This window comes from Sciurus vulgaris (assembly GCF_902686455.1).
Source record: "Sciurus vulgaris genome assembly, chromosome: 12".
Lineage (NCBI taxonomy): Eukaryota > Metazoa > Chordata > Mammalia > Rodentia > Sciuridae > Sciurus > Sciurus vulgaris.
Genome location: NC_136473.1, coordinates 71,563,598 through 71,703,839, shown reverse-complemented (window position 1 = coordinate 71,703,839; position 140,242 = coordinate 71,563,598). Strand labels below are relative to the sequence as shown.

The following is a 140,242-nucleotide window of genomic DNA, read 5'->3' as shown; positions in this document are numbered from 1 at the left end:
GAGAATTTCAGCAATTGGAAGTAAAGAGAGGCTTATTTTTATCCTAAGGGAAAAAAGTATTGGTTATCTAGAAACATGAAGAGTAAAAAGTAGAAAGTAAAATTTTCCTCAACTTTCTTAGAAAGTTTGTATGTGAAAGAGATTCCTGTAACAGAAGACAGATTAATAAGATAAAAGCAAGCAAGTTTATTAATGCACATCATATGAGAAAAGTCACTCAAGTGACAAGACAAAGGAAAACAATCCCAGGCTTCAGTGGAGGAAAACTGGGAAGGTAAATTTATGGGCAGAAGGTTGACTCACTGGTGCCTCTGTCTCTGAGCTGATAAGTAAGTGTTGTAAAGAGGAATTTACACCCATTATGTGGGTGGGAAAAGGGGAAGGAGGTAGAAAGACCTGTCTTTGTGAACGCTATGGTTTAAATCTGGAATGTCCCACAAAGTCTCATGTGAAGGCGTGGTCTCCAATGTAGCAGTGTTCAGAGGTGGGGCTCTTGGGGAGTGATTGAATTGTGAGGGTTCTGACTTCATCAGTGGATTAATCCATTAATGGGTTAATAGTTTGATAGCATTATTGGAAGATAGTGCAAACATAGGAAGTATAAATTCCAGGGGTGGTCGGCCAGCATGGTGTGTTAATTAGCTCTCTTATCACTATAATGAAATACCTGTATAAGGAAGAGGTGCCTGCAGTACAAAGGGGGAAAATATAAATGAGTTTTTTCATTAAAATTCCCAAGGGAAACATGCAGATTCTCTGGTCTTTGCTCTTCCTCTAGGATGGTAAGTGGACCACTTCACCCCACCACCCCATTTACCCTGGAATGACAGAAAAGTGCAGATTTGGGTAAGGATTTTATACCTAAATATCCTCAACCTGCCCACCCACACCATTTCATTTCATATTGTCACAATTCAGCCCTCATATGTCCTTCTTGTTCAGGAGGTCTTGTTTAAACAGTTGTGGGCTGGCTATTGCAGCTTGGCTTTTGGCTTCTGCCCAGCTGTCCCTTTGCACACATGACAGGAGCCACATGAAAGAAGCATTGGCTTTTCGTGGCTGCAACTACAATGGTGGGTGTAGCTGGTCTTTTCTGGGGATCTCTGGTACTTCAGAAAATATTTCAGTAGGGCCCGTTGTTGTTGTCACGTTAGTGGAATTGACTGGGGCATTCCCCTCCTGGCAGCTCTGTAGGAAACCAGGGCTGAAAAGGGGGGAGTCCTCACCAAGTGTTTACTGAGGAAACACAAGCACTTAGCAGGCTGTCCTATGAAACACTCCTGGGAGGTAAGGGAGGGTGGCTGGACTTCCTGCCATTTCAAGTAGGGTCAGAGTCCAAAATACATGTTGTTTTGTGACTTCTGAGTTTCTGATTTTTAGCCTGAAACTCTTGTAGGTGCATAGAGGAGGATGGAATAGAAATGGGTAATGGCAAGGGTGGGGTGAGGCAAGGCAGCCTGAAGGAGATGGTGTTTAAATGAAAAATTGCACAAGTTGAAGATGGTTGAAGGAGAATAAGTTGAGCTCAGAGAACCACAAGCAGTTCCAAAAAGCCAGAGAAATGAGGGTAGGGAGGTTGTTCATTGTATTGGCATAACCTGATTTGCTTCTCTGATTCATCTTAGATTGAGCCAAACAATTATACTACATCAGATAATCTTTACTTGAGCTTCTATAAGTGTTAGGAGATGATTTCCTATAGTTCTCTCATGTTTCAGTACACCTAGGGAGCAGAGGCACTGATAGCCTTGTTCCTATCTTTTTGGAAGGCAGAGATACGGCCTCCTTTAGGAACAGAGGGCAGTTTCTGGCAGATAACGTCTCCCTCCAGGCAAAGGTCAGGTTTCTAAAGCTCAGGAATCTTCAGCTGTGTGGCAAAACCTGTGTGTGTGTGTGTGTGTGTACCTGGACAGCTCCCTAAACAGGGATCTCCCTAAACAAGGATCTTGAGGTGGTAGGGGAGGGCAAGGAGATCCACCTCCAGCCACAGCATGAGGCTTGTGCTGCTGCCTGTCCTCTGTAAAGTTCTTTGGCTCTGAACTAGGAGTCTCATCTCTTCTGTTAGTGCCCATGAAACTGGCAAATCAACTCTTCATGGTTCTTGAAAATAGGTGTTTGTCTTTTGGGAAGCAAAAATTAGATCTAGGTCTGGCTAATTTTTTATATACCTCATAGTTTTAGCCACACCATGCCCTAGTGAAGTCTAAGCTGAGGCAGGGTTGTAGGCCAGTTGACATCCCTTCCTGTGTCAGAATGCTTTGACTTTCTGTGAATATGAGCTTTCTGTGGAGATAGAGAGAAACCATATAAACAATGCCAAGAAGAGTCAGGGTTCCAAACCATTAGTACTCTGCTTGCCATTTGGAATAGGCGCTTAACTACAAAAGTAACATAAGCCAAGTTAAAATCTGAAATACTGCTATCCAAGAATCAGTGAGATGAAGGCAATAGCAGCCAAATTGGATTTGGCCACAAGATGAGGAATTCTCACTTTAGGGATGGGCAATGAAATATAACAAAACTTGAACTAGAGGCACCTTATTTTACTTCTCAAGTATGCATTTATTTAAATCACTGAAATTGTAGAACTGACAGAGTAAGTTAAAGTAATTAGCAAGTACAAACAAGTGTTAACCTTGAGCAACTTTAACCTTCAACTTTACCTATGTTGTTGGTCAACATATTCCTCTGATTTATAGAAACAAATGTAGACTAATATTTAAATATTTTAGATTAGTAAAGGGGAAATTGCTATAAACTTCAGGTCATTCATCTTTGAAAGTATCCTTAATAACTCAGATTCTCTGTTCAAAACATCTAAATCTAAATAATGGAATGGAATGAGTGAAGATGTAGCATATTTCATGTGACTCAAAAATTTTGGATGATCTAGCTAATAATTCTATTTGGCTTCTTTTATAATTAATTTCTAAATTCAGGCAGACATTGAAGAAAGATCAAAGAGAATGTATTTGTATGTCTCTAGAGATGCACTTTATCCAAATATGGCATTATCTGAAAAATAAAAAATAAAAAGTACTTAGCATATAAATTATAATACATTTCAAAGCTTTCAAAATTACCTAAAAGGCAGAGAGGATGAATACTATTTTACAGATAGACATTAAAGCTTAAAAACATCAAATGACTAAAAGCATAAGACTAATTAATGGCAGAAGCAGACCTTGAACCCAAGTCTTCTGTTTTATTTTGGTACCAGGGATTGAACCCAAGTGCTTAATCACTGACCCACATCCCCAGCCCTTTTTGTATTTTATTTTGAAACAGGGTTTCACTGAGTTGCTTAGTGCCTGGCTAAGTTGCTGAGCCTGGATTTGAACTCAAAATTCTCCTGCCTCAGCCTCCCAAGCCCCTGGGATTACAGATGTGTACCACCATGCCCAGCCCAAGTCTTCTGTTTTTAAGGCTGTACATTTAAGTGACACTACCAGTCTTTTGGCCTCCAAATCTCCAAGTGGAAGACTGAAGAGAAAACTTGGAGATCTCTGTCCAAGAAAACTCCATCCCTGGTCCTCACATCACTATTGACAGGAGCCCCAGAACTCTTGAGTGCTTTCAGCAAAATCCTTGACTTCCCTCTCCTTCCACCCTTAGGGCTCCCTGCTATAGTTTGGATCTAGAATGTCACCCAAGGTGCAGGTGTTAAACGTTTGATTCCCAAGGTAGTGTTATTGGGAGGTGGTAGAACCTTTAAGAGGTAAGGCCTAGTGGAAAGTCTTTCAGTCACTGAATGCATGCCTGTGAAGGGAATGTTGGGACCCTCATGCCTTCCTTTTTTGCTTCCTAGCCATGATGTGAGCAAGTTTGCTCCACATGCTTTTCCTGTCCTTGCCATATGACACACCACACCAGCAACCTAAAAACAATGGATCTTTCTGGAACCTCTAAAATTGTGAGTCAAAATAAACCTTTTCTCTTTATAGGTTGATTTTTCTCAGATGTTTGTTATAGTCATAGAAAACTGACCAATACTACTTCTCACCAGATTAGACCACCACCAGGTTAAACTTTCAGGACCAATTTTGTTCTATGCTTTGGATAGTAATCCTCAAATGGTTCTTTAGACATCAGTGAATCCCCCCCTCAAACAATTCCTATACCCCTGTCCCACTTCTTTATGTTTCCCCATAAATATAATTATATATCACTATCTGACACATGTATCCATTTTTTAAACGTATTTATCTGGCTGTACCCAATAAAATCTAAACTTTTTGAGGCAGGGGTTTTATTCACTACTGTACTGATGAGCATACAGAACACTGTTTAACATAAAGTAGGTATTTATAAATAATGTTGAATGACTAAATGAAGTATAAATGAGTGTTCCTTCCTCTTACACAGATATCCAAAGGAAAAGAGTAGAATGTCTTCTAATTTTTATTGTAAATGTTGAGCAAAATGTACCTTATAATTTTCTTCTTCTATTTCTAACATTAAATACTCTACAGCAGTCAACAGATTACCATGGGAAATTTTAAGTTTGTGGGCCATCACTCAAGAGCATGACCACTGGTCTTAAGGAAATTAGGTAAAATCCACCACTACTTCTAGAAAAGCATATGCCATATTTATTCAGTCAGCCAATATTTTGAGTGCCTTGTGCCAGACACTGTTCTAGGCAATGAGGATAAATCAGTGAAAAAACACATGATCCCTGCTTCCAAGGAGCTTAGCATTCATTAGAAAGTGATAAAGAAGTCTGGAAAGGGTTGTAGAGTGTTAAGGAATGCCATTTAGATAGGATGGTTTCTGACAAATCAATGTCAAGCAAAGGTCCAAATAGAGAGAAGAACAGCATGTGCTACCTTCCTGACTTGGGAACCAACTTGGTATGTCCCAGAAGAGGAAGAAAGCAAAGCAATGGTGGCTGCCTGGAAGGAGACCAGGGTGAGTAGAGGAGGTAGATTGAAAAGGTACTCTGGGACTGTTCATGGAGCACCACGAAGCACAGGGAAAGAAGCATGCATTTTATCCTAAATGTGGAGAGAAACTTGGGTGAGTTTTGAACAAGTGGTCTGTAATACAAGGCTTGTAAACATTACTTAGGTTGTTGTGCAAAGTAAACACGGGGGAGGGGACAGCAGGAATGGAAGCTGGGGAGCATCAGAAAGGCTCCTGCTATACTTCTAGAGAAAGCCGGCTGTGGATTGAAACAGGGTGGTAACAGTTCAGGACTGATTTTGAAGACGATGACAGAACTTGCTAACAGATTGAGTAGGGGATATGAGGGAAAGGAGAGGAATCAGAGGTTTTCCTTAGTCTTTGGCCATTTTCTGAGATAAGGAAGATGAGATTAAGTAATAGTGAGTGTGTGAGTTTTGGGCGGGAAACAAGAATTCTGTTTTAGCAATGGTAAACTGGAGATGGCCTCGAGTGCAAGGGGGTAGTCTGTTAGATGCAATCTGATATGCATGTCTGAAAGTGGGAAGAGAGATCAGGGCCAGAAATAGAAAATGTGGGTGTCAGCAGAATAGAGATGATATTTTAAGTCTTCTTACAGGTTAAGTTCTACTATCTGTCTAGGTCAAGATCACCTAGAGAAGTTTTGCACTTTGCTGTTCTTCAACATTCAAAGGACAGGAGAGGGTCAGCTTCTCTAATCAAGTTATTTCATCATGAATGATGTTTATTGTTTGACTTAGCAAATGTTTCTTGAGAGCCTACCAAAGTAATATGTTTTTCAAATTTTAGAGGTAACATACCATCTCCTCATTTGTAGAGTGCCTCTGTTGGTCTCCTGGAGGGTACTCTCTTGCCAGTTCTCAGTCCAATAGCAGGCCTGAAGTTTTGTTTCAAGATGGAGTAAATTTCCTTTACAGGCAAGTCGGCTATTGGCTGCTCTTCAGCAAATTCTTCCAATATAGATTTGTTTTTCAGTAAGGACACCAACAGTTTTACCTCTTTCTCTCAATTGCTCTAAACTCCATTTAGGAACAAAGAAATCTTAATAGTATTCAGAATAAAGGAGGCACTCAAAAAAAAAAAAAAAAAGTAGCATGCCTTTCTCTAGCCCAGATACTTTCCACTTGTGGAAATAAGAAAATAAAATCTGTTGGGTGCAGTGGGGTGCACACCTGTAATTCCAGGAGCTAGAGAGACTAAGGAAGGAGAATTGGAAGTTTGAGACCATACTCAGCAACTTATTGAGGCCCTAAGAAACTTAGCAGGACCCTGTCTCAAAATTAAAAGGTCTGAGGATATGGTTCAGTGGTTAAGCACCCTGGGTACAATAAAATCCCTGGTACAAAAAAATAAAAATAAAAAATAATATCTTAGTATTATTAAAATAATACCTTTGACCTTGCAGACACCTGAAAAAGACTTAAGTACCCGAGGATTCCTGAGCTATACTTTTGAGAACCATGAGTTTAGACTACTAATAAAGACCATGTTTTTTAGTCAGTTTGCATTGCGGTGGCCAAAACACCTGACAAGAACAACCTGAGGAGGAAAAGTTTATTTTGGCTCAGTTTCAGAGGTTCAGTGCATGGTCAGTTGACTCCATAGCTCTGGATATGAGGCAAGGCATAACATCATGGTGGAGGAAAGAAGCTCAGGACACGGCTGCTGGGAAGCAGATAGAGATCTCCACTTACCAGGGACAAAATATAAACTGCAAAGGTACACTACCAGTAACCTACTTCCTCCAGCAACATTCTACCTGCCTATAGTTACCACTCAATTAATCCACACCAATGGATTAATCCACTGATTATGCCAAGGCTCTCATAATTCAATCATTTCACCTCTGAACATTCTTTCATTCTCTCACATATGAATTTTGGGGGACACCTCATGTCCAAACTGTAACACTATGTATTTACATATCAATTTCCTAGCATTCAAATTAGGTCTTTTCTTATTCTATATCCTTTCACCATAAAGTTAAGTTGCTGTTTAAGTCTGTTTAGTTAAAAAGGGCAAAGAGGTTTTTTTTCTAATGGTCTAGGATTATTGCTTATAAGCCTGATACCATGAAAGTTGTTCATGGGGATTACATGTGTTAGACTCTGTATTGTAGAAAGCCATGCATATTCATGTAAACTCATATATTGTCTTGGAGGCAGATTTTTTCCTCCACAATCAAGCTTGTGACAACTAACATACTAGCTATGACTTAATTCTTCTAGTTCCAAATAATTCAACCAGAATAAAAGATTATGCTTTTTCTCTTAGAGTTAGCAACACTAAAGGCATTCCTCTTTGTAAAAGTATTTTTTGAGTAAAACAAATACATGCCCGGGTGCGGTGGCGCATGCCTGTAATCCCAGTGGCTGAGGAGGCTGAGCAGGAAGATTGCAGGTTCAAAGCCAGCCTCAGAAAATTAGTGAGGTGCTAAGCAACTCAGAGAGACCCTGTCTCTAAATAAAATACAAAAAGGGCTCAGTGGTTCAGTGCCTCTGGGTCCAATCTCTGATTACCACCCCTGAAAAAACACACGATTGTTAAAGAATAATTTTAAGACACACTGCAGCCTCTTGGCTTTCTATGTCACACTGCATCACTTCCCTACACCACTTACTAAGAGCTCTGACCAAACAGAAGTCACAGTCACATCAAAAAAGCTAAATCTCCAGTGTGGTTCATTCTTTAGTTTCTCAACTAAAAACAGTACTGATTGTGTTAAATTATATACACACACTTCCCCCCCCCCAAGAACTGAAAAAATATTATCTGTTGCCTGCCTTGACTAAGAAACAAGTCAATATTTATAACAATACCAAAATAACTGTCATTTACCATTCCTCTTCCTGCAAAATAATACCACTACCCTGTGCCACTCCCCTCCACCCAAACTTCCTCCACACTTTTATTATTGCTTCTCAGGGCTATTATGTGACATTGATCATCAGAATCATTTTTATTTACTTCAATTTTACACATGAAATGTTTGCAAAAGGCAACAGAAATTGGTAAGATAAAGAGCTCTGAAGTTTTTGTGGTCTATCACAATTATGTGAAACAACTTTGTCTAAAAAAAATGTGGTCCTAAGGTCATCAGCATCACCTTAGTCTGTTGAGAATCCAGATTCCAGGACCCAGAATGAATGAGTCAGCCTGCAGGTTAGGCCTGGGATTCTGTGTAGGCACAAGAAACTGAGAGTCTGATCTATGGTGGATCTTATACCAACCAGCCTAGTTTACTTATGCTTTTGTCTTCAGACAGATTAACTTTAAACTATCTCAGGGTAATACTTAGTGTGTTAATCAGCTTTCCATTGCTGTGCTCAAAATATCTGACAAGAACAACTTAAAGGAAAATAAGTTTATTTTGCTCACAGTTGCAGAGTTTCAATTCATGGTTGACTGACTGCATTGCTCTGGGCCCAAGATAAGGCAGAACATCATGGTGGAAGGGAATAGTGGTAGAAAGCTGCTCATTTCATGGCAGCCAGGAAGGGGAAAGGGGGGGGGGGGGTGAGGAAGGAAGAAGGGAGGGAGGGAAGGAAGAAAGGAGGAAGGGAGAGGGGTTCCTCACAAGAAGCCAGGGACAAAATATAATTCCCAACGGCATGCCTCCAGTAACCTACTGCCTCCAACCACACTCTTTCTGCCTACAGCTAACACTCCATAGTCCGTAAATTATTAATCTATCAAATAGATTAATTTACTGATGAGATTACAGGTCTCATATCTAATCATTTTACCTGTGAACACTGCTACATTGGATATCATATTTTCAACACATGAGCTTTCAGGGAGACACTTTATACCCAAACCATAATATCTAGGAACCTGTTTTTGACCCCAGAAATTCTTTCTAAATCATCTTATAAATTCTTCCTATGAAGGGTAGGATTCTACTGTAACATCTTACTTTTTGGTTGAAAGTGTCTTTTCTCTGGATGAGCAAAGACACTTGGTTTGACCCAGGAGCTCCTCCCGCTCTCAGGAATCTCTTCTTTGAAATGGGTGAAAGCACATGACTGATTGGCACTGTTGAAATGCCTCTTTTGAACTCTCAGGAAGCTGACTTGATTGCTTCTTTCCACTAAACAGTTGGTTTCACGCTTTTCATTTATCTGCTCTAGGAGACGTTGTTTGCTTACTCCAGGTTTTTTCATTATTTTATTCGATCTGTTTATGGATGGCATTATAACAAATCAACGATCAAGTTATTCTTGCTGTCCTGCAAACAAATGAAAAAATACTATCAGTTGCCTGCCTGATCTAGAAGCCAGAATTCACAATTATATTTATGTTCCTCTTTCTCCTTCTGCAAAATATTCCTACCACCACCATCTCCCCAACCCCACACCTCATCCCAGTTTTTCCTATTGTCTCCTGAGGACTTTGTTTTTTAGGTTTTCTTCAGGGAGTAAAAGATCACAAAAAGGATATAGTAAAAGAATATATTTTATTTCTGAAAATATTATGCATTGGTTCTCACTTTTAGGAACATTTATTGTTTCTTTTTATTATAAAAATAATATATATTCATTGTAGAAAATTAAGGAAATACAGAAAAGTTTAAGGCAGAAAAGTTAAAGTTACTTTTTTTTGGTATCAGGAACTTATATTAATTAAGTTTGTAAATGGATTGATTACTTAGTCTTCTAAACTTGAGTTACTTGAATATTAATTTCAGAAAAAAAAGAGTTATCATTCTTTTTTAAACAGGATTTGTTTATTTATATTTTTTATTTTGACTTGAACCCAGGACTCTGCACATTTAGGTCAAGTGCTCTACCACTGAGCTACATCCTCAGCAAAGGCTTATCATTCTTAAACAAAAATAACTCAATTTATAAATAGAATAACAAAAATCATGCTGAAATCAAAAGTCTGCAAAAAGGTCAATTTTTAGCTTTCTAAAGTTAGCATTTATTTGAAATCCAAGTAGCTATAAAAGTCCTTTCTACACACAAAGACTATGCTCCGACATTTAAGACATTAACATTTTGTATACATGGATACAACTTAAGAAGACAGAGTGCCACATGGAAGTGGAAAGATTATGTTCTTCTCCCCTCCCCCGCCACCAAAACTGAACCCAGGGGCACTTAACCACTAAGCCACATCCCCACCCCTTTTTTATATTTTATTTAGAGACAGGGTCTCCCTGAGTTGCTTAGGGCCCACAAAATTGCTGAGGCTGGCTTTGAACTGCCTCAGTCTCCTGAGCCGTTAGGATTACAGGCCTATGCCACTGTGCGGGGCATGAACAGAATTTTCAGTGTAAGTGTCTGTGTTGAACCGTTTACACATACCTCCCAGGGAAAAGTGCCAAAAATGTGAGGAAATTTTTTTGTTTTCCAAATTTGTCAGTAAAGAGCTAACAAGAGAACAAGGAACTATCAGGCCTCAGACTACTGAAGTCAAGAACCAGAGAGGGCACACAGTCCCAGGTAGGTTAAAGGCATTTTTCCAGCCTTTATAAGAAGGGACACAAAACCAAGGCCCAAGTGGGGAGTCTAAAAAGAAGACTTTTTCTGGAAGTTGGGACCCAGAAGTTGGTCACCTCCTCAGGGTAAGGGTGAAAATAAACTCAGCACCAAGACCTGCTCAAAGTGGGAAAGGCCCCCAGGGAAAGATATTGTGCTACAGGATCCTTGCATTGTGCTCTGCCCAAATTCACAGTCAGGATGTTTACAAGAAATATCAAAATGAGAAGCCTGGTGGATACAAAAAATGTCAAGTTCAGATTTTAGCTGCAGGGGATCCAGACTGGAAACACTTTTTTGGTTTTTTTGTTTTGTTTTGTTTTGTTTTGTTTTTTTAAATAAAAAATATGAAATATGAAAGGAAAAGAAAAATTTCCCCTGAACTTCAGTATAATTTTTCCATTTCTGGCATGTGTCCTTTTCCCATTTTATATTTCAGTCTCCCTTGGGAAATCCTCAAGCTTAGAATCATATCTTTCACAATATTTATTTTAAAAAGTTATTTTTTTTAAAGTTATTTTTTAAATAAGTTATTTTAAAAAGTTATTGTATTTTATACCTTTATTTAATTTATTTGTATATTTTTATGTGTTGCTGAGAATCAAACCCAGTGCATCACACATGCTAGGCAAGCGCTCTACCACTGAGCCACAAACGCAACCCGTTTCACTATAACTTTTGGAATGTGAACTCAGTATAATGGAGGAAACCAATAATAAGCAGCTGACTTCTTAAAGATGTAAGTCCAGTAATATTTGTTTATAAATAATGATTTAAGTAGACATATTTAGATGTCAATTGAAGAAGTGAGTCTATTCCTTTTCTACATTGGATCTAGTGAGTTTAATTTCAAGGAAAACAAAATGTTTTACACACTCAACATTAAAGAATATATTGGCCTCCACAAAGCTAACTATGTCAGTTATGAATGAATTATCTGGTATAACGAAAATCAAGAATAATAGGAATGATGTAAAAATCTACAATTAATTAAAATATGTCGTTTTTATCATTAACATCAATTTCCTTTTACTAAAGATACTAGCTCATCAGAAATCAAACTTTTTAAATTCCATCTCCATTAATACTTTCACTGTCTGCTCTGGGGATGTGTAAACAAAAAAATGGGGATCTGACTAAAGGAAAGTAAAAAGAAAACAGGGTAATTATCTTTTATGTACTTTTGAGTTAATTTCTATTTTATTAAAAGCCCATCTTCTAGGTCTACTGCAAATGAAATGTAGATGTCTTAATTGAAAGTTCACTGACATTATCACAGAATTCAAACTTTTATTACAAATCATCTAAAAACTGGAGCTCAATAAAATTACTCAGCTCTAGAGTCTAGTGGTAAGGGCATGGATTTTGGAGTTACTTGGTTCAGATACTGTGTTACCTATCAACTTCTTTAGGCCTCAATTTCTTTATATATTCACTGGAGAAAATATCCAACTTATAAAGTATCATAAGGACTAAATGAGCTAAAATCTATGAAGAGCCTACTACGGCTATCCTCAATAAACAGTTACTTTATTATGTTAATTAGGCACTTTAAAAAATATTCGTCTAATTTATTAAATAAGTGATTTTTTTTGTCTCTATACTTAAATCTATTTATGTGTTGTGACAAGAAATTACTGCATAATTTGTGGGTCCCAGTTTAAATGGAAATGTGAGACCCCTTGTTAAAAAAACAACTGAAACTCGGTACAGTGGCACACACCTGTAATCCCAGGGTCTTGGGAGGTTGAAACAGGAGGATCATGAGTTTAAAGCCAGCCTCAGCAACATAGCCAAGGCCCTACGCAACTCAGAGAGACCCTGTCTTTAAATAAAATACAAAATAGGCTAGGGATGTGGCTCAGTGGTTGAGTACCCTGAGTTTAATACCCAGTGCCAAAAAACAAAAAACAAAAAACAACAACAAAAAAAAAAAAACAAAGAAACAAATAAAAATAAAAATAAAAAAAAAAACAACTGAGAATTCCATGGGGGTAACAGCAGAGCACTAAGCCAAGTGTGAGGCTCTGAATGACCACACAGGTTGCAAGGTCTATAAAACAGGTCAATTTCCATAGCTAATTCACCCATTTTTACAATCTCTTACATCAAGATAAATCATGTACATAAATTCACTTTGAAAAGGGATTTGAAAATATTAAGCATGTTTGTACAGTAGGCCTTAATTATTCATGGATTCCACATTTGCAAGTTTTCTTACTCACTGAAATTTGTTACCACAAATTAATACTTATGGCACTTTCACGGTCATTCAAGGACATGTACAGAACAGCAAAGAAATTTGGATCTCCTAATTCCCACATTCCCAGCAGAGGTCAAATAAGGCTACTCCCGCCTTCTTGTTGGAGCTCTCAGGTTTTAAACAAGTGTCCTTTTCCTGCTCTACTTACTGTCATATTTTTCACATTTTTTGTTAATTTCACTGTTTAAAATGGCACCTAAGTGTAGCACTGAAGTGTTCTCAAGTATTCCTAAGCACAAGAAGGCTGGCATGTGCCTGGTGGAGAAATGACTGTGTTAGATAAGCTTTGTGTAGGCATGAGTTATGGTGCTTTAGGCTGTGACTTCAATTAATCAATTGTTAATGAATCAACAATACATATTAAATTAAACAGAAATAGAAACCAGGCATGATTGTGCAAGCCTGCAGCTACTCAGAGGCCAACGCAGGAGATGGCTTGAGCCCAGAAGTTCTGGACCTGCCTGAGCAACAAAGCAAAAACCCCTTCCAACATTCCCCCTGACAATAAAAATAACCAAAACATACAATATTATATAGTGATTTGTTGACAAAAATGTTGTGATCAGAGGCTCATAGGAACCTAACCTTCCTAGGAACAATATTTTGGAATTTGCTAATTTTACTGTTCTCAGTGATTTTATAGACTATATCTACCACAATAATGAGAATTGATTGCATATATAGAGAAAATCTATTACCATTTCTACAGATGCATTATTATCAATTACCTTTTACATACAGCAATCTGATGCCTATTTGGAATCCATCAATGAGGATCAGCCCACTGGCATGTTACCGTGGTGATGGAATGTTCTCATCTATGCCATCTAACTTTGTTCTATTCCTAGAATCCTGGTTAAGAAAAATTTTAGAATAAAAGAGACTATTTACTTACCAGTCATGTGTCTTTGGATACATTACTTAATCTTGAAATATCAATTTCTTCATCTATAAAATGGGAATAAAGGTAATATTAATATTTAAGTTGGGTGTTTGTGTGATTGATCAAGGGGAGGCAGATTGGATTAAATAAGGCAGACAGGCAAAGCTCTGTGTGTTGTGTCTGCCATCAATTTGTTGCACATATTTCTTGAGCACCTATTCTGTGCGTGGTGCTATTGTGGGTATTAGGGACAAATACTTATTCCCATGGACAGTAGCTCTAATCTAAGGGTTCAGTGGAGATTCTCAATAAGAGGTAGCTAATTTTATTATATTAAAATCTCAAGCCAGGCATGGTAGTGTACCTGGAGCCCCAGCTACTCTGAAGTCAGGAGAATTGTTTGAGTTCAGGAGTTTGGGGCCAGCTTGGGAAACATAGTAAGACCCCATCTCAAAAAGAAAAAAAAAATTCCTATTTTACACAGGGAATTATTTATTAATTTCTGTTTTCTCTGAAGAGGAGGTCTCCAGTTTAAAAAAAAATGATCTTCAAAAATGCAAAAGTCATCATTTCTTTATAGGAAGTAATGATAGGGGAAAGAAAATTAGTATTGCAGAAAGCATTTCACAAGGCCAGAGAAATCGGTTTCCTAGAGAAGTACCTGATGGGTCAGCAGCAGCACACAAGGCCACCCTACTATGATGAGCCTGGGGCACAATAACTGGGAAGACCAAGGCAGGGCAGTTTCCAAAGAAAAGAGGGCATTTTTATTCATTTTTATATATACATTTTTTTGAGTTGTTGACAGACCTTTAGTTTATTCATCTATTTATATGCAGTGCTGAGAATCGAACCCAGTGCCTCACACATGCTAGGCAAGTGCTCCACCACTGAGCTACAACCCCAGCCCCTTATTTTGTTCTTAACAAGCTCCCCAGATAAATGCAAAAGGATTATCAAGAGACCTAATCTACAGGGTCTGACCCTGACACCTGGGGGACTGGTCATTCTCTTAATTTTAGTCACTGCCGCCTAAACACATTTACTGAGTTAGGTGCAAGCGATTCTGTATTACATGAACTGCTAAGTGAAAGACTTTTGTAGATACTGAGGCGGGTATAAAAGAAAATATAAGATTCAGTCCCTAGCTTCAAGAAACTCAGATTTAAATAAGGACTAAAACGGGTGAAGGAAGTCACAATGCCAGAAATTCATTAAGTGGTCTTGATAGTGCTTTCAGGATGAGAAGAGGTAGAGGCCTCCTGGACTCCAGATATAGAGAAAGACTAAGGAAGGAGGTCGGAATTGAGCTAACCTGGACCACAAAGTCCAGGGTAGGATGGGTAGGATATGGCTAAGCTGAGAGAAGATGGGTGAGTGTTCCTAACAGGTCACTCAAGGGAGACTGCAATATAAACATGCACATGGCATGCTGGAGCTATAAAGTGGCCCAGCGTGGTGTAGCTTCATCTCACCATCTCCCCGGCTGCAGCTGTTGTTGTCTCCAATGTGCACACTGAGCCACACCCAGCTCCTTCCACCAACCTGCCCAAAGGGGCAGTATATTAGCAATCTCATACTCTCAGGCCTCGAGATCAAGAACTAGTTCTGCTATGGTAGCTAATAAATGTCTACTATTTTAATCATACCATTCATGTACTGAATAGTTATTGAGCATTATTTTTCAGATATGATGCTAGGTGCAGGAGACACAAAGATGACTCAGGCAGTTGCTGCCCCAACTCATAGTTGTCTGGGAGACATATGCACACGATTAATGCACAAAAACAGTTTTGTAAATATAATGATGGGATAGGGCTGAAGAGAAACATACTCAAAATTAGTTTGCACTTATTTCCTCATGAGCCACATCAAGTCATTCTGGAAACAATTCAGAGTTTATAATATATCCACTCTCTTGTAATTGTTATACTCCTGGTCCCCACAAATTCTTGCTGGAATAACATTCAGTAAAACATAGGTAAATATACATTATGTTATGTGTTCATTCAACTCCAGGGCTGCCAAGTTCCCAAGCATACTGCTTACTGATCCCAACAGAGAGATTCTGGACATTTTATTACTTACTCCTTGGTGGTGGTGGGTCAGGATACAATGGTGGGCTGCACTGTGCCTACAAGCTGAAGGAATATATAGATAGGATGCATGCCCACTGTGTAGGTGGCTTTCTTCAGATGTTTGATGAGTACAGTCCTTTACTTTACAATCAAGGGCATTTGTTTAGATCCTCTTCCAAGGACTGGAGATAAGGGAAATGGCCAGCTCCCTCTCCCCATTTCCCTCTTTATCACATTCTTTTAGAGACCTTATCTCACTACAAAATTTCCTAGGCACTGATTAGTGTTTAACCCAACAATGTTATATTGCTTACCAATAGGTATTTTTCCCCTTTTTATTTTTTATTTAGAGACCGGTCTCACTAGGTTGCTTAGGGCCTTGCTAAGTTGCTGAAGTTGGCTTCAAACTTGTGATTCTCCAGTTTCAGCCTCCCTCCCGAGCTGCTGGGATTACAGGCATGCCCCACCTCACTCAGTCTCACCCACCTCACCTCATCTTACACAATAAAATATATTTTGATCATTCTACTTCTCCAGACAAGAAATTTCAAAGACTTCTTAATGTTTAAGAACATTAAGCTGAGGTTCTTTAACTTGAAATTCAAGGCCTCACATGATTTGGCCCCAGCCCACCCTGTTCTCATTGCAGCCATACCAGTTCACCTCTCCCACGCCATTGCCATTCTTACCTGGATGCCTTTTCTCACCATCTGGAGTGTCCACCTCCTCCTCTCCAACAAGTGAACCTATTTTGTTTTGCTTCCCATGACCCATGACTTCACTGGTTGGTCTAGCCCAAGATAAAATAGTGAAGTAGGTATGTCCATTACTGACTACTTCGTTACAACTCAGTCTCCAACTCCACCTCCGCCACCACACTCCCTCCCTGCCAAAGCTGCAGGGACCTTCCTTGAGCCACAATCTTCACCACAAAAAGAATCTACACACTGGGAAGGCTGTATGAAAGTGTGTGTGTGAATGAATCCCTATGGGTTTACCATGACTTGCTTATCGACTTATAACTGCTCACTCCACTCTCTACCTTCATTTCAGACCTGCTACCTCACTTATTTGCTTCCTGGGCCTCATGTTCTCTGCTTTGTCTAGGTCTCTTTGGATCAGAAGCTTGACTTCCAGTGGCCTGGCTCCATCTGGCACTTCTCTAGATAGTTTCCAGGAGCTATTTGTTCTCTCAACTGGAAGCAGACACGCCTCTGGAGTAAATGCTCCACACTGGCCAGGAGGAGGGAGGGAGACTGAAGGTCTATTTTTGGCACAATCTCTTCCTCACTACTTCAGTAAATGAATTCTAAAGTTGTAAAGCATCAGGAAACGAGGTTGCACAATCTTTTTAGTACCACTCTGGCAATGAAGATATTGCTTTAGATGGGAGGGGTGAGCAGAGGCAAATTTGCTGTGGAGTTAATAAAACTTAAATTTCAGGTGCCTTTGGAAGTCTTGCATATATCATTTTGTATTTTAATTTTGTTGTCAGTTTCTGAAAGAAATCCCCCCAGGATAATTTAAAAACCTGGCCCAGCCCCAGGGCTGGGAATAAAGAGGGATAATGCAAGTTTCAATCAATTCCGGTGAGGTAATTAAATTGAAAGTGAAAGTAAGAAAAAGTGTGGGTTTTTAAGTTGCTAGAACTTTAAGAAAGGGCTTTTTGTGCTAACCTGACTTGGGAGGAATCAACTTGGAAATACAATGCTAAGGTCCCTTTGGTCACACACTTAAACAGAGATAGCAAATCATTTCCCTTACTTGGATAAGTAGCTTTACAAGAAAATCAATATTATAATAATAACATTATTATACTTTTGATTATTTTTGTAATCATCATACTAATCTGTGTTTACTTTGTTATCTAAGATGTTTGAACATTTTAGAGACCCTTGGTGTACTGGAGAATCTGACTTGACTTTTAATTTTAAATTATATTTAATTTCACTTGTAGTTTTTATTTGGAAGCTCTGAAAGAGTTTGCTCATGAACAGCACCTTCTTGTTTTAGAGAAACTTGTTTCAATCTAAAAGTTTTGACTTATTAAATTTGTAAGTAGTGTCTTAAGTACTTTGGATGATGTGTTAGCTTTCCATTGTTGCAACAAAGTGCCTGGGAAAATCAACTTAGATGGAAGGTTTATTTTAGCTCACTGTTTCAGAGGTTTCCATCCATGGTCACTTGGCCCCATTGCTTTGAGCCTGTGGTGAGGCAGAACATCATGGCAGAAGGGTGTGGCGAGGTAAAGCTGCTCCTGGCATCCAGGAAGCAAAGGGAGAGAGGAGGGGGTTAGGGTCCCAAAATCCACTTTAAGGGCACACCTTGGATGACCTAACTTCCTTCCACTAAACCCCACCTCCTAAAGATTCCACACCCTCCCAACAAGACCATCTGCTAGGGACCAAGTCTTCAACCTATGAACCTTTGGGGGGGACATTTAAGATCCAATCCGTAACAGATATTTGTTAACATGTTGGCAGTGTTGTACTTGTAAATGTAGCATTTGCCTATTTCCATTGTATACATACTCTTATTTATCATAGATGATTTTAAGCTACCAATGGTGATGTCACTGAGGTTGGGAAGAGGTACACTCGATCAGCTCTCTCCAGCCTGTGTGAGCTGACCCAGCATACCACTACTTGTAAGTCTGCCTTGTTATAAATCAGAGGCTATATTTCAGAATCACCAGGGGAAAATAAAACTTAAATGATATTAATATGTCATTTGAAATCAGTGATGATCTCAGGGCTGGAAAATATTTTGTGAATTTCCCAGGAAAGTTAAATAAGTGTGAAGTTGTTGCAGGTAACAGACTGGTCGAGAAGCAGCACTCAGAGAGGAGAACTTTATTTTACGCCAGCAGGCCCAGAGGAAAACAAAAACTCCAAATTCTGAGCCCTGATCCATAGTTTCTCACAATATTTATATGTTATTTGAAGTCATCTTGGACCCATCCCATCATTGGTGCTTTTTTCTCTTTTTTAAAAAATTCCTAGTCTACGTGACTGAAGACCTTGTGCAGAGTCTCTAACATAAAGCATGCTCACAGAACAGACAGGAAGAAACAGTTCTTTTCACAGACATCTATTATATTTCAGGAAGAAGTAGTCAGACTACTAGGGCAGTTATTGACAATGCAAAAGGTAGGGACCCATGGTTAATTAGGCTTCCTGGAGAAAGGCTAAGAGTCCAGGCACTGGACTCTTACCATAATGTTCTTGTAATTTCATTTCACAAACAGGTTTGGTTTTGCCATCACAAAGTAATCAGCCCCTCTGCAATGTAAAGATATACAAATATGGCAGAACAATCCATTCTTGTGCATCAGTGTGGTTCCATTGTGCTGACAACTTGTTGACAAGCATCAGAGACCAAGAGGAAAACAAAACAAAACAAAACAAAACAAAAACAAAAACAAACAAAAAACACACACAAAGGAGGGAAAATCCTGGGGCTTTTTTCCCCCCAGGAAGGCAAAAGATGCCTACAAATAAAATGTCTCAACATGGAGAAGCAGCACACGTGGGAGGATTCTGATTTCCAGCATTCTCCTTCACCCCTCCATTCCCAACCTAATCTTTTCACAAACAGCACAGCCTCTGCAGCTTGGGAGGACAGAGTGTGGTGGTTAGTGGTGCAAAATGAAGGCAGCCTTCCAAAATCTACCCACCTCCCCGTGTAGCATTGTGGATTGTATGTATGATAGTATTATTCTGGTATGCATCTCATCCTCTGAAGCTCTTACACTGTAGGAAACCTTTGCTCCTGAACAGCCACATCACTCCTAATGGCATCGTGAACCTTGGCTCCTAGATATTCAGATCTCTTATCACTGATCTGTTACTTATTCACATCTCTCCAAACTGGCATTCCACACTCATAACAGTGTAATCCCATCCTGATTCCTAGCCAAGTGGTGTTTTCAGTAGTGTCTTTTCTTACAGAGATTGAGGTTCATGTTATGTTATACATTCAAACACATAATATGAAGTGTGATTCATGCCTAAATTGGTTAATAAGTGTCTACCACTGAAACCACAAGAAAGAGGAGACAAGATTAAGGATTTAGGATGACATTCCAAGAAGTACTGCTGAATTTCTCCCTTTTCTGTACTCCATTTTTAACTCTATGGAATTTGTTGAATTTTATGAATTTTTTTCTAATCCTTCCATTAGAAACATCATATTTCACTTGTCATAAATCATGGCAATAAAGTCAGAAGAAATATTAAATCTCACATAGCTCAATTTTCCATGGAATTTAGAAATTCTATCTACAACATACTTGTTCTGACTAGTTTGTTGCAGTGTTTGTCAGGAATGACATAGGACCATCTAATTGTCCAGATATGTCACAAGGTGGTTCAAATGTTGGTCATCTGTGATGATAAGAAAACTATCTCTTGTTAGACCAAGGGTCATTAGAATAAGCCACTGCATGTGGCCGATTGGGTGCGTCCTGAGAGCACCCTCCAGAGATGGGTCCTAAAATCATAAATTCATTCTGAAAGAGTGTGGAGTAAACAACTGTAGAAGAATCCAAGCAGGTTTAAACAGGTAAAGACAGGGAATCTAACCTGAGTCACTACAATGAGAATGAGAAATGACTATGAGAAACACAAAGATATGAGTTATATGAATTGATAATGGTGATGAGTGATTTACTGAATATTAGCATAGATAAGGAATCAGGCCCTGTTTAAGTGCTTTATATTTATTAGCCATTTATTTCTTACAAACACCTTTTGAAGAACATTGCCCTTATTTTACAGTCGTGCACATATAGGCTCATGAGCGCACGCTTGAATGCGCGCATGAGCGCGCACATGCGCACACGCACACAGAGTAGCTAGTTCAAGGTCATGCAGTTATAAAGTGAAAGAGCTTGAATTTGAACCAAGGCCATTTGGCTTCAGAGTTGGAGCTTTAGCCATTACCGTAGATCGACTTACTAACTGTAAAAGAATGCCTGCCATTGTTCAATCTTTTAATCCTCATAGCAATCCTACAAAGCAGGATTCTGCTATCCTATTACAAACAGCTAAGTAACTTGCACAAAGTCATATAGCTAATGAGCATTAAAGTTGGGATTCAGTCCTAAGTAGATGGTCTCTAGATCTGATGCCTTTTCCCACTACTATAGACTCCCTATATGGTAGGCTTCAAAGAGATGATAATAGCATCAGACACAGAGCTTTGTCATATGCAGCAAAGGCCCAAATGGTAAGGTGGGCAAGAGTAGGGTAGGTACCAACTGGGAAAAACAGGGAGGAAAATTAGCTGCTGAATGGCTGTGCAGGACGCCCAGGGAACTCCCAACCCAAATGTAGAGAAGACAAATGATCTCTTAACAATCAGGAAGAATGGTCTCCCTGTAGGAATACATTCAGGAAGCTGCCCCATGCAGAGAAAAATTACCTTCAAATCTGGCAAGAAATTATCTCCAGTTCTCAACTGGATAATAGGGAAATGAGATTGAATATAATTTTGGTATCAGGAAGTGGGTGAGAAGTTTGCAAATACCTGAATGTTTACTATGATTGGTTAAACAAAGAAGGTTCATTAAAATTCAAGCTGCTGGGCTGAGGTTGCAGCTCAGTGGTAGAGCGCTTACCTAGCATTTGCGAGGCTCACAAAATGGATTCTGCTGTCATGTATAACTAAAAAGAGCAACAAATAAATAAACAATTAAAAAATAAAAAAAAAATTACTGAATGCAGTAATGAGCATTGAATTACTATTATTTTTAAAACTTGCTTGCTTTATAAATGAATATATATATATGTATATATTTAAAATCTTATAAATCCACCCACCAGAATGATTTTCTGAGCATCTATTTGGAGATTATTTTAGATTATATATAATTAGCTTCTGCAAATTGTATATATATATATATATATATATATATTCATTTACAAAGCAAGCAATTTTTAAACATAATAGTAACTCAATGCTCATTAACTGCATTCAGTAATATTTGTTTTTTATTTTTAATTATGTATTTATTTATTGGTTCTTTTTAGTTATACATGACAGCAGAATCCATTTTGATATAATTATATGAGCATGGAATATATTATTCTAGTTAGGATCTCATTCTTACGGATGTACATGATGGTGGGATTCACTGTGTTGTTTTCATATATGTACATGGGAAGATTATGTCATGCTTATTCCACTGTCTTTCCTTTTCCTATCTCCACTCCCTTCCCTTCATTCCCCATTGTCAATCTATTGTACTTCTGTCCCCCCCATATTGTGGGTTAGCTTCCACATATCAGAGAAAACATTCAATCTTTTTTTTTTTTTTTTTTTGGTGGGGTGGACTGGCTTATTTCACTTAGTATGATAGTCTCCAGATCCTCCATCCATTTGCTGGCAAATGTCATAAAGTCATTCTTCAGGACTGAGTAATACTCCATAATGTATATATACCACATTTTCTTTATCCATTCATCTGTTGAAGCACAGCTAGATTGGTTCCATAGCTTAGCTATTGTGAATTGAGCTGCTATAAACACTGGTGTGACTGCATCAGTGCAGTAGGGTGATTTTCAGTCCTTTGGGTACACACCCAGGAGTGGAATAAATAGGTCAAAATTGGTTCCCTTCCAAGTTTTTGATTCAATGAACACTGAACATGCACTGTGTGGTAGGTCCTCTCAGAATCTCAGAAAACAGTAGCAGTAAGATGCAACAAACTCTCAGTACTGCCTTTATGAAGTTTACATTCTAGTGGGAAGGAAGAAAATAATCAGAAAAATATAAATAAAATATAGGACATTTAGATGGTGGTAAGCGCTACGAAGAAAAAGCAGGGAAAGGGCATGGGTGGGGGAGGGCATATGGTAATTTAAATAGTGTGGCCCAGGATGACATTATAATGACATATTCCTTAGAGTTTAGGACTATGTAGCATTTGGCCCGTACTGACAGCTGCCTGATATACTTTTGTATGTGACCAAAATAATAATGTAAGAGGCAATAAAAAGGTGTACAGTTTTTAGGGCTCCAGATATCAGTACTTTCTAAACCTATAAAAAGAATCCTAGATATACCTAGTTTTAATTTCACTTTAATAGTGAATACTTACGGTATCATTTTTTTTTTTCAAATGTAGTTTTCCAAGGAGTGGTAGGATTCACATTTCCTCCACACCAGGAAGCCCCCAAGGCTCTGTTTACTTAGGAGTAAATGGACTATGTCTCATTTTAATGTTTTATTCCCCACAGCCTGTAACTGGCACACATCGTTCAAAACAAGTTTGGTACCTGGCGCCCACGGAATCCACAGAATGTGCGAGTCCACTTACTCTTAACCACAGATCTTGGTCCTACAGAACGAACAAGCGACAGGGTCTCCACTGCATAGCACGTCTCAGTGGCCTCATTCCACGCCAGCGTGGTGGAAGTGGGGAAATTACAACTTTGTAAGGACAAATTCCTGACGAAATCTTTCTCCCGTTGGACTAGTACGCTTTCTGGTATTTTTCTTCTGCCGAGATAGCACGAACCCCCAGAACGTGGTCCGTGTGCTCCGGAGCCAGGGTCCCATTCAGACAGCTGTGTTGGGGCGAGAGGCCACATTCGCCCTCTGACCTTGGGAAGCCCCTCGTGGTGGTGAGCTGGGTACCCAACTCTAGGTCCTTCCCGTTTCTCCGGCCCCCTCGTTCCCTGAGCTGCCCAATCCGCCGGCCACCTCCAGCCCGCCCAGCCACGCGAGGCAGAGGACCCCCGGACCCTCCCCATCCTTCCTGAAAGAAGCACACACCCAGCTGGGTCTTCCTCTCTAGCCTCCGGGTACATTTGCTCTCGCTCCGCCCTTCCCGGCTGATTCCCGATTGGCTCTTGCGCCGGGAGAAGGTGCCCTCTGATTGGCCGGCGGGCCGCCACCACTCCAGACGCGGCGCTCGCGGGGCGGGGCCTGACATGGAGTGACTGGCGCTCGGTGGAGCGTAGGGAGGACGCCTCCACCTGCGCACTCAGGCAGTGCCAGTGTGCACACCACCCCACCCGGGAAGGGCAGCAGGAGCTGTGGGCCGAGGGGTGGTGGGGCTGGGGTGGCGGGAGGGACCGGGGTACAGAGGTAGGGAGGTGGGCAGGGGCGCGAAGCGGCAACAGGGAGCAGTGACATGACGCGACCAGACGATGAGGAGGGGGCGACGGTGGCTCCTGGGCACCCGCTTGCGAAAGGATACCTTCCGGTCCCGAGGGACACTGCGGCCGGGGAGGTGACCGTGGAGCAGCAGAACGGGCCCGGTGCCGGCTGCCTGCTCCTGAATGGGGTCCCCAGAGACAGCCCCGCTGCCGGAGCGCTAGGCGGGCCTCAGATTCTGCTGGCCCCGGAAGAGGAGACCCAGGCCCGGCTGCTGCCCACAGACGCGGGAGAGGAGACCCCGGGTGCCGAGGGGACGCCGCTGCCCCGGACCGCGCTCTCCACGCGGCGTTTTGTGGTGCTGCTGATCTTCAGCCTGTACTCGCTGGTGAACGCCTTTCAGTGGATCCAGTACAGCATCATTAGCAACGTGTTCCAGGGCTTCTACGGCGTCTCCCTGCTGCACATTGACTGGCTATCTATGGTGTACATGCTGGCCTACGTGCCCCTCATCTTCCCAGCCACCTGGCTGTTGGACACCAAAGGCCTGCGACTCACCGCCCTGCTGGGCTCTGGCCTCAACTGCCTAGGTGCCTGGATCAAGTGTGGCAGTGTACAGCAGCATCTCTTCTGGGTCACCATGCTGGGCCAGTGCCTGTGCTCCGTGGCCCAGGTGTTCATCCTGGGCTTGCCCTCCCACATCGCCTCAGTTTGGTTTGGACCCAAAGAGGTGTCCACAGCTTGCGCCACCGCTGTGCTGGGCAATCAGGTAAGGACTGGAGTGAGAGGGGAAAGTCGATCCTTAGAGGACCAGAAAAATCCATAGTCCATGTGAGCTAGGCATATGAATGGGCCTCAGGAGACCTTTGTCTATACAATGAAGAAGAGGAGATGAGTAGTTGCAAGGTAAGAGACAGTTTAGTATTAAAGAGGCTTTTTAGTTTCTTTGTAAGGACAGAACTTTCAAAATCAGTTTACAAAGACTATCTTGTCATCTTGCTTTGAAAATTGTAAATGAACTGCATTGGCCTGAATGTGCTTAATGTAATAGGAAACTTGTCAATGCATTAATGAACTAGACTTGAGTAGGTGTTATGTTTATCACCAGTGTGTACTTTGCAAAAGGAAAGTAGTGGATTCTGGGAAGTTTGTTTTCATTTAGAGTGGTCATTGTGAACAGTCTCTATTTAATCATATATACTAGTAGTCAGCACAGAGCCTGGCACATAATGGCCATGTATAAATGACTTCTAAATCTGGTGATAAGATTTCACAGCATTGCTGAATCCAATTACTAACTTTTAACAATAAGACTATACGAGACAAATCGCTGATCGTGGAAAACATTGCCAAAGTATGTTTTTTTTGCTAAGTCTCCATTAAGAAATGACCTAGTCTTTCCTAATACCATAGAATCTCATGACATTAGCATTTCAGAAGCATTACTAGGTAGAATGATTTTTGTGTTTTTTTAAAATTGCAGACTGTTTCTCATTGTAATTTAAATTATGTGTATGGGGTCCTATAACACTTTATGTAAATTATTTTGAGTGTTTATTCAGTTTGAGGGTATCTAGTTAAAAATTTGTACATCAAATCTTTACTTCTCTGTACATATATTGCCGCAGTAGATGTTTAACGAAAGAATGTTACTTTCTTACTTCAAGTCTCACACTAGTTTCAAGATCACAGGAATATTTATTTAATATACGTAAAGACTGACTACATGCTTTATTTTATTTTTCTACAAGTGTAGAAGAAAGGGTAGCTTGAAACATAGTATTCAAAATAATTTATGACTGACACTTCAGTTGATTGCATCTGCATGTTTGGATGGGAGCTATTTTCTTAAAGGATTTTACATTTACAATTACATATGTGGATTATCTATTTTATGGATAATAAGTGGAAACATTTACTTGTAGGTAGACTTCTTTTTAACTTTACACTTGTGGATCTTCTTCCTACCTTCTCCTTGTGTTCTCATCCCTTCCTTGGCTCCAATAGCTGTGCAGTTGCTCATTATTCCCAAGGATGTACTTTCAGCCTAGTTTATAGAGTAACTATTCATAATACTCAGCATTATTGAGCACTCCCTAAGGCTAGCAACACACTGTTTTACATGCATTGTGTCATTTAATTTAATACTATAAAATTGGAACTGTTAGTCTCCCCATTTGATAGATAATAGAAACTGAGGCTTGCAGTAATGAAATTATTTTATAAAGGTCATATACTAGTAAGTGGTGACATTCAAATTCAAGTCTGTCTAGTTCCTGAATTCGTAGCTTTTAATTTCTGCATCTATACTACAAGTCTAATCAGACTTGTAGTATAATAATCAGACTTGTAGTATAGAGAGACTCTTTTAAAACATAGATCAAATTATGTCATTGCCCTGCTTTGAACTTGCTGATGATTTCCCACAGTACATAAAATGTAAATTCTTTACTCTAAATGACAAACAAAAACAACACCACCTTAGTGTCACTCAACTCTCTGTTTAAAATCATTTTAAATATCCAGTGGCATTTCTCAATCCCATTTAGAGTTGCTCAGTCACTTTATCACATCATTATATTTTCATTCTTTGTATCACATTTATCACTCTCATGTTTATTATTTATTATTTATTTATACATACATTGTTCATTGTTGTCTATTAGTCATCTCCCTTCCCCTTCATTAGAATGTAGATTTCATGACAATTGGTACATGGTTTGAATACACACAGCCATATCACTACACTACCACATCATTATCATTACCGTTTATATCAGCACCTGGAACATTGTAGGCTCTCCCTAAAAATATGATGAGCGCATGAAGGAACTTCAGACTCTTTGCCACATGGATATTTCCACATCTCATGGGAACCCACCACTCAAAATTAGCCTTGTCTTGTAGCTCATTTCTTTTCACCTTTATTGCTGCTATTAGTCTGGCCACCTATGGCGCTGATCTAGAGCATGCTAACTGATCTTATCTGCAGCCCTTGCTGCCTTCCCTCTGTTCTCCACAGTCATCCTGCCTGTTCTCTAATGTGCACATCTGTTCAAAGCTCTCCCTTGGCCCCTGCAGAGGCTTCCATTGTCCTTAAGATAAAATGAAACCCCTCTAATGTGACCAGAGAGACCCTCCAGATCTGCCTCCTGCTAGCTCTTTATCTCTCTCCATGCCCCGCTTCTGCACATACACAGTCTTTCTCTACTTTGAGAAGGACCATGCATACTGACAGTTTCTTACAAGGTCATGGTCTCCCCTTCCTGACCTTTGTACCTAATGTCCTTTGGCTTAGAACACTACTCCTTCATTTGGCTAACTCCAATTTCTTTTTCAGCCCTTTGTTTCTCCAGAAACTTTTCTTGAACCCTAAGTTTGTACAAGGGGCTCCTACAAAATATACTATTCAGAGTGAGCACATGTCCCAGTTGACCTGGATTAATCTGTGTATACATCTGTTGCTTGGCACAGATTCAAGTTCCTTTTACTCTAAACAGTGTTCTGATTTGGGTAATAAATTGCATAGTCTCCCCAGTCTTAGAACTCTCTAATTCTCCATCACAGTTCTGTGCTACCACAGTCTATTGGAATTACCTGTTTGACTGTTTCTATCCATCTTTTTGGAAAGAAGCAAGTGAAGTATTTGTTAAATGTTAACTCTTCTTGCCTCAGCCTTCATGAAACATTTCTTGGTCCCTTCCTAATACCCAGTACCACTAGTCACTCCCCACTCTCCTTCCCTCTATCCCTTGGTAATTACTAAACTGCTTTCTCTCCACATCAATTTACCTAGTCTTAATGTTTCATATAAACAAAATTTTACAGTATATGGCCATTTGTCTCTGACTTCTTTCACTTTTCATGTTTTCAGAGTTCATACATGTTATAGCACCATGTCAGTACATCATTCCTTTTGGTAACTGAATAATATTTCATGGCATATACCACATTTTGTTTATCCATTCATCCATTGATAAACATTTGGGTTATTGCCATATTTTGGATATTGTGATTATGGCTGCTATGAACTCTTGTATACAATTATTTATTTGAACACCTGTTTTCAGTTTTGAGGTTATATACCCAGGCTATATCATAGGGTAATTTTATGTTAAATTTTTTTAAGAATTGCCAAACTGTTATCCTCAATGGCTACTACATTTTATACTTCTACCAGCAGTGTACAGGGGTTCCAATTTCTCCACATTCTTGCCAACACTTGTTATTTTATTATTATAGCCCTTTTATGGGTGTGAGGTGGAATCTCATTGTGGTTTTGATTTGCCTGTCCCTAATGACTAAAGATACAGGCAGTTTTTCATATGATTGCTAGCCATTTGCGTATATTTGGAGAAATATCTATTTGAGTCCTTTACTTATTTTAAAATTGGAATATTTGTCTTTTTGTTCTTCAGTTGTAAGAGTTGTTTATTTTGGATGCCACTCTCTTGTCAAATATATGATTTACAAAGATTCTCATTCTGTGGGTTATCTTTTCTCAGTCCTATTTTACATATTCTTATTCCCCTTTTTGATTGTAAGCATAGAAATGGTAAGGACTGTATCTTACACAACTTTATAGCAGAATCATTCAGATAATAGGAACTCAGTAAATATTTGTTGAAAAGGAAAGAGATTTGTTGGCAATTTCCCTTTAACAATACAGTAGTAACAAGGACAATAGAACTTAGTTTTAGAATTTACAGTGCACGTTTGTAAATATTAGCTGTCCTCTTTGTTCTGTTAAATGCCAGTATTTATTTTTTTCTCTATTGATGTGAGCTGTTAACAGGACTGTTCATTTTACAGCTTGGAACTGCAGTTGGCTTTTTACTACCACCTGTTTTAGTGCCCAACACACAGAATAACACAGATCTCCTGGCTTATAATATAAGCATCATGTTTTATGGAACATCAGGTGTCGCCACGCTTTTATTTATTTTAACAGTAATTGGTAAGTGAATTGTTTTCCTTAAAGCTTAGATAAATGCATGACAAAGAGATGAGAATAACTAACCCTGAGCATTTTTATTGATACTATCACAAATGCCATTTGCTTGTTTCATTCTAGCTGTGTATGGTCCTCAGGTAAATGATGGTACAACCTTAGGGATACATTATGGTCCACTACACATATTCTACTGTTGTAAAGATTTGAAGACTAATCCATCTCATTGATCTCCCTACTAACTTTTTTTTTCTGATAATTATTGATTTCAAACATATTACTTGCCTCTTCTTCCCATATTTCTCTACATGGCCCACATCTTATACCTTCCTAGCCAGGAAGAAGTTCTTGTCATGCTTTGAAATGAGGCAAGTAGGCTACCATCTTTCTTTTAATGATAAGTCCTCCCAAGGATCCCCAATTTTAAAATTAACTGGATCTAAAAGTGTTGACCAGTGAATGATCCTGGGCAGCAGCAAGCTGTTCAGCAGGATTTCAAACTGTGGCAACTATCTGCTTGTTAGGCCACTCCAGCAAAGCACGGCTGCCACCATTCGTCACTGAGTCCTCTCGTCTGGGCCTGTCTCTTGAAGCAGTCAGTCAAAATCAGCTGCAAGCAGCCATCACCAGTTTGGAAGAAGCTTTGGGAAGGTCTGCTTTTTAAAGTTTATTTTTAATGGGAAGCAATTTTGATTTCAGGGAAAAAAAGGTAGTTAGGTATATGTAAGTAATATGGCTGTTAACATAACGATAAAAATGCTCTTTGGCATTCTATATCTTAAATGGAGTTGGAGAAGAAAGGAACTATAAAGCTGAAAAGCTGGATTTTAATAATTTAAATTTATAATTAAATATTATAGGCAAAAGTGTAAGATTTATATATTAACTTATAGTGTGGCCATAATAGTAATGAAAAATTCATATTTTGTGATCTCCAGATGTGAAATCCTCAGTTTTAAGACAAATGTATACTGAAGACTCTAGAGTGTTCCAATAGAGACTGTCTTGATAGATGAACTGCAGGATCCAGGTATAGGAAGCTTAGCCTACATGCTTAATTTCCCTTTTTAAGATGATGAAAAAAATGTTCTCTTGGTAGCATAGAAAGCATTCTGATATGTCTGATCTGCACAAGGTTAGTTTTTATATTTTCATTTAATCAGGGAGTGGCATATTTACAGTGTGCTGATTATTGAAAAAGGACAAATTATCCCTCTACTATTCAACATAGTTTCTAAAACATTTTATAAATAAAAACCCACTTAAATTTGCTTTTTCCGGTAGCCATATTTGACTTGCTAGTTGAAACAGGAAATATTGTTTTTGTATGTTTTGCATAAATGGATCTTTCATTAGTAATAGGAATTTTTAAGGTATGAAATTCTCATTCCATTGACTGTTATGTGTCAGAACATAAATTCCAGTTTTCCTTTTATATCATCTTCAGTTAGTTGTCTCTTTAGAAGAGAGTAGTAAATTATACATCAGATATTCAAAAGTATGAAATTATATATTTGTGTGTATATATGTTTAAATTGATACTAATATAAGATTTTTATCTAAGGAAGAACAATCATAACAGGTATAACCATTGGCTTATTGCTCTGTTTTCCTCTTGTCCACATACTTGCTTTTGAGGAAAATTTGGATTTTTAAAAAATCCCCACTTAAGCTCCTGAATTACTAAGATATGATCCTCTGGCCCTCTGATTTCTACCCATGATTACCTGGGAAATCCAACCAAATTCTCATAAAATACTTTAGTTTTGCTGAAGTTTTTCAGCAACGTGGTGTACTAAATTGGTATTCAGCAGTCTTCCTAAAATACTGTCTTGAAGGTTCAGGCCATGGAACCCTATTCCCCTCCCTCATGGAGCTCACATGTGAATGTAAGTTCATCCAGCCTTTCTGGAAATTCACCCAAGCCTTCCACTGAATTTCACACTAATGCCCCATTCTTACTGGAAGAACCCCACTGCAGCTTCTCACATATGGTTGCTGATGTGTGCTCATGGTTAGAGGCCACTTGCACTGCATGCTGAACTCCACTCTCCATAACCCTTTGAGGAAGGCCCTATTACCATCACTCCCATTTTACACACAGATGAGAAAGCTGGGTCAAGGAATTTAAATCAATTTAAGTTGCCCAAATTCACTCTAAATAAGCACCCAAGGTCAGATTTAAGCCTATATAATCTAACGCCATATATAAAATGTTATATATAAAATAGATCATTTTAATCTTACTTTGCCTTATTTTTTTTCCGATTTAAATTCATCTCATATAAGTGGTAATGCTGTCATATTTAAAATTTGTTCTTATGCAGCAGAGCAATAAATTTACCATTTAATTTAAATGTACCAATTAAAATCTTTTCCTGATTCACTATTTTTTTTTTTTTTTGAATTATAATTCCCATTTTATTTTTTTCCAGAAGATAGCTTTTCTTCATTCATTAAGGACCCAGCTCCTTACATAGGCTTTGGTGGAGGTCGTGGGGCAGCACCAGCAGGTCTAAAACGGGGTGGGGGTGTTCGGTCCTTCCTGGCTTCATGAGATCGATTCCTGACCACCTTGCTGTGAATGGCACAACTCACACAGTAGTGCAGCTTCACATAGAGCTTGGGAAGTACATAAGCGTCGAAAACACTTGCTTCGGAAATGTCCCTGACGGCTGCGGCCTCTACAATGTTTCGAATGACATACTTCTTAATGGCCTTGTCCTTGGGCACGCACCTAGCACAGTTCGTGCAACGAATAGGCTGCACATGGCCGCGGCCCTTTTTGGCACGACCATTATTCCTTCTTTTTTTGGTCATCTTGGACCTGATTCACTATTATAAGTGGAAGACAGAAACCAAAAGTAATGCTAATAAAAACATTTAATACTAATGTACTTAAACACAAGCATATATAGCAGTATGCATTTTACTTTTGATTCTTCTATTTAAGATATCTATATGTAGGCTGTAAACTTTTAACAGAAATACATTTTATTTAGTTTTTAAGAATTTCAAGCCACTAAGGCAAAGGCTCTGATTTTTTAAAATAATGTTTCTCAAAATGGACAATATATCTTATATTTAGTAATTGCAAAATTCTTTTAGGTATTTCATATCATATAATTCTTATAATAGCTTGTTATTATTAATTCTGTTTTATGAAGGAGAAAGCAGAAACTGAGGACTGCGGATGTTGCTCAGTGATAGAGCACTTGCCTGGCATGCATGAGGCCCTAGGTTTAATCCCCAGCATTGCAGAGAAAAAGAAGGAAGGAAGGAAAGGAGGGAGGGAGGGAGGGAGGGAGGGAAGGAAGGAAGGAAGGAAGGAAGGAAGGAAGGAAGGAAGGAAGGAAGGAAGGAAGGAAGGAAGGAAGGAAGGAAATAGCAGTTTAATGTAAGCACTAAAAATAGCAGTTCAGTGTCATACACCATTGGCTTTTTGTTCATTTTTTTTTTCATGTAAACTTAAGTCTGACTTTACTACAGGGTGTAATTGTGAAATACAGACTTGATTTTGCTAAGAGATAGTTCATCTGAACTCAATGGTAACACTTATATTCAGAAAATAAATCTAGTGGAGTTAAAGACTGGTAAAAATTATGTTCACCTTTACATGAAATTTGAGTTCAGATTTGGACCTTTTAGACTTCATTTTATCATAGTAAATAAAAACCTAAGTAAGAGACTTAAAACTCACTAAATACCCATGCTATCTTGTAAGCAAAATTTTTAGTCTGAATTTTTTACAACTGTAAGTATTCTGTATTAACGTTGTTAATAAACAGATATCTCCTATCTAACTAGGATACAAAAAAACTTTCAGTAAAAGACACCAGACATCTTAACAGTGTGAGGATCAGATAGGGTGAAAGGAGGAGGAAGAATTGCAACAACTTAAGCATTTTATATCTATGTCCTCCAAAGTAAGGATATTAAATAGTAAATATGAGTTATATCTCCTTTTGAATTAGTTGTGAGATCTGTTAAAAATAGATGTATGTTTCAGTGTGACACATTTTGATTATATCATAATTAATGTTTTGACCAGCAAAGAACTTTATTTTGTTTTTTAGCAGCAAACAGGAGAATTCGAGAATTGCAGTATTTTGTGGAAGTTATCAGGGATATTTTTTCCTGTCCCAGTGAGCCTCAAACCCAAGTGGCTATACTGATGGCATTTGGGGAGTTCTTTGTTTAATATAGATTTATCCTGGAGTTTCTAATTATTGAACTTGGATAGAATCTCAAAACGTGTTATTTTAAAATTTCCAAATGATTCCAGTTGACAGGTTCATCAGTTCTAACCCACTTAGAATAGGCTTCCCTTGTTGGAAGAAAGAAATTGTCACAAAAGAACAGAAGGAAGGAAAAAAGAAAGAAAAGCAGAAATTAGAAATTGTCACCAGAGAGAGAGGTAAAGAAAGAAAAACAGAAATTCTATTCTTCCAGAAATGTTACTTTTTTTCCGAATCAACTTACTTTCTTTTTTCTCTTTGAATTTACTCTATTGATTAAATTCTAAGGTGTATGTTTTCATGAAATCTCTGAAACTGAGATGCCTTTAATGATCAATGACATCTGACATTAGTGGTAATGGAGACATGGTTGTGTGAAAACCTAGTGATTCCTGGCAAGGTCACTGAGTGCAAGCATCTTAGATTCAATGGTATAAACTTTTCCTTCTGTTGTAGTTAAAATTTTTTATGACTAGTTTAAAATCTTGAGGCACTAAAAAGGGTAGATTTTAATTTCTGACATCAAATTTTTAAATGCAGTTCAACTCTTTATCACTTAGTCATGACTTGTGTTTAGCCTGTTAGTTTTCTGTCACTATAACAAAATACTTTAAGTAATTAACTTATAAAAAGAAAAAGGGTATTTTGACTCATAGTTTTGGAGGTTCTAGTCCATGATGGGGAGACCTTTGCTTTAGGCCTTTTGATGTGTTTGCTGGATGGCCATGGCACAGAGAGTGTGGTGGAGCCAGCTGGCTCACATCATGAGTCAGGAAGCAAAAGAGACAGAGGGAGGGGCTACGACCCCACAGTCCCCTTCCAGAGCATGTTCCTGGTAACCTGAAGGCCTCCCATCAGGCCCCATTTCTGAAATGTTCCACCTAGAGAATCTTTAACCACCCTAGGGACCAAGTCTTTAACATATGGACCTTTAGGGGACACTTATCCGAACCACAGCACTAACCTTACAGAAATTTCTCCCTAGCCATCTATTTTGGGAAATTGGTTGATCCTTCTCTGCCTAGCCAAAGGAGGTCTTTATATGTCTGGCTAAGAACAATGTGAAATCTCTAACTAGAAACATTACTAAAACTTTATAGCATCAGACTCCATATGCCACGCTTTCTTATCTGTTATTTCCACCCCTAGATTTTCCATATGCCGCTCCAGTGAGTGAGCAAGAAAGACAGTCTTGCTTCCATAAGGCTACCTGGACTTCTTCAGTTCCAGAAGTGTCACTGAATCAGATGATGAACTTTGCATCAAATTTCAGAAGAAACAGTTACTAAGACAGTCCTCTAAATGTTCAGTAGTATATCAACTTGCTCGTACCTGAGGCTTACCTCTAATTACAAATTGAACTTAATTTAAAAATAGCATCCTTGATATAGTAAAAATTAATCTTGATCCCCTAAACATGGAATAATCAGTGGGCAAGATGGTGTTGCATTACTGATGGTTTTGTAGCTCAGATAAGTGACCTGGCCAAAATCTCTTGTGTTTTAGTCAGCTTCAGAGGGCTGAGATGATATTACCAAATTGTTTTGCACTTAGAAATCAGTGAAAATGAAAAACCTTACCATAAAAGACATTCACTACTTCCTTAAACTGATTCTGTCTGCTCACTAAGAAAGCGAGCTACAAATAATTATGAATTGTACATGGGTAATTTATTACACATATGTTAATTACATATAATCCTTTTCATGTTCACTCCCAGCATTCAAAGAAAGACCTCCATACCCTCCAAGTCAGGCTCAGGCAGCTCTTCAAGTCAGTCCCCCTGAAGACTACTCCTATAAGAAGTCAATAAGAAACCTGTTTAAAAATATTCCTTTTGTCCTTCTGTTGATCAGTTATGGTAAGTGGTTTTCTTGTATTTTCTATGATGTACATATAAACCTTTGAGCATTGTGGATCCTTCTCATTTAACAAGGTAGTTTGAACCTTCATGAAATTGGTTAGTGAGCTCCGTAGCATGATCATGAATTTAAATGTTGAACGGAAAGCAAAACAAACAAACAAACAAAAAATCCATGACGGATCATTTTACATGCTTTCAAAATAAAAAACATAGATCTCAAATAGAGAAGTGCTGTCTTTTTTCTTGTGAGTTCTCTAGAGTGTCTAGGTCATTGATGAACTGTAGTTATGACTACATGCAATCAGCATGTGGGAAGTGCTGACAGCAGCCCCTTTCTTTCACCCTGTGCAAACTGGCATTTATTTTGACTGCTCTATCAAAAATGAATATAAAGAGAATCTTATTAATCAGTTCTAACTTTTAAAAACAATTCTGGTTCTTCTAGATTTTTCAAGTTAAGCTGACAGTTACTCATCCTACACTGTAGCTTTGACTGCAGATACCATTACAATTTGGTTCTTTTCAGGGTTTTCTGAAAATTTGGTTTTTTGTTTGTTTTTATATGAACACTGCCTACATTTTACACTAACACTCCCTGATTTGTGTTTTTCTTGCCTTCAGAAGTTACTTGCTGCTTCTCTTTTTTTACGGCCTGATTTGAACTCTTACCCTTTCAACAGGATTAGTTCCTCAGTTTTCAGTGAAAATTGCTAATCACAAAAGTAGAACATTTAATCTAAAGAACTCCCAGGTACCTATCACTATGTACACTGTCACTCAGCTTCAACAATTGCCAAGATTTTCCATTTTTGATTTATATGTTTCCTCTATTTGTTTTTAGAATTATTATTATTATGTATATTTTTTATTTTTTATTTTTTTTGGTACCAGGGATTGAACTCAGATTTGTTTATCCACTGAGCCACATCTACAGCCCATTTTTAAAATTCTATTTAGAGACAGGGTCTTGCTGAATTGCTAAGTGCCTTGCTAATCTGCTAAGGCTGGCTTTAAACTTGCGATTCTTCTGTCTCAGCCTCCCAAATTGGAGTTGCTGGGATTAGAGGCGTGTGCCACAGCAGCCAGCTGTTTTTATTTGTCTCTTTTTAAGTATTCTTTTATTAATATTGTTTTATGAATTGCCTTGTAAATCTTTGCTTTGAGGTAAGATCTTTGAAGCAGGAAATATGCTTTTTATACTCATTAGCTGTAGTGCATTGTAGGTGCTCAGTAAATGATCCACTGCTTGGTTGGTTGCCATATATGTGTTGTATGTGGGGATATGATTTATGGTCAGAATACCTGAATCTCAATAATAGTGCTGTGACAGAATTTTGCTATCATATTCTATTAGTCCATTTTCTGTTGCTATAACAAAATACTTGAGGTTGGGTGCTTTGTTAAAAAAAATATATATATTTATTTAACTCATAGTTTTGAAGGCTGAAAACCCAAGAGCAGGTTGTCACTTTTGTTCCTCCTGACTGCATCACAACATGGGAGAGAGCAGAATGGGAAATGGCCACATGCGAAAGGGGCCAATGAATAGGATTGACTCACTTTTAACAACCTTCTCTTGTGAAAACTAACCCTTTACAAGTCCATTATTAATCCCTTCCAAGGGTGGTGCCTCCATAACCTAATTACCTTGTTTTAGGCCTACCTCTTAAAGATCTCACCACCTGGTGCTGGGGATATAGTTCAGTTAGTAGAGTGCTTGCCTTGCCTGCACAAAGCCCTGGGTTCAGTCTCCAGCACCACAAAGGAAAAAAAAAAAAAAAAGATCTTAACACTACCATACTAGTAACCAAACTTCCCATCATGCTGTATCCAAATCATAGCACTTATCTTTAGTAAATTTGGGTGTTAAATTGATCAGTCCACATTCTGAAAGGGAATGGCAATAGTTTTTTGTTATCATCAACAGTGTGAGAAATACATTATATTTTCACAGCTGTCTTGTGGTATTCAATGTTACTTCATGTTACTACATTTATGATTTTTTCTTCCTTGTTGTAGGAATCATGACTGGAGCATTTTATTCAGTCTCAACATTATTAAATCAAATGATATTGACCTATTATGAGGTAAGCTTCTGCTTTCATCTTATTGCATGTCTGACCAAGAATTTTTCTTAAGCAGTATATTACCTATTAGGATTATCATAAGTTTAAGAATTAAGACTTCATTACTGTAAAAGATTTACATCTGTTTTAATTGAGAATACATTTTGTTAAAAAAAACAAAATGTTAACAGATTTAAAGATCTAGTTGAATAAGGCAGGATCTTATTTAAAGATTTAGAAATGCGCTCAAGCTGAGTGGAGGGGGTGAAAAGGACTGAAGAAAGCAGAAAAAAAAGGAAGAAAAAGAGAATTGGTCTTCATATAGTTACTGTTTTGGGGGGTGCCAAGGATTGAACCCAAGGATGCTTAACCACTGAGCCACACCACCAGCCCTTTTTATGTTTTAAGACAAGGTCTCGATAAGTTGCTCAGGGCCTCACAAAGGCTGGCTTTGAACTCACCATCCTCCTACCTCAGCCTCCCAAGTCACTGGGACTACAGGTGTGCACCACCACTCCCAGTGATCTCCCTTAATTTTTATTAAACATGTTCAATCCGACTTATAAAGCATACAGTGTTGGAAACAGAAATTATTATCACTGTGACCATGGATATAGTTACATGGAAAAAGACAAACTATTTTAAAGGGAAATCAACATAAGCATGAAGAAGTAAATATTTTTAACTGACCTCTCTGCTTTTCAAAGGAGAACACAGTCGTACTCTGTAAAAGCTAGGTGTTCACCCTCTTTTTTAAACATCTATAAATTACTTAAGAATCCTAATAAAAATATTTGTGCTTCTAACTATGGAGGAACAAGGAAAATTTTCCTTTTTTATTCCTTTTATTATTTTAGAAATTTTTTTCTGGTTTTAAAATATGATGCCCTCCATGTATTTTTTCCAACCCACCCCCAAACCCTGACACAGATATCACATCTTCCTGCTGTGTATTTAATTTTATCTGATTATTTCCATGGTCTGTGTTAAGGTAGGGAATATAAAAGATCTGTCTGAATTTAAAATATCTGATTAGCTTCTGCAAATTGTTTTCAGGGAGAAGAAGTGAATGCTGGAAGGATTGGACTAACACTGGTAGTAGCTGGAATGGTGGGCTCCATTCTCTGTGGCTTGTGGCTGGATCATACCAAAACATACAAGTAAGTGAAAGTAGATGTGTGTATGGTGTATAACCAAAATTTTTTTTGTGGGGTTACTAGAGATTGAACCTGGGGTGCTTAACCACCAACCCACATTCCCAGCCCATTTTTAAAATATTTTAGAGACAGGGACTCACTGAGTCGCTTAGGGCCTCGCTAAGTTACTAAGGCTGGCTTTGATCTCGTGATACTCCTGCCTCAGCCTCCCAAGCCACTGGGACCCAAAGGTATTTTGATTTTAAAAGAAACTTTACTGATAGATGCAGAAAAAGCGTTTGATAAAATACAGTACCCCTTCATGATCAAAACACTGGAAAAAATAGGGATAGTGGGAATATTCCTTAACATTGTAAAGGCCATCTAAGCTAAGCCCATGGCCGATATCGTTCTTTTTTTTTTTTTTTTTTTTTTTTTTTGCGGTGCTGGGGATCGAACCCAGGTCCTTGTGCTTGCAAGGCAAACACTCTACCAACTGAGCTATCTCCCCAGCCCAGCCAATATCATTCTAAATGGTGAAAGAAACTTTACTTTTTATCTTAAGGGATTTAAAGTGTTACTGTTACTTAAAAACCTGAATTCTAAACACTTATAGGTTCCTGTTGTTTAGCAGTGTTTCAATAATCTATACATTGTTTTATTTTATCAGTCATATTTATTTTATCTTTGAGAATTTGGATACCTGATGAACTTCTTTCAATTTTACAATATGTATATATACTTCTTTAGAAGGAATCACTTCTAACTAAAATAGGTTCTGTCTTCTTATGTATTTATTTTTATTTGTTCTTTTTAGTTTTACATGACAGTAGAGTGTATTTTGGCATATTATACATACATGGAGTACAACATATTCTAATTAGGATCCTATCCTTGTGGTTGTACGTGATGCGGAGTTACCCTGGTTGTGTATTTGAGTACAGGCTAGGAAAGTTATGTCTGATTAATTCTACTGTACTTCCTATTCGCCTCCCCCAACCCTTCCCTTTGTTTGCCTTTGTCTAATCCAGTGGACTTGTATTCGTCCACTCCTTACCCTCCTTTTTTGTGGGTTAGCATCCACATACCAGAGAGAACATTTGGCCTTTAGTTTTCACTTAGCATGATATTCTCTAGTTCCATCCATAAAATGGGTCCTTTCTTAGAACATTTGACTTTTGACAGACTTCCTCTTGTTCTTTCCATCAAAAACATTTGCTTTTATTTTTGGTAAAAATATTTGGTTAAGATGTTCCAAGCCATAGCACCACTTAACTATTGTAAAATACACAATATGAAAATGCTGTTGATTTGCACCTATATGGAACAGCAAAATGCTAACATAAAAGAAAATGTGAAAGATTCCAATTGGGAGATCAAGAAAGGGTTTCAGAGGCAGCATCATTTCCTGGAGGCCTTAAAAGAACAATAGGCTAAAATTTCTCTTGTCTGCTTAGGAGAATGAATGAATGGATCTGTGAGTGAATAAATGAATGGAATGAAATAAACTGAATGAATGAAATGTGGAACTCTGTCAGATATGCTTTTAAGACCTGAGGTATTTATACCTATTATCCTAAACCCTCCCAAAAGTATCTTTGACCTTGAAATTCTCTGAGATAATTCTCTCACAATTTAAGACGGCACTTATTGTGGCTTCATTACTGTAAAATTATATCTTAGGGTAAAACTCAGTTAATTTGTAGATGAAGAGCGTTATGTAAAGGATTACCTTTCTTGATAGTCTTTGGTCCACTATATGTTTAGAAAACTTGGTAGGCATAGAAATATGTTCTTTTCACCCTGACTTTCTGCTCAGGGTAACTCCTATTCATTCTCCCAACTCCTGTTATGTGCATCCTTTTTGGCTAGGAATTATAGCAAGCAGTATGTGATCCCTATCCTTGAGACACTCATGGTCTAAATGGGTCATATAAGGCATCCACATATGAAAAATTAAGTGATAAGATAGCAGACTAAAATGCCAGTTATGTAGGTATAAATGATAAGGGAATTTGGAGGAGGGAATTTTGTAAGCTGCAGTGGTTAGGGAAGGCATTTGAAAGAAGTAGGATTTGATCTGAATCATAAGAGATGAATGGAGAACTCTCCTATTTGGTGGCATAAAAGTTATTTTGACTGTATGAGTATCCTTCCTATCTGAGCATTGGCTATGATGTGAGTTTCTTTTCCTGCTGCAGTTGAATCTTAAATTTAATCTTGAAAGTCCTTGGTTTGGTGGATAACATTTTCTACAGATAAGAAGAATGGGTGAATCCTTTTGCTTTGGTACTAGGGATTGAACCCAGAGGTGCTTTTCCACTGAGCCACATCATCAGCCCTATTTATTTCTTATTTGTGACAGGGTTTTGCTGAGTTGCTTAGGGTTTTACTAAATTGCTGAGGCTGGCCTTGAACTTTTAATCCTCCTGCCTCAGTCTCCCAAGTCACTGGGATTATAGGCATGTACCTCTGCACCCAGCTAGAACGGACAAATTTTGAGAAACAAAGATTTATTACTGTTTGGATAGAGCAATGGCTAGCCACATGATTTTTATGTGCCTACAATAATCAGAAAAAAATACTAACAGTTTTGTTGTTTTTGTTTTAGACAGACTACTTTGATAGTTTACATTTTGTCTTTTATTGGAATGGTTATATTTACTTTCACGTTGGACCTTGGTTACATTATCATCGTGTTTGTTACTGGAGGGATACTTGGGTAAGTATCAAATATGATAGGAGAAATGATACCATGCTGTTTTAATTCTGAAGTATTATTATTCTGGTTTTTAATTTTTTAAAGGTGACCCTAAGATTCTGTAATATTTTAAACTCTAGAAGATCCATCCTCTGCTTTTTGAGGTATAAATGTGAACTATAAAAAACAATTGAAAATTGGTTTTTGTCTACTGTTGGTAAAAAATGGATAATCCTTACTTAGTCCAAATAACTTTGAGTATAAAGATAATTGACCTAGAAAACTAGATGTAAATTTTTTTCAGAAACAAACTCAGGAATTTTTTTGCTTCCCAGTTCTTGTGATTTGGAGTTGGTTAGTCAATAATAACAGTTTCTTTTTTACTTTCACATAGCAACCTCAAACTATTCACTTATAGAATGCTTGCATCGATGTGATATTGTCCTGATATTTTTTCCTATAATTGTGCCTTTGTTCTCCTAGCTTCTTCATGACTGGTTACCTTCCCTTGGGTTTTGAATTTGCTGTTGAAATCACTTACCCTGAATCTGAGGGCACTTCGTCTGGTCTTCTCAATGCTGCTGCACAGGTGGTACCCCTCAGCTTTCTCTTAAATCCTAGGCGATTATTTTACCATCTATGAATAGTAAGTTTGACCATAGTTTTTCTTCCAATAATCTCATTTTTCAGTGAATATTTCTAGAAGCCAAACCATATGAAGAAAATGAGTTAAGAAAAGTTCTGGGGGGGAAATATACACTTTATTTTACCGAAGGAAACTTAATTATTTCTCTTATTTTATTTTAGGTGTTTGGGATTTTGTTCACATTGGCTCAAGGAAAGCTCACATCAGACTATGATCCTAAGGCAGGGAACATTTTCCTTTGTGTCTGGATGTTTTTAGGCATCATTTTAACAGGTAAATTAGTGTGTTGTGTTTTTAATTTAATTTTCATGTGTATTGCTTCTTAAGGGCTTTGCAGAATTCAAGGGTTAAAAATGAGGTAAAAGTCAGGAAATTATTTTCTTTCAAGTATATAATTATATTAATTTGTTTTGCTGGGTGTGGTGGCACGTGCCAGTAATCCCAGCAACTCAGGAAGCTGAGGCAGGGGGGTTGCGATTAAGGCCAATCTCAGTAACTTAGCAAGACTGTCTCAAAATAAAAAAATAAAAAGCCCTGGGGATGTGGCTCAGTGGTAAAGTACCCCTGGATTCAATCCCTAGTACTCAGATGACAACAACAAAAATCTGTTCATTTGTTTTAAAAGTTTCAAAATCAATACAGTTACTCTTCACAGAAAACAAATCCATTTTAAGAAGAATAGTAAAGACCTGGATTGGGTCAAACCTCCTTAGATGTTAATTAACCCCTCCAAGAACATAGATAGGAAAACCAAATCAAGCTCAGACTCTCCTAAGACACATCCACAGCACAGGTCACTGCTGTGACCTTAGAAGGGGGTCAGCTTTCTTCCTACCAGCAACCAAGCAATTCAGCAGTGTACACCGGCCGGGAATCCTCTAATACCAGTTCTGACACTGTCTACTGGGGAAAACATCAGAGCTCACAGGTTGAAGGTTCAATCCCCCAAGCTTTCCTTACTTCAGACCTAGTCACAGGTCTGGTTCTCGTACCCTTATGACAGACAGGCTGTAAACTGGGATCCCTACAACCCTGTCCTCAAATTCAATTAATTTCCTAAGGCAGCTCACAGAACTCAGAGAAACACTATGCTTACATTTACTGGTTTAATAAAGGATACAAATAAGCAGCCAGATGAAGAGATATCACAGGGTAAGGTCTGGAAGGGTCCTGTGCACAGGAGCCTTTGTCCCCATCGAGTTATGGTGTGCCGCCCTCCTGGCACATGAGTTTTTATTTGTCTTCCTGTGACCCTCCATATGTTCTGTTGTTCTGAAGCTCCCCAAATCCTGTCCTTTGGGGGTTTTATGGAGTTTTGTTGCATAGGCATGATTGCTAATAGACTGGTGGGGAAACCCAGCAAGGCCTGTCTGTTCAGATTCTTCTTGACCTTTGTATAGCAGTCCTCCCTCTAGGTATGGGGCAGGAACCCTCTGGAATGAGGAAGGCAGATGACCTATTCTCAAGGGTAGATCAGAGAATTTCTTTGGCCAGCTCTAAGCCAAAGAGGTAAGGGAAGATTAGGGTTTCTCTGATCTACCTTGGGGAAGAGAAATTCCAGTTTCTATGCCCTGCCTCAGAGAGGGAGTTGGGTGCCAGAAACCATGGTAAACAAAACAAAACAATATACAGATATAGATTGATAGATTGACCTCATAATATCACAAACTCTCAAGTCCTCCTTTTCTCATTCATATAAGAATAGGGTATTAAAAACTTGCAGTGTTGAGTCACTATAACGATTAACTAAGGTGGTTCATGAAAAGCTCCCAGGATAGTGTCTGACACCAAAGAGGTACCTAATACATATTGTTATTTTTATGTGATAGTAGTGGTAAGAGTCATGGAGGTTGTGGAAATAACATTGAATGGTTTGCTAATTCTTTCACTTTTTAGGTGTAACCAGAATGGACATGGGCAGTAAAGAGAATAGTTTCCAGAGAAAGAGAACTTAAAAAACTTTTATCCATAGCTTGCCCATGCACATAATAGGTATGACAGTGGCTTTGGAAGCAGACTTAATGTTCAGTAGTATTTCCAGACCCATGTTGGATTTCTACTGTCATTTTACTTTGTAAATTTCTTTCTGTATTCCTTTACTAAAATAAGAAGCAGAGGCTGTGGATAGACAAAGAGGAATTAGTTCTCTGCTTATAACTTAATTGAGGATTTAATCTATGGGAAGTACATGATTCAAAACTTCTTTTCATGTTTGTTGGCATACCTGATCATTCTTTTTGAAAGCTTCAGATCTTACCTGTGGTAAATATTTATTTTGAATATACACAACCACCTCAGGTCACTATCATTCATTCATGTTCAAAGAGAGTTTTCTCAAAGCAAAACATCCTATTATAGTTTTTCCTCCATTATCCCCAATTATCTTCAATTAATAAAATGAAACATGATATATGTAATATATGAACTGATCTGTCATAAGTAATACCTTATTGGTTCTTAATTTCTAGAAAAATACCATGCATCTGTCAAATAGAGTGTTATTGTTGCACCAAAAATAAAGGGAGCAATTTTGTACTCTCTTGGACATTATTAGATTTGTGAATGTTAATTCAAACAAATCATGTCTGAAAAATTCATATAGAAATTAAAAAATTCTTTGAAATTAGTTTTACATTAATACCCTTACCATCTAACATGCTTCTTAATTTCTCTCATATGTTGAGTATTTTACTAGAGAGACCTTGGTGAGTTTTTCTAAAATATTGATACCAATAATGGAACAGTATTAAAAGGGACAGTGTGGATTTCAAGGGAAATATTGGACTTCCAGTTTCTAGTCTGGCATGTGAGAAATTTGAAAGTCACCTCTCCACATTAACAACAAATTAAAAGCTGAACAAACTGAAAAATCAATAACTTTTCTTGGATCCATAAGAGAAGTAAAGTTATAGTGCAAACCATTGCCTCCAAAATTGAAGAGACCAACAGACAAATAGAATCACAGTTTACTCAACCAGAACCCAGGAACTAAAACCATTGGGCACCATTGCTGGGTAGGAAACCAGAACTGTGGTTGCTGAGGTGCTGTAGGCTCAGGGTGGACAACTCTCAGAAATAAAAATCCAGTGGGAACCTACTTACGAGCCCCTCAGAGTTTTTCAGATTTTACCTCCTGCTTCTGGCAGGAGAAAAGGAACCCCTTTGGAATACACCTGGAGCATTCTGTTAGTAACAAGATGTGCTGTCAGGAGGAACTGTTTAACCAGTGTGTAACCTGCTGGGATTTATCAAAGAATCTGACTGACCCGGGGAAGAGAAATACCCAAGTCCTGCCCACTCCAGCCTCTCCAGTAGAAGAAGGAAAATATGTGATTCTAGACCCCCCCTAGTCATCCTGTCCCACCTAAGGTGGGGGTGGTGAGGAGGAGATTGAGCAACACATGTGAAGTTCACAATCCAGAAGCACAGACCTCATTACAGGAGAATAGTTGCTTCCCCTTCCCCCACACCTTACCACCACATTCCTACAGGCCTTTTACAGCAGTCTTTTTGAACCTAGTGTATCATGCGAGACTATGAAGAAAAAATTAAAAGACGCTATGAGGCAAAAACAACTTGAAGAAACAGCAACTATTGCCATACTCAGATATAGTGCAGATGCTGGAATTAATCAGACTGAGAGATTAAAACAACTTTGATTAACATGCTACAGATCATAATGGATAAAGTGGACAGCATGCAAGAACAGATGAGCAATATAAATGAAAAGGAGGACCTTCTAAGAAACCAAAATACGACAGAGGTTGAAAACATGGTAACAGAGTGAAGAATGTCTCTGGGCTTATCTGTAGACTGGATACAGCTAAAGAAAGAATCTCTGAATTTGAGAATATGTCAATATACACCTCCAAAAATGAAGAGCAAAAAGCCCAAAACAGATCTTTTATTGACTTTCTCCTTCAGACTATGAAATGTTTTCCTGATTTTATTGAATTGTCTGTTATTCTCTTATGTCTCACTGAGCTTCCTTCAGATCATTATTTTGAGTTCCTTTTCAGACATTCACAAATTTCATTTTCTTTGAGGTCTACTATTAGAGAATATTATGCATCCTTGAAGGGTTCATGTTTCCTTACTTTTCCATGTTTCTATGTTTATATCTGTGTCCATGTCAGCAAGATGACTGAATAGAGTAGCCGATTACTTATCCTCCTTATAAATAAAGACCATGATAATAAATAATAAAGTGACTAAGGAAGTACACTGGAGTGGCAGCAAAGTGGAAGGTCACTGTGGAGTGGGAGAAAGAAGCCAGTGAGGCTTCCTGCCTCTCTCATACTGTCTTGTCTGCCCAGATTGACTTGGAGCCAAGACAGACTTACCTTTATGGGGAAAAGATAAGCTGGAGAACCCATTGGTCCTCATTGTTCCTGTATGTGACTTTTACAAACCTCACAGACTCTGAACAGTTTAAAGTTGCCATAGTTCTTGTGGCTATATTGCCACAGTGTAGGAGCCAGTATTGTAGACCTTCCAGCTCCATGATCCAAGCTGCTACAACTTGGCACCATCTTGAAACTGGACACACTGCTAGAGTGCATCCCACCCTGGGGGTTAGTAGTCACAGCACATGCCGTTCTTGACCTCCATTGTCATTCCACCATGCTCACACTGTGGTACCATCACTGCAACCACTCATAGCCTAGACCCAACAGAAATGCTGAGAGCCAGGCATCTGAATTCATTCAGTGCCGCACCCCCAGGGAATAGGCAGACTACCACAAAGCCTTTGGCCTCCCGCGTCTGCGTGCACTTATGCCTGGCCCAGTGACCAGCTAGAAGAACTCACTATAAGAAGACCAGTGAAGAGCCCACCATATAGATGCCAGCCTGCAGGACATCCAACCTACCACCCTACCACAGTACAAAGCCTAGGCCACTGACAAGCATCACAGCTGAAGAAACCTCAGACACCACATGACTGAATCTGCCCAGAATCAGCTGACACACCATACCCAGTTGAAAGCACAGCACCCACCGCATGGAAAAGCCTCTCCCTGACAATAGCAGCAAAGCTCCATGAAGTTGGAAAGGACTACTGCTGCACCAGTCGCACAGATGTGAACACAGGGACACAAAAAACAGGAGAAGCAAAGAAACCCGAAACCCTCAGGGGTGCCCCGTAATTCCCCAGTAACAGGCCCCAAAGAAAAGGAAATTTATGAAATGTCTGAAGAGGAATTCAAAATAATGGTCTGAAAAAAGCCAAGTGAGACACAATAGAATACAAACTGATAGAACCAGGAGAACAATTCATAGGAGAAATTCACCAAAAAGAGAGTGTAAAAACTCTCTTTTTTTGTAAAACAGATCCCATAGCTGAATGATTCAATGGGTAAAATAATAAATACAGTTGATAGTTAAAATGATAGGCTGAATGAATCAGAAGAAGGAATTTCCAGACATGAAGCTAGGCCTTTTAAATTAACTCATTCAGAAGAACAAAAAGAATGAAATGGGGTGAGAAAAACCTGCAGAACTCGAAGGATACTGTTAAGTGAATAAATGTTCACATTATGGGAGTTCCAGAGGTTGAAGAAATGGAGAAGAGCAGAGGAAGCACTTTTAACAAAATAATAGATAAAAACTTACCAAGTGGTAGGAGAGATATGGACATCCAGCCCCATGAAATTCAAGTTCAATTAGACAACCCAAAGATGTTCACAGATTGGAAGAACTAGCATTATTAAAATGTCTATACTATCCAAAAAAATCTGTGGATTCAACGCAGTCTATCAAACTACCAATGATATTCTTCCCAGAAGTGGAAAAAAAAAATGCTCCTCAAATTCCTATGGAACCCCAAATAGCCAAAGCCATACTGAACAAAAAGAGTAAAACCAGAGACATTCAGTACCTGACCTCAAACCATCCCACAAAGCAATGGAAACTAAGGATGGTACTGGTATAAAAATAGACAAATAAACCATAAAACGGAGTAGAGAACCTGGAAGTAAATCCGTGATCTATAGCCAACTGAATTTCAACAAAGAAAGTAAGAATGTACAGCAGAGAAAAGATAGTCTCTTCCATAAATGTGGAGAAAACTTAATGTCCATCTACAGATGAATGACAGTAGAACCCACCTCTCACCATATACAAAAATCAAGTAAAAGTAAATCGAAGTCTAAAATTTAAGAACCCAAACCATGAAACTATAAGAAGGAAATACTTTACGACATTAGTCTGGGCAAAAATTTTTTGAATATGACCCCAAAAACATAGGCAGCAAAATTAAAAAATTGACAAAAGGGATTACATCAACCAAAAGACTTCTGCACAACAGTGCCTACAGAATGGGAGGAAGTATCTGCAAACCGTTGGTCTGACAAGGGCTCAATGGACAGAAGGAACTAAAATCAACAGCAAAATAACAATCCAGTTTTTAAATGGCCAAATGATTGAAATAGACATTTCCCAAGAGAAGATATACAAATGGTCAAGTGTATGGAAAAATGCACATCACCAGTCAGCAGGAAAATGTGACTCAGTACCACAACGAGATGCCATCACACCCCAAGTGTATGGTTCTTATCATAATGACAAAAAATACTAACATGTGGACAAGGATGTGGAGAAAAGAGAACTCTCATGCACTGTTGGTGGGAATTAAATTAGTACGGCCATTATGAAAAACAATATGGCGTTCCTCATAAAATGAGAAATGGAGCTTCTATGTTGTTCAACACTTTTACTACTGAGTATATATCCAAAAGAAGGGAAATGAGCATGTCGAAAAAATACCTATAGGTTTTATTATAGCACTGTTCATAATACCCACAATATGAAATCAACCTAGGCATCAATCTGTAGATAAGTGGATAAAGAAAATGTGGTGTATATCTCACATGGGATATTATTTAGCCATAAAAAGAAAAATCTTGACATTTGTGGCAACATGGATGGAATTGGAGGGCATTTTATTAAGTGAAGTAAGTCAGGCACAGAGATAAATACCTCATGTTCTCTCACGTGTGGAAGCTGAAAACATTGATCTCAACAGTACTGGAGAGTAGAGTAGTAGATACTGGAGGCTGAAGGTTGAAGCAGGTGGAGGAGGTTAACAGGATGGGAAGAGTTAATTCCAATGCTCCATAGCACAGTAGGATGACTCTGGATGACGACATTCAAACATGTATTTCAAACAGTGGAGACAATTTTGAATGAATTTCTAATTCTTGCAGGCATGCACTAACCATACCTGGCAAATCCACTTTTAATACAAAGACATCATAGATGTAAAGTAAATTGATGCAGAGAGATATCATTGGAAGCATTAGGCTAACTTTTAGCACACTGAAAGTAAAATTACTTTCATCTTTTCTTTCTACTTTGCTTTATGACTAATGAAATTACTTAACTGCCACAAACTTTTATCTTCTTTTCTTACTTTGCACTCTTTTTGATCAGTCCATGGCTTTTACTACCCTTTAACACTAGTAGCCTACAAATCTGTCTCTCTAGACCCTGACCTCTGTTGTATTTTAGGCCAACACGTCCAACCACATCATCTGACCTGGATGTTCTCCGGGCATCTCACACTCAATTTGTTCAGAACTGAATTTGCCTTCTTCCCATCACCCTACTTCTTCCTTTATCTTCAGTTTCAATAACTGTGGATGACAACATTCAAACATGTATTTCAAACAGTGGAGACAATTTTGAATGAATTTCTAATTCTTGCAGGCATGCACCAACCATACCTGGCAAATCCACTTTTAATACAAAGACATACATAGATGTAAAGTAAGTTGATGCAGAGAGATATCATTGGAAGCATTAGGCTAACTTTTAGCACACTGAAAGTAAAATTACTTTCATCTTTTCTTTCTACTTTGCTTTATGACTAATGAAATTAGAGCTGTCGTTCACTTAATTATACAAGGAAGAGAACTCTGAAGTCACTCAGTTCCCTGCCTTACCACCACATTTTTTATATCCTATCCCCAAATCTTGTTCTTTTCTAAAATGCTTCTGAAATGTATCCCTCATATTATCATTCTTTAAATTCAGGTCATTATCTCTCAGCAGGCTAGCCTCTTGGTTGGGCTTCCTGCCTCTTCTCTTGTTGCTGGTCGTAACAGCCTCCACAGTGCTGTCGGATTGTGCTCCCTCATGCACAGGTCTGGTGGCATTGCCACCCTGCTCAGATGGAAAGTGGGCTGTGCATGTGGTGTGCCTGACACCTATTGTATCCTCCCACTCCCTCTAGTACTTGATTCCCTGATGATACCAAAGTACCTACGGGATCAAGAATAGGCTGCGCTCTTCCTGCCCTGCTCCCTTTGTTTATGCTGCTTTTATGCCTTCCTCTCCCTCTTGTCTGTTTGACAAGTTCCTACTCATTTTTCAAGATGAGATTCAAGGGTGTTTCCTCTGGCAGGCCTTCTCTGGTTCCTTCAACTGATGTAGGCAAATTTCCTCCCATGCTTTTACTCTACCTTGTTCATTTCTGCAATATCCCAGTAGTCCTACAATGCTATGATTATGTGCACATCAGTATTTCCTTAGATCAGAGACTCTTTTAGAGAAAAGAAAAGGCTTTTCATCCTTGGTTCCTTGAATCTCATATTTTGTTCACTAATGAATGACTTATTAATTAAGTTAAAGCCTTAGAGAGGTGTTTTATCAGGCTACAAGTATTTTATTGAATATTATGGCATTATGGTGTGTTAAATGTTTTGAGAATGCCAGAAAAGACTGTGCTGCTTGGAGAAAAATATATTCACAAATAATTTATTGTAGCTCTGTTGTTGCTTCTGTTTCAGCATTAATCAAGTCTGATCTGAGAAGACACAACATAAATATAGGAATTACGAATGTTGAAATTAAAGCTGTAAGTAATAATACTTTTATGATTCTACTATTGAGAAAAGTGTACAGAGAATAAGTGTGAAACTATTTTTTATTTAGTCAGGTTTTTTAGGGGGGGAGGTCTTCTCATTGCATTCATTCATTTATTTATTTATTTATTTATTTATTTAAAGTACATCACTTACTGAATATATAAAATGCCAGTGCTTTGCAACAGTTTTATTACTACATTTCGAAACTGAAAAAAAGAAAAGAAAAGAAAAAAACAGGAAAATTCATTCAAAACACTAAGCTGTTCTGCTTATGCACAAGCAGCAGCTTTGGTAAGCTACAGCCTGCAGTGTGACTGTTCAGAGGCATTGGTGAACATCAGCCAGCTTACAGTGAAAAGCTGCACATAAAGCATTAAAGGTTACAAAGCACAAGTTGGTGGGACGCAGAAGAGGAATGGGGAAATAAGAAAAACACCACATAAAACGCTATGGGAGGTGGGTGGTGGACTGAGGCGGAAGTAAGCACAGAGACTGATGTTTTGGGAGACTTGATTTATGCCGAGAGATAGAAGAAAACAGCAACCTGTTTGGCAAGCTATGCGGTGGTGTGCGTATCCACTTCCAATTTCCCACTTCAGTTTCTGAAAGAAAGGTAACAAAACTGAGGCAGAAATGAACCCAGGAGCACGGGAGCCTGGGTTTCAAAATGAGGAGCAGAATTGCACTGACGAGAGTGAAGTCAGAAAGGGGAAGGGATGGAGAGCTGCTCTTTGTGGGTATATATTGGTTTTTAATTAATTTTTTCTTATCTGTAGGTTTGGGTTGCTATCCACTACATTCTATCAAACCCCACATTAGCCACCTTTTTTTTTTTTTTTTTGAGTAAACTCTTGGTCTGTTAAAATGGTGTATGCCAGTTGCTAAAAATTTTTAATATTCAATTCTTTTTTACAGGTGCCAGTTGAGAGTCCCACAGATCAAAAACCAAAAACAGTTATGTTATCCAACCAGTCAGAATCATCAATTTGAAGTGAAAGGAAAAGTTATTGTCCCTCTTGGAGAGACACATGGATAGTAAACCTGGGTTTATTAGTGGTGGTAATGGACATTTACTTGAAAATTACTGTATGAACTGTGAACAAACAGTTATTGTTTTACTTGTTAATTTAAGCAATATTTTGCTTAAAATATTTTTGCTTTGCATATGTTTAACACTACCATTTACCTAACTAGTGTCCGTTTTCAGTCATATATCATGTCTGAAAGTAAACTTGACATATATTTTTTCAAAAGTGTTTTTCTTTTCTTGTAAAATATGGAAACTTAGAAGACTTTCTAAAATGATAACATGGGAGTCTTGTCCTCGTAATGCACTTACATGTACATGCAGTTTATATTTAAAAAATTCAGTGGGACCAAATATACAATATATTCCTAATTAGCTACCTTTCCACTGTGCTGACCAGCTGTCTGGGCCACCACGGTGAATGCAACATGATGCTCCTCACCCACTGAAGGACAGTTTGGGATCTGGCATCCAGCAGACTGCTAAGATTTCTCCCATTTCGTATATTCTTGTTAGTAACAGTAACTGTCAGTGGACATAAAAACTGTTCTGTGTTCTAATACTACCATAACTTTGGTCTTAGAATTATGTTCTAATTAAGCTAAGGCGTTCAGACATAGGCACATGAGTTCTTTCTGTGCTGCCTTCTTATCATGAATAAATGCTAACACTCTATTTTTTAGTATCCCTTGAAATAGAGTAGTTTTATACCCAGTGTTCTTTTTTACTCTCTTCTTATTTTCAATATATAACTTTCTAGCAAGAAAATTTCATCATATGTTACTGGTTATCTCATGATTTTTTTTGTATTGCATCCTATATTTTGCCTTGAAGATTCCTGAGATAAGGAAATCTATAATACCTTCAGATAGCCCAGGTGTCCCCATTTAGTGGAAACCTCTTAGATGCTAACTGTTCTAATTATGCAGTGTCGTTTTTATGACCATTCTCCTTGGGGGAATACTGTGCCCAGGCACACATTCCATCCATGTGCTAGGGGAGTAGTTTATTTTCTTCATCACAGAGTGTATGTAGTCACCACTCTGTTGAAACAGTCTGCTCTTTGATAAGCTCAGGGTAAGGAGAATAGGACCAAATGTGTTTCCACAGTGCCTACCACTGTGTTTTGTTTACAGTGAGAGTTTAAATGTTGTTGATGTCCTGACTCAAGCTTATAGGGACTGTCTTTACAGTAATGACATTTTATCAACCATAATATTTACATTATGTCCATGAACACAAAGAAGCTGATCATGTAAGGAATATGCTTGAAGTGAATAGCAGTTTTAATTTAGGCAAAATATAAGCATTGGTTTATGTTGAAATTATTCTCTATAATCAGATGACTATGAATTGTGTGGAATCTGACCCTAGAGAATGTGTTATCAAAACAACATAGCTGAGAATCAAAAACTCTGGTTCTGTGTCCCAGATCTGCTTCTTCATTGTAACCCTAGACAAGTCATTTAACCTCTCTGGAGAACATCTTCCTGATCATGAAGTGAATGTATTCACTTTGATTTCAAAGATCTTTTTTAAATATTAAACATCATTCATTGTGGAGTAGAACAGGTCTAGTTAGAGAAAAATGCCTCTGACCATTGGATAAACAATTGTGTTTGTTACTTTGTGGAGACAAGGGACTTTCAAATCTCTTTTTAGCCTCTTTAGTCAGTCTGTAGTAGCTCAGGCAGAATATGCTCCTTTTGATATTTATATCATAGGTTAAAATTGCCAAAAATATTTTTAGGGTACCCACTCCCAAATAATTGTTTCTATTTTGAAATAGTCTGTATTTAAAAAATAAACTTGCTGAGTTCTTGAGGATTTGAACAAACTAAAAAAAAAGTTGTAATACTTTATTTCTGAAAAGTACATACTATACAATATGTGTTGTATTTTTTTTCCTTGTTTAGAAAAGGGTAAAATAAGGTGTGACAAAATGCACAATGAATTGATAATTTTTCTGTATTTTGAGTAAAAATTATGACATGTCAAACAAAAATGTCAAAATTTTGCAAAATGAAATAGGTGATCATCATCGATCACCTATTTCAATCAAATGATTTTAGGAAAGAAACTGGATAGTTTAAAAGCTATTTCATTTATAGATGTTGCAAATATAGCTTTTGCCTTTTCAGAATGTTGGGGAAATGTCTTTGAAAATATATTTGCGTGTAAAAGTATGTTTGTGTGCAATAGCTAGAAGAATGCCTATATTTTATGTCATTATTCATGTTCTAAATTTTGCTTTTTGTACAATTTATCTGTTTGCTTATTCCTCATCATTTTGGACTCATAATAAATTTATTTTTTTAATGTTAATTTTGTTTGCTTTTTTAGAAAAAAGTTCTGGTGCTTTGTTACATACAAGGAGTGGAAGGAAAGAGGACCAAGGAAGGAAAGTGGTAGTTTATGGAACAAAAGGAAGTGAAGTCCACCAAGGTCAAGACTAAAACAAACCAACATATTTTATTCATTTACAAAGTAACTTCAGAAAGTGAGGTCAGCAAGATGGCAGAAGAGGAACTTTTATTGTTGTCCTCCTGCAAAAGCATTGATTTCAGTAACTACCCATGGACAGGAGTACCTTTGTGGATATCCAGAAGTTCGGTGTAGAGGTTTTAACACACAGTTTGAGAAAAAGATCTGAGAATAGATGCACTGAAGAGGGTAAGAACAGTTTCACTTTAGCCACATGACCACATCCCCTGAGTGGCACTACTCAGTGCCAAGAGAAACTCTGTCACTTTGGGATTTCTCTCAGGAAAATGAGAGCATAAACACTTGTTTTCCCCAGCTATATGGGATGCTTTCCAAGAGTGCTACTTATTTCTTGTCCCAACCAGGAGACTGAGGTGATTGATATGGCTCAGTGTTGGGAAAAGCCAGAATATTCTTTCAAAGAAGAAATTTAACATTGAACCACTCCACACATTAATCACTACACACACAAACCCTTGGAATGCTTTTCTGTGGACCCACCTCCCACCACATGGACCATGGGTACCTCAAATACTCTGTACACCTCACCCTCACCCTCCCAAGGCAGGCTTCCTGAAAATACCCCTGTTTATAATGACTGCAAGTGTCTTATGCTCTGCAGGATTGAAAGAAGGCACTTGAAAATTTTAGGGAGCCACCCCAGGAAAAACAAACAGGAAGTTCTGAGCACCTGGCCTGGCTTTGCAGGATTGATGAAAGACATACAGTCTTGAGAATTACCCCCAAGAGGAAACAAGAGGTGTGGAGCAGGCAAATCCATAGCAAATGTCTGAGAGAGTCACAGAATCCCTAGTCGGGCTGATTTGGTAAAGGCATTTCTCTCCCAAGATAGTAAAGACTGGAGGAAGTGATTACTCCTTAAAATGCAGAGACAGCAACATAATGCTTCAAGGAATTCTCCAAATCAGGGAAACATGGTATCACAAAAGAACACAATATTTCAGTAACAAACTAAAGAAATTAAGATTATAAATTCCTGAAAGCAATTCAAAATTATTTATTTAGGGGTGCTAGGGGTTAAACCCAGGGGAAATAATTGTTTAAGGAAACTCAGTAAGCTATAAGAGAAGGCATACAACTCAAATCTAAAAAGGAATAAACAAAATAAGGTGTTTGACAGAAATCATTAAGAATCAAATTCTGCCAATGATGAATACAGTAAATGAAATGAAAAATACAATGAAGCATTAGCAGACTTGACCAGGCAGAAGAAAGAATTAGTGAACTTGACAGGTCTTTTAAAAATACCCAGTCAAGAACAAAAACATGAAAAGGAATGACAAGAAGCTATAGGATTTATGTAACATCTTCAAGAAAGCTGACATTGGGGGGGGGGGGGCAGAATTATAAAGGAGTGGAGAAAGAAAAGGAGGGCAGAAAATTAATTATTTAAATAAAAAATGTCTAAAAATTTTCCAAGAGTGAAAGAGATGTGGACATTCAAGTACCTGAACCTAAAGGTCTGAAATCAGGTTCAACCCAAATATGAGTTTGCCAAGACGTACTCAACTTTCAAAAATCAGAACTTCAAAATCAATAAAAGCCTCATTACATACAAGGGAACTTCCATAAGGCTATTAGGTTTCTTAGCAGAAAACTTGCAGGCCAAGAAAATGGGATGTTCTTTCAATATGTGTAAACAAAACAAAAACAACCAAACAAAAACTGCTATTCAGGAAAACTTCACCCAGAAAAGCTATCCTTGATACATGAGAGATGAAAAAAAAAAAAAAAAAAAAAAAAAAAAAATTCCCAAACAAGAATTGAGAGAGTTCAACACCAAAGAGAATTTTTTTAAATATATATTTTTAGTTGTAGGTGGACACAATACTTTTATTTTTATTTTTATGTGGTGCTGAGGATCAAACCCCAGGGACTTGTGCTAGGCAAGTGCCTTACCCCTTACCCCAGCCCCAGGAATTTTTCAAGCTGAAACAAAAGCATTCTAATTCCTCACATGAAAATATAAAACTTACTGGTAAAGGTGAATATAGAGTCAAATTCAGAATATCTTAATAATGCAATGGTGGTATATAATCACTTATATAACTCTACCATATAGGTTAAGAGACAAATAACTGTAACTATAGATAATTCATTAATGGATACATAATATAAAAGGACACAAATTGTGACATCAGAAGCATGAAATGGAGAGTAAAAGCATAGAATATAAATTATCAAAATTAAGTTGCTATTAATTAACTTATATTGAATGTTGTAACAGCTGTTCTATTCAAACCTCATGGTGGCCACAAAGCAAAAAAATCTATAATAGATATAAAACAGATAAAAAGAAAGGAATCAAAGCATACCACTAGGGCTGGGGTTGTAGCTAAGTGGTAGAGCACTTGCCTGGCACATGTGAGGCACTGGTTTGATCCTCACCACATAAAAATAAATAAATAAAAATAAAGGCGTTGTTCTGTTTACAACTAAATTTAAAAAAAAAAAAAACATACTGCTAAAGAAAATTATCAGATAAAATAGCAAGGGAAGAAGAAAGTAATAAAGAATCTACAAAATAACCAAAACAATGAACAAACTGGCTACAGTAAGTTTTGATGAATGGAAATTGGTTGAATTCTCCAATCAAAAGGCATAGAAGACTGGATTAAAAAAATAATAACTAGGGCTGGGGTTGTAGCTCAGTGGTGGAGCGCTCACCTAGCTGTGTGAGGCCCTGGGTTCGATCCTCAGCACCACTTAAAGACATGTGTCCACCTACAATTAAAATATTTTTAAAATACTAATAACTATATGCCCCCATAGGAGAATCACTTCAGCTGTAGGAATACACATAGACTGAAAAGGAAGGAACAAAAAAAAAAGATTTTATCAATGGAAAACAGAAGAGCAGGAGTAGCTATACTTATACCCGGCAAAACAGACTTAAGTCAAAAACTGCAACATGGCACAAAAAGATCAGTATGTAATAATAGAGGAATCAGTACATCAAGAGTACACAGCAATCATAAGTGATCTTTTACACTTGGATAATCACACTTTGAGAAGGGAGTCTGGCTGTTGTCTGTATTGATTGACCCGTGAAAAGAAAAGTGAGAGGAAGAGCAAGGGAGGGTTCCGCATCAAAGGACTCTAATGAGGAGACAGGAAATATAAAGAGCTCCTGGAGACAGAGAAGGAATCCATAGCACAGAAAGCAGAAAAATTAGGGTGGATTTATTAATGAAGCCAAGGAGAAGAGAAGGAGTAGTTGCAGAAAAGAGACTAACATAAGAGTGAAAGGGATTTCTCTTCAGTGAAAATCCTGAATCCTTCAAAACCTATTTTCACCAAAACCAAATAAGCTCTGGATCATTACAGCTAGGACCAGATTTATTGGTGAACAGAATTTTCCACTGCCTAATCCAGAGTGTAGGATTCAAAAAGCTGTCCCTGGAGAGGATGCTGAAAGAGAAAGAAACAAATTATCAAGACCTCGGCACTGGCACTTGGTCAGCATTTGTACATGTGCAAATGAGATGGGAGCCCAGAGAGGACAGGCATGTCCCCTCCTGCCCAGCAGACACACTGGTGGCTCTCCTTGTAGGCCCAGGCAGGCTTTCCTCTTCTATTGAACAGAGGACTGAATGCCCAGGAGGCCCCGGTTTCATTGTTTCTGCCTCTCATGCCTCTGCAAACCCCGGCCTTCGCCCTCACCTTTCTGTTCAAAGCCTTTTCTCAACTTCCATCTCACCAGTTACGGAGGACAGTAACAGCCTCAGAGGCAACTTTGATTGTATTTGCATTGTAAACTGGTTTAGGCTAAACGAATAAAACTGGTAGTCTGAACTGTCCAGTAAGAACTGGGGGAGGTTCATATCCTTTTTGTATTCCTGAAGTCACTCTGCATTAGTGCCTCATAACGCACGAGTACACCTGCCTTTTCCTAAGCACTTAAAATCTGGCAGCAAGACCCATGTCTGGCATAGTGCTGGAGAGAGCCATTGCCTCTCCAAAAATGGGGAGCGCGTCCCCTCTACTGGCCACTTACTGAACTGTTTCAGAATAGTTGAAATTTCAGAGGTTTGCGGAAAGAGACAGATTGTGTGCGCAGGTGAGACAGACTGCATGTGTGCGTGCCTGGTGTGTGTGTGCGTGTGTGTGTGTGCGTGCGCACGTGTGTGTTTGGGGCAAGCCATAACTCCAACAGGTTTAGAGATGGCTTAAATGAACTATCATTTCCTTGATCCTCAACACACACACACACACACACACACACACACTGTTAAACAACTGAGTGGCCACCTGTACCTACTGGCTGGGCAGCATAGCATTAACTATCAATGACCTCTTAGGTTTTGAGGCCACATTCAAGCAAAATAATGGGATGGTCCATGTGGCAAACAGTCCAGTGACTGAGTCTAACCCAGGTGGAAGTTTGTACAGGACACAGCCTGAATGGAAGAGCATGTGCTGTTTTCCACTGGAGGCTGCTCCTCTGTGGAACCCCTCTGGCGACCCTGGCCATGTTGACCCAGGCGCCTCTGGTGACACAAGGAGGGGCTTGCTTACACATAAGCCCTCAGCTGGGTCTACAGGCTCTCTCCAGTCCCCAGCCCTGCTGACTGAAGATCAAGCCATGGAGGGCCACACTGAAATGTGACAGATCCACACTGGCAAAAGGACTTGACTGTGATAGTAACCTCAGCACCAGGTTACTTGGGAATCTGTGAAAACAAGCTCTCCAGACTGGGGTGGATGCTTACCTGGCCCTGGAAGACGGAAAGCATCCTCCAGTAGGTGAGGTTGCTCGGCATTTCTCCTGTCATTCCCAGGGAGAAGAGGATATTTTCACATAGGAAGTGGGACTATTTGTACCACACACGGGTGAACCCCTGCAGCTGCTGGAGGCCCCAGGCCCTGCCTCCTTACCCAGGACTCACTCTGACACCACACCTGTAGCCCAGAAGTTCTCAAATGTGCAGGAGCCTCAGAATCACCCAGAAGGTTTAATGAAATAGAGTGTTGGACTCAGAGGTTCTGATTCTATAGGTCTAGGCTGGGGCTGAGAATTTGTAACAAGTTCCCAGGGGGATGCTGCTGGTCTGGGGGTCACACTGTCAGATTTCCCACCCACACTTGCTGACCTGACAGTGTCCAAGAGCACATGCTGGCTACGCTGTCCCAGGGTCCCCTTCCCATGGGTGCTCCCCTGGCAGCCCCAGAAGCACCCCCGCTGGACTGATGGGAAGTATGACCTAGTGTTCTTTTCTTTATCAGAACGAGTGGGGTTTGTATTTCCCCTGCAAAGAGGAACAATGTAGAGATTTGGTTTCTCAGACACCCCAACAGTTCCGATCCCTGTGGGTGCATCTGTGACTGGTGGGGAAAGATCCCAGATGGAGTCGCCAAGCTGTCTCTGCATCTTGCGAGCCACAAGCCACTGGCAGCTGCTTCTGAGGGGAAACAAACTCCAGCCCCCGCGGCAACCCCGGGAGGAGCAGGCTGTTTCCTGCAGTGTCTGGCTGTGGCTCATCTGCTGGGCTCTTCCCCACCACATGTCCATCTTCCTCCCCTCCCCTTTCCTCTGGACCAATTCAGAAAAGGAAAAAGGTAGGTTTGAGAAAGAAGCAAAGGACTGCACAGTGAGGAAAGGAGGGGCGGAGGAACCATCCTCCAGGAAGAAGCTGTCGCCTGCCTGGTGAAGGCAAGAAGACAGCAACACCCTTGCCTGGTTTGCAGAAGGAACAGCAAAGGAGAGAAGGGGCCCCAGCACTGAACTGGACCGAAGCCTACCACTCTGAACAGGGGAGACTCCTAGGCTCCCACAGGGCAGTCTTCCCTCTGAGAGAGAAGAGGAGGGAGAGACTCAGTTTTGACTTCTGTACTCTAGGAATCACCTAGCGGTCCCAGGGCTCCTATCCTGGTTCATGTATACACAGGACAGAACTACCCCAATTTATTAGCTTCTAGAACAGTCTATCAGGGATTCCCCTCACTCCTCCTCTGCTTGTTTCCTCTGTATCATTTAGAAGATTGTATGGTAAAGACTTCTTTTTTTGGTACCAGGAGCTGAACCCCAGTGTGCTTAACCACTGAGCCACATCCCCAGCCCTTTTTATATTTTGAGACCAGGGTCTTGCTAAGTTGCTTGGAGCCTCACTATGTTGCTGAGGCTGATTTTGAACTTGCAGTCCTCCTGCCTCAGCCTCTCAAGCCGCTGGCGTACCAGGCGTGTGCCGCTGCACCAGGCTTTAAGTTATCTCTTCAAATTCAGAATCTTCTCTGGGTTTGACAAGTTAATCGTGGAGTTTACTTATTCATTCAACAAACATTTAATACTACTTTGGGCAAGCAGGTTGAAATTGTAGACTGAAACAAGGCCGAAGGACTGATGCTAGCTTTTATAGCCTGTGAGGGCAGATGAAAATTTAAGGTGTGTGTATGCTGTGGCAGCCAGTATGCTGTGGCACATGGGTGAACTCTTTGGATGGGGGCATGTGGTGAGAGGGAGTAGGTGAGAGCAGGATATGGTGGGGCTAATGTTGGTCTGCTCATTGTCCTAGTGAGTCCTCCTTTTTTGTGCATGTTACCAAACAGAAGTGTTTGCCCTTAGCAAAAGCTCCATGTGCATTTAAACCTGACCTTCCCACTTATTTGTGTGTGTGTGTGGTATTGGGGGTTGAATCTAGGAATTCATTGCCACTGAGCAATATCCCAAGACCTATTTCAAAATTTTATTTGAAATTTGGAGTCACAGAGTCTTGCTAAGTTGCCTAGGCTGGACTTGAACTTTTGATCCTCCTGCCTCAGCCTCCAAAGTAGCTGGGATCACAGGCATGCGCAGTATCCATCAACTCCCCAGTCCTCCTTTTTTATCCCAGATTTCTTCCTGCATCATTGTGGCTGGTGTTTGATGCATCCTTGTTACTATCTCACTCTCTGGGGAGGGTGAGCTCTTTGAAAATAGGATGAGAGGTTATCAAGAAGTCCATCCTGGACAGGGGACCAGATCCCCTGATAATTACTTTCCCAAACTCAAATTTATGGGTACAATAACCAGAAGTGCTTGTGATTAAAAAACAAAAACAACAAACAAAACCTGCCCCCCACCCCACACACAAATTGCTAAACCCACTCTGCAGAAATGGATTCCCTAGACTCAGGCTGAGGCCCTGGAATTTCATCTTTCACCAGTATGGCATGTGTTCCTGTCACAGTTGGACAGTGGCCATCTTTTTTGTGTGTGTGCATGTGTGTGTACCAGGGATTGAACCCAGGAAGCTTAATCACTGAGTCACATCCTCAGTCCCTTTTTTCCCACTTTTTTTTTTTTTTTTTTGGAACAGGGTCTCACTAAGTTGCTCACAGTCTCTCTAAATTGCTGAGACTGGCTTCCAACCTGTGATCCTCCTGCTCAGCCTCAGGAGTCGCTGGGATTACAGGCATGCACCACTTCACCCAGCTCGGTGGCTGTCTTTTGAGGAGCACTGACCCACCAGAATGAAGCCCTGGAGACTTGAAAGCTCTTAACTAACACCTATTTAGAGAACTGCCTATTTAGAAAGCTGGGAGGGTCTCCTGAGAACAGTGCTCTAGGGAACTTGACACATCTAACCATGTCCTTGACTTAGGAAGGAGTCCCAGACAGCCGGCTGGAGCATCCTCCAGGGCTGAGGGAAGTGCTCGCTAGTGGTTCTTCTGCAGAAGGGGTCACAGGGGACAGAAACAATCCATTAGAAATCAAGGCAGGTCAGGCTTCCAACTGAAGAGCGAGGGTCTTACCATCAGAGGGAATAATAACGTGCCCCATCTGCAGAGAGCACTACACCTCTCAAAGGGCTTCACCCACATTCTCTCATTTGACTATAGCAACCAATCCCCATGAAGGAAGTGGCTTTGGCTTACATAGCCAGTGGCAGCACCAACCAATAATAGGGAGGAGCTTCAGTATTGCCTGGCTCCCAGTTTTCTATGGCATCTCTAATTATCCTAATAATCTAACTGAAAACAGTGTGTATGTGTCCTGGACCACTTCCTGGCACTCTCCACTGCTTCTTTAAGAGACATGGGTGCCTAAGTGCCTCCCATAAAACATTCTGGAGCCTTACTAATCGCAACCATCTGGCATAAGAGTAAACTCAGGCCTGGCCTTGCCAAAAGTTGCATAGCCAGAAAAGAATGGAGTTGGAACTAGGGCTCCACTCTTGGGGCTCCCAGTGCAGGCAAGAGTCTCTAGGACACGGAAGGTCAGAGCAACCTCAAGCAGGGAGCAGCTGGCAGCAGCCCAGCCTCAGGCAGGCAGTGTGGACACTGGGGACCAGTCCATCCTGTGACCTGGGGGTGACTCCAAGGAGGAGTTGGCACTGATTACCAGCCTGTGGGGAATTAGGTGCTGCCTCTCTTAAACCTGGCATGAATCTGCTGCTGACTCGTCTGCCTCCTGGTACCCAAGAGATGCTTGCCAGGATTGCTCCATAGTGCTGGGTCTTGTGACCCTCAAAAAAGAAGGTGTTCTGAAGTCAGTCTCTTTGGACAGCTGCCCCTGGTCCCCTTGAGACTTCCTCTTTTCTGTGCCCATCCTCGGGCCCTCACAGTGAAGATCTGGGTCAGTGATATGCCAGGTGTATAGAGGCAGACTCTCTGGCCTTCTAGTTAGCCCTTGAGATTATTTGGCAAGGCAGAAAGTCCAAAGAGCTACATGCTCCTCCTCCTGAGTCAGATATCCAGAAAGAATATATGTGTTAGGTTCTTCGATGATAATTCTGTGTTGAATAAAATTTGAATCATTGGATCTGTTTATTTTTCTCATATTCATTTTAATGATCTATGTACTTTCAACTCTGCAGAAGAAATCGCCTCTTTTAAAACTCCCTTAGTTTTGAGTGATCTGTACCATGAGGTTGCTGTGGTCCACATGGTCTACCCAGGAGACAGTAGCCATCTGGAGACCAGCATCCCAAACTCAGCTGGGCTGAAAAGCTACACCTGGGGTTCCTGGCAGTGAAGCTGCTCCATGCTGCCCCAGGGACCCCATCTGTCCCACCACTGGAAGAACTGAACAGCTGTTTGGCTGCCTCTTCTCCCCAGGCTCTGCTCTGTACCCTCAGCTGGAAGCATTGGAGTGAATACCTTTTCCAGAGCCGGAGAGGCCTTGCATTCCCTCAGACCTAGGGGCACTACCAGTGTCTCTGCTTCCTAAGTTGACTGGAACCTCCTCTCTTGTCAGAGCTGCTGTTGAGTCATCAAGGGGACCAGGGGCAAAGAAATGGGGATAAGCAAGGAGGCTCTCTCTCTTGTCGTCAGACCTCAAAGCTGTAACTGTCCTGATGGCCAGCCCGGAGCGACTCTGTGGTGGGGGAAATGGGAAGCAGAGAGTGGGGCACAGAGCACAAGCTTTAGTGGTCGATGTTAAAGTTTCACGCTGCCTCTTCCTAGTGGGGTGACTTTGGGCCTGTTACTAACCTCTCAGCTGTCTTACCACCAGCATGCTGGGAATCAGGAGAGTGCATTAAATGAGAAGGTGACTGAGAATTCCCCACAGAGCAGGACACCTTGCAGGTCCTGGTTCCTGTACTTTTGGCAGGCCAAGCAGTTGTCAGGACCAATCAGCTGACCTAGCAAGCTGAGCATCTGCCCTGGGAATCCCACAGATGCCAGATCCTTCTGTAAAAATGCAAAAACAGAGCCAATCCCTAGGAGTGCTTAGCCTCTTGCTGTGTCTGAGAGCAGAGGGAAAGTCACAAGACAAATGGCCTTTGTCTCTGGACAATCCCCTCTCCTTGAGCTCAGACTTCTCACCTCCAACTATGCGGGTACCTGATTACTCAGGAGGGTAAAAGCTTGACCTGAGGGATCATCTCATTTCCTCTTCTTCCTCTGCTTCCCTGACCTAAGGTCCCTATGCTCTTGACAGTGGTCTAGGGTAAGCCGCAGGGCCTCAGTGACTAGTTGACAGAATCCCAGCTGAAGTCCTATGCTCTCCCAGGGAAGAGGGGACTCTGCTGCTTCTGGTATTCCTTGAGAACGGAGGCAGCATGTAGGGGCTAATGCCTGGTCTCTATGAAATGTAAACACATGTGCCTTTGCCTTTCTGAAAACAGCCTTTGGTTTTTGTTGTTGTTGTTTGTTTGTTTTTTGGTAGTGCTGGGGATTGAACCCAGTTCCTTGGGCATATGAAGCAAACGCTCTACCAACTGAGTTATGTCCCCAGCCCCAGCCTTTGGGTTTGACTCTGAGCTGGCCTCTGGTTCAAATCTTTAAAACGACCCACTGGCAAACCTAGGTTAGCCCCACGCTGCATGTTGCAGATTTCCTAGTGCTTTCCAGAACTCGCTTCTTAATCTTCTATGTGTTAACAGTGCTGCCTCTTCAGTCCCAAGTTTGTCCCCAGAGCTGGAGGCTGGAGTGTTATTTCCTCTGGAGCCACCAGGTGGCAGTGAGAAGCACTTCCCTCACCGCAACTCTTGGGTCTCCATCCCTACTGCCCAATTCTCAAGAGTCTGCAGTAAACAATTTTCCCCTACCTCTTACTAGCTATGTGACTTTGGTGAAGTTAACTAACCTTTCTGATTCACCAGGTCTTAGATATGACTGAACATTTGCATTTCTAACAAGTTGCTAGGCAGTATGGCTGCTCTTGTTCAGGGGGCAGTGCCAGGGGCTATAAGCACTTCCCAGGCTTCTCTAGGACCCAGAGGACTGGAATTGTGCTCTCCTAAACCTTACAGGAAGAGGTGGCCATAGCTTCTCCCTTCCCCAACATCCCTTGTCACTGAATCCTGACAGTACTCTCCATCAAAGGCCTCAAGGGCCAAACAATCAACCTTTCTCCAACAACAGGAGCTCAGTAGAGAGAAGGTGCCATTGGAGAGAACAGGAAGAAGAGAAAAGTAACTAGAGAAGGTCAGAGGAAGGGATCGGGAGGAGTGAGCCCCTGTGTCTGTCCTAGACAAGACAGTGACTGTCTGTGCTGAGTGCCAGCGGCAGGGAGCTGGAGCTTACCCAGCTAAGACCACCCCTGGAGGCTGGGCCCTGGAGGTCCCTCCTGCACTCCTCCTAGGCCCCTTTCCCAGGTACCCACAGTAAATGACTGAGCTCTGTCCAGATAAAGGTGGGTAGAAGTGGTGCCTTTTGCAACCTGGTCACAAAAGCTTCCCTGGCCTTTCTCATTTTGTGTGCCACTTGAATGTGCAAACTCTGGGCTGCCTTGGAAGCCACACCTTGAATATGATGGTGCCTCTGGTACCCTGGATGGCTTTATGGACAGAGCACTCCATCCCCAGGGCCTGCAGACTTTACACAAGAGAAGAATGAGCTCCTGTTGAATGAAGCCACTGAGCTTTGGGACCTACCTGTTACAGCATTTGCCGCCACCTTCATTAATACATCTGACGCCCACTCTGGTGAGGAATGAGGAAGAGGGAATGTGGCCATACACTTGCTGGTTCCTCCTTTAGCTTCAACAGATTTAACATCTGGATTTAGTCTGATCTCTGTGTGAACTTCACATTTAGTATCTGCTCAGGTGTGTGATGGTCAATGCCAAAGGAATGTTAATTATTGCTTTGTCTTCATTAATTTGTTTACTCCCCACAATACTCTGAAAGGTAGTAAAGGGGAAACTGTTATAATCCCCACTGTGCAGATACAGGTCTGAGGAGGGCCGAGTGATGCGTTCAAGGTCACATACTGATACTCTAGTGAAGGCAGAGGCAGAATTTGAAACCAGCCCTCCTGTCTCTAAGCTACACTACCTGCTCGCCAAAAACTCAAGGCCATTTGTCAGCTGGAAGGAGTTCACGCTTGAGTTGAAAAGATAAGTGGCCGACTTGAGAGAATGGGACAATGGGATTATTTGTTAAATCCAGAAATTTTAGTTGAAGGAGAAGGAAGAACATGGGATGAATGCAACAAGGTCACGTCCTTGGCAACTGTAGGGGGTTGAGGATATAAATATATGAATCCACAGACTCCGGATCATCCCTTCCCTTCCCTCTGTACCAGCTAGCAGCCTCCTGGCTTCTGGTCTGTTCCAAGAGTTGAACACTGGAGCGGGTATGACTTGTGCCCCATTGGATCCTCAGCACCTGTAACAGTGCCAAGCATATAGTGGGTGCTCAGTAAATATCTGTGGAATGAATTGATAAGGATAAACATCTGGCTGAAACTTAGTAGTAAGATCCTGCCACTTGGGGTTTCAAATCTTTGATCTTATGGACAGTGGAACTCTCAAAAAGTCACCTGGTCCATGCCTTGCTTCTACTGAGGACTACTTGCCAATCAACCCTCTCCTTTCCTTAAAGACTTTATGAAGGTCAGGCTGATTGAGACCTTTAGAGACCATCTAGTCCTGTGGGTCTCAGACCTGACTGTGTACAGGCCTCTAGTGTGTGGACCCCACTCCTAAAGATTCCGATTTAGTTGGTGGGTGACAGCCTGGCATCAGGATTTTTAGCAGCTCCTCAGGTGTTTTTAGTGTGTGTGCCCAAGGTTTAGAACTAGGGATCTAATCCAACCCCCTCTTTTTATACACCAAACCTTAGAAAGGGGAGGGAACGTGCCCAGGACTGTATAGAGGGTGGGCAGGGTGGAGCCCCAAATCCAGTGAGCCCCCCTCTTCGCCACTCAAAATGCATCTCCATTATCTGTTTAGAAAATGCATTTGAGGGGCACCTGGCTTTTTCAGAGGGGGAGGGGGAAGGAAGTTCTTCCTAAGGTCATACCCTTTCAACATTCCCTTTATCTGCCTGGAGTGAGCTTCGATTTAATGCAGATGAGAACACAGCTTCACTCTGGTTGCCCTGCCTGCTCTGTGCCAGCCTCCTGTTACAAACATGGGCACTGATTGGTTGTTTCCTGGGGACACTCCAGTGCGCCTCCCCTGATGCCTCTCCTTGCTGTCTCTCTGTCCCTTGTCAGTCTGTTCTGGTTTTCCTTCCCCTACTCCCACCGGCCTTTCACCCACTCCTGGCTAGTCCTCCACAGATTATTCCTGCCTGGCCGCGCGGCTCCCCAGCAAGATCCAGAAATAAGTGAATGTGGCTTCCTCCTTCCTTCTCCTTACTGGTGACTCCTCTCCTGCTCTGTAGGGGAAGGGCTGGCCCCAGAGGACCCGCTCTGTCTTCCTCATAGCTGGCAAACAGCGAATTTGAGTCATGGTCTTGGAACACAAATAATCTGCTTTCATTTGTTTAACAAAACCACTAGCAGAAAAAAAAAAAAACACTGATAAAGGCTTAGAGAAAGATGATCCAGAGCAGATAAACTGTCCCCTAATCATCAGGGCAGTAAATAAAAGCTCATGCTGGGAGCCTCACTGAGAGTAGTTTAGGATAGGCGGTCTCCAGAGTTTCAACCCTCGTTCGCCTCAACTAACAGTGGACACCCTAGAATTTTCACACTATGATGGAGTCGAACTTTCAGGGCATTATTACCAACACTGCTGTTCATTGTGGTTCCCAATCCCTTTGAACACAGGAGGCTGTTTTGTTCCTTCCTGTCTTCCAGGGGTGAAATCACGGCTGCTCCCATTCACTCCTGACCCTTTCTCCACCCTCCAGCTGTGTCCTGAACTCCACAGAGCATCCTCAGCTGCCTTTTAGAACTTTGCCAGTCTTTTCTATTTCAAGCATGTGACCGCCAATGGAACCTTCAGTCCAGTATACAGAAGGAGCTCAAATACTTAATGTTGATGTACTTAATGATGTGTGGAAGCATGAACACAGTATCTCTGATACATAGCAGAGGCTGTGCACAAAGTTAATTCATTATTTACAATTGCACCATCTTATTTAATCCTTACAGAACTTCTGTGAGGTGGGTGTTACTGGACCAATTTTCAAAAGAGGAAACAGACTCAGAATTACCTGACTTGATCAGGTCTACTCTTTGCACTAATTTTATCTTCAAATAATTCTAGATGATTTGGGGACTTAGAGTCTGCACATAACAATGTGCCCAAGGCAGAGGATTATGGCCAGGGAAAGGCAAGAGTTAAGAGAAAGATCGGGCTGGGGAGATAGCTCAGCTGGTAGAGTGCTTGCCTCACAAGCACAAGGCCCTGAGTTCGATCGCCAGTTCTGCAAAAAAAAAAAAAAGAGGAAGATCATTCAGGTCATAGGGACAGACCCAAAACAGCATGCTAAACATCGCCCTAGATATGTCTTAAGAGGCTTGCACAGGGTTTCATGATGAAATTTGCTGACAATATTTAGAAGACCAGAACATCTCCTAACAAGATTTGTTTTCCAAGTCCATCTTGAAAAACTGTAGATCTGAGAAAACTAAACTTGGCCAACAACGGGCCAACAAGCAGAGCTGCTCCCTCCTAAGTGGGGGATGCTGCTCCCTCCATTTGCCAGTCTCCTCTCAGTCAGTTTCACCTGTTCCTGTTATCTGACTCCCTTGACATTTGAGTTTTTGGCCCCTGATCTATTTCTATCCACCCATTTTCTGTTAGAAAAACAGGACCCTGAGAAGTGAGGAGACCAAAGACACAGGGAAAAGGATGATTTTTGGCAGGAGGGGGTACTGTGGATTGCATCCAAGGTGACTTAACCACTACTGAGCCACATCCCCAGTCCTTTTACATTTTATTTTGAGATAGGGCTTCGCTGAGTTGCTCAGGACTTTGCTAAGTTGCTGAGGTTGGCCTTGAACTTGTAGTCCTCCTGCCTCAGCCTCCTGAGCTGCTGGGATTACAGGCATGTGCACCGCACCCAGCTAAAAGAGTAATCTTGAGAAGCCACCTCACTTTCCTGTGCTGCCATTTCCTCCTCTGTAAAATCAGAGTATTAATAGTGCCTGTGGTTGTCTGCTTGGGCCACCACAACAAACCCACAGACTGGGTGACTTACATCACACTTAACTCCTCACAGTTCTCAGGACAGGCCTCTATGACCAAACTGCCAACAAATTTGAATTCTTGTGAAGACTTCTGGCTTGTAGAAATAGAGTGATATTCTTGCCATGTCTTCACATGACCCTCTCCTTCATGTGTGCACATCATGGGGGGTTGTGGGGGAGCGTGCAAGCAAGGGCACCAGTCCTATCAGACCAGGGCTCCACCTATGACTTACATTTTATTTCAATTACTTCTTTAAGGGCTTTGTCTCCAAACACAGCTACACTGGAGCTTAGGGCCTCAGTATATGAATTCGTGGGAGTCACGAACAATCATTCCATATTTAGACTGTGCTTATTTCCTAGTTGCCCTGTAAGGAGGGAATGAGTGAATGCATGAAAAGCACTCAGAGCAGTACCAGGCCTTTGGCAGCAATATATGATGACGATGACAATGACGAGTGCTATGGTTTAGATATGGTGTCCCCCCAAAACTCAGTGCAAAACAATGCAAGAAGGTTTGGAGGAAAAATTGTTTGGTTATAGCCTTAACCTAATCAGTGAGTTAACCCCTGATGGTAACCAGAAGCAGGTGGGGTGTGGCCGGAGGAAATGGTTCGTTGGGGGAGTGACTTTGGGGTATATATTTTGTATATGGAGGGTGAAGTCTCTCTCTCTGCTTCCTGATCACCATGCGAGCTGCTTCCCTCCACCACACTCTTCCACCATGATGTCCTACCCCACCTCAAGCCCTGAGGAAGGGAGCCTGCTGTCTATGGATGGAGACCTCTGAAACTGTGAACCCCCTAAATAAACTTTTCCTCCTCTATAATCATGCCGACTGGATCTTCTAATCGCAATGGCGAAAAAGCTGACTAAAACAAGGAAGGTGTGGTCTTCCCTTTAGATTTTTATAGTACTCTCTCTGACAAAAGATAGGTTTGTTATGGGGACCTGCCCTGCTCCCAAACGGCTGTCATCTTTCATATGGCCTAGGGAAGTGCTACCGTTAAGAAAGGAAGACCTGTCAGCACGTTTCTAATTCTGACTCCTTTCTTCAGGGAGCATCAGAAAGAAAATTGAGCCACCTTCCTATATAGCCATGGGCTCAAGTGTTTAGTCAACACATCCGGGAGGATTGGTTGATCTCTGAATGTGCTTATGCTGATGGTCTGAATGCACGCATGTCTTGTTTCCCCTTGTCTGAGGTACTTGTTACATCTTATTTGCTTTTCCCTTTCCCCCCCCACTTACTCCCCAGAAGCAGACTCGTGTCAGCACCTTGAAGATCGAGAGTGCACTAGGCAATCTCTGTTTGCCCCCTAAATCCACTTTCTGTTCAGCTCTGTGCCTCAAATGTTGCTTCATTGGACCATGAGCCCACAGGGCTCCGGTCCTCGCTGGGCTTCCTTAGTTGGTGGTAACAGCTTGCTAGTCCTGGCAATGTTACCCTGCTTGATGATTCCCTCAATCCTGTCTATACCTCTGTCAAGAATTCCTTTAAAAATTCTCTTCACTTAACTTTTTCATGATTTCCACCTATTTCTGCTTGATCCCTGACAGATATGGAAAAACTTGATGTCTAGTTTTCTGGGGGCAAGTGGAAAAGCTAGAACCCTGAAAACTCTGTTGAGGCAAAATGGGGGTGCTTCCATCCTACTCATGAAAGAGTATCCAGCTCCAATCCTGTGAATGTTCATAAGACAGATCCTTTGGAGTTCACCAAACACAAAGGGACTGCTAACCCCCACCCAGGATGGTCCCCGCAGCACTACCCTTGACATCAGATGGCTTCCTGGGCCTTCAGAAACTCCCCGCTGCAGCTCCCATAGGATCCTAGCCATGCGTTTCCATTGCAACTACTCTAGGTCTTATCCATCCAACAAAACAGGCCTGTTCAGTGAGCTTCCATTATCCTCTGGGACACAATACTTTCTTGCTAATTTACTCCATTTTTGTCTTCCTAAATTGTTGGAAAGCCAGAAGCGGGGCTTTCCTACACAACCTGGGCTCAGCCACTGTTCCTCTCTATGTGAATTGTTTCTGTTTGTTTTTGTTTTTAGTACTGGAGATTGAGCCACATCCCCAGCCCTTTTTTATATTTTATTTACAGACCCTGAGTTGCTTAAGTCCTCACTAAGTTGCTGAGGCTGGCTTTGAACTCACAACCCTCCTGCCTCAGCCTCCCAAGCCACTGGGATTACAGGTGTGTGCCACTGTACCCAGTGGGGAATTGGTTTTAAAAAGCCCTGCAGAGACCAAATTCAAGTACAGATGATCTGCAACTTCTATGGTTCAACCTGCAATTTTCCAACTATACAAGGGTGCAAAAGTGATATGCATTCAGTAGAAACCACACTTTGAAATTTGAATGTTGCTCTTTCCTCAAGCTTGTGATGCAATATTTTCTTGTGATGCTGGGCAGTAGAGTGAGCCACAGTTCCTGGGTAGCTGATCACAAAAGTAAACAACAAATACTCTACAGTGGATGTACAGTATTCAATAAATTATATGAGTTATTCAATACTTTATTATAAAATAGTATTTGTTTTAGTTGATTTTGTCCTACTGTAGGTTAATGTAAGATAGACTAGACTGGGCTGGGGCTATGGTTCAGTGGTAGAGCTCTTGCCTAGCATGTGTGAGGCACTGGGTTGGATCGTCAGCACCACATATAAATCAATAAAATAAAGGTGTCTATCTACAACTGAAAAAAAAATATTTAAAAAAAAACTTAAAAAAAAAAAAAAAAAACAAGGTAGGCCAGGTGCAGTGGCACACACCTCTAAACCCAGTAGCTCAAGGGGCTGAGGCAATAAGATCATGAGTTCAAATTCAGTCTCAGGAACTTAGCAAGATCCCATCTTTAAATAAAACATAAAAAGGGTTGGGGGTGTGGCACAGTGGTTGAGTGACCCTGGGTTCAATCCCCATATAAAAAAAAAAAAAAGAAAAGAAAGAAAGAGGGAGGGAGGAAGCAAGGAAGGAAGGAAGAAAGAAAGACTAGGCTAAGCTATAGTGCTAGGTAGGTAGATTAGTGCATTAAATGCTTTTGGGGAGGGGTACTAGGGATGGAACCCAGGGTCTCGTACATGCTAGGCCAGCACTAACCCACTGAGCTACAACCCCAACCCTATTAAATGCATTTTTAGCTTAATGTTTTCCATTTATGATGGGTTTACTTAAGCACAAGGTGAGTTGGGGTGCTTCTGGGGTTGCAAGATGGCTACTTTCCAAGGAACAGGTGGGCACAGAGCCTGTGAGGACACTGTCGGCGGGGGGACAACAGGCTTCTCACAGGCTGCCATTGTAAGAGAAGGCCGTCGTTTCATAGCAGATGATCCTCTTCTCTGGGCAAAAGGGAGCTGTCATCCAAGAATGTCTTAAATTTCTGCTCCCTCTAGCCAAATGTCCTCAGAGCACCTTAGCACCCTGAACCTTCAGGAAGGACCATTATCCAGGGCCTGAGGCGCTGCCAGTAGATTATTTGGACCTTACTTTCATCCTTGTCCCTGCTCTTGGTCATTAGTTTCTACTGCTCTTCCATGCTCCCTCTTCTCCAGCATCCCCTCTGCAAGGCCTAGGTTAGAGAAGTAAATGAACCTGTGTTTCCAGGCACATTCTTGGAAGGTAAAGCTTGAAGCAACAGGGCAGTAAGTCTTTGATCATAAGGATGTCTAGGAAGTGTCTGCAATTATATTTAAGTCCTCATTGTTCTTGCTTATTCAAAAAGAAAAGAAAGGAAAGGAACAAGAAAAGAATTGGATTGAGGGAATCTAGGTGTAATCCCCAGTTCTGACACTTACAAGTTTTATCTTCTTACACAAGTTACCTGACCTTTTTAAACCTCAGTTTCTTCCTTTGTAAAATAAAAATAATAATCTCTATATCACAGGGTTATTGTAGTGGACTTTTATTATGTTTTGTGGTTATTCATCCCCTCCCTTTTAAATCTTTTCATTTGTAAATAATTTCAAACTGAGAGAAAGGTGGCAAGAGTAAAATTAAGTGCAAAGAGCACCCACATGCCCTTTACCCAGTTGCATATATCATGGACCTTTCCTTTATAGACTTCAGTGTACATTTTCTAAAACTAAGGCTATTCTCTTACATCACTGTATGCAATTACTATCTCCAGTTAAGTAACATAGATACAGTATTTTTTTTAATTTTTATTGTAAACAAATGGGATACATGTTGTTTCTGTTTGTACATGAAGTAAAGGCATACCATTTGTGTAATCATACATTTACATAATGGTGTTTGATTCATTCTGTTATTTTTTCCTTCCCCCCCACCCTCCCACCCCTCTTTTCCCTCTATACAGTCCCTCCTTCCTCCATAGATACAGTATTTTAATCTAACATCTATATTCCAATTTTGACAATTGATCCAGTGATATCATTTACACCACCTCCTCCTCCTCCCAGGTCAAGATCCAGTCTCTGATCATCTATCATGTTCCATTGTCAAGTCTTTTTAGTCTTCTTTGATCTGGGACATTTCTATAGCTTTTTACCCCTTGCAACTGATAATAAATCTGGAAGAAGACACTTTAAGATCTTGCATATCCTACTCTTCATCAAAATTTCTCCCTGGATTTAGCACCCACTTATGTTCCTGAGTAAAGTACTCTTTACTGTGATGTCTGCCAAAGGAAGATTCTCTAACTCTAGAACTCTCTGCCTGTTGCCAATGCACTGTGAGCATGAGTCTTCTCTTTTACCCCCTTTGTTTATTTATAATCTAGCATAGACATTAGATTCATGTTTTTCCCCAGTGGTTTGTAGTTCATTACTAAAGTTAATTATTTTGTACTGAAATTGACCCTTGACCAGTAAGAGCCATTTATGCTAACTCCTCGTCCATGTAGGCTTGTGAAATTCCCTCACCACTATTTTTTTTAGCAGTTACTTTCTGACAACAATTGTGATGGTTAATTTGCTGGGGAGGTACCAGGAATTAAATCCAGGGGCACTCTACCACTGAGCTACATTCACAGCTCTTTATTTTGAGACAAGTTCTCTCTAAGTTGCTGAAAGTCTCACTGAGTTACTGAGACTGGCCTCAAATTTAACAATCCTCCTGCCTTAGTCTATCCAGTTGCTGGGATTATAAGCTGTGCCACTGCACCCAGCTGTGATGGTCAATTTTATGTGTCAACCTGACTGGGCTAAGGGATACCCAGATAGCTGGCAAAATATTATATCTGGGTATGTCTGTGAGGGGGTTGCCAGTAGAAATTAGTATTTGAACTGGTAAGCTAAATAAAGCAGGTGGTCCTCCCCAATATATGTGTGTCGGGGAGTGCATCATCCAATCCATTGAGAACTTAAATAGAACCAAAAGGTAGAGGAAGGGTGAGATTGTTTTCTCTACTGGAGTTCAGGCACCCATTTCTCCTGCCCTTAGATGCCAGTGCTGGTTCTTAGGCTTTTTGACTCAGGCAAGAACTTCCACCATTCACGCAGGTGAGACATTGGTTCAGAGGAAAGCAGTAGGAGGAAATAGGCTCATTCATTTTTCTGGTAAGACTGAGTGATGGCTGAATAGTCTGGATTTCAGAATTCACTGAGTGTATTAGGTTAAGGTCTACACAGAAATGGACGTGGCATCAAGAGACTTCAAAGTCACATTGGAGGCAATACAAGCTGTCTGGGTTAGCATTAAAGGCAGGAGGAGAAATTCCTCATCAGTCTGGTTCTGGAACATGTTTTTGCATACTGACTTTGGAAGCTTAGCCTCCAGCCTAGTTCTCTAGTCCTCCCAACAATTCTGTGAGCTACTCAGCATCCTTTAATAAGTGCTTTTCTCTTCATGGGCAGCCAGAGTCAGTTTCAGTGCTTACTATGAGAAATTCTACCTCATTGACTTTCCAGAATCCTGGGCCATTTTGCTATGCTTGCCTCCAAAACTTATACATGTCATTTTCATATTTAGAAAATTAACTCACCCAAAAGTTTTCAACTTGCTTTTTCTTAAGGTTATGTCTTAACCCAGGTTCCCAAAACTTGGTTCCCAAAGTGTGATTCTCAACTAGCTGCATCAGGGGGAGTTCATTAGAAATGCAGACTCTCGGGCCTCACCCCAGACCTACTGCAGATTGTGATTCAGTGACAATGACTCTCCAAGGTGTATAAAATATGAGGACCACTAAAAACAGAGGCTGAAGCAAGGATTAAGGTGCTGATGCTTTATTTGAGGAACAATAACTCAGAACAGCAAGAATAAGAAAAATAAAGTGAAGCAAGGGAAGCTGGGGAGCAAAGCAAGGGGACCAGTTTCTACCCTCTACTTTATAATAAGCCTTAAAAAGACCCTGTAGTTTGCCTGGCAGGCAGGGCACCTGACCATGTGGCAAGCCTTTAGACAGGCTCTATGGAGAAACCCAACAATGGAGGCAAGCAAGAGAATTTATCCTCACAAACCTCCCATCTTTTATTTCCTATGGGTTAGCCCACAGGAAGTTAACCCCTATGCTTCTGGATCATATCACTCAGCCTCTTTGTGGTCTTTCAGAGGCCAAATTTCATATCATATTGTCTAGTGTTCCACTCAAGCCTAAAAGTAGCAGGAGGGGCTACAGAGTACACCCTACAGCTAGTCACTTTGCTATACAACAGCAGTGGAAGGAAATAAAGGGCCTAGGCAGTGGAACCATGTGGGACTGTTTGATGGCAGCAGAGAATCTGAGGGAATCTGAGAAGGCATCATCAGGTATGTCAGAAAAGTCGTGCGGGGTAACATGTGAGTGAGTAAGAAATTTTGTTAGCCTTAAAGGGTGGTGCTGGTTGAAACCCTGTGATTTCAATTGGTTCTGGTAAAGACAGAAAAGTGTGCCCTTCCATTATATGGCTCCCATATTACAATATGGAGCCCCCATTCTCTTTGCCTTTCTTTTTTTCATTAAAATACTCTCATGGGGCTGGAGTTGTAGTTCAGTGGTAGGACGCTTGCCTCAGGCACTGGGTTCAATCCTCAGCACCACATAAAAATAAATAAAGGCATTGTGTCCATATAAAACTAAAAAAATAAAATAAAAATAAAACAAACAAACAAAAACGCCCTCACTTCTGTTCCAAGGGAATAAATACAAATCTATTCAGTTAAAAGATCCCTTCAAGGTTGTGGCCAATTGTGATCTCCCAGAACAGCTCATGGAAAAGCCAATGAATGAAGCTACAAAAGGCTTGATTCGAGCTCTGGGAGCTGATCTGGAGACTGTACTTGCTACTCATCTTCTACCTTCTCTATCATCCATTCTAGACTTTCCTCACTCTTGTCCAAGCAATATTTTAACTGGTTTGTCCGGATTGGTTGCCAATCTAGCTGATCCTCATACCTTAGGGTGAGATGAGGTCTTAAGCTCTAGGTCAAATTGCCCTTATCACGTTGTAATTGCTATCATTGCCAAATTATTGCTTCACCAGGCACTGAAGCCCTGAGAGATATTTCATTGAATCTCTCTGCAATTCAGAAGGAATAGTCCAGGCTTCTCAAAGATATTTAATTATCATACTTTACAAGTAATACCCACTAGCCTGAAGTTACCAAAGCAGCCAGGTAATAGTCACAGGTTCAGGTCAGTGGAATCTGACTGTGTGCCCTGGCAGTGCCTCCCTGGAAACCAGAATCTCTAACATAACAGAGTCCAAAGTTTCAGGGACAAAAAGCACAAATTCCTCAAGTGGTCACTGAGTGTTACAGTAAAAGGAGTCACTTCCACTTCCATCCCTTTATTTCTGGATTCATTCTTTCCAGCTATTGAAGATTAGGACCATGTGCTGGTAAGTAATTCAAAGTGTACTATAACCTAGAGTTCCAGGCCCCAAGGTATCATCCCCTGACTTTGCCTTACCTGAGTTTCAACAGGCTTTTCCACGATATTAACAGATCAGCTGCCTTGTGGGGTGCGGTATATGGTAAGATCAGTAGTTCACGGTCATGAGCCCACAGTTGCCCCCTCTTTGACCACGCAGTAGGTCTCTTGCTCTCAGGAAGTGGTGTACAGAGTAATGTGCCAGTAGAGAAGGCATTCTGTAAGCTCTCAGATGGTGGTGCTGGCTGAAGTTGGGCAGGGAAGGTAAGTCCAATATTATGTTTATATTAATGTATGTGTTTCTATCTCACTCCTTGGTGGGGCGGCCCTAGGTATCCGTTTGATGTTTACCCACTGTCCCCATGTAATCATTCCTAGCACTGTCTTCACTCTCAGAAGTTGCCTGATTGGGACAATAAATTTCATAGTCACCCTTCTCTTAGGAACAGTATGATATATTAACCAGCACCATGAGTTCCTGCAGAAAGTCACCCTGATTTTCCCCTCCCCTTGCTGTCCACTGAGGAAAGGATCTCCACCTTATTCTTTATGGTTAAGTGCTCCAGCTTGCCCCTGTAATTCTGGGATTTTTTATCATCTCCACTAATATCAAGGAGCTCAGTTTCACAGCAACCTTCCCCATGCCATCAACTCCAGCCACTACCAATTCCTAAAAAAGCCTCCTCGCTGTCAGGCATGGTGGAGCACACCTATAATCCCAGCAACTCTAGAGGTTGAGGCAGGAGGATTGCAAGTTCAAGGCCAGCTTGGGCAACTTAGTAAGACTGTCTCAAAAAATAAAAAGGGTGCCAGGCATGGTGGAGTATGCCTGTAATCCCAGTGGCTCGGGAGGCTGAGGCAGGAGGATCACAAGTTCAAAGCCAGCAGATTAGTGAGGCCTAAGTAACTTTGCAAGACCCTGTCTCAAAGTAAAAAATAGAAAGTGCTGGGATAATTATTTTTCAAAGAAAGAAAAAAAGGGCTGGGTATGTGGCTCAGTGGTTAAGTGCCCCTGGGTTCAATTCCAGGTACCAAATAAATCAATCAGTTGATTAATCAGTAGGGCTGGAATGTCAGTAGTAGAACATTTGCTGAGCGTGTACAAGGCTTTGGGTTCAATCCTCAGTAATAACAACAACAACAAAAGAAAACGCCTCTTGCTAGCACATTATTTTTACTTTAGTGAAGGAGGTGCCCTGGGGTTGCCCAAGGAACTAGATGGTGGAAGATTTTTGAACCCTACAGAATAAACCCTTCTAATATTTCTTCCTGAGTCTTCTGAAGCCTTTCAACCCTTTTAAGCCCAGCTTCTTCATTTTTCCTGTGGTCATAGTTGAGATCAGGACTCAAACTGCCATCCCAGCAAACTCTTAGAACAAGCTCCAGGCATCCTTGCTAACAGTAGATCCTCAGTTCTGTATGATGATTTCCAATCAGTGAATCCTCCCAATTGCACTTTCTGCCTCACTGTCCCCCACATACATCCACAAGGCCCACTCACACACGTTTCCACAGTTCCTGCCAGAACATGCTGGCCAAGTCCTGTCGTGTCTTTGGCAGGTGGGCCTTCCTCTCTGGAGCAGGCGGTGCTGCAACCTGACTCTGGGTATTGACGGAGGCAGTAGTTGGTCAGACCAGGCCTGGAGGAGAACAAACAATGGGGCAGGAGGTCTTCCCTGACTTGGAGGGTTCAGAGGATGTGAAGTTGTAAGATGCTCATCCACCCACGTATCCCCATCCCACTCTAGGGGCTGTGACTTTGATGTGGCAGTTTGTCAGGGCCATGCATTCAGTCTGCTTTGCTGCTCTGCTGTTCTGTAATTAGGACTTGGGCTTGATTTCCAGAATCTATCCTATGGCTGTAGGAAACAAGGCTCTCCTTTGGAGTTGCCATAGAAGCTCTCTGGCTTTCGTATCATTTCATGAGTTGGTTATTAACTGCTCTGAACTTGTCATTTTCTGTTTTCCAGAACTCTAGTACCCTATTTTTTTTTTTATATTGAAAAAGATATATATTAGGATTAGCCAGCTGGACTCAGTTCAGATGATCCCAATCTTGTTGGTAATAGCCAAAGTGTGATAATCCGGAGCTATTCAGATCTGTGCCTTCTCTCCATCAGTCCTGATCAGGGTATTAACCTGGGGCACATCAATGTCAAAGAGCCTCTTCATGGCCTGCCTGGACATCCACAGTGAATACAAGTGTGTTCTTGTCTTCTGTCTTCTTGATGACACACTCTTGGTTGGAGGAACTGGATAATTGCATGGTGGTGAAGTTTGTCTTTCCTGGGGCCACTTTTCTAAGGACATCTGGGTTACATCAGAGTCTCAGTGTCTTGGGCTTCCAGAGGTGGATGATATGTGAATCCTTTTTGTGTGACCCCTGTCAGCATTGCCTTGACCTTCAAAGTATTTGCTTTGGTTTCAGCTTTGGAGGCGAGGGACAGAAGCTTCCTTCTTCACTTTAAGCACCAACTGGGTGAAAAGCCTCTCCGGGATCTTATAATGACCATTGTTTCCGAACTGATGAAATGCAACGGTGACATGATCCTAATTTCTTAACTCCAATTCATCTGTGGGGCTATAAAATGTGAGGTGGGACATGAGATGTGTCAGATACATTTATTAATAGGCTACTGCGCATCAGGGTTATTACCATCCCTCTTATTACTAGCAAAGGGGACTTTATTGGTTTCAGATAGGAGGGCAATACAATACCAAAATCCACTTTGAGGATTTGATTCTTAGAACTACTTGTGGAACCAGTTGTCTTGGCTCAGTTTCCCTAAGAAACAGGAACAGAAGCAGAGATTGCATGCAGATTGGGCAGGCAGCAAGAATGAATGCAAAGGGAAATGAGGTTTGCTAGCATGAGCAGCAATGTGGGTGGTGTTTGTGCAGTTATTGCTTCACAGCTGCAGAGAGCCAAGGCACATTGCTCAGTAGGCACATCTGCTCAGCCATGCCGGACATCTCAGACAGGTATTGGAAAACCATCAGTCAGAACAGTCCCTCAAAGGGAAGAAGAAATCATTTATCTACTCAGCTCCCTCCCAGCTCCTATTTCTCATTGGTCAAAATGCTTTCTATTTTGAGTGATTCCCTAGGTTGCATCTTCTAACACCTTTGACGACTGCTTAGAAGGCAGATCCCACATCCTCAGGGTGGCATTTCATCTGAGTCCAGCAGTGATGGAGGTTCAGGGACTCCAGACATGCAGTTGGTCAGTCTAGCTGTGCACTAACAGACAAAAAGGAGTGCTCAGAACTTCTAGGTGTACCTAATCAGCCCCATATGGCTTAATGCACAAATTTGGCTAGACATGGAGGCCGCTATTGATTCTAGGAGGAGGAAAGATCTAGAGAATGTAAGGTGGGATATAAGATGTATCAAATACATCTATTAATAGGCTATTAGTTCAGAGCATGTCTTTGCTTTATATGGAAAATTTCATAAAAATTAAGAAAATCATTTAATGACTCCCTGTACCCATCTTTCAGCTCAACAATTATGAGCATTTTGCCATTTTTTTCTTACCTTGTGTTGTAAAGCAAATCCTAAACATTGTATCACTTCATTCATACTTTATTGTGCATCTCTGATAAAATATGTATATAATCACTATCAAACCTAACAAAATGTCCTATCAAACCTAATGAAATGCCAATTCTTTAATCTGATATGAAAGCCCAGTTCTATATTCCCCATTGCCTTAACTGTCTCACACAGGTTTGGTTTTGGTTTTATTCTGCAGTAGTTTATTATCTAAGCCTGGACTACAAGAAAACTTCCTACACACACTCCTCTGCCTTTTTCCCCTTCTGTGGATGAAATAAAGATGACACTCAGGGAAATCTGAAAAGCCATGTGTTAAACATGGAAGAGCCTGTCAGTGAATCTCTGAGTAAGTGTAGAAAATTTGCCCACCAACTTATTCACCTTCCCAGTGTAATCAAAAAAATGTCTCGTTGGAAGTACTCGTTACAGCAATTAGGCCACTGAAACTTACACACCATCTAATAAACTTATAATTTTGGGGTGTATTGAAAATTTAATCCAGGGGTGCTTTACCACTGATTCACATCCCTAGTTCTTTTTTTCCAAATGTTTTATTTTGTAAGTTGCTGAGGTTGGGCTTCACTATGTCGCTGAGGTTGGCCTTGAACATGCAATCCTCCTGTCTCAGCCTCCCAAATTGCTGGGATTACAGGCATGTGCCACCCCATTTGGCTCCTCTTTTATTTTTGTAAAAATTTTAAACATTTTATATTCTGCATCTAATTTCAGTACCTAAAGTCCTTAGAGGGTTACCTAGTTATTTATGCTGACTCTTGGTTTGGTGGCTTGCTTCCTTGTGACTTGGTAATTTTTAAACATGGGTTTCTGTTTGCCTGAGCCCTTTAGAATTCCTGGTGGGATGGGGTTGAGAATGAATTTCTCCAGAGAAGATGTGTATTTGCTGCTTCCAGGCCTCCAAGGAATTATCCAAGGACATTGAGTGGCACCATTCAAACTTAATTTTTCAGCTTGGGTTTTCCTGAACTCTTTGTGTAAAGTCAATACGAAAACAGATATGTAGTTACAAATTCTCAGATGATCCTTTCTTATTATGATGCATTTTTCCATTTAGAACAGAGGCTATAACAGACTAATTATTTTTGTGGTTTCCTGTGTTAGCTTTTCATCACTATAACAAATGCCTGAGATAATCAACTTATAAAGAGAAAAGGTTTATTCTGGCTCACAGTTTTGGGGGGGTCCAGTCCCCAACACTTTGCTTTTAGGTCTCTGGTGAGGGATAGCACACATGACAAAGCATAATCACTTACCTCCCTCATGGCTGGGGAGCAAAAGAGAGAAAAAGAAGACTGGGTCCTACCATCCCCTTTGAGAGCATGCTCCAATGACCTAAACCGTCCCACCAGGCCCAACCTCTTGAAGATTTACCACCTCCCAGGAGCACCAAAGTGGGCACCATGCCTTTAACACATGGGCCTTTGGGGGACACTTGAGATACAAACTATAGCACTTCCTATTGCTAGTTGGACCTTGAGTAAATTACTTAAACTTTCCTCAATTTCAAACTTATTGTCACTAGTTTCTTGTATGCATTAAATAACATAATACGAACAAAGTGCTTAAATTGTGTTTTGTACAAATTGAATACTGGATAAATGTTACTTTTTATTTTGTTATTTATATGGAAAGACCTATATCCAAAACCATTAGGGAATGATACAGAACTGCATAAATGACAATTCATGTGGTTCAGAGACTGTCATGGAATATATGGAAAATATTCTTTGGGGGAATTGAGAACTAAAGAACCCATTCTATTTTTCAAAGAAACCCCCCTGTCCCAGAAAGAGGTGTAGGTCCCTCATTTGGTTCTCTCTGCTATCCTAGAATAAGACCAGGGTTGTTAAATCACATGACTTACAAAATATTAGTGTTGATATTTAGTGAAAAGTCATTTCACTAGTTCAGCAGAGTGGTGACTTTCCTCGTCAGACTGATCATAGACCTTTGAACACTTGGGTTGAATGTACACAGGCATAAGCCCCATTTGGGGTGCATATTTGTTTCCTAAAGTTGCCAGAACGAAGTGCCATAAACAGAGTGGTGTAAACAGAAATCGGTGGTCTCATACTTCTGGAGGCAGAAAGTCTGAGATCAAGGCAACAGCAGGGCCATGGGCCCTCAGAAGGCACTAGGGAATCATCCGCTCCTGGCCTTTCTCCTGGCTTTTGGGGCTTCTTTGGCTGCAGCAGCAGGACTCCAGTACTCATGTGGTCTTCTCCTGTGCACGTCTGTTTGAGTCCAAAATTTCCCCTTTTATAAAGACATCAGTCATATTGGACCAAAGCTCAACCTCTCTGGTATGACCTCATCTTAACTAATTATATCTGCAATGACAATCTTTCCAAATAAGGTCACATTCTGAGTTGCTAGGGGTTAGAATTTCACAATCCCACCCCTACCTGGGTGGGTCTTCCTTTTTGTTTTCAATGGAGGCAGAAAGAAGCCGCCAGTTCCTGTGTGCCATTCCCCCCCTGCTCCCCCTAGCTTTTTTCTTTCCCTCTCCATACAGCCATGGCTTGTTTTCAATGTAGGTCCCTTTCCCTGGCAATGGATGTGACTTCTCAGTCTTGACTCTCAGACAATGAGACATGCTGAGAACAGATGTCTCCAAATCTGTTACTGCAACTATCTTGGATTCAGATTTAGGCCCAACCAACATCTACGAGGCGCTTCGCATGTGTTTCCATACCTCCTTGCCTCTCTGAATCCTCAAAATCCCCCTCTAGAGTAGTATGATACCTACTTTTGAGGAAAATAAGGCTGAGACATTAAGTAGCTTATCCAAAATCACACCATTCACAAGTGGTAGAAATATGATCCATCTGGGCAGGATTTTGTCTTATCTCTGTGATTCCAGAAACTGATACTGAGATAGTATCAGCAGCTCTTCTCATTCCAAACCTTTCCACTGCACTTCTCTGCTCTACCAGTCACTGTGCCAATGAATGGAAGTGACTGTGCTCTTAGAGGTTGAGTAGTTACCAGTTGTCCTTGTTCAAGTCACAAATTGGTCTCATCCCACCATGTGTATATAGGGCTGTGTCACACTTACTATTTGAACTTTCAAAACCCCTAATTGATATGGCCTGGGTTCACTTGAGTGTCTATTTAACCCAATACCCAAGGAAGTGAAGAACAAGGCACAATCTAGTGCAACTCTCAAGTGCAAAGGAACTCTGAATAGGAGTCCTGACTCACAGTGCCTTTCCTGGGACAGCGCAGTTCACTTCCAGGTCACCATGTTGGAAAAGTAGCCAAATCTCACAACTGTCTTCATATGCCATGGTCCTTGGCTCTCCACCCATCCCACCCATGGGAAAGAAGAAAACACACTGGAATATTGGAGGCTAACAACAAATGCTCTCCCCGTCAGCTGCCAGAGAATTCCAAGACGCTTTGAGGGAGAAAGACGAACCAACACTTCCCTTTGGCTCCTAGGTAAAGCAGGATCCAGGCCCCGGTAGCAAGGTAATTGTGGTTGTTCAGACTTATTCTGCTTGGAGATATCAGGAAGTGTTTCTCAGGGAGGTCACCTGTGCTGTTCCATGTTCACTGACTGATCTGTTTAGGCTCTGAATACAGGACCTCATCCTGAAATTCTAGTCAGCTGGAGACGGGTATGGATTTGAGAAATGAACGCATAAAGAAGGGAGGAAGAATGTTCAAGATGTGAAAATAGATTACTCTCTGAGGCATGTTTTTGTTTAACCATGAAATGAAAACTGAGGCAATTATATGGTGAGAGGATGATTTTCTTCCAATTTCCTGATTTTTTTTCAGGTGTGCTTATTCCACTTGAATTATATTTCATAAACTGACCTATTTCCTTTGTCTGTAAGGGCCTAAGTCATCACTCTCGTTATTAACTCTGTAAAGTCCTAGGTGTGGGTTTTGTCTCAGGGATAAGTCAGGGCTAGGTCCAGAATTCAGGTCACTTCACCCAAGTCCTGGCTGTCAACTGTTCCCCAGGGGCCTCTGCTGACACTGACCCCTCACTATGAAAGTTCTAGTCCCCCTACCTCAGGCCACTCATAGGGTTAAGCATCCTTAAAATTGACCCTCTGAGGGTCTGGAGTTGTGGCTCAGTGATAGAGCTCTCGCCTAGCATGTGTGAGGCACTGGGTTCAATCTCACCACCACATAAAAATAAAGTTAGTTTTAAAAATTGACCCTCTGTCAGTGTTCCTTCATGATGGTATTCTTAATTGGAGGTTCACTTGCCATTGGCATGACTTCTTCACTCTCAAAGTTGGCATGCTGGCCTGGAGTTCAAAGAGAAAGGAATTACAGCCAGGTTCCTAAGTGTCCATAAGAGAGAAAGTTCTGGAATCACAGAACCTGAGAGTCAGAACTCTGGGAGGGTGAGAAATCTGCTTTTTTCTTCTCAGAAAGAGAAGCAAAAGCCCAGAGCAGGAAAGGGGCTTGTCCAGGGTCACTCAGCTCAAAAAGACAAACCTGGACTTAGAGCCAGACCACAGATCAGTAAATCTGGTGCTTTCCCCACCTCATCTTACTCCTTTCTTTCTGAGAGGGAGAGAGGAAAAAGAAAAGAGAGAGAGGGAGAGAGGGAGAGAGGGGGGAAGGGAAAGAGAAAGCATGAATGAGAGAAAGAAAATCACCTTTAAGGAAAAGGTGTTTCAGCCGGGAGTGTGGGAAGGCCTCCCACTTCACCATGGTTTTGAAAGCTCTCTCCATCCCTCTCCCTAACCAAGTAGCTGTGGCAGAACAGTGGGGGCCTGACTGACGTCCTGGGCTTCAGAGTTGAGTTTGTAAGGACTTTATTAACCATCCCTAATAATAGAAGACCCAAAGCTGCGTCCATTTGTTAATTCAGGAGAAACTTGTAGCGCTTTAAAAAAGGTAGTAGAATGAATCGGACATAACTTTCCTGTGTTCATATGTGAACACATGACGAATGTAATTCCACATCATGTACAAAGAGAAAAATGGGCAGTTGTACTCCATGTCTGTATATGTCAAAAGACATTCTACTGTCATATATAACTAAAAACAAATAAAAAAATCTTACCAATAAAAAATAATGAATTTTGTGTATACATATAAACAGCTACTTCCAGAATCACCCACAGGGTAGGGGCAGAAGACTGTTCAGTCCCTCTCAGGGAATGCTGTTCCTACACCAACCCCTTCTCTGCCTCAGGGTGTCTTCTTTACTTCGGGAGGTTTTGCGTCTCTGCTTCCCACAGTTGCAAACCCTCATGGTGCCCCGAAACTAGATCTTAAGTTCCTTGGACAAATGCTCCAGCCCCGCGGAGCTCCAGGACACTGGAGAGATCGGATTTCGCGTGGCCGCCCAGCTTCCCTTACTCCGCTCTCCTCCCGCCCGGGAAGCGCTGGAGCCAATCAGAGCGTCGCCGAGCTCCGGGTTGTAGAGTCCCGAGCCCCAGACCCGCCCCTCTTTGTTGCGGTGGCCAATGGACGCATTCGGAACATCGGCGGCTGCCCGGGTGACTCGGTTATATGTCACAGAATAACATTCGAGAATGGGACATGGAATGAGGAGACGACCACAGCAGCTCCACCAGCCCCAGCAGCCCCCAGTCCCCGACTTGGCAGCAGGCGCCGAAGCAGCAATCGCCGCCTCCCGGAGAGGCTCTGCAGCAATGAAGCCCACTGTCCCGAGGTAGGTCCCGGAGCGCCGCGCGCCCTTCCCGCGCCCCGCCTGCGGTCAGAGGCTCCGGGTGCCTGGCGCTGGAACTCGGGATGCGGGAGGCGGGTGCAGCTCTTTCCACTGGAACACGGGGCTAGGGGTGCCCCTTCTCCCGCCGGGGTCCTGGAGGGTTTCCTGGAAGAAAGCGGGCTGCCTTTGCAAGCCAAGGCTGCTGCAGCGCCCTCGTGTTAGCCCTGGGCGCTCACGTGTCGGCACGTTCTGGGCTCGGCTCGTCGCTCGTCCACATCTGGGGACCCAGGAATGTGTGGAGCCTTGCGGGGACCTCCTGTGTCTTCACGCCACACGAGCTGTCTTTCTTCTGCCTACCCGGTCCACTCCGCATCCCCCATGCTCCTCGTTTCCCCCATGCCCCGGTCTTTAGGTGTGTATGAAGCTTTGTGGCGAATTTCAAGCCGCCTTTCTAGGTAATCGGAAGGCTGAAAGCTCGTATTCAATTCCTTGGGGGAGGGGAGTCTTGTCAGCGTGCAAGGGGCAGCGTGGGGTGACGTGCAGACACTCCAGGGCTCCCAGTCGGTGCCTCTGGATGTCCACTTAGCCGTGGTGTCTGCTGTCTCCACTGATTTCAGGCACGGCCCGTAAGCCCGGAGCCCGGCCGCCTCCGCGGAGCTCTTGCCGCCGCTACCCCTTGGCGCGTCCTGCCGCAGCGAGAGGCATGGAAAAGGCCACCCCCGCGGGGCGCTGATCCCCGCGCCGCGCCCGCGCGCGCACACGCCCCCCGCTGCTGCCGCTGCCGCGCGCCCCCCGCACCTCGCCCCCCGCCCTCTTCCCACCATGACCGGCTCTGCTGCCGACACTCTCCGCTGCCCCCACCCCAAAGGCGCCAAAGGCACCCGGTCCCGAAGCAGCCACGCACGGCCAGTGAGCCTCGCCACCAGCGGGGGCTCGGAGGAGGAGGACAAAGACGGTGGGGTGCTGTTTCACGTTAACAAGAGCGGCTTCCCCATCGACAGCCACACCTGGGAGCGCATGTGGATGCACGTGGCCAAGGTGCACCCCAAGGGGGGAGAAATGGTGGGCGCTATCAGGAACGCCGCCTTCTTGGCAAAGGTCAGTGGCTTCGCAGGAGAGGGTGGGATGGGCAGTGACCGGGACCATTTCAGCCTGAACAGATCAAATAGAGGCAATCTCAATGTCATTGGTCCTACTACAAATTTCCTGCTCCCAATTGCTCTTGCCAGTCCTTTTCCTAATTGACATGTTTGCCTTGGAAGCCTTAGAAATGGGGGAGGGATGGGTATGGAACGCACCATCCTGGAACTATATGATAGGTTTGTGCCAAGGTTTCTTTGAATCTCCAGCCAAACTATTATTTACTCAATCCCATGTACATCCCCCTTCAGCAAAGGTTAGCCACCAGGGAACACCAGAGATGCCAAAAATGCATAGACTCCAAGGATACCACCCTACTTGTCCTCTTTGGAGTCTCTTGCTCCTTCCCCCATTACCCTCAGCAAATGATTTATTAAGCTGTGAATGAATTTGCAATCAACCAGTCAGACTTCTCAGTGTGAATCATTCCTAGACTTTTTGCCAATTTTTTTTTTTTTTTATGACAGTGACTTTCACCTCTGAAACTTGTAAAACAGTGAACTGTCTCTTCCCAGCGTATCTGGACTCCAAGAAAAAAAAGGAAGAGTTTTGGCTGTGGCTTTCAAGGGACTTTCCAGTACACATGATGAATTAGTCTCACTGGATAAAGAAAGAGGCTTGGAAGTGAGCCAATTGCACTTGATGGCCAAGGATATTGTTTCAAAGGGAGGAAGATGTTCCCTGGTGGGAGTAACTGCATTATATAAAATACCAAAATGCAACTGGGGAGAAATGCTGCAGAGCCTGGGGGGTACTGTGGTGGATAGTTTCCTCTGGATCTTGGGGACAATGGTTTGGCTGAGAAGATTTCTGAGGAGGTCTAGGAATACCAGACCAGAGTCCTAGAGGACCATCTGATAGAATCTGGTGACAGCTGAGCATGTGAGCCTGTAGGCTAGAAGGCTGTGTGCCCTTGGGGGAGTGGCAGGGCCTCTCAACTTCCTACAGCATCAGTTGGAGTATTTTATTACTCTTCTGGTCAAGGAGATCTTCATTATGCCCACCTAGAACCTGCCTGCCTGACTGTCAACCATAATTACCCAAGCTCCGTTCTCTTAAACAGCCCTGTTTCTGGTTTGCAGTTCTGATTTCAGAATTTTTCTTTATTTACATAAGTGGCCAGAGCCCTTAAACCAAAAGATGTGGTCCCAGGGAACAGAGGCTAGATGCCACTTTCCCGGGCTGCCTTTCTCACTTGCACACTTATCACTGTCCGGGTCTCTAATGTGCCTTCAATCTTTCTCCATCCTTGTGTGGGGCCCCCTTTTCCATGAAGGAGTTATGGAATCTTAGTATTGGTAAAATTGTCTCCCTTCTCAACTGAACCCCTTCCCTTCCTCTTCCTGAACACTTCCTGGGAATGAAGGACTCATCGCCTCTCAGGGCAGGTGATTCCAGGACTGGCCAGTTTTGAATGTGGGAAGCTCTTTTCTTAGACTAAACAGAAACCTCACCCCTACCCCCAGTCGCATTTCACCACTGATTCTTGCAAGTTGCCCTTTGAATCAGTGCACAGCGGGTTGACTTCCTTTGCTATTCACAGCTGCAAGGCCGTGCTCTTATGCTGCTCTTATGCTGCTCTTACCGTGGGAGGCACTTAGAGTAAAAATTAGGGACCAAATTCTAGTCTTGGTCGTGCTAGCTGTTGTGACCAGGTCACTCACTTAAAATCTCTGTCTTTACTTTTCTCATCTATAAAATGAAAGTAGAGCAGATTTAATGTCATGTTCTTTGCAACTCTCAAATTCTATGATGTCATGACCCAGGAGTCTCCAGGTCTCTAATGCTGACCAGTGTGACACTAGAGGCCCCCTGGATTAAGAACCCTTAGAACCGTGTCATCCCGCATCATCCTTTAGTCCTGTGTCTACTGATAGTGCAACTTCCTTATGTGTCATGGTTCCCAGAGGAACTCAGTCTGGTCTTCTTTCTAGGACAATTGCTAGTTTGTCATCAGTCCCCTAAAATAAGCACATGTAAAACCCAGTATCCTAAATGTTGTCTGAGCAGTTTAGAACATATATTTCTATTTCCTAAGATCTATACCTAAGACTTCTACAATTATAGTTGAATGCTGTGCTCTTAAAAAAGAATGTTTCTTTTATCTTTTTTTTAAATATATTTTTCATACTGGGGATTGAACCCAGGTGCTTTATCACTGACCTACATCCTCAGCCTGTTTTGTTCTTATTTTTTATTTTGAGAAAGGATCTCACTGAATTGCTTAGGGCCTTGCTAAGATGCTGAGGCTGGCTCAAACTTGAGATCCTCCTGCCTCAGCCTCCCGAGTTGCTGCGATTATAGGCACCTGGCTCAGAATGTTCTTTTTTATATGTCAGCTGCATCATACTGTACTTTCACAGGAACCTGAAAATCACATGAAAACGGGGACTAAACCAGGACTCTGCCAGCCCCAATATGGGCAGCTGGTCTTCTGAACCTCAGGAAAGAGCTTAACATTTCTCTTAACCTTGCATCTTAATGGTTGGCTCTCCATCTTCAACATGGCTTCTCCCTGGGCCCACCTTTCTGCAAACTCTGATCCCTGCCCTGACTCTGACATGGGAATGATGTCAAAAGCTCCCATTCAGGGGCCACTCCTCTTGGATCAAGGGCAATTTCCTGCTCTTAACTTGGCAGACTCTCCTCTGAGGCCAAGTCCTTACCTCCTTCCTTCAAATCCAAGTCCCCCTGAGGCCGGTGTATGGAAGAGGTGGTAGGGTAGTGGTTGTGGAGAAGGGTTGGAGAGTTTCAAGGCATTTAACTATTTTTTGGCTATCGAAGATGGACTACTCAAAAGAAGTGGATGGGGAAAGTTTCAAGGGCCTCAGAGGAGGAATGAATGACAGACACTTCCTTTGTCTACAGGACATCCCTTTGGTGACCATGGTAAACTTGGCCTGAAGGTCCAGATGTCCCCTCCTGAGGGAGAGGAGAGTTTTCACATACTCTGAGATCCTTTTCCCAAATTTGTGACTGCCAGCCTCTCCCCTGGTGGTTGCTGAGTCTGAAGTTAGCACTCAATAGGTCAAACCCAAGGTTTTTCAGGGGTAGTTTAACCCATTGAGTTCACAAGTCTTCAATTATGTGAGAGTAGTAACTATTTCAAAGTGGTATATTTGTTGCTCAATTTATGTGTTTCTAGGTGTTCCACGTGCGGGACAATGGGACAGAGTTAAGGAAACAGCAAGAGTCATGTGGAGGCTTCTTGAGGATGGGAGTGGGGGAGGGCACAGCAAGTGGGAGCGCTCCTAGCCCTTGTCTGCCTGGACCTGACTCAGCTCGCTCCGGCAGGAAACCAAGATGGATTCAGCAGGAAACATCAGTTGTTTCCTGCGCCCTCGCATGTTTGTTCCTCATTCTCACTTTGATTCTAAATTGGGAAAGAATTCACACGTAGAGGTCTGAGCTTTGCCTCAGCCAAGGAGTGTGAGTTCTTGAGACTTGAGGCCTTGCTGCAGGCGGGGCTCCACCTCTGCCCCCAGAGGGCTCGCCTGGGCAGTTGTTCCCTCCCCAGGACTGGATTCAGAAGTGTCTGTCTTGTCTGTGTGTCCTGCTCTGCTCAAGGTAGTGACCCCAGGACCCCTGTGCCAAGCCACCATGAACAGATTCATGGTTGCTCCTGATGCAGAAGTCTGGGGCCCGTCCCAGTCCACGGGTGCTGGCTGCTCTGTGCTGCTTCTCCGCAGTCGCCAGGAAGATTCTTCTGCCTGGTGCCTGTGCAGTGTATTTTTCAGAGCAGGGAAGACAAAACCCTTTGCTTTCTCCTCATTCTTGTCAAAGGTTGCTAGTGCCTGGGCCCCTTGCTGCCTCCCTGGCTCCTTTCCTGGCCTCCCCTCTCTCTCCCACATGGTAGGGCAGCTTCACACCTGTGCTCCTCCATATCCCTTCCCCTGGCTTCCTCCTGACAGATTGATCGTGTTTGGCAAGAATAGAGTAGAAGAGGGGCTGTCTGTGAAAGTCTTGCCTGTGGTTTGTCTCATTCTTCTTCTTCTTCTTGAACAACAGTCTTCCTGCCCACTCCTCTTCCCCCTCTTTCCTGTCTGGCTAAACCTCCCAGGGCCCCTGTCTGTGGAGAGGTTGGGTCTGAGCTCTTCCCTCTAGATTCTGCCTTCATCAATTTGGCTGTGGCTTGCTGAGCAGGATGTAGGTGGCAGGATATGCGACCCTGGAGGGGAAAAGCCTTGGAAAATCAAAGTTGGAGTTTGATGAAATCTGGCCAGGAAAGAGCATGAGGAAGGACTCTTAGGACCCCAGTCAGGGAGAAGAAAAACGGTGTGCCCTGAGCTTTTCCTGAAAAGGTCACACCAATTTATGTTCCATCATTGCTGGGTGAGAGCGTCCTCACCAGCATTGGGTATTTGCATTTCAAAATGTCTTTGCTAACTAAGGAAGAGGAAAATGACGTTTTGCAGTGACTTTAATTTGCATTTCTTAAATTATTAGCAAGCTTAATTATTTTTTCAGATATTTATTCACTCTCTGCATTTCTTCTTCTGCGAATTGTCTTTTGGTGATCTTTTTAATGTGGTAAAATCTACATAACATAATTTACCATTTTAACCCTTTGAAGTGCACAGTTCTGTGGCAGTAAGTACATTCACATTGTGTTTCTATCACTACCATCCATCTCCAGAACTTTTTCATTTTCCTCCACTGACACTGTTAAACATTAAAAACACTATCTCCCCACTTCCCTCTCACCCCAGCCTCTGGCAACCAGTCTTTACTTTCTATGAATCAGGCAATTCAGTAATCCTCGTTCAAGAGGAATTGTGCAATATTTTGCAGTACTGGGAATTGAACCCAGGAGAGCTTTGCCACTGAGCTTTACCACTAATCGCCAGGTCTTGTATTTTTTTTTTTTTTTTTTTTAATTTTGAGTCAGGGTCTCGCTAAATTGCTGAGGCTGGCCTCAAACTTGCAGTCCTCCTGCCTCAGCCTCCCTAGTGGCTGGGATTACAGGTGTGGGCCACCATACTGGGCTCAGTATTTGCCCTTTTATGATGAGGTTATTTCCCTACCAATTGTCTCCAAGGTTCATCTGTGTTCTAGCATGTACTAAAATGTCCTTCCTTTTTAAGGCTGAATAGTTATCCATTATATGTATGCGCAACATTGCGTTTATTCCTTCATTCATCCATAGGCCCTTGGGTTGCTTCCACCTTTGGGGACCATATTTTTTTCCATTGAGGCCTAAAGAGTTATCACGCTGTATGCACTCTTCATGAATTAAGAATATTAATTCATTGTCATCATGTGTCCCCAGGGGAAAGTGGATGTTTTCATCTTCCATTAGGTTGAGAAGGCATCTTTGTGATTCAAGCTCTGAGTGTCTGAGAACTTGGGTCCCTGCTGATTCTGTTTTCATGTTCCAGAAAGGTGTAGATTCTTCTAGCCTCCCTGGTCTAGACCCCTGAGAATCGTTGTTGACAAGTAATTACAGTTTAACACCTAATAAATGCTTATACATTAGCTGGTTATAAACCTCACAACCAGCCTGGAAGGTTTAAAACAGGTAATGATATGATTCCTATTTTATCAGGAAGAAAATGGAGTCTTAGAGAGGTCATGTAGCTCCAAACAGGGTCCACAGCTGGTAGGTGACAGAGCTAGAGATTTAAACCCCAAGGAGCCCACCTGGCTTATAGGCCAGGTCCCGTGGGAACCCTGGCAGCCCAAGGCTCCGTTGGACACTGCCCCCCAGTCTGAGCCCCAGACAATTCTCCCAGACATGGGGTAAGTTGTAGCCGATGACATCATTCCCTCAGCAGTCTCTGCTCCTCTCCCCACCACAGCCCTGCTCCCTGGCCTGGGTTTGGGGAACGTCTACGTTAGTCCTCCCGGCTGGGAGCAAACGTGGCCACAGCTCCAGGACTTGCTCGCAGACAGGCTGAGGTAACCATGCAGCTGTTTTGAAAAGCCCTTGGGCGCCACTGGGCTGTTATTCTGAGGACCAGCTGTCGCCTGACTCCCACCCCCACCATTCAGCCTGTGGAGCTTCGGGGGAGTTGAAATAATTTGCTGGTCAGCCCCTGCAGGGAACCAGGTCACTGGCGGTGCGCAGTTCACCAAGAAGTTTACTCTCCCAGGTCTCCACATTTGCCTGTTTTTCTGTTAAGTAGGTGCAACAGCACTTGTCTGTGAAGAAATGCTCATGGTTTAATAAACTATAATTTCCCTCCTCCTTTCCTCTGCTCCTATGCTTCCTGTCCCCTCTGTCCTTGGCCTGGAGCTTGCAACATAGGAGATGCTGAGAAAACATTTGCTCGAAGCTCCCCTCTCCTCACTTCTCTGTGAAATCTCTGGCATATGTTTACATAGAATTCCAGGGATGGGTTTTTGCAGATGTTTCTAGAAAGAAACAAAAACAAGGACAAGTTTGACACTTCTGTTGTTTGTTGAGCAGAAATGCAAGTGTTCTTTCCCAAGCCTTTCTTTGGTGATACTGGGGATGGAACCCAGGGCCTCATGCATGCGAGGAATGTGCTCTACCATTCATCTATATCACCAGCCTGGCCTCTTTTTTTTTTTTTTTTTAATTATTTTATTGGGTATTGGGGATTGAACTCAGGGTCAGTCGACCACTGAGCCACATCCGCAGTCTTTTTTTTTTTTTTGTATTTTATGTAGAGACAGGGTCTCCCTGAGTTGCTTAGTGCCTCGCTTTTGCTGACGCTGGCTTTGAACTTGCAATCCTCCTGCCTCAGCCTCCTGAGCCGCTGGGATTACAGGTGTGCACCACCATGCCCAGCTCTTTTTTTTTTTTTGAGATGGAATCTTGCTGTGTTGCCCAGGCTGACTCTGAACTCCTGGGCTCAGATGATCCTCCTGCCTCAGCCTCCAAACTAACTTGTACTACAGCTGTGCACCACTATACCCCTGCTCACTTCTTATCTTTACTGTGTGTGTGTGTTCAGACTGGAACATTTACTCCCCAAAATAACTGTCTCAGGCAGGAATGTGATTCATTTGAGTTGAGATGTTGTAAAGAAAATGTAGCTTGCAAAACAGTTGTGCTTGCAATGGCATCCACTTAGCCACATGCACACACACACACACACACACACTGACTCACACATAACCCTCCACTGTGAGGTAGGAAATGTGACTTTCAGCTGAAGCAACAGTGACTGTGGAGTAGGATGTTTTAAGGCCAAGACAAATTAGAGGCAAGAGAGAAAATAAAGGTCAGGCACATTTACAGTAAATGTAGCCAAGGGACAGACGTATGGAAAGAACCTGCTGCCCCATTCCTGGGGCAGCAAGGCCTCTGCTCATGGGAACTTGTGCCTGGACAATCAGGGAGAGAGCCAGCCAGGTCCTAGGCAGCATCTGGCTCTGCTGCCCAGCCAGGCTGCCCAGGGCTCTCTCTGCGTTTACCGCCAACTTTCCCTTCTGTCTGCTAAGCACTGAATCCCTAGGGCCTTCCTGGTCCCGTTTTCTCCATGGATGGGACTAATCTTTCTTTTAACCAGTTCCTATTTTCCTGGAAAGACTGAAGGAACCTCCTTTCTCCTTCCCAGGTCCATAGCAACTGAGTTTCTCTGTCACCAATGACTCTACCTATCCCACCAGACAGCAGAGGTCGGGAGACTGAGAAACATATAAACAAAATAAAATAAAACCAAACCAAACCAAACCAAAGCAAAATCTAACATGCACACAAGACAAAACCATGCCCATATGTTATTCCTTGCTTCCCAGGAGTGGCTTGCTTGGACGACCCTGCTTATTCTTGCTCTTGACCTCCTTGACAGGGTTGCTCAGAACTGAGTGGGTGTCTTAGCTCTAAATTCCCAAGGAGAAACACTGTCCTCCCCCTTTCCAGTCCTTGCTTGCCTTTGGTCCTTTCTCTCCCCAGCATGGATTAGAAACTTCACATACTTCGTTGTAGATACCTGAATGTTGGCCCAAAGGTAGACTAGGAAACAAAATTGGCTGGGGTGTCCTCTGGGTTAGAGTAAAAAGACTCATGAGTCAGAGGAGCTGTACTTGTCTAGAAAGAGTTGAGGCAAGAGGAGGAATCTTTCTTAATACACTTGGTGCGGGACTCAGGGGACAGAACAGGTATTGCAGGGAGAGTATATCGAGAACCCAGTGCCCATAGCGCCATGTTGTAGGGTACCATCTACCTACATTCTGTGTAAATGATGCCCTGGAGTGATGACCCATAAGATGGGTCACCATTAACCATGCCACAAAAGGAGTCATGCAGTAAAAGTGTGGTCATTAATGGAGCACTTCTCTGTCCTTCTGGGCCAGGCTCGGTGGGGGACACTGGAGGATATGGCCTCTGGCCTCAAGGAGGTGCTTAGACTCCCCTGGGGGAGGCAGGTTGTGTTAATACCAGGAGGGCCCTAGGGAACCACTGTGACCCAGAGGGGACTGTGTATAGCGGGAGAACTTCCGCGATATACTGGCAATTCTGGGGAGACCTTGTGGGGCAGGCACCACTGGAACAAGTGACCATGCCAGGGTGGTTGCCTGCTGTCAGGAGCAGCCCTTTCTCTGGTAGTTTCAGCTCTGTGCCTGTTCCCAGAAGCTGAGCCTCAGTGTCTCCTCAATAAAAAGGTCCTTCTCTATTTCTCTACAGCCTTCAATACCCCAGGTCCCAAACTACAGGCTGTCGATGACGATTCCAGACTGGCTTCAGGCAATCCAGAATTACATGAAGACACTACAGTATCCTTCCACCCAGCACCTGAGCAGACCCAGCTGAGGGGCTGGGGATTGTAAACCTGGTGGCATGTCTGGCCCCAGATGGTCATCAGAAGGTCTCTAAGGTTGGTGAGACCAGGAATGCCCCCCTAAATGAGAGCCTTAAAAAAGGGATAATGGAGAATGTCATTACAATAACCAGCCCTCCTTCCTTTAAGCAGGATGCGGGCAAGAATGGTGAGGGGGTAGTGAGCCAGGCCCTCTGGCTTCTCTTTTTCCCTCCCCTTTTGTGTCCTTTGCTAGGCTCTCCCTGAGATCTCCTCTTCCTTACATCTTCTCCTCTTTCTCTGCTTCCTTCCTCTTGGTCACCTTTGCCCCCCTCCCTTTTTTCCTCTGCTAAACAACTCTTTCTCCCCCTTGCGCCTGTTCTCTTGCTTTCTTTCCTCTCTTACTTATTTGCCTTGGTCTCTGGCCACTCATGATCTCAAGAGACCTACCCTGTGCTGCTTTTGGCTCCCACAGCAACCCAGGCTGGTGACCTTGCTGGGATTCTGCATAAATCAGTTGGGACTCTGCAATGGGGGCTCTATCCCCGACTTGAGCTTGAAGAATTGCTGAGGAACCCTGTGGGTCCAGGCTGATTTTTGATCTCAATGTCCTCAGCTTGTTTACAATCAAGATTAGATCAGTTCTGAGGGCTCCTCATGAGCAACACTGTAGGAACCAAGAGGCAGAAGTGATGGTCCACTTGACACTTCTGGGAATTTTACCAAGATAGGTGTCCAATAGGGAGCAGGCCACAGCACATTGTCCAGGGGATCAAGCTTCTGTTGACCTTTGCCCTTTCTCCATAGACATAAAACTTAGCCTGGCCTGCAAAACCCAGACACATTGCTTTGCTTTCTATTTGTCTGTTCTGACCCAGTCTTGAGGCCAAAAGGGTTTCAAGAAGCACCAAGTACATGTTCAACATGCTCCAGAAGAGCCTCCTCTTCTTTGTATTATAGGCAAGATACTTTCCAGTGGACTTTTTGGGTCTCTCCTGACGGGACCAAACACCAGCACCTCTCTCACAGGGCTGGATGTTACCAGATGGAAATAACACCAATTTCTGCTCATTTGGATGGAGAGATTACTTGATTAGCCCCAGTTCCCATTTCATGGATCACCAGCTCCCCTATGTGACATTTTCTCAGTGGAGTCCTGCGTGATATTAACAGGAGAAGGCAGAAGCAACCTCCAGAGGGAGGTTCCGGCCCTGGCAAGGCTACAGGGCATGGATGCTGATCCACAAACTGGAACCCCACCTGGGGAGTTCTTTGTAGTCTAGAAGCACAAAAAACTCCCACCAGAGTAGACCTGAATCTCAAGAGCTGACCCTTTTCAAAGGTGACATACTCTTCGTCAAATATTCCAGAAGGTGACAAATTAGAATGGCTCCTCATTTCTATCTAGGACTTGGTCTTCCCAAGGATCACCAAGCCAGAGAGTCAAGTTTTGGGAGGGCATTGTTAGGGGCAAATTTGCATGTGTTTTACATAGCATTTACCCATGCTCCCTGAAGCCCTGCAGCACATACTCAGCTAAGTTTCATTGTTGCCCTAAAGTATCTGCATTTTAATTTTTCTTTTCTCTGATCCACTACGATGCTCATTGACCTGGGTCACTGATTATAGAGAGGGCAGGAGAAACCCCCAGGAGGCTGCAGGGATCTGCTCCCGGTCACCTGGTCTTTGGAGCCATCACTCAAGGAAAGCAAAGCAGCATGGACTCTTCTACATTCTGACCCAATTTTGGTTTAGTTCACAGGGACCCCCCCCCCCACCACACTCCTTTGGTCTGGACCCAATAGCAGGTGTCAGAGTCTGGGAATTCCTTGAGTTCAAACCTGACTATAGATAGTCTCAGCTGGCTGTGGAGTCATGAAAGAATGCATCCTGCCTTCTGCTGATATAGCCTCTAAGCCAGCCAACCGCTGTGCTGATCTTGCATGGGATTCTATAAACAGAGGTGCCATACTTGCTGTGCTAGATGGGGAGGGACCTTCTGAGTAATACAGGGGACAATGAGTATCCTACTCTGCAGGGGGTATGCTGGGGAGACTTTTCCCACCCACTCACTTCAGGTCCTCATTAATTGTAAGGAACTAAGAGAGGGTGGTCAGGTAATTTTTCATTATTTAATTATCAGTTGTGGCTCAGTGGTAGAGTGCTTGCCTAGCATGTTTGAGGCACTGGGTTTGATCCTCAGCACTACATATAAATAAATGAGTAATATAAAGGTCCATCAACAACCAAAAAAATAAAAAAATTTAAAAAATTATCAGTTTATCTTTATGTACTAAATGTATACATTAAATATATAAACAGAGAAAGTTGAGCATATAACTGATTTTCCACTGAATTAATTTTTCTTTATATTTACTGGGAACCTCACTCCTCACTGTTTGAGTAAATCCTTGGTTAAGTAAAAACAATCACTTCAGAATGAGAATATTTAGTCCCTCATTTTTCTCTTTTGCCTCTAATATTTTGTAAGTTGCATTTTTAGAAATGCCAGCAAGCCTGTATTGTTATTCTCACAGCCTACTCAGTAACTCCCAAGCTAGTGAGCTTGTTAAAATTGTCCTCTGCCTCACATCCTGGAGCTTCTAACTGAGTTAGGGTGACTCTGAATGGCAGCCGGGGTTAAGAGGCATGGGCTGAAATCAGAATCTCCAGGATTGGTGCCTAGAATCTGCTTTTGAGCTCTCCAGATGGGTGTTATACGTGCCTGTGTCTGAGAAGTGAAACACACTGGAAGGGACCCCAGCCCTTCTCAGAGGGTGTGAAGTGTCTCCTCTGTAGCTGCCTGTCTCTGAGGGGTGGGTGAGTCTCACTGGTCCTCCCTGAGCTGCAGAGGCTCTAGGTGTTCATGCTTCCTTAGGGCCCTCCCAGCATGCACTTTTTCTATGATTTGGTTTGAGGCAAAAGAGCCAAACACACAAAGCAATTTTTCTATAAATTGAGAAAAATCAAGATCCAGTCTCAGAGGACATTAGGGAGTCATTCATCTCCTCCAGAATCACCTGAGAACTTCTGGGTAACCAGCTAAATTTTAGATGTGGATGGTGGTGCCATCTTTTCAGGTTCAGTAATCAATGTCAAGTGTCAGTCCAGCCATGAAAAGAAAGTGATGTTTCTGTAGTAACTGTTGCATTCTGTGTGCCATTGAAAAACCTTACTGCCATTCATTCACCCTTCTTTCTATTCCATTCAACCATCCTTCTATCCAGCCACCTTTCCATTCTTCCATCCTTCCATTCCACCTATTTGTCCATCTTTCCATTCATCTTTTATCCTTCTGTCCATGTAGCCTTCCATTTCATCCTTCTATCCTGACATCCATGCATCAGTCTCTCCACCCACGCATTCATTCACTTCTTCCTTATTCATTTAATAATATTTGCTGACTTAAGTATGTTGGGCTTCTGCCAAGCTTTATGGGGATATAAAGATGATAAAAGAACAGCCCCAACTCTCAAAGAACTTGTAGTCTAGCAGGTAAATTAAGTTATATATTTAACTAATCAGAATACAGAGCAGAAAAGAGCTATTATAAAGGTCCAAGGTGCTTCAAGACCTCAGTGAAAAATTAGATTAAATTTTATGAGCGAACAGTGAAGAGTTAGAGACTACTGGCTACCTTCTGGCTACTGGCTATTTCTGAAAGCTCCTGCTTCCTAACCCCATTGAGAAATCAGAATGCATATTTTCCTCTGCTGGATGACTGGGATCTTTGGAGTTTTCTGTCACTTTCCCTTTACATACTTTACACAGATACAATCATACGGGGACCCAGTTCTTTGAAATTAGGAAAATGAGACCACTGAGTGGGTAAGTGGTGCATGATCTGTGGGCCAGATGACCTCTCTCTCCCCTGCCAAGGAGACCTGCCAGTTCCCTCTCCCAAACTCTATCCCTATATCCTGGTGTTCAAATATCCTAGTCAGTTGGGGGTGGAGGTTGCTCCTGGGCCCAGGTTGAAGACAGGGCTGAGGACGGAGCCACTCTGACTGCTACGTCTAGTGGTGAAGTCTAACTCTCGGAATGGGGAAGCTTGCAAAACTCACTTTTGAGGCCTCATTTGCTTGTTCCATTGGGAGGATGCCATGGAATACTGGCACTCAGCTCCAGCATGTAACTCTTGGAGAGGAGAATGGAGAATTGAGGGTTTTAGTTCTGCCAAGTGCAGATGCGCTTTGGTGTCTTCCTATGAAGCAAGTTCTCTCTTTTCCCTGTATTCCTGCATGGTGCTTAGTGTGGAGACAGACATGCTGATGGATTAACAGACAGACTGACTACTGCAGAATTAAGCCCTGAGAATCCTTTGCTGTGTTCTGTCCTACAGGTTAATGGAAACAGCGAAGGAAATGACCCGAGAGTCCTTACCTATCAAATGCCTTGAAGCTGTCATCCTGGGCATGTATCCTTTAAGTTATGTATGCTTACATTTATTGCACAGATTGTGACCTAAGTATGGGGGTGCTGGTTGTGCCTTCAACATCCTTAGTTAACAGAGATGATGCCCGTTTCTCTTTGAAGGAAGGGATCAAACTCTGGTGCTTCTCTTTAACTTTTACCTTCTGGAGTTGAACCAAATCAATGCTTGACTTCTTGGACCAACATTAGTCGAATCTGTTAGCTATAGCCTCTAGCAGGGCTAGCTCTCAGGCTAGTGGTTTACTGGTTCCCTGGTTGCAAGGAGAATTCTACTTAGAGGGACTAGAGAGAGAGATTATGGCTCTTTCTTGCATTAATTTGACATTGCCACAGGAAAAACACTCAAGGGAAAGCAGTCAGTGCCGAGAAGGCTAGTAGCCAAACCTATCTCTAGGGAAAATGTAAGGGCAGATTGTGGAGGAGACCAAGTAGTGGCAGTGTGTTCCCACTTGATGGAACACAGCTGGCACAAGGGTCTGGTCTCTCTCACACTTTCTGTTCCTTTTTCCACCACACTCCTGGCTCTTCAGCCTGAGAGGAGTACAGTCCAGAAAAACTGTGATGACACTTATTGGTGCTAATGGTAATTGAACATGATCAGATAGAAAAGCAAAGAAATTCCAAGTTCTCTGGGGCGGATGACTGGAAGGGATGGTGGCAAAGGAAACAGAGCAAGATACAAGCTTGAGAGATGGGGTCCCAGCTGAAACCGGTTGGGTCCTTGTGTGCTGTACTAAGAAGTTACCTTTTCCTTAAAGGCAGTAGGCAGCCCAGATGGAAGCTCTGAAGCAGAGAAGTGACATGATCATATGTACCTTTTAGAGAGTAGTTTTCTACTACTCGGGATTGAACCCAGGGGCACTTAACCCCTCAGCCACAACCCCAGCCCTTTTTATGAATTTTAAGACAGGGTCTTCCTAAGTTGTTTAGGGTCTCACTAAGTTGCTGAAGCTGGTTTTGAACTTGCAATCCTCCTGTCTCAGCCTCCTGAGCTGCTGGGATTACCATGCCTGACCAGAGTAGCTTTCTGACGCATAGACTAAAAAAGGACAGTGTGGAAAAGGCTGGGACTGGATCTGCAAAGCCCATTGGGAGCTATTACAGGAGAGGAGGGTGATGTTTGGGTCATGGCCCTGGTGATAGGAATGAATTTGATGGGATGGTTTCAGGAGATGTCAAGGAGGCAGAGTATATAAAACTTGGAGACCATCTGGATGCAGGAGTTAATAAGGAGTCAACAAATGCAGGTTTCCTGATTGGGTGACAGTCTGTGGAGGATGGGCTGAGAGTGACAGAGAAGTGGGATACTTCACTGCAGACCTGAACTGAGAAAGTAGCAGTGAAGGAGGAGGGAAGGGGGTGGAGGTGAATCAACACCACTTGAATCAACTGCTGAGATGTGAAGATCTAAAGGAGAAAGCTGCATAATAGTGTCACAGTCCAAGAGAAGGACTTAGAGGGGAGGATCAGATTTATGGGGGGACATGAGTTCAGATTTGGACCAATTGAATTTGAGGCATCAAATTCAGGATGCCTGGATGGGCCATTTGGAGCATAGAACTCACAGGAGGTTCTACACTGGAAATGCTAATTTAGGAGCTGTGACATTGGGGGGTTGTAGTTGCTATTCAACAAGAGAAGAAAATGATCAAGGACAAAAATCTCAGTATTTTTTGGTCTAGCTGGATATAAAAAAAAAAACCATGAAAGAGACTTAAGAGAGGGAAATCAGAGAGGTAAAAGGAAAGGCAGGAAAGAAAGGAACTCTGGCAATCAGCTGGACATGGGATTGGTCTCCTGGACATTGTCATGGGAGGGGGAGTTTCTTGCCTCTGCTGCCTGTGGAGGACTCAGGTCTGATCTGAAACCAGATTGTGCACAGGTGCCTTGGCTGACATCTGAAAAACGGAAACTTGAGCCTTACCGAGGCCCCTCCCCAGCTATGCTGTGATGCCTGCTCCCTGCTTCCCACAAAGGAGGTGAAATGTGTGCCTGGGGAGCCCAGCAGGAGGCCAGGGCTGCGGGTCAGGGCAACAGATGGCTGAGGGCCCCAACTCTTTAGTGGCAGGAATGAGCCACAGCTGTTTAGCAGAGCCTCTTGCAAGTTTAATGGGGGCGAACAATTGACCAGGGATCTGCTGGAGGAGATCAGCAAAAAGCACAAGCCCAGGCCCTTTTCTGGATGGATGAGCTAACCTCAGACTCTAATGCTGGACATCTGAGTGTACCTGGATATCAGTATCTTTTCACCCCCACACAGTTTTATGCATCTAAGCTCCCTGTCACTGAAATTATCTACAATCTTTGGGGATCGCAGGGAATAGATCTGTGACAAACTCTGGGCCTGTACTCTTGCTCTTCCTTTGTTCTTATCCGTGTTACATTTCAGAACAGTACAGGGAAGGTGGGGAGGGTGGAGAGATTCAGCTCATACTGCTGAACTCGGTGAAATCTGACTCTTCGACACAGACAAGAAACACAGACCTAAATTCTAAAAGTTGCAGCATCTTTGTCTTCTCTTTGCTGTGCGTCAGCATCCCTGTGTCCTGCTTTGCCCTCAGGCTAGGGCCATCTTCTGTGTCTCCCGCAGACCCTTGTGCAGGTCCAGGAAAAGTCCTTGATGACTCAGAAGCTGTCTGTTTGGCTGCATAGAAGCCTGTATCCCTTGACCTCCTCTGCCTTGTTTTCTTTTTGTACTTTAGCCCAAGTTCAGGATTTAGTCCTGAAGAGCCACTTCTTTTTATTATGCTGAAGCATGTATACACTCTTTTATGTGCATGCTGGATACGTAGATCTTTGGTTCTAAACTATTTTCTGAATTATAGCAATAATTTCAGAGGGCCTCACTGACTGTGGTAGGCTTGCTCATGGTGCTAAAGGACTGTGGTTTGTGGAAGTTACAGGTTCGATATGAGAGATAGGGTCAGCATTTCCCCAGATACGGGGTGCAATTAGCAGATTATCCAGGAGCTTGGAATACTGCTGTTTTCCTTCCCATGGAAAAACTCAGACTGCTTCCCCATCCTCACCCAAGGCTTCGCTGACTGCCAGAATGATGGAATAAATCCTAGAGATGGGTGACTTGTGATGTGATAGTCTAGTGATCTCTCCTGACCCCTCCCTGCTCCCACTTCCCTGCCCAGCTGACCCATCCTCCAAGACTAATTCCGGTGTTGCTATGCCAAGGCCCCTCTTCTGTCCACTCGGGTTGCGGGGCTTGCCTCTCTTAACAGCATGTATCACACCATGTTTTGGTCTTGTTTTTTATTGCAAAGCATATATAATATAAAGTTTAACCATCTTTACCTTTTTCAAATATATAATTCAGTGACATTAAGTACATCCATAATCCTGTGTGGCATTACTACCATTCATCTCCAGAACTTTCTCATCGTCCCATTTGGAACTGCATACCTATTAAACTGCTCCTGTTGCCTGCTCTTAGTCCCTGGCAACCACTATACTATCCTCCTCCTGTCTCTATGAATTTGATTACTCTAGGCACCTCAGATAAATGGAATTACACAGATTTTGTCCTTTTCTGTAAGCCTTGTTTCATTTAGCATAATATCTTCAAGGTTTATCCATGTTGTAGCATGGAAAAAAGATTTCTTTTTCTTTTTTTTGGGGGGTGGGGGCAGTACTAGAAATCAGAGCCAGGACCTCATTCAGGCTAGGCAAGCTCTCTACTACTGAGCTACACTCCCAACCCAGGATTTCTTTCTTTTTAAAGGATAAATAATACTCCTCTGTTATATAGATACTGTATTTTGTTTATCCATTTATCCATTGATGGACATTTGGATCATTTCCACTTTTTGGTTATTGTGACTATTGCTGCTATGAGCCTTAATGCACAAATGTCTGTGGAGACCCTGCTTGCAATTCTTTTGGGTACTGTGACTGGCTGATATCAGTTAGTTTTTTTTTTTTTTTTTTTTATCACTATGACCAAACTACCTGACAACAACTTAGAAGAGGAAAAGTATATTTGGGTTCATATCATTAACAAAGACACCTTGAAGCTCTTAATCCCCTGTAGAGATCGAAGCAAGGAAAAAGTGCCTTCGTGTTTTGTTTTGCATTTAATTACTAAAGATGGCAAGTTGTTCTCCTTGTCCCATATTTATTCTACTTTGGTGTGTACCATTTAGGTCATACTCAAAGCTATTAAGTGAATCCTTTACAGAAGGATCTGGAAAGGTTAGATGTAGGCCTGCTCAGAGGCAGAGGGATAGACTCATTGACCCCTATGAGTTTGATTTTCCTTTCTTGGGAGTTCATCCTCTGAATTTTCAAGGCCTTTGTCTCTTCCTTGACTCAGATTGTCTAAGCTACTTAACCAATGGACAGCCTTCCATCGAGCGATTCCCCATCAGCTTTAAAACCTATTTCTCAGGAAACTACTTTCACCATGTTGTGCTGGGCATTTACTGCAATGGCCGCTATGGTTCACTGGGCATGAGCAGAAGAGCTGAGCTGATGGACAAGCCGTTAACCTTTCGGACTCTGAGTGACCTTATCTTTGACTTTGAAGACTCTTATAAGAAATACCTGCACACAGTCAAGAAGGTCAAGATTGGGTTGTATGTCCCCCATGAGCCTCATAGCTTCCAACCCATTGAGTGGAAGCAGCTGGTCCTCAATGTCTCGAAGATGTTGAGGGCTGACATAAGGAAGGAGCTGGAGAAGTACGCCAGGGACATGAGAATGAAGGTAGGTGCTGGGAAGACAAATTTATGCCAAAGAGCTCTTCTCCCATTTCATCCCTGTTCCCACTCCCCGCCTTCACCCCTTTTGCTCCAGGCCTCAAACTTCTAGGATGGTCACAAATTCCCTGGAGTTATCTTGCTTAGTGGTCACCCTAGTAAATTGAAAAATATAAGCCAAAAATTTATTTGATAAAGACAACTGAAGTCGCTCTTTGTACATAACACAGTTGACCCTTCATACCTATGGATTCCGCATCTGCAGTTTCAACCAATTTTACATTGAAAATGTTTGAGGAAAAAATTGCATCTGTACTGAATATGTAAAGACCTTTTTATTGCCATTATTCCCTAAACAATACAGTGTTAACAACTTTTTTCATAGTATTTACCTTGGATTGGGTATTATAAATGATCTAAAGATGATTTAAGTACATGGGAGGATTGTGTAGGTTATATGCACCATGGATTTTGGATCTGTGGAGTTCCTAGAACCAATCCCCCATAGGATTGTGAGGACAACTGTTCCTCAAAAATCAGAGCTAAAACCAAATTAGTTGTTACAATTAAAGCAATGTCATGGCCTGCCATTTCTTTTATGAAATCAGATCTAAAATCTAGTCATTTTATATTTAAACTCTAGTTTTGTTGTTTGACCATATAAGGTGACCAATTGTTCCAGTGTGCTTGGAACTGAGGGGTTTCCCAGGACAGCTTTTAAAGTATTAAAACCAGGAAAGGGGGCTGTGGTGGTAGCTCAGTGGTAGAGCACTTGCCTAGCATATATGAGGCACTGGCTTTGATCCTCAGCACCACATAAAGAGACATAAATGAAATAAAAGTATAGTATCCATCTACAACTAAAAATATATTTTAAAAAATAAAACAAAACAGGAAAGACCCAGGAAAACCAGGATGAGCTGGTCTCCCTGCTTTATGATCTGTTTCAGAGTCATATTATATCTCTGTTCTGCTGTCTAAAAGTTGCCAAGCCCTTTGGCAAAAAATTCTAACCTGGTGACACAGTAGCAAACGAGGGAGTATTCATTATGCAGGCCTTATATAGAATATTCCTAGAAGATTTCTTCCCTCCACCAGTCTTACCTCTGCAGTGACATGATGTGAGCTTATCCATGTCCATCCAATGCTTGGGGAGTCACCATAGGAAAGCCCCTGCACACGCTAAATACCCAGGGGGAAAGGCTTTATGCTAACTTCAGGCTTGGTTATGTTCAGCCCCTGGGGACCTGTCATCCTTACTCTGTTGGCCCTGGAATGGAGCTTTTGATAAATTGAAGCCTCTGCATGTACCTGGGCTGGGAGATTCAGAGGAAGAACATGATGGTCCCTGGGGTAGTGTAGCTGAGGCTTGTCTTCACAAGCACAGGATCTTGCCAAGAGACCAAACAGCTGCAGGAGGCTGAGGCATTGGACTCAGTTCGGCCATCTGCCATGGCAAAGGGGACACGATACGATGATCCATATCACCCTCTGGGAAGTGGTGCCCTTGCTTCTTGCCAGTGCAGGGAGGAACATGTGTAGCTTTGGAAGTCTTCCTGTCAGTGCCTCTGAATGGTGGGTTCGTGGACCGGCTCGGGGCTGAGATGTTGTGCTGTAGGATATGGGGCAGGGGTTCTTTAGAAAACAGTGTGGTTAATGCCTCCCTTCTCTTTCAGATCTTGAAACCTGCAAGTGCCCGCTCTCCAACCCAAGTGAGAAGCCGGGGAAAATCCCTGTCCCCCCGAAGGAGACAAGCAAGTCCCCCAAGAAGGCTCGGCAGGCGAGACAAGTCGTGAGTAATATTTCTCTTCCCCAACACAAGGCCCAGCACACACCTTCACAGGGTTGTCCTGGCCCATGGGGACAAAGCTGTGTCCTGGGTTTGGCATTTGAACAGACAGTGATCCCCAAGAGAGCTGCCCTCATTCAGGGGTCGTCTACAGAAAAGGATCCACTCTGCCCATCACCCCTATTACTCTTACTCTGCTGACTGTGGGTTGTGTACACACAAGAAGGGATCAGCCCCAGGTGACCCGAGAGGAAGAACAGTCTAGAAGCCAGGTAGAACGGAAGGAGCACTGGACCTCGAATCAGGCGACCTGGGTCTGGACCCAGCTTAGCTGCTTAGGAGCTATGTGACCTTGGGCATGTCTTACAACCTTTCTGGATATAAGCTTTCTCACCCATAAAATGAGAGTGTTAGAATTTATGAATTTCCTAAAATTCTGTAGTCAACTGTGCCCAGCAAAAGTGTGATTGCCATCAGTAGATAGTGGCATCAGAAATACCCCCAGGCTCATCCTCTTCCTTGGTTCACCCTCCTGTTTTAGGCCCAGGGTTAGTAATTCCACACCTAGTTCTTAGGTCATAATGACCTACTTAAGATATGACAGATTGGAGCTGCCGAGGATGCCCAGAGTAACCAGCAATAATCCACTGGCAAACAGTTGAGCCATAATTATACTGGGGGAAAATGCTGCTTTTCTTAATAATAGCAACATGCTATGTCACATGAGCCTCATCGTAGGGACAGTACACATGGTCTTGGTTGAGTCCCAGCTCTGTCACATATTAGCTGTGCAGCTGGACAGATCCTTGGTCCTTAGGGAACCTTAGTTTTCATCTATAAAAGAGAATAAAAATGCATCCCGCCTATCTCACAAGGTTGTTGAAAGGATTCAATTAGATCTTATGACAAGAGTAACTTGTGAATGGTGAACTGCTTTTATACAAGCCCATCATAACCAGCACGTCAATCCTACAGAGTAAGCAGGGAATGATTTTACAATGTTTATTTTCAGATTAAAAAAAAAAAAAAAAAAAAAAACAGAAGACAAAAAGTGTTGGTTATCTTGTCCTATCCCCCGTAACTGGCCAGTGAGGGAACTGGAGCTCACATTTGAGGCTGGAAAGAGATATCTTGGCTAAAGTTTAAAATGAATTGAGGTGGACGAGGAGGGACAGTTCCCTCCCATTTCCTCTTAAACCTGGATTTCTGAGTTGCAGGTCTAGGGGAGGGGTTGTGGGGCTACTGGGTATGGGGAGAGAGAAGAGGCATATGGATGAGAACAGAAAGCAGGGCTGCAAGAAGCAGGGCCCACCAGAAGCCCAGAAGCCCTAGGCCCTGCCTTCCCTCTCCAGATGTCAGCTTGTGTCATTCCTCAGACTAGATCCCAGCATGTTCTGGCTCCCAGAGTTATGTCTGCCCAGAAGCAGCTTCTACGCTTCTGCCCGCAGCCTTCACCAAGCAGGCTTTGCTTTTGGCAAGGAAGAAAAGATGAGTATGGTTATGAGTTAACTCCAGGAATCCTAGCGTGGGACGGTGAGCGCCACAAAGGGTTTGGTGACCACACTGTGCTATTATTTAAGCATTACATAAGGCCAGCAAGTCGGCTCTAAATGTGTTGGGTGCCACAAGGCAGCTTGGGAGTGGCCCAAAGGATGGAAATGATCTTAACAGGCAAGAGGCCCGTCAGCTGTGGGGTCCCAGCCTCTGTCTGGGCATGGATAATTTTAGTGGCTTTATATCCCCATCCACCTCCTCCCTATAGCTGAAGCTACTGAATTCCACTCCAGTTTTGCACTTGTCTGAATAATCCCTTTAGCATGGAGGATCCGTGTCACTGGGCTGACACAGCTGAGTGGGAGGGTGAGCCGGGATGACTGTAGGAGCATCAGCTGAGATTAAGTTTCCAGAGGGAGACGGGGAAGCCCCTCCACCCATGCATCCTTTCTCCTGCTCTGCTGCCCTAGGAGTGTTTAAAGTGTCTTCGACACAGCAAGGTCAGTTTCCCCCTCGTGGTTCTTACAGAGAAAGGGTGATGGGGCTTGAGGCTCATGTTTCAGAGCCCCTCTGTGAACCTAACCCAGCTCCTCCGCAGCTTTGGGCCTCAATGCCCTCAATGTCTTCACTGAGGGACGTCCGCGGTAGTGGCTCTCCGAGGTCCTTCCCATCTCTGACAGGTCACGACTCTTCGACTTGCAGCCAGGGACCTGGGAGAGTACGAGGGAGCTGACGGGAGTTTTCTGGCTTGGCTGGCTATGTTGGCAAAGGGGAGCTCCTGCCATTGAAGTGACGATGTGGAACATTCTTCTTCAGTGTCCGTAAGGACCCAAGAGAACCGCTTTGTTTTCTCCCCCCTATATGGTTCCTTTCCCCCCCTTCTCTCCCTCCCCTGTTCATGTTTCTTCTTATTTGTTTCTTCCTCTTTGATTTCCCTCCTTCGTCACCTTCTCCGGCATCTTGTGGCTCTAGTGGGCTTTGCTCGCCCTATTGGAGACCCTCTGGGTCCTAGAGGTTACTAAGCCTCACCTCAAGATAAGGTCCCTTCACCACATGGTCACAGGTTGGACAGTGCAAACCCAGGGCATCTCCAGGGCTCTGGGTGAGTGAGGACAGAGGCTGTTTTTGAAGTCATGGAGAATGAATTTGATTCTGTGGTTGAAGATTTTTGAATAGACCCATTCAGTGAAGTCATTCTCCTTAGATCCCAGATAAGAACACATTCCCAGGATAGAAAGAATACTTCCTTAGGATAGAGTTAGGAAAAGAAGACTCAGAAGACTATGGAGGGAAAAGCAAACCTCCTGGATGATGTGAAAAGAACAATTGCTACTCGAATGACTTCCCTATTAGCTCCTCATAGGATTTCCTGCGGCCTGGGGGACCTAAGGACACTTGAAGAAACCAAGGTGGAATGGTGGCCCTTATCAGGACAGATTAGGTCAAGCAGAGGGAGCCAAGCGCCTCTGTGAGCCCCACAGGATCAGACAGGGTCAGGGTTCCTGGAGCTGAGGGATTCTGGGTCACAGAAAAGAAAGGTGACATCAGAGCCTGGAAGTGGTACTCTAGAGTCTCAGACAGTGGCCTGTGGCTCTTGAACTCTGGCCAGAGCCTCCTGCCTGGGGAGGGCCTAAGGGATGGGCCCAGGGCGGAAGGATCTCTTCAGAGCCCATTCTGTCTTGGCAAGGCCTCTGTTTACGTAACAAACTCAGCTGTCTGCCCCATCAGCTGCCAACGGTGGTGCCCGACATCCTGGGAAGCAAGGAATGTGAGGGGGGAGCAGGACTGGCCTTGAATGAGGGTGGCAGGTGTGAATGAACCCCTTGCCCTGCCCGTGTTCTGCCAGCTAAGGCCAGGCTGTCACCGTGGCCCATCTAGATATGCCAGAATACTAAATCGGGGCTTGGCCTGATCTGATCCCTGTCAGACCTGGCAGCAGAGGAGGGCCTGGGGTCTCTGCTTACACTTGTAAATGCCAGGGGTTAATGTTAGGGTGCACCTTTACCATGCGCCCCGTCCCAGAATCCCAAGTCTGCACGTGACTCGCTGCACTGGTCCTCTTCTGTGCCCATGTGTGTGGGTGGGTGCCAGCGTGGGTGCCACACACAGCCCCTTATTGGAGGGTAGAAGAGCCCTGTAAACGTTCCCTCCTTGCTTCTTTTCTTAAACCCAGCTTCAAGGGGACACACACATCCTTGTACGTTAAGCCCTAGGAAGTGTGGTGTCCCCATGGTCCCAGCATGCTGCCCTCGTTTTCTGGTTCTGAGGCTTCTTGTCGAGTCACTGGTAGCAGTATCCACACCAGGGCTGCTTGGTGTGGGAAGGACTCAGTGTGCCACTGTCAAGGTTCAGGTAGCAGTGGGGAAGAGCAGCCGGGGGTGCTGTCCACATAGCACCTTCTCTATGGAGCCATCACGCTGTCCTCCTCAACCTCCATCCCCCTCCCAGCCTCTGTCCTGCTGCCTCCTGGGATGCCAACCCACGGTCAGGGTTAAGGGTAGACTGCGAAGGGGCCATCCAGCTTTTGCCTTAGTTCGCCCTCGTCACGTGTGTGAGAACAGTGAGCCTGGGATCATCTGTTGGTATGTGGAGAATAGGGTCCCCCTTGTTCTTCCCACAAAGGGAGGCTAAGCAAACAGCCTCAGCCCTTCCCCTTGCACAAGGGAAATCCTTTGATTCCCTTGCCATATTTGGACCGGGGATGAGCCTGGAGAACAACATTCAATCTAAAATAACCTGGGATCTGATGAGAGGTTTTGGGCAAGCGCAGACCCAGCTGAATCATCATCCTGGTGCTTGTGTTTCTTAAAAATAACCCCTTGGCGATATTCTAATTATAAATGGGGGAGCACTGGAGAGGCCTCCACACACACCATAGCTCCCCCAGCTCTGGCCCTGAGATGAGCTGGTGAGGACTGAGCGCTATTTCTGGCTGTGCCCCACAGGCAGGTGGCATGCTGTGATAACCCACTTCTATCCTTTGCCAGGACAGGAAGCTACAGTCGCTGCTGATGTGAAAGGAAAGGGCTTCATCTCCTGGGCATTTGACCAGGAAATCTCAGCCTAGCTCTTCTTCCACCAGAATTAGCTTTTTTCTTTCCCTGGATCTGGAGGCCTAGGGGTGGCAGGCAGGGTGGGGATACAAAGGGAAGAGACCACCTAGTCACTGTCCTTTAGGAGTACGCAAGGTGTCTTTCATTGCAGAAGCACATTCAGCTTACTAAGAAGGCAGGTTTCCTACATGGCTTTCAGGGATAAAGCTTCTCCTATACAGAAGTAGAAAAAACAAAACAAAACAAAAAAAACTTCCTACTTGTTTGTTCTTCAAATGTTGTCTTGGTAACTTGAATTCCTGGCTTAGAACTTTGTTCGAATAAAATATTCCATGATAAAAGTAGTATATGAGGCCCTATCAGCCATTTACACATTAGGTTCGAGAGGCACATATTCAACAGAGGGACTCACAGATGAATTTACTTGGACCCTGCTCTCAAATTATTGTTTGGCACAAGGATTGTGAATCAGCAGGATTCTATAACAGATGGACATAAGAAACAGCAAGCAGTGAATTGTGCACGTAGCGTGTCAGGAAATACCTTATGGAACAGGGGGCATTTGGGTTGGACCTGGATGGATGACAGGATACGGGGAAGGGCACTGCAGGCAGGACAGCACAGGCCACGGTGCAGAGGCAGGAGTGGCCATGGCATCCTCCTCAGGCGCTTTGATTGGGGTGGGGATAGGGTAGGGCTGCTTGCTTATAAAGGATGGGCTGCAGGTTCTGGGGACCAATTCTGGCCCCATTACTTGCTAATGTGTGTGACTTTGCTTTGAGCAAGTTCCCTAACTTCATTGCTTTCTCTTCTATAAAAGGGATGGTAACAGTATCGACTTGGCAGGTTATGATGAGAATTAATAAGTGCCTGGCACATTGTATGTGCCTGATAAGAGCTATTTATAAATGATTTCTTGGCACCTGGAAGGCACAGGGGAACTGGTGGAAGGTGCTAAGGAAAGATCTAGAAAAAGGAGGCCAAAGACTCACAAACTAAATTTCGTCTATTTTCAGATGTGCCAAAAACACAACACATGTAGAAGTAAAGAGTGAAGTTTTAGGAACACATGAACTACGAAAAGTATGGTGAAAATCCTGTTCCTCAAGACTGAGGAACTCCAAAGTGACTGGCCAAAAAGTGACTTCTCTGTGGTGGCCTGTGGCCAGTTAGCTACAGTGGACACAGCAAGCCCACAGTGCAGGGACGAATGGGCAAGCTCTCTCTCCTTGATCCTGTCCTGTAGCCTGTTCTGGCCACTGACTTCCCAGGAGATGCTGTTGGACACAGGACTGAGAGCAAACAGGCCAGTGTAGATGTGTTTCTTCCACACCTGGAATATATTAAGCTAGCATCTTACTGGCTTTTCATATTTTCATACATGAAGGGCAACTTATATAGCTTCAGAAGGAGAGGTGTGACTTGGTGTTGAGGAAGGTGCCAACCCAGGAAGAAAGCTGGGCATGGTGGTACACATCTGAAATCCCAGCTATTTGGGAGGCTGAGGCAGGTGGATCACCAAGTTGGGGACCGGCCTAGACAACTCAGGCCCTATCCCAAAACAAAATAAAAAGGGATGGGGCTGTAGTCCAGTGATAGTATGCTTGCCTAGCATCTATAAGACACTGGGTTTAATTCCTAGTCCCACAAAAATAACCTGGAATATTCTAGGGCTAGGGCTGTAGCTCACTGATAGGGAGCATATGCTTATCCTGCTTGAGGCCCAGGATTTGATCACTGGTAGGTCGGGCAAGGACCCTGGAGCAAAAGATTCTCTTGTTAAGCACAGCAACTGCTTACTTTTCAGGTTCAACAGGAGATCCAAGGAGTCACTATGGCTTAGGTCCTACATAGTTCAGCAGGGTTACAGGGAAGACAATTGACCCTTAGAAGGGAGTGTGACTCCTCCCTTCACTTAGGGTGCCACCATTTCTCATGAGTGGAATTAGGACTTGCTAGGAACCAGTTCTTATTCCACACACTAACCTTCCTCAGGCTGACTCAATACCCACTGTTACCACCATCAGGTGTGAATTAGCATTTTGAGTTAATGGAGGGAACAGGTATCAGCAAGAATCAGGTTTGGCTGTGGGTAAGGCTGGGTTGAAGCTGGTGACTTACATATGATTCACTATTATGTGAAAGCAGCTCAACAGAAATGATATGGGCCTTCTTACTGCTCTGACTTCTTTAGTGAGCGACGAGGTTCAAACTCCACCATCACTTCCACATTGTCCTCAGCAGGAAGTTAAAAGGGAAAGAAAAAGATGAAGGGCACACACCAGTTGTCTAAGAGGAGACCTGGGAGCCAACTGCCACCTACTTCTACTTCTGTCTCATTGGCTCTGAGTCAGCCTGAGCCCAGGCTGGCTACAGGAAGACTGGGGCATGTAGTTTGTGTTCTAGGCAGCCAGGTGCTCAGCTAAAAATTGGGGGCAGGGATTTCTCAAGCAGGGGAGAATTGATATTGAGGGGCAACTAAGGCTGCTACACACAGATCACTGAAAATATCGGCTAAAGCATCATCCACTACAAATGCAGTTTCCATCTGGATAAGGAGTATGCGCTTTCATAGTTAAACCACCAGGAAAAGTAGTGTCCATATTTTAATTGCTGTAGGAAATGACTTTCATTTATTCCTTCTCTAAAGGAATGCATATAAATACTTTGGGCTTCTCCCTTGCCAAGTGAATTTTTTATTCTGCATTTTCTAAAAGTAGAACATGCTGGGGAGGTGAGAAGTCGACTTACCCTTTCTAAACACGTGTCTTAGGCTGACCTAATGTATGGAGAGTCTACTTTGAGGAGAAAGTCTCAAATTAGCTGTTTGTAAAGATGATACCATCTCAGGCAAGAAGACAAAATAGAGGCTTCACTTCAGGCTCTCTGACAAAATGAACAAGAAATATATGAACCCTTTAAAACTGACTTATAAGAACCATAGTTCTCTCCACATCAGTGAGCTGAGGACTAGGGCAGAAATCGTAAGCAGGGCTGTTACATGGGCCTTTAGGCCTGTGGCAGTGGTCTTGTTTAAGGGGAATGGCTAATCCCCAGGGCATGACTGGACTGGAAGACAAAACACCAAAGGACTGGAAGCCTCAGGCTCTTTAACAAAACAAGCAAGTGTCTACCCCCACAGCGTTGGGATTTCTACCCACAGTCAACTGTATTTATTAGCATTGTGGGTGAGCCCCAGGAGCCATAAAAGGCACAAAGAAGAAAGAGGCATGGGTCTTGACTGATAAAGCAGGACATGTGGTCTAGCTGAGAAAAAAATTCATGCAATACAGAGAAAATAAGGATTACACTTTTTTTTTTTTTTTGGTGGGGCCAAGTACCAAGTCAGGGAAGGTTTCTGAAGTCAAGTTTCAGAGAGAAGGGTCATAGACTTTAGGTCAAGATACCATCTCAGAAAAAGAGGTACAGAATTTGTTGGCAGAGATTAATGTCCACTGAGCTGAGCTGACTGAAGCTGGCAGTTTATTTCTAGTTGAATAAGTTGGGCCATTTTCCTGCCAGGGGAAAATCATTTGCTGTTAGGAAAACTTTCAAAGGTATAAACTAAGATTTTTTTTTTTAAATATTTTTTTAGTTGTCAATGAACCTTTATTTTATTTATTCATTTATAGATGGTGCTGAGAATTGAACCCAGTGGCTCACACTTGCTAGGCAAGCACTCTACCACTGAGCTACAACCCCAGCCCAAACTAAGATTTTTTTTTTACAATTATATTTTCATCTAAGAACAAGGTTCATATGTAACCTAAAAATGTTTTCTTGTAAAAATGACCAAATGTGAAACTTTTGGATTAGAACTCACTAGACACTGAACATCCTAAAGTTGTAGTCTTGGTTACTTCTTATCCAAGGTGAAAAGAGACTCATTAGGAAAAGGAAAAATTGCAAGATAAACCACAAGAAGGCTTAGGCATTGTGTTATATTGGAAAGTTACTTAGGAAATCTCTTTAATGATGACAGATGATATGCTACCAAGTGATTTCTTCCCCATCCCAGCTTCAAGTCCTTTCTTCCATAACTTCATATAAATACATACACAGTTTTATATTGATACTGGGAAGTACCTTAAGACATGTTTCTTAGGAAAGATAGATGCTTTGCCACTGAGTAACTTCCACAATGACATGCTCTTTTCAGATGAATTTTGAAAAATTCACCTTGATTTTATACAATTCCAGTCTGGAATATCAACCCTCTCAATGATAACTGGGATCCTCTCCCAGAATGTGAGTCACCTGAGTCACTCTGTAATTCCTGGGCTTCCTTGGAGACACAAACACTAGAAAATCAGCTTCCAGGAGAATTTGACTTTCAGTCTGTAGCATATGTGACTTTTTAGACAGTTGCAATGTATATTGGTACTGGGCTTCAAAAGTTATCATGTGACCAAATTCGGCCTTTTAAAAAATATTTTTAGTTGTAGATGGACACAATGCCTTTATTTTATTTATTTATTTTTATGTGGTGCTGAGGATTGAACTCAGTGCCTCACATGTGCCAGGCAAGCACTCTACCACTGAGCTACAACCCCTGCCCCAAATTCAGTCTTAAAGCTGAAAAAGTTCATTTAATACCATGAAAAGTTTTGATCTCTACATTAAAATCCTGCTAGAATGTTCTTTTAAAACCTATAAAGGGAGACTTAAGAACAAGAAGCAGAGTTGGGGGCTAAGGCTGGTGGAGTCGGGGTGGAAAGAGTGAGACAAGGACCAGAAGGATCAGGAACACTGAGTAGAGGGCCCTTGAAGATACTCATCTTTTTCTGCCCTGTCTCCTCTCTCCCACCATCTTCCTGTCTTTTCTTAGGCCTGCTCTTCCTGAAAAGAAGGTGACTGATCTCAGCACTCTGAATGAAGTGGGCTATCAAATCCGAATCTAGCCAAGCCATATCGGCCAGCAAGAGGGTTTCTGTGGTGCTTCTCTCTGCACTTTACCCAGCATCTTCAGGAGGAACTGCAACTATTTATTAAGAACTTGTGAATTTTATTTTTAAGGATTCACCTGGAAACAGAATCTGAGTGGGTGGGAATAATTAGCTTTAAAAAACTCTGACCATGAAAAGGCTAAAGTAATAAACCCCACTGGGGTTGGACTGTCTCCCTCACTCAAGATCTCAAGGATAACAAACATCCACTGTAGTTTTTATATTTTTTCATTTACTGACTTTCTTTTACTTGCTTTGAACATTATGCCTCACCAGTAGTTCATGAAATCCTTTCCCACTTTTGGTATAGTAAGGTAACTCAACCAGTATTAGTCTTTTTCAGCAATAACAGAAGCAAAGAAGGGTGGGGTTTTTTTAAGCAGTTAATATTACCTCAGCCTTTTGACATCAGATATGCAAACTTAATGGTATTTTAGTTTTTTATATTCTATTTGTATTGTTTCCCCAATATTCCCCATGGGGATCTCCACAAGTTTGGAGTTTTTTCCTGGTGCACACCTGTGATGAGATTAAGGTATTATATGCAAGTGTTTTACTAAAAAGCACTGAAATTCTCCGCAATACGGGAAACCATTTTTAGGATCTTGGGAGTTACTTCTTTCTTAAAACATTCGCTGACAGCATTTTTTGTTCTTTCAAAACAAAACAAGCACATTCAGAAGTTAGTCTATGTTCTGTCACTAACATTTAAACTTTGCAGAGTCTGGCAGAAAAGCACATGAGGTCATGCACTCCTTACACAAATTTAGCAGTATTGAGATTACCTCCAACAGCAACACACTCAGAAAGGCAGAGACAGGAATGAATCAGGGGTCTTGAGAACCTGATAACCTTTTTGCTCACATTTCATCTGATTTTTAAACTGAGTTAGGCTTTGATTCTGAAGAACTTACTGTTGTTAAAGATATGTCTTGATGTCTTATATTAAGGCCAAATGTGAAACAATGATTACTTTTCCAGTTCCTTGCTTTTGAGATACCTCCTCATGACATTTTGGAAGTACTGGAAAATCTATGAATTAGCAGAACTTTTTTTTTTAGAATGGTGAAGTCTGGTACAGTGTTACACAGGAGAGTGATTTACTCCATGGGGCACAGAATGTGTATCTGGCTGCATATGGCAGTTATGGCGTAACTTCTGACTGCAGACCACAGAGTAACTCTGAGGGCAGATGTGTAGTCCGCATTACACATAGCAAGAGCAGAACTTCTATTTCATTTGTTTTATCTTAGCAACCATGCTAACTCATAAGACCAAAGGACAAGTTGTTTGGTTGAGCTTATCAACAAAAGTGTTCGTTCAGTCTTCAGTGTTTCTCCTTTTGGCTTTCTTTGACTAAAGATGGTTGAACAGGAGTCCAAAAAAAAAATTAAAAAAAAAAAAAAAAAAAAAGAATCTGCTCAGTGACAATATATACCAATAAATCCTCTGGTCATGAAAGCACAAGGGTTTCATCCTTCAGCTATGTGCACTAGAGCTCACTTTACCCTAAAAATCAGTGTTATTAATCAGAGTACTATTCTCCTGGGAAAGGAAGTCTAATGTCCTTTCATGACCAAGTTAAGTATACATCTCACCTAGACCAAATGCAGTATGAGTTAAAAATTCTGAAATTAACAGTTTTCAAGAATAGTATGTTGGGGCTGGGGATATAGCTCAGTGGTGGAGCACACTGAGCACGTACAAGGTTCTTCCTGGGTTCAATCCGAAGCACCAAGGCACCAAGAAATGATGCCTTTTTATTTTTCACAGTAAACCCATTGGCAATCTTATGGCCACATGTGTTCCAATGTTCCAAGTAGCCAGTGAATCATTTTATTCTCTCTGAAACAATACCAACTTATCCACATATTGTCTGTTTATCCATCTGAAACTTTATTATGTCCAATAAGCAGACTATTCAAAAAACTGCTTCGAAGAGCTTAGAATAGCATTTGCCAAGTATTACTTAAGGACTATCCCATCCCAAATATAAAATGTCAAATAGTTGCAGAGCCTCGTTTCTCACAAGAGAAGGTAAAAGAACAGGGATATAAAACTGTTCCCAATATACTGATGTATAAGCCTTAAAATTGCCAGCTGGCCTGATGATTCAATTAGCAACCTAATTTCTTCCACATTCTGATTTTTAGATTCATTTTTCCAAAGTGAGGGTTAGTCACAGCAAGATGTAAATTGATTTAAAGTGTTCATAGTTGTCATTTTACTTCTGTTGCCTACAGCATATGTTAATGAAAAGATATAGGAGTCACCAAATCCTAAATTCTAATGTACTAATTAAAAAAGTAATATGGCAAAAAAAAAAAAAAAAAAAAGCAAGCGAACAACTAGCCAATATATTTTACCTCTCAAAACTGATTTTTAAGAATAGTTATAACTCAAAAGATAAAAAATTAAGCTACAAGGTGATTTGGAATCTAGTTTTTAAAAAATTATTATGCAAGAGAAATTTTATGCTTAAGCCATCATGGCATTATATGCAAAGTTTAAGTGAATGACAGAAATCTTGATCTGAGACTATGTTGTGATGTTTTGAGTACACTTTATTTCAGAAAGTAGTATTTAGTATTTTCTATACACAATGAAATCATGAGCATTTCACTTTTTCTAAGTCAATTATTTCATAAGGATTTTATTAATAAATATTGGTAAATAGAACTTTGGAAATCTTAATTCAGTATTCTTACTATACCTGAAGCTTTTGTAAGCTATAGTTTTATGTACAACCTTGTACAGTTTTTTTGACATACTATTGGGATCTTGTTTATTCTCTTGAACTTTGTTCTGGCCAATACATTTTTTTTAAATCTTTAAGAAAATCTGTGATTGTTTTAGTGGGTATTTTTCTAAGTAAACAAAAACTTGTACAATGGTATTTTAGAGAATGCCAGATAAGTGCATGTTTCAAGTTAATGTTTTTCTCATCACTTGTATGTTTATACACAGCATGGATCTTTAATAAAACCATCCTGGAAATTTAAGAATTGTGTTTTTTTCCACTAAAATCGTAAGATGGTGTGGTTTTTTTCCCTAGTCCTCTGTTTTGGCATATTTTAGTTAACTTAGCTTTTATTAGCATCACTCCAAGTAATAAAGGCTGAACACAGTAATGAAATACTGTGTTGTGAAGAGGCAAAAGGCCAACTTATGCAGCTTAGTACATCTACCACAAAACCTTCAGGCACAGATGTACGAGTCTAATAATTTATCACATAATTTACAGGTACAAAGTGCAAATGACTTGAGTCCCCTGCTCTAAGCCCTTGGACTCTCTGGCTGTCTAAATCTGATTTTTTAAAAAAGCAGACTGTTGTTAAATTTCAAAAAAAGACAAGATTTCTAACATGCATATTATCTTGATATTAAAACATAGAGTAAAATCAAAATTTAATTATTTCACAATTTCCTTTGGTTGAATAGTATGTAATACTTTAGACTGTGAGATTTGGTTTCTGCAATTAATGATTGTTTATGGCAGGTAAAAATGAGGATCCAGAAGCGTTATCAACTCTTCTGATTGAAAAAAGTAAAGACAAGTGGATAATTATTTTCAGTGGAGCTTTAAAAGCTTGTGAGAAAGTTACACTGACCTGTTGGCTTCTGATCCACAAAGTAGAAAGCAAATTTGTGGATTAACTCTTCTCAAAGTGAAACACATGAAATGGGCCAAAATTTACAATCTATTCATTAGGATATAAAATTTTCACAGAGGTTTTCAGGGATGTTAGATTGCTAAGAACGACCTACATATAATAAAGTTATTTTAAAATATTCATTCAACAAGAAGCAGTAATTAATGAATTCTCATTTTTATTTCCCCAATACTGTAAAGGGATAATTAATTCTATTATCATTATAATTTGATGATGACTATATTGGTTAATGAGGACCTATATTATTCTACATACTACTAAAAAATGAGGAAAACCTTATAACTATAGTTGACACTAAATAAAAACCAAAAAAGTGAGCAACTAAACATTTAAAAATACTACAGATTTTACTAGACAAACCTTTATAACCTGCTTGCCTTCTTGGAGCTTTCATCTGGTTTATTTTTTTTAAATAATTGTAGGAAATGACAGTACAAAAATTTTGTCTAAGACTATTATGTCTTTCATTTGAAGATAAGACATTCTATTAATAAAATTCACTATAAAATGTCTATAATTTAGTGCAAAATGACTACATAGTAAAAACACTTATAATTTGTTAAGCCTACTGTCTAAAAATGAAAATTTCACTTTGTAAAAATTTTGATTCAAACACATAGAGCCACCTACAGGATTTTATCAGACCTCATAAAAAAACCTTCATAATCAACTCATAAATAAGCCCCATCTTACATTGGTGCATCACTATAAAACAAAATAAAGCTCAGCACAGTGGCGCATGCCTGTAATCCCAGCGGGCTTGGGTGGCTGGGGCAGGAGGATGGAGAGTTCAAAGCCAGCCTCAGCAACTTAGTAAGGCCCTAAGCAACTCAGCAAGACCCTGTCTCTAAATAAAATATAAAAAAGGCTGGAGATGGGGCCCAATGGTTAAGCATTCCTGGGTTTAATCCTGGTACCTAAAAAATAAAAATAAAACCACTAAAACCAATGGTATTTTAAAAGACTCTAGAGAATTAGGTCTCCAAGTTGGTTATCTCCCCCCAGAGTTTTACAATGTTCTTAGATTTCTGAGGCATAACACAAAAGAATGCTTATAACTGCCACTTTGTTTTGATGATTTTCCTAATAAAATATACTTCTACAGAATTGGTTCAGTAAAAGAGAATATCTCCCCTAATTCAGGGATCTTTTCTTTTTTGTGGGGATGATGGAAGACACCCCCCCGTATCTGAACCCAGGGGCACTTTATCACTAACCTATATCCCCAGCCCCTGCTTTTTAAATTTTTTAAAAAAATATTTCTTAGCTGTAAATGGACACAATATTTTTATTTTTTTATGTGGTGCTGAGAATCAAACCCAGTGCCTTACACATGCTAGGCAAGTGCTCTACCAGAGCTACAATCTCAGCCCCCTGCTTTTTAAATTGTGATTTTGAGGCAGGTTCTTGCTTAAGTTACTTAGCGCCTTGCTAAACTGATGAGGCCTCAAACTTGCAATCCTCCTGCCTCAGCCTCCCAATTTGCTGGGATTACAGGTGTACACCATTGCACCCAACCCCACAAATCTTTTCTTAAAACTAAAGAGAAAAAAAAGAAAATACTAGGTAAACAAAGGCATAACTCAAGTCTATTACTTTTAGGTCTGCCTATGTCTGTAATGGGGTGGAAAGAGTGGATTTATCCAAAAGACTTCATCCTCTTATAGTAACCTACATTTCCCAAACATTTTCCCAAAGCTGCAGGCATTATCACATGGCTCAGGACAATAATAAGAAGGATTAAGCATTCTGTACAATTTAAAAGATTATCAAGCCCCCTTCGAAAACAAAAATTGTAGGCTGGATACCTGTGAATAACCTAATGATTTCTGAGACAACCAATTGGGACTCAAAACACACAGGGTTCTGCCAAAGAAATCATGCCACCTGGACAAGAAACAAATTGTGGTTTGCAAGAACTCATAGATATTTTGGATCCACTTAAAGCTTGCCAAAAACATGAAATTCTTCACTAAGCAGACTAAAGAAGATGCACATATTTTAAAAACACTGTCAGCTTTACTAAGGTTTAGAATAAAAAATATTTACATGTCTTTTATAATAAAGAGTATTTACACCTCAATTATCAGGAAAATATTTTTCATTATTAAAAAAAGAAAATTGTTGTAAACTTGTTTCTTCTGATATCTGTTTCAAGCACTCAACCTCTTCAGAAACTCCACAGCACAAAAATAAACATGCAAAAGCTTAAGAACAACTTTACAGTCTTTGAAAAAGAATATAAATTGGAAAGAAAATTATGTATATAATCAAAGAAGAATCAGAGCTCAAGTCTGAATTTAGCCAATAAAGGCAGATGATCTGAAGAGTTATTCTCATTTGGAAGTCCATTAACAGTCCATAAGTCTTGTTCTGTAAGAAGTGACAGTCTAGCTAGAAGTTTCAAGCCACCAACCAAAGCAACTTCAGCTCCTACATTAAAGAAGCATATACATATTTAGTAAAACTGTTATCAATGGGTTATTGTAAATTAATTATACAAGTCTTTTTTTCTAAACAGTGAAAAAGAACTTGAGACCCCTACAGAACACTAATATGAAATAGTTTTTAGAATACAATTAATGTTTTATTGAATTATAAAAATAATTCCCAAACTCACAGCAGTTTCGGGTATTATTTTTACTTCAAATATATTTTTCTATTTATAAGTTTTGCAAATAATCTTTGGAAGAAAATACTAATACATTAACAAATGTTAAGAGTAATTTCAGATTGACAACTACCCAATAAATCATCCACTAACCATTCTGTAACTGCATAAGGCCAAACAGATCCAACCACATCCAAAGAGGAAGTTTACAAGGTGACTGGAAAAAAAGTATAATTTACTCCCAGAGAGGCAGTCCCCAGAGAAATAAAACATGACATGATCTCAAATGTTAAGAGATTTGAGATGCTGATCCACAATACTCTCCCGCCACCTAGTGAACTTTTGTAGGCATGACATCTTTCAGAACCTTACTACAAAAAGCAGCAAGCTAGTTCATAGAGTTGATTTAGTGAAGTAGTAAGCCATCTCCTGTTATTAATAAAGTAATCCCCAAAAGGAAGGGGAAGAAAAACAAAACACAACAGGACTAAAAGGGAAAAGAGAAAAAAAGCACAAAAAAATGCAGTAGAGCTGGGCATGGTAGCCCACACCTGTAATCCCAGCAATTAGGGAGGCTGAGACAGGAAGATCACAAGTTTGAGGCCAACTTGTAAGACCTTGTCTCAAAAAATAAAATAAAAAATGCTGGGGTTGTCAAAACAGAGAGATACAGACAGAGGGAGACAGACAGACACACAACAAAGTGATAATCAGAAAAAAAAGAAAAGAAAAAGGCATCCATATTTAAGACTGCCAAGAGTTCTACTTTAGATTTCTGATTATTTTAAATTCTTCTGCATTTAAAATCCTTTGATTAATGTATACAACCTAATTTTCACTGAATCAAACAAGGAAAGATGTTATCACTTTTGCTTTTTAAAAACACGTAGTTATACTTTCTTCTCAGAAAGATTTCGAAGTCAATGTACAAATTTGTTGTTGGCAGCATGCCTTAATAAATCTTAACCACAAAACTGTATGATAACCCAGAAAAATAGTAAATTTTTGGCAAGTAAAAATAAGGAGCAATACAAAAGACCTACAACTCAAAAGCTGACGAACTGGATGTTAGAACTAAGGATATAATTGTTACATAATTTCTTTGGGGTACTTTCCTGCTTTCCAAAGAAGTAACTGATTGACACCATCAATCTGTTTATTTTAGAATATTTTTAACTTCTAAATCTGGAACTTCATCTAGAGGTATAGCTAACTTTCTTAATTTCAGCCTTGGAGGTCTGGCTACTGTGCTCTCTAGCAGAGTTACGAATACATACAGTTTTTACCTGGGTGCCCAGCAACATCTTCCTTTTCTGCAGAGTAGAAAATATAATCCACAGTTATGGCACTTCGGGAATGACAAGTGGTCACTTCTGGAATTCCAGTGTCAGGAAAGAAATGTGAATAAACAGATGACAAACTGAAATGGTGCTGTAGGTTTGAAGATAATCTAAATTGAAAAGAAAAAGTATTCAGCATCAAGTTTTTCATGACTTCTATAAGTTCTTCTATTTAAAGAACTTTTTCATTCAATTTCTAGATTAAGACCAGACATTAGGACAAGTTTTATATATGTAGACCATATCATAATTTAGCATTCACTTATTCATGAAGTTATAGTAAAAATCCATTAACAAGGCTATATTCATAGGGGTAAAATAGCTCAATAATCAACATACTAATAAAACTATTATTTATGTTTGAGAGCATCCCCTTGTTAATTAACATGTATTCTAAAACAACTTACACATTTTTGTTGTGTTTTTAAAAAAGAAAATCAAAGACTTCTGATGTCAGAGGGACCACATTTTTCTGTTATTATTGCTCTGACATATGAGATAACTTGAGGCTACAGCTTAAGCCAGCTTCTATAATGGCTTACATTTACTATAAATACATGTGATGTATGGGAAAGGATTTAAAGATCATTTTCTAGTAACACATTATAAATTTTAAGGATCATTATGCCATAAAGGAAAATAAAATCTTCAGAACATTTTAAAAATTCATTCAACATTTGCCAAACATCTAATAAATTCTAGGCACTGTCTTAGGTGCTGAGGATAGATAAAAATGAGGTTTTAATGTGGTTTTGTTTTTAATGAGCTAGTATGTCAATAAATAAAGGTAATTCCTTGGAACTGCTCTTAACTTCCAACTTTCAGGAACTTTTTATGTTTAGGGACATATATTTATAGTATCATTAAATGTAAATAGGTCTTCTGCAAATTGTTATCTACCACCAATTTTCAGTTTACAGATAAAAGCTATACACAATGCATTACATTCACGTGCAGATAGTCAATCAGATCTTTTCTAAAAAGATTTAAGAATTACTTGAAATTATTACTTGTTAGGTTAACCTTCTTTATTGATCCTTTTTTCCTTTAGTACTGGGGACTGAATCCAGGGTCTCATACATGCTAGATAAGCACTCTACCACTGAGCTATATCCCCAGCAGTTACTCCTCCTTTTTGTGTTGTTTTTTTATATTTTTGAGACAGAATCTCTCTCACTAGTTGCCCAGGCTGTGCGTCTTGATAAGTTGCTTAGGTGCCCTAGAACTTGTGATCTTGCTGCCTGTTACTGGGCTCACAGGTATGCACTATAACACATGACCAAATATTCCTTTTTCCAAAAAAACAAAACTGCTCCCTTTCTTACTGAATTTTTATTATGTGAAAATATTTTCTCAAAACAAGGTATACAAAAGAAAATTTAAAAAGCAGATAAAATATAGGAGAGATGCTTCTAATTTGGTTCCTAACGTTAAAATGTTAAAACACAAAATTTAATCACAATAGAAAAAAACCAAAGAATCTCCCAAGAGATTTCTCCCAAAGAGACAAGATTTAGGTCCCTGTCTTATGTTAATGTGAATCCATTCCTCAACCACAGCCCCAAACTTTCACGTTTCTTTAATAAGGAATCCAGGCATCTTCATCCTCTGACGTTCTTTTCCTATAGTTCAAGACATTATGACTATCTTTTCTACTGGCATATTCTTTTTTTGGATCAATTCTCCTACAGACTGTTTTGAGATCTAGTAAGTCAAAGAACAGTAAGGATCCTCTTGAAATCTGAAAATATTTTTCTGCAATCTTCTTCACCTTTGTCTAAATATGAAGTGGCAATAAATTTTAAGGGTACTTGAGCTGGTCTAGGTCCTTTTATAACATTGCCTGAGCATCAAACATTGTGCTTTATATGCTTTATCTGTGAATCCTCACAATAACCCAAATTATGTATCAGGAAAATGAACCGCAAAAATGTTACATTTCATGTGCAAAACCACACCACCAAAAAGCAGCATCAATACCATCTTCCTTTTTTATCCAAGTGTTTTTTGAGAAATACCTTTTTAATTCAACTTAAGTCAGGAAGTGCCTATTACTGCTTTTCAGAACTCACTTTTCAGCTGTTACTAGGACCTCTGTTTTCTCCAGCTGTGTTTGTGTAGGATCACTATCTGTAAGAACAGAGAGAAATGTATTAAGCTTACTTACACACTGCTTTGTTCCAGTTTGTCTCCGTATAGCCCTCTTACTATAGAAATGATATTTAAAACACATCTAGTTTAAATAGATGTCTAGTTATGTGTTTTATTCTAGAGGCTGTTCTGACAGTCTCCAAAATTAGGAAAAATAAAATGTAACATGCAAGTAATTCATGCACATATAATTTTGGAAGTTCAACTTTATGAAGTAAATTTAGAGCTCTTTAAAAAAAAGGAATGAGCAAATAGCTACATATTTATACATATATATGAATATTCATCCCTGAGATGCTAATCCTTTAAAATTTTAGTCTTATAGCTTCCAAGGAAATACTATTGCCCAGCAGACTGCCAAAATGTACTACAAACACTTACCTGTCTTTTCTACTTTTGGAACCTGCTGTACCTCATACACACAGTTCTGTGAGATACCTAGGTTTGGGGGCCAAATTGGAATAGATAAAATTCTTTGTCCCCGTGAAGACTGTTCCTGGCCAGATACCTAAACAAAATTTCAACAGGTATCTTAGGTGAAAAAGATTTTAAGTAATTTATGTATTGAAAAATTTATGTCTTAAATAAAAGGTAATCCAAAAATAGTAAACATTACCCTTTATTCATTATGTTAAGTGATTTTCTGTGCTTATAAAATCATGTTCAAATACAATTCAGAAAGCACTTATTTATATGAAAACAAGTCTTTTCCTATGTATTTTTCTCTAACTTGAACATTCAAACCATTTAGAGCTTTGACTAATACTGCCTCTTCCTTTGTGCTACATGCAATATAATTTCTATTGTATCAAACACTAAGAGAATTATCTCTTTAAATTCATAATAATTACTCAAAACTCCAGGAGTATAGAGCTTATTTTGGCTAACTATAATGAAGATCACAAAATCTAAAGCAAGCAGAGAAAAGCACAATAAAAATAGTAGCATCAGATAAATTATTATAAAGAGTTAAAATATTTATCATTACGTAGAGGAAAACATATGATGAAGACTAGTTTTGCCAAGAGTGTTGCCTGCATCCAGCATTCAAAATTCTACCCTGCCACCTTATAAACAATTCTTTATTTCTGAGGAATCCATGCCTGGCGATGTTTTTTTTCCTTCTTCCCCTATTTTTCTTTTTTTTCTTTCTTTCTTTTTTTTTGCTTGCTAAATCCTCCAAGCAGAATGTTGCCACAGATACATGGAAAAGATAAAATTAAACCAAGTGAAAAAACTTACTGATTAGGAGTTGTGAAAAATCATCACAGCTTGGTAAAGTGAGGTATCAAATCATCCAAGGTTTTCCAAGAGCCACAAGAAAATTATCCTTACATTACATTGACTGGAGCAACTATGTCCACCACCTAACAACAGTAAAGTAAGCACTTACCTTTCCTATGGCAAGTCCTTCATAATTCAATTTTCCTTCCTTTATGAAACTATAGAGTGGAGAACCAGGAACAGAATTAAAGTCACCGCACATAACAATAGGACAGAAGCTGCCATCTTTCTGATGGGCAACACTGGAAATCTCTGCCAGCAGCATTGCCAATTGGGTCAGTTTAATATCACCTCTCCTTGGATTATACAATAGATGTGTATTAGCTACACAGATCGCAGGAGAGGCAGCACATGGAATTTTGGGCTGCAAGAGTAAAACTAATCCAATATTGTCTCTGTCCAACAGAGGAATATCAGGGCGGAAGAATTCCACTGGATTCACTGATAAGAGAGAAAATTTGGAATGCTTGAAGCAAATGGCACAGCCATCAGGTTTCCTTCCAGTTCGCATCTTATATTCACAGTGATAACCTACAAGAAAGAAATGAATTTAAAACAGGGATTGTTTATATACATACATGTCAAAACACAGCTCTCATATTTCAACAATGTTTACCAAAGTGTATTCTGCAGAAAATTAGTATTATGGGACATAAAGAAGTGCTGGAGTCCAAAAAGATTAGCACTGGGTTTAACAGCTCTCTTTACTGGCTGACTTACGTCCTTACTATACTAATGTACATTATCATTCCCCCAGTTCCAATTCATGACAACGACAGTAAGGATCTATAATCATTTCCTCTCTCTTCACCCCATCTCTCTGATCTTTCTGCCTGCAGCTCTTTCCCCCTCACTCTGTTCCAATCTCCAATCATCTGTCTTCCTGCTTGCTGGAATGCTCTAGGCACAGCTTGTTCCTTCACCTTTTTCAACTCTTTGTTGAAATGTCACTTTGATCATTTTGCTTAAAATTGAAACCTCATTCTACTTTCCTACTTTTCTCCAGAGAAGTATCTCCTGAGTAGATGGGCTTACAGGTGTGACTCACCCGAGGGAGGAGACTTTTTACCTGTTTTGTCCAATGTTATACTCAATTGTCTAGAATAGTGCATAGTATATAGTAAGCACTCAAAATTATTTGCTGACCAAATAAATACAAAGCAGGCACATTTCTCAATCTATGTGTTCAAAGATGACCTGTTTCTAGAAGTGTTTCTTCATTAAACAGGTTTTCAGTTTTTATCTATGAGGCACTGAGGCCCTGCTGTTATGATGAACTAGGAAGAATGATCCCTGATTTCATGGAGCTCAGAATCTTAGTGTTCTGGTGGTAAGCACAGCAACTATTAAAAGAGCTAGTAAAGAAATTCTACTACACCTTTCCCTTTGAATTAAAACTACATATCAACATTAAAAAGTTTCTCACTGAAATATCTCAATGTTTTCCTGACCTTCTGAAATAGGATTTACATTTTCAAAATTAAGATTTTTTGGCTTACATCTTTGCTTAGCAAGTTATGGTTTATTAATAAACAAATCTTCAAAAGTAAAAGTAAATTTGGCTAAAGTAAAGTTACATCGTACCCAGTGATTCCAAACTTGGCCTGATTTCTGTTCCATAATGATCTTCTTGAACTTCTTGTAAACACAGTACCTTTGAAGAAAAAATAGCTTGAATTAAAACAAAGAAATGCAAACATGAATTTTCTGGTGCTTTCATCTCTAAAGGAGTCTTCATAAATTCCAAACCTGATAAGAGTTGAAAAAAATAACTTACAATTCTTTTTTCTTGTTATTTGTAGATTTAGCAAATTAATATTTCCCAATCTGACCAATCTCAAAACCCTGGTCTTTAAGCTTGAAGCTTTCTTACTATCCAAAATTGATATTTCCCAAAAGAAATATTTTTAATTTACATGTCAGGCTCTCTTTCCTGAATTCCCAAGTTCTTTAGTACTAATCTTTGGAGTCCTTTCTAAGAGTTTGATTTTTTTTAATGCTATCATTTAGATGAAATTTTTGCATGAACTACTGAAATTCTGAACCAAAGAAAATATTACTATACCAGTTCATGTCTCAAAACTGACCATACTTACAACTTTTCAGATCCTTTTTGAAAAGTTAATGATTATTTATACCACCAACCACTAGCAAATGATTCTCTGGAAGTCATGATAACATGCTAAGAACGGTTCTACCACTATTCTTAAATATTTTTCCTTTTTACCTCCCCCATCCACACACAAAAAAGGATAAAAATCACCTCATTCACAAACCCACAAATGAAACATTTAACTCAACTTTTCCTTGAGTGAAGCATTTTGATAATATTTTACACTTACATCTGCATCAAAGTGTTTAATTTCTTTCAGAATATTGGGAAACCTAAAACTCCAATGTAATACTGGTCGTCGACAGTGTCTATAAAGGTGTGAATTATCTTCCAATAAATCTTGTGCAAGTATATTATAGGACATCACTGAAAAGTCAAACTTGTTCTCATTGTCTTCACATTGGGGGTCAACATTTTCCTCTCCTAGGATCTTCGTTTTTTCTTTCTTATGGTTACATATATATTCCCAATTCCTTTTAATCATTCCTGTTAAAATACATTGGACAAAATATAAATAATTTATTTTAAAAAAGACCATTTAGTTTCCTGTATCTTTATGCTATTTAAAAATTCCCATAAACTATGAGTCAAATGTTTTTTTCCCTAAAAAATGGTCATATAGTACCAAATAACTAGTAGCTGTCATCAAACTGATTGCAAAGGTGGCAAAATGCTACACTGACTAACACGTATACAAGTTTAAAAGGATCTACAAGACATCCTGAAGGCTGAGCGTTCATGCTAATAAAGCTAAGACTATACAGGGGTTGTGGTTTCTTTCTTCTCTATGGTTAACAGTGGTTGGCCACAGACAACCATAATGGTATATTTGTATGTCACAGATTTTCAATGAGATGATTTCACATTATATTTTATTCCCTATTAGTAAGATAAGATCAACAAATGATTAAGGTCCAGAATAACTCTTTAGTTCAGAATTCTGGTGTATACATGAATGAAGGTTATATAATGGCAATACATGGAAGCAGTACTTAGTGTCTAAAACATTAAGGGGAACAAAGCAAACAAAATGAACAAAAGCCATCTCTTTAATGTACCAAAGCAGAAGTTAAATGTGATTTATGGAATGCTAGCAAATGATAATGGCTGGTTGACAAGCGCAGCATGCAAAAACCAGGAATGTGCCATAGTTTGTATTCTGCAGACATAATGTACTCTGAAAAAGCAATGGAGAGTAGAAAAAGCATGAGACTCTGCAATTATAGATAGTCCTTGACTTTGATATGACCACCATTTATGTAGTGTTCCTCACCACACCATTAAAGAGGATACTCTATTGCCATGGGAAGCCATGAAGAAAAATTTGGAACTTTTAGAGAATCTAGAGCCCAAAAGGAAGAGGAAACAAATAATAGGAAGAAAATATAGTAGGAGATAGACTTCCATGCATGATTAATTATTAGAAAAGTCTCAGCCCTAAAATATCTTCTTTTATCCTACATGAACATTTTCAACTTTGCTGGATCACGATGACTAAAATCCTACCAATTGAAAATTAAAATGAGATTAAAATAGTATATAAATTTATACATGAAGTGAAAATAAAATTAAAAGGAAATACACTAGTATTTTTATAAATAGTTATTTCTGAGTACTAGAATTTTAGTAGACTTTTCCGAAACTACAATAATGATCCATTTACCCTCAAATCATCAATATACCATATAAAACCGCCAATGAAGTAATACTACTTTTTGGTAAATTACTTTCCTCAATATCTAAGTATCTGATGAATTGAGGGGACAGGAATTTTGACCACAGGATATAAGAAGATAACTGGCATGACTAGTGCAGTCTGGAGGGAACAAAGGAGTTAGAGACTTATGATACCATGAACATACTAGGAGAAGTATAAAGGGAAAAAAAAAAAAAAAAAAAAAGGAAGGAACTAAATGGTCCTCAAGTACTACATAATTTTGCATGGAGCTTGTCCTATGCACAGAAAAAGGAAGAAAACTATCCCTTTCTCTATCCATCACCGACATGTGGAATTCTACTCCAGAAGGCTCAGTACTGGGGCTAATTATACTACCTCCACAGAGCTACTTAAAGATTTATAGAACACCATTTGTAAACTGAGGGTAGTTTATGAGGGTTTTAGCCATCAATCAGTCTTCAAACATCTCTAGTCATGCAAACAAAATGTAAGCTATCATAAATAAAGTACCATCTTGGTGTCACTGCCATATGAAAATATGAAAGATGAGGGTCTAAAAAACATGTTTGTAGTTCCTTATAAAATATGTGCATATAATGGCATTTAATATATTAAGATTTTATGGTCCTGGTAATCGGTTTGTAAATTAACGTTTTGCAATTCTACTTTTAAATAACCAGGACCATTCAATTATCTGATTAATATAGTGGCTTTCAAACTTCGACAGCTTGTAGAACCCTTTTGTCCTTATTTTTCAGCATAGAACACCAATCTCTGGCATAATGGGACTGGGGCTGGGATGATGGGGTAAACACACATTTTATTTGCTTTTAATAAATGTACATAAATGTGTTCAAGTGCTAGCGTTCCATGGAAGACAATTTGAAAACCACTGACAAAGTGGATAGTCTTTAACCTTTATATACTTCACAACATTAATTGACACTGCAAAAGCTTATATACCTTCCATGTCAGGAGGAACAAGATGGTCACAGCAGAGAAGATAGATGAATCAAAGAAAGTAAGCAATAGGCCTGATCAGGTTTTTGGGCTGCCTAATTAAAAAATCATAATTGTGTCACATAAATCCTTCAAATACCACTTTAAAGTGATAGGCAAGTTAGCAATGCTGTTCTCTTGATTGAAAAATATTAGTGAAATATCGGAAGTCACAAATATGGCTTAACGAAGAGCCTTTTCCTTATTCACAATACCTAGGAAGAATGGACATATAAAGAGTCAGGTTGCAATCAAAGATTATCAGTATGTAAATGTAATTCCCCATCCATTAAAGGGAAAACAACACCACAGTTTTCTGAGTACCTACTATGTAGCCAACAGTGTGGTAGGCACTTTGACATGCCTCATTTCATCTGTAACAGACTTGCAAGGTAAGCATTACCCTATACTAGGAAACCAAGGAGCACAGAGTTTTAAGTAATCTCCCCACAGTCACACAACCAGTGGTAAAGCAGAAATGAGGACAGGGAGTAGTTTCTAAGTTCATGCTGATGTCAGGTATCAGTATGCCACTGTTCCAACTGAGAGTACACCAAATTTATAAGATAAATGACAGAGAAGTGTGTGCTAGCCTGATGAACAACAAATAAATGAAAAGAAATCCAAGGTCATCATTCAGACCTGGACTTACAAATAATGAACTATCCTTAGGAAACTGATTTTAATGCTTCTAAATATGCCTTTCATTCGTTCAAATAAATATGTTTATCTCCATATGTTATAATTAAGTAGTATACAGATTTTCACTTTGAGGGCCTACAATTTCTATTTAAATGTTTTTCTCCCTTAAGTAGGTTCTTTATAACTATATGACAACAAATTATATTATTTGCTTGGACATTAGTTTAATAACTTGGCCTGGAATCCAGCTGAAGTCTGTATACTGCTTTTTTGTAACAAAGGCAGAAAGAACTCAAAGAGCACTAACTCATCAACTCTTCCTGCCCTGACTGCTGGGCAAGACTCATTCTCAATGTCTTCCTCTGAACAAATTTGTACGTCATCTCCTTATACATTAACACCCACACAGGCCATGCTTAAACACCTTCAGAGGAATTATCTTCACTGAAAACTATAGTTCAATAAGAAAGACAATTCCAAAGTCTATTTGACACTTCATTTATACTTTCAGGAGGCTGGAGTGGGGTTGGGCTGTGTGTAGACTGGAAACAAAGAGGAAGCCTAGTGAATTGTTGAGAAGAAAAATATGAAAAAAATAGACCTAATCAACATATTTAGAAAAATAAAGTTTTCTTGGCATTGAATAAGATATAGTTCCCTTTCTAAAAGATACTTCTGATTGACTCAAGTTTATATCTATAGATCTCAGTTTGAGAAATAGAGATTTAATAAACTAAAACCTCATTCTAAAAGAAATTGTCTTTTACTTAGAATCCTATCTCTTTTACCCTCTAGTAACAGGGATTGAACCCAGAGGCATTCTACCACTGAGCTACATCAACAGCCCTTTTAGTTTTCAATTGAAGACAGAGTCTTGCTAAATTGCCCAGGTTAGGCTCAAAGTTGTAATCCTCCTGCTTCAGCTTCCAGAGTAGCTGAGATTACAGGTGTGTACCACCAGGCCAACTTCACTTTCAATTGTTTCTTCTTAAAAATAATCTTTTTGTTTTATATTTTAAAAGCTAGAGTTAAAAATGAAAACAAAATTGAATTCTTTTTTTGGATCCATGACTTCCAAGAATAAACCCACCAATTTATAATTCTGAAAGGCCTTCTGTTTCAAGAACACTGGATGTGAAAATTGTTCTTAAGTTAAATTTAGCATTTTAATCTACTTCTCCATTCTTTTCCAACCTTAATTTGTCTGTAGTTTCTTCTATTTTTTTCCAGCCAGAAATACACAATTAATTGAAGATAAAGACTTCATTTTAAAAAGATTTATTTTTTCCTAACAGAAAACTACAGACTAAAAATAAACACCAAACATCTCTAAAACCTGCAGGAATTTTAAATATTACATATGAAAGTGTCAACTTAGTCTATCATTTATATCTACTTCTTCACCAAGATAAATGTCACCTTTACCTTGGTGTTTTCTTCGTTTTGATGAAGGCTCATCTCCCTCAGAGTTCATGATGTAACTAGAGAGATGAATCAAAGAGGTCTGGCTCAGGTTGTCAGGTCTCCAGTTATTGTACTGAAACTGAGTTCTAGACTCAAATAAACAAGGTGGTCTCCAATTTAGTGAAAAATGCCTACTACTGAAGTATGGGTAAGGAGCACGAGAATAATGTCCAGGCCACCTCATACAACTAGAAATATGTCTGTTCCAGCAACTTTGCGGATTCTCCCACGGTGTAGTCCAATCTCTGCCCAGACTCTTCTGGTGATGGGAAAACATGGGGTATCTAAAAGAAATAAATACACTCCTTGAGGCACCACTTTTTGTTCAGCTATAGTACACAAAATCTAAATCTATTTCCTCAAGGGAAGATAACATCTATTTAAAATCTGACTTCTAAATCTGTGAAGGATGAAGAGAAAAGCACGCATGGTTTAGCTATGAGCATCAACACCTCAATACTTTCCCCTAAACAACCATGAATAGTATTCTAAATACTTAACAAGAGAATACTACCTTAAAAAATGCCACACACCCCTCAAAATAGCCACAGTACAACTGAAAGAGAAATCCACTATCAAACCAGAATTCTGAGTAGTTTTCTAGCACCAAAAACTCCATAGAAAAATAAAATCCACAGCAAACATAATAATCAAATATGGAACACATATTAGACAACTGAAGCAACTCTATCCTCCAAATTGGGTTCGGAGAAAAAATATGTTTCTGAACAGGTTTTTATACTAAGGTAGATTTGTTTTCAAACACTTGTAAAGCTAGCACAACTTCACAATCTATTTGCCTTGCTCATCAGTAGATGGACAATTTAATTTTACATTCTTTTCTTTTTCTTTCATGAGCATTCTTCTCCTTGGGGGAAATTAAAGAGGATAAAGATTGTGTACTAGGAATTCATTCAACAACACTTCATGCCCAACAGCATCAATGTAATCTATCATCCAAAATATCTCCAAAGTAGTGCTAAGATTATCTTTCATAAGTTTCTCCCAGGCTCTCAAAAAACTTCAGCTTGAGTACCATCTTCTTACTCTAGTTTGTTGAAAAAAAAAAAAGTTAGCATTTAGAGGACTTCTATCCTTGCCTCTGGAATTCATTATAAGTACATTTCTCAACATACTTATCAATAATGTCCCCTTCTGTCACAAATGGAATTTTGTTTAAATTGCATTTATTGTTGACATAGTTTTTCATTTTAAGGGCATAAATGCTGTTTATATAGTCACAAACCGTTCTCTAAAATCAACTTAACTGTAAATCTTTAAAGGCATGAAGTGTGCACTCTATCCTGTGTTGTGATGAAAGCCATAGGTATTTGGGCACTTGGTCTGTGCATTTTCTATCCAGCTAAGCTACCATAATGAAATTGAAAACTTGAACTACAATATGTATTTTCTGTACTTTTAATTATTTATGTGGATGACTTTTTCTCAAGATATTGAGCTCCTTCAGGGCCAGAATCTTCTTACTCATTTTAAGCCGGTATCTTCACAAGTGCCTAGCACATTGCCTGGCATACAGCTGGGTACTCAGGAAACATTGTTGAACCGAATTGCCATCAAGTCCCAGGCCCAGGAGTTAAAAGCAGATCCTCATGACTTTCGCGGTAATTAATAGTGATGTGCTTCCCACGCATGGTCCACCAGTCGGTTTAACAGAGTACAAAATTAAACCTTCTGATTTGCAGCATATAAGTACTTATTTTAAAGTTTATTAGGAATAAAAGTAATCCCAGAATTTCGCAGGCACGACTAAGGGCGTCGCTAATGTAGGTAGCGCCTACTGAAGTGGTTTTTTTTTTTTTTTTTTTTTTTTTTTTTTTTCTTTAAGTGCGTCAATTTAAAGAAAAACATCCCGTAAACAACACGGCTGGAATGAGAACTTGGCAATAACCGTAAAGGTTGGAATACAAGTGACCCAAGTTTGAGAGACGCTAAAACACCCACAAACAACCCCCCTGGCGTGTGCCACGCGCCGCCTCCCTGGAGGTCAGGCCCGCCGGGACCTGCTGCGGACAGGCGGGCATCAGGCGGGCTGCCAGTCCCGAGTCGGGCCGCAGCGTCCTGGGAGGCTGAGGCCAGCTTGGAGGCTGGGCCGAGGCGCCAGGGCGCCGAAGCCAAGCCCGGTCAGGAAGGCCGCGCCTCCCCGGAAGGCGACCGACACGCTCGACACCCGGACCGGGACCCGGCGGCCCAGCGTCTCGCCGGCCGCGCGCCCGGTTTACCTAGCCCTCTGGGTCTCCGGAGGAACCGTCCCGGCCGCACCATCTCCCAAACCCTCTTCCTCCTCCGCCTCCCCCAGCCCGCCCCGCCCTGGGCTAACCTGGGCTGCCCGCCCCGAGGCCGCCCGCCCCTTCCTCCTCCCTCTTCCCTCCGGCTGCCCAGTCTTACTGACCGGCCTCTTCCCACCACACAGCGGCCGTAGCCCCTCCTCACACACCGCCAGGCTTCCATCTTGTCCCTCAGCTGTCGTCCAAGTCCAGGCCCAGGCCTCCACCTGAACCTTTACGACCCACTCGGCGGCCTAAGACACCACGGGGCCCCCATCACTCGAAGTCCCGGCTCCCGGCCTAGTTGCAAGGCATGCTGGGAGCTGCAGTCTCGCCACCGGCCATGCCTCCATCTTGCCCAGTGAGAGTCTCTTAAATCCTTAAACACGAATTGTGCTCAGGGAGCATGCGCAGAGGGTGAGACGCTTGGTCAGCCATTTCTGAACAGGGCAAAATTCCCGACCTCTGTCTTAAAGACACAGAAATTTCTGGACTGGATAGCTGTGTAAGACCTATGGGCAGGTGCTCTGCTGATACTGTATGAGAACTGGAAGGAAAATTAAAGTTATTTTATCATGTAGGTATTCAAAAGGTGCATGCCCAAGTTGAGGAAATATCATCTCAGTTTCCATGGAACTGGGGTACCACAGATTTTTGTACCTAATTTTGTGGAAACGCACCCACACAACTCACTTTTTAAAATGATGTGTGTGTGTTAAGTGTTCATCTCTATCAAATCTAGTGGGACTCTAGATTCTTGGAATACATGAAGTGGAAAGAGAGGAAGAATGAAGTGGGGAGATGGGAGGGGAAAGGGACACTAGAAGGTAAGATCAACGCTTTCATGGGCTGTTTGGTGCAGGAGTGAAGATGTTTCTTGGGAATGTTGTTTTTTGTTTTGTTTCATGTGTTAGTTGAAAGAATAGTTTTTCCCTCAGTATATAGCTGATCCTCTTATTAATAGAAGTTAGATTCTATAAAGTTGCACTAACACCGAATTAATGTATACTGAGCCATTATACACTGTTAGGTTTGTGTGTGACTTCAATAACATTTTCATCAGCTAATCAATACCTAATCTTGTTTTATTTGTTTCTATTTAAAGATTCCTTATTTAATATGTACTGTTAATTCATTAACACTGAACTGAGGGCCAATAGCACTATAACCCATACCTAAACAAAGCTTATCTAACAGATATTTTCAATGTAAATTACATCACAGCCTTATTGCACTTAGGAAAATGTGATAGTGAAATCTGCTAAGGCATGAACACATCAGGACATAAGTCCCTTAACTTGCCTTTCTAAAAAAGTCTCCAGGCCATTCACTAATGATTCCTATTGCTTGGAAGTGACTTTTCAAGAAGCCAACTCCTCCATCAATAATGTCCTTAGCACAGACCACAACTTCCACTGAAAATAAACATGGTCTTTTCTTTTCATCCAACGGCTGAGCAGCTTTCCCTTTTTTCCTTCCTATAAATTTCCCAACTACCAGCAGAAGGAAGGCAGATTTTGAACTCTCATCTCCTAACCTTGCCAGTCTGCTGCACAATAAAGTGTCTCCTTTTTGCAAAAACCTGGTGCTAGAGCACTGACTTCTGTGCGTGTAGGGCAGCAAGCCTATGCCCGGTAACAATAGTACTAACTTTGGGGACAATTTTTAACAGCACAATCAATAAAGATATGGAAAAAGGGCATTAGATAGACTGTAAATAGGACACTTGCTTATGTATGAGAACTGAAACAAGAAAGCAGAGTGGGCCCTGTTCAGCCTCAGCTAGGAGCAGGCACATTAGGCAACCCATATTTTCACTGCTGTGCGGGTGTCTGAGAATGAGTGTAAAAGCACTTTGAGTATTGATTTCAGGATTACAAATAAATGTTAGGGAGTAGACATTTGCAAATACAGAATCCACAAATAATGAGAATCAAGTATATTTCTGTTTCATAATGTTCTATTTTCTAATTGTACCCACTATTTTGCAGTTTATTAAATTTGAGTAGTACTTTAGTGTATCTCTTGTCTTCCTAATTACATTGCAAGTCATTGTTTGTTTGTTTTTTTTTAATTTCATTTAGAAACTGGGTCTTCCTGAGTTGCTTAGGGTCTTGCTAAGTTGCTGAGGCTGGCTTTGAACTTGCAATCCTCCTGCTTCAGCCTCCTGAACCATGGGACTATAGGGGTGTGCCACCACACCCAGTGCAAGTCACTTTTGAGCAAGGGCTATGACCTGCTATTTTCAAAATTTATCTGACCTACTGCTATGCTAAGTGCTTAAGATGGTAGACAAAATATTCTTGAATGAATGGTGAATACTGAGCGAGAATTAGATAAGACCTATGAATAACCATATTTTTTTCCTTTAGTACACTCCAAAACCTCTCACTTATTAGGTGGTTTGTTGGTTTGTTTTTTATTTATTTATCAGCTCGAGAATTTCATGGGAAAGAGAATAGCTCTTTGATATCTAGACTGGTAAGTTCTTGTGTTTCTGTCTTTACTCTTGATTCATGGCTAAAATTGTACATTTGAAGCCATAACGTCTCCATATATCTGTGTGTGCCTGTAATTCATGAAGAACTTTCCCCTTACTATATGAGTGTGAGATGTTGTTATACCTCTAGAAAATATTATTGTCATACACTATAGTTAATTAAAGGAAATCTGTTCTGACTGACTTGTAGAGATAAATAAGGATTTATATAAATTTAACACCTAAAAATTATCTGAAAATAAGGGAATTACACTTTAAATGTGGTTTGTTTATTATTTATTTATTTGTTTTTATTTTTTTGGTAGTGCTAGGGATTGAACCCAGGGCCTCATGCATATTAAGCAAGCACTCTACCACTGAGCAACATCCCAGCCCTTTTAATTTAATTTTATTTTACTGAGACAGGGTCTGGCTAAGTTGCCCAGGCTGGCCTTGAACTTTTGATCCTCCTGCCTCAGCCTCCCTAGTAGCTGGAATTATAAACATGAGCCGCTGCACCCAGCTTAAATGCGATATACTTTGAAGAAAACCATGTTGTTCTTACAGAAACTACTCAGAAATGTTTTATGACTCCAAGTTCACATAACTAAGGTCGAACTCTGGTAACGTCTTCAGGCAATTTCTTTTTTGACATAGTTTAATGTTACTAAGAAATGGGTAGAAAGAGGGAGATTGATATTTCAGAATACCCTCCCTCCATTATTGCACACCTAGCCAGGGACTGAGGCAGTGAAGGGTCATCAATTAAACCTCAGAGACTAAGAACTCTACTAAATGGAAACCATGTATTTTGGACAAGCATGAAGAAACTTCATCTACTACTGAAGAGATTGCTCAAGTGTTTAGGAACTTAAAAAAAAAAAGTTGGGCTGGGGTTGTGGCTTAGTGGCAGAGCACTTTCCTAGCACGTGCAAGGCACTGGTTCGATTCTCATCACCACATAAAAATAAAGAAAATAAAGGTCCATTTCCAAAAAAAAAAAGTTTATGAACTTGAGTCCACTGGACGGGGGTATAAGTAGCCAAAATGGCTACTTATGAGTTAACATGTCACCCAGGCTTTCACCCTGAGGGGCTAATGATTGAGAGAAAATAGAAGTATCCCAGAGCTCATATTTCTATAAAATGGAGACAACCTGGACACCCTGTGGAGGTTGTTTTTGGCAAAAACTAAAGTAGGTAAGACTGTCTTTTCCTCCCTAAAACTTTCAGGGCTGGTTATGGAGCGGAGAGGGGCTGAAAAGTACCGTGGAATGAATTCACTGTCTCCCTTCCTGAGGAATAAGTCACTAGAGGAAGCAATTTTCAGAGTGTGACAAAGGTATAAAGAACCTCATTAAGGACTATATAACTAGAAATAGAGGTAGTTGGAGCTATCAGAATGTGACAGAAGAGAAAATAATGCTCAAATATGAATTTGAGCAAAACCAGAGAGACTGAGAATTATCTGAAAATTGCTTTTCAAATCCCTATGCAGGAGAGTGATCATTTCAGCTCTCCTTTGGGACATCCAGAATGGATCAGCAAACAAGACAGAGACAGGATTATGATAGAAAAAGAAAAAAAAAAAAAAAAATCAGAGCATATCCAAACAGAAATATTTTACTAGGACACACTTGCATAATGTCTTCATTAGTTTCCAGAAGGAAGGAATCGGAAG

The 140,242-nt window shown here is 41.2% G+C and overlaps 4 protein-coding genes and 1 long non-coding RNA gene across 14 annotated transcripts; 3 read left to right on the top strand and 2 right to left on the bottom strand.

Moving 5' to 3' along the window:
• Positions 1 to 4,263: 4,263 nt before the first annotated feature.
• LOC306641863 lies at positions 4,264 to 18,030 on the top strand. The gene is made up of 3 exons (XR_013758322.1): positions 4,264 to 4,552; positions 5,744 to 5,843; positions 16,741 to 18,030. It is a non-coding gene; the product is annotated as an uncharacterized lncRNA (long non-coding RNA).
• Positions 18,031 to 23,711: 5,681 nt separating this feature from the next.
• Positions 23,712 to 53,557, top strand: FLVCR1 (FLVCR choline and heme transporter 1). Of its 2 annotated transcripts, XM_079107156.1 has the most exons (10): positions 23,713 to 24,505; positions 28,549 to 28,693; positions 34,646 to 34,786; positions 36,809 to 36,876; positions 37,912 to 38,015; positions 40,603 to 40,713; positions 41,176 to 41,281; positions 41,500 to 41,611; positions 50,128 to 50,195; positions 51,121 to 53,557. In XM_079107156.1, exons 1-10 carry the CDS (start codon positions 23,774 to 23,776, stop codon positions 51,193 to 51,195), a joined length of 1,662 nt encoding a protein of 553 aa, XP_078963282.1. In that variant the 5' UTR covers positions 23,713 to 23,773; the 3' UTR covers positions 51,196 to 53,557. The 2 variants fall into 2 exon arrangements, 1 of the variants encoding a protein (XP_078963282.1); XR_013758307.1 differs by lacking the exons at positions 34,646 to 34,786; positions 36,809 to 36,876; positions 37,912 to 38,015; ... (3 more) ...; positions 50,128 to 50,195; positions 51,121 to 53,557 and having other exon boundaries at positions 23,712 to 24,642; positions 28,549 to 28,685.
• Positions 31,077 to 31,512, bottom strand: LOC306641857 (small ribosomal subunit protein eS26-like). The gene has a single exon (XM_079107184.1). It carries the CDS (start codon positions 31,505 to 31,507, stop codon positions 31,160 to 31,162), a length of 348 nt encoding a protein of 115 aa, XP_078963310.1. The 5' UTR covers positions 31,508 to 31,512; the 3' UTR covers positions 31,077 to 31,159.
• Positions 53,558 to 76,230: 22,673 nt separating the features above from the next.
• On the top strand, positions 76,231 to 121,076 carry VASH2 (vasohibin 2). Of its 5 annotated transcripts, none has more exons than XM_079107022.1 (8): positions 76,231 to 76,314; positions 83,367 to 85,572; positions 95,306 to 95,394; positions 99,189 to 99,245; positions 99,760 to 99,834; positions 104,186 to 104,567; positions 106,237 to 106,352; positions 107,726 to 109,817. In XM_079107022.1, the coding sequence occupies exons 2-8, from the start codon at positions 85,186 to 85,188 to the stop codon at positions 107,856 to 107,858; spliced, it is 1,239 nt and encodes a 412-aa protein (XP_078963148.1). In that variant the 5' UTR covers positions 76,231 to 76,314; positions 83,367 to 85,185; the 3' UTR covers positions 107,859 to 109,817. The 5 variants fall into 5 exon arrangements, with proteins under 5 accessions (XP_078963148.1, XP_078963149.1, XP_078963151.1 ...); XM_079107025.1 differs by lacking the exons at positions 76,231 to 76,314; positions 107,726 to 109,817 and adding exons at positions 86,187 to 86,667; positions 115,725 to 121,076 and having other exon boundaries at positions 85,420 to 85,572; XM_079107024.1 differs by lacking the exon at positions 76,231 to 76,314 and adding an exon at positions 86,187 to 86,667 and having other exon boundaries at positions 85,420 to 85,572.
• On the bottom strand, positions 120,665 to 136,468 carry ANGEL2 (angel homolog 2). Of its 5 annotated transcripts, none has more exons than XM_079107017.1 (9): positions 136,209 to 136,468; positions 133,760 to 134,082; positions 129,245 to 129,501; positions 128,487 to 128,556; positions 127,012 to 127,433; positions 126,000 to 126,126; positions 125,540 to 125,597; positions 123,414 to 123,577; positions 120,665 to 121,949 (listed from the first exon to the last, which is right to left on the bottom strand). In XM_079107017.1, exons 1-9 carry the CDS (start codon positions 136,265 to 136,267, stop codon positions 121,798 to 121,800), a joined length of 1,632 nt encoding a protein of 543 aa, XP_078963143.1. In that variant the 5' UTR covers positions 136,268 to 136,468; the 3' UTR covers positions 120,665 to 121,797. The 5 variants fall into 5 exon arrangements, with proteins under 5 accessions (XP_078963143.1, XP_078963144.1, XP_078963145.1 ...); XM_079107018.1 differs by lacking the exon at positions 136,209 to 136,468 and adding an exon at positions 136,039 to 136,110; XM_079107019.1 differs by lacking the exon at positions 136,209 to 136,468 and adding an exon at positions 135,284 to 136,032.
• Between the last annotated feature and the right edge of the window lie 3,774 nt (positions 136,469 to 140,242).

What these genes read in the sequence shown, in the direction of transcription:
- FLVCR1 (XM_079107156.1), top strand. Translation starts at nt 23,774, where the DNA reads ATGACGCGACCAGACGATGAGGAGGGGGCGACGGTGGCTCCTGGGCAC. An exon ending in TTCTCAATGCTGCTGCACAG is followed by an intron (nt 41,282 to 41,499) that starts GTGGTACCCCTC and finishes ATTTTATTTTAG; the next exon opens with GTGTTTGGGATTTTGTTCAC. An exon ending in TTTAGGCATCATTTTAACAG is followed by an intron (nt 41,612 to 50,127) that starts GTAAATTAGTGT and finishes CTTCTGTTTCAG; the next exon opens with CATTAATCAAGTCTGATCTG.
- LOC306641857 (XM_079107184.1), bottom strand. Translation starts at nt 31,507, where the DNA reads ATGACCAAAAAAAGAAGGAATAATGGTCGTGCCAAAAAGGGCCGCGGC.
- VASH2 (XM_079107022.1), top strand. Translation starts at nt 85,186, where the DNA reads ATGCTCCAGCCCCGCGGAGCTCCAGGACACTGGAGAGATCGGATTTCG. An exon ending in AATTACATGAAGACACTACA is followed by an intron (nt 95,395 to 99,188) that starts GTATCCTTCCAC and finishes TACTTTACACAG; the next exon opens with ATACAATCATACGGGGACCC. An exon ending in CCAGGGACATGAGAATGAAG is followed by an intron (nt 104,568 to 106,236) that starts GTAGGTGCTGGG and finishes CTTCTCTTTCAG; the next exon opens with ATCTTGAAACCTGCAAGTGC.
- ANGEL2 (XM_079107017.1), bottom strand. Translation starts at nt 136,267, where the DNA reads ATGGAAGCCTGGCGGTGTGTGAGGAGGGGCTACGGCCGCTGTGTGGTG. An exon ending in TTAAACACTTTGATGCAGAT is followed by an intron (nt 128,557 to 129,244) that starts GTAAGTGTAAAA and finishes TTTTCTTCAAAG; the next exon opens with GTACTGTGTTTACAAGAAGT. An exon ending in GTCCTAGTAACAGCTGAAAA is followed by an intron (nt 123,578 to 125,539) that starts GTGAGTTCTGAA and finishes TTTTCAATTTAG; the next exon opens with ATTATCTTCAAACCTACAGC.